Source organism: Chelonus insularis, unplaced genomic scaffold, assembly GCF_013357705.1.
Source record: "Chelonus insularis isolate UGA/USDA-ARS -01 unplaced genomic scaffold, ASM1335770v1 contig_110_pilon, whole genome shotgun sequence".
Taxonomy (NCBI): Eukaryota; Metazoa; Arthropoda; class Insecta; order Hymenoptera; family Braconidae; genus Chelonus; species Chelonus insularis.
Window position 1 is genome coordinate 223 of NW_023276351.1, and position 144,179 is coordinate 144,401.

At 29.5% G+C, this 144,179-nt stretch overlaps 9 protein-coding genes and 1 pseudogene across 29 annotated transcripts; 6 read left to right on the plus strand and 4 right to left on the minus strand.

The window, feature by feature from the left end:
* Positions 1-438: 438 nt before the first annotated feature.
* Positions 439-28,785, minus strand: LOC118066790 (calcium-activated potassium channel slowpoke-like). 3 transcript variants are annotated; one of them, XM_035083231.1, is made up of 5 exons: positions 28,405-28,785; positions 27,632-28,315; positions 8,069-8,130; positions 7,719-7,815; positions 450-963 (listed from the first exon to the last, which is right to left on the minus strand). In XM_035083231.1, exons 2-5 carry the CDS (start codon positions 27,932-27,934, stop codon positions 604-606), a joined length of 822 nt encoding a protein of 273 aa, XP_034939122.1. In that variant the 5' UTR covers positions 27,935-28,315; positions 28,405-28,785; the 3' UTR covers positions 450-603. The 3 variants fall into 3 exon arrangements, with proteins under 3 accessions (XP_034939211.1, XP_034939122.1, XP_034939044.1); XM_035083153.1 differs by having other exon boundaries at positions 28,400-28,785; XM_035083320.1 differs by lacking the exon at positions 27,632-28,315 and having other exon boundaries at positions 439-963; positions 28,400-28,785.
* A 469-nt stretch (positions 28,786-29,254) lies between these two features.
* ash2 (Set1/Ash2 histone methyltransferase complex subunit ash2) lies at positions 29,255-32,970 on the plus strand. Of its 2 annotated transcripts, XR_004690373.1 has the most exons (11): positions 29,255-29,408; positions 29,545-29,721; positions 29,815-29,993; positions 30,087-30,259; positions 30,330-30,504; positions 30,896-31,104; positions 31,480-31,802; positions 31,892-32,027; positions 32,231-32,482; positions 32,590-32,760; positions 32,833-32,970. XR_004690373.1 is itself a non-coding variant. In XM_035083947.1 (10 exons), exons 1-10 carry the CDS (start codon positions 29,386-29,388, stop codon positions 32,692-32,694), a joined length of 1,752 nt encoding a protein of 583 aa, XP_034939838.1. In that variant the 5' UTR covers positions 29,255-29,385; the 3' UTR covers positions 32,695-32,768. The 2 variants fall into 2 exon arrangements, 1 of the variants encoding a protein (XP_034939838.1); XM_035083947.1 differs by lacking the exon at positions 32,833-32,970 and having other exon boundaries at positions 32,590-32,768.
* On the minus strand, positions 32,800-34,260 carry LOC118067381 (bolA-like protein DDB_G0274169). The gene is made up of 4 exons (XM_035084102.1): positions 34,079-34,260; positions 33,688-33,899; positions 33,561-33,629; positions 32,800-32,935 (listed from the first exon to the last, which is right to left on the minus strand). Exons 1-4 carry the CDS (start codon positions 34,116-34,118, stop codon positions 32,855-32,857), a joined length of 402 nt encoding a protein of 133 aa, XP_034939993.1. The 5' UTR covers positions 34,119-34,260; the 3' UTR covers positions 32,800-32,854.
* A 106-nt stretch (positions 34,261-34,366) lies between these two features.
* LOC118067043 (uncharacterized) lies at positions 34,367-37,347 on the plus strand. Of its 4 annotated transcripts, none has more exons than XM_035083839.1 (4): positions 34,367-34,787; positions 34,858-35,021; positions 35,140-35,298; positions 35,394-37,347. In XM_035083839.1, the coding sequence occupies exons 2-4, from the start codon at positions 34,875-34,877 to the stop codon at positions 37,119-37,121; spliced, it is 2,034 nt and encodes a 677-aa protein (XP_034939730.1). In that variant the 5' UTR covers positions 34,367-34,787; positions 34,858-34,874; the 3' UTR covers positions 37,122-37,347. The 4 variants fall into 4 exon arrangements, with proteins under 4 accessions (XP_034939730.1, XP_034939571.1, XP_034939651.1 ...); XM_035083680.1 differs by having other exon boundaries at positions 34,369-34,787; positions 34,867-35,051; positions 35,394-37,346; XM_035083760.1 differs by having other exon boundaries at positions 34,369-34,674; positions 34,858-35,051; positions 35,394-37,346.
* Positions 37,348-38,639: 1,292 nt separating this feature from the next.
* Mapmodulin (acidic leucine-rich nuclear phosphoprotein 32 mapmodulin) lies at positions 38,640-45,690 on the plus strand. Of its 2 annotated transcripts, XR_004690310.1 has the most exons (8): positions 38,640-38,882; positions 42,066-42,209; positions 42,328-42,447; positions 42,526-42,638; positions 42,710-42,881; positions 42,978-43,098; positions 43,634-44,180; positions 44,261-45,690. XR_004690310.1 is itself a non-coding variant. In XM_035083449.1 (7 exons), the coding sequence occupies exons 1-7, from the start codon at positions 38,835-38,837 to the stop codon at positions 43,693-43,695; spliced, it is 780 nt and encodes a 259-aa protein (XP_034939340.1). In that variant the 5' UTR covers positions 38,640-38,834; the 3' UTR covers positions 43,696-45,690. The 2 variants fall into 2 exon arrangements, 1 of the variants encoding a protein (XP_034939340.1); XM_035083449.1 differs by having other exon boundaries at positions 43,634-45,690.
* An 890-nt stretch (positions 45,691-46,580) lies between these two features.
* On the plus strand, positions 46,581-68,660 carry Amph (amphiphysin). Of its 4 annotated transcripts, none has more exons than XM_035084345.1 (9): positions 46,581-46,800; positions 65,500-65,635; positions 65,855-66,045; positions 66,134-66,406; positions 66,498-66,616; positions 66,711-66,757; positions 66,903-67,076; positions 67,626-67,804; positions 68,407-68,660. In XM_035084345.1, exons 1-9 carry the CDS (start codon positions 46,732-46,734, stop codon positions 68,485-68,487), a joined length of 1,269 nt encoding a protein of 422 aa, XP_034940236.1. In that variant the 5' UTR covers positions 46,581-46,731; the 3' UTR covers positions 68,488-68,660. The 4 variants fall into 4 exon arrangements, with proteins under 4 accessions (XP_034940236.1, XP_034940395.1, XP_034940476.1 ...); XM_035084425.1 differs by having other exon boundaries at positions 46,582-46,800; positions 67,662-67,804; XM_035084504.1 differs by lacking the exon at positions 66,903-67,076.
* Positions 68,661-71,553: 2,893 nt separating this feature from the next.
* LOC118067749 (G protein alpha q subunit) lies at positions 71,554-104,385 on the plus strand. Of its 11 annotated transcripts, none has more exons than XM_035084864.1 (10): positions 71,570-73,109; positions 73,536-74,011; positions 93,684-93,868; positions 95,516-95,670; positions 95,821-95,949; positions 96,610-96,738; positions 97,339-97,468; positions 98,076-98,229; positions 99,472-99,579; positions 101,644-101,726. In XM_035084864.1, exons 2-10 carry the CDS (start codon positions 73,894-73,896, stop codon positions 101,724-101,726), a joined length of 1,191 nt encoding a protein of 396 aa, XP_034940755.1. In that variant the 5' UTR covers positions 71,570-73,109; positions 73,536-73,893. The 11 variants fall into 11 exon arrangements, with proteins under 11 accessions (XP_034941340.1, XP_034940921.1, XP_034941011.1 ...); XM_035084707.1 differs by having other exon boundaries at positions 71,570-72,571; XM_035084950.1 differs by having other exon boundaries at positions 71,570-72,000.
* Positions 104,386-114,012: 9,627 nt separating this feature from the next.
* Positions 114,013-114,916, minus strand: LOC118067457 (uncharacterized; annotated as a pseudogene).
* Positions 114,917-124,430: 9,514 nt separating this feature from the next.
* On the minus strand, positions 124,431-125,525 carry LOC118068314 (uncharacterized). Its single transcript, XM_035085656.1, has one exon. It carries the CDS (start codon positions 125,523-125,525, stop codon positions 124,431-124,433), a length of 1,095 nt encoding a protein of 364 aa, XP_034941547.1.
* A 10,912-nt stretch (positions 125,526-136,437) lies between these two features.
* LOC118068384 (uncharacterized) lies at positions 136,438-137,080 on the plus strand (the record flags this gene model as incomplete). The annotated part of the gene is made up of 3 exons (XM_035085781.1): positions 136,438-136,609; positions 136,736-136,870; positions 136,925-137,080. Coding segments are annotated over 3 exons (462 nt in total), but the record flags the coding sequence as incomplete, so codon positions are not given.
* Positions 137,081-144,179: the final 7,099 nt, after the last annotated feature.

Below are 144,179 nucleotides of genomic sequence, written 5' to 3' on the forward strand. Positions count from 1 at the left end.
CATTATAAAAGTACATTTGAAAACAAAGATTACTCTTAAAACAAATTGATGACTTTAAATTACAATTTATTTAAAGTTATTACGGAAAATTTTAACTTTCTTTAAAAACTAGGTAGATAAGTATAAGAATTTTATTCACCTGTAGTAAAAAAAATCAAATTCATCATCGTCACAATCAGGCATGAACAAAAGTGATTTTAAGAAATAATTAGAACATGTAAAAACGATATTAAAAGAATTATAGCTCCCTATTTCAAGTACACGAATAAAGCAGGTAATAAAAAAATATATTTACGTTACAAAACATACTAATGAAATGAAACACCTTATGCATACGAAATATAATCATCTAAATTATATTATTAACATAAAATAGGAAAAATAATAATTAAATAATTTAAGATTGCATTATAATATCACAGATGAATTGGCCGAAGAATGTTCTTGCTTTCTCTAATGCTGTATAAACTATATTCCTACCATAAACCATTTCATTCTAATATTTTCTACGCATAAGAAATTTTACTTTAATTATATGTATTGTGACACACGGTTTTATTGAAAATAAAATAACGAATAGAATCTATTGAATTGATTAGTTTTTTAAAATCTCACAAATTCGTTGTTACTACATATGAAAGATATTAAGAAAGTGATGAAAATAATTCCTGTTTTAGGAATGGATATAGTAATAGTTACCAAATGAATGATTCCAGCAGCAGTGAGCCAGACGGAAATGAATATGGAGACGAGTTGAGCGAGACGAATGGAACTCGATGTCTTTAGAATGTTGAGGTACTGGAGAATGTCAGGGACCGTCATCAGTCGTAAGGCTCGAAGGAATCGCAGTCCTATCCATGTACGATCAAGATAGATCGATACAAAAGACGGTGGTATCGTAAAGTAATCCACAAACGAGTACATCTCCAGCATGAACCACAGCTTGTCACTGGCGGCAATAAACTGAAAAATTTTGTTAAACTTTACATGTAATCTAATATATGAAACACAAAGTTTGTTCGACGATTTAGAGTTGCATTTGATGCATAAATATTAAAAGTCTTTAATACAATTTTCGCATTGACTTGATTATTCAGTTGAAGTTTCTCTAGTTTACTCAGAAGAATGTTACATTCTTTTACATACAGTTCACTCTGTCACAAAATATAGTATATGCTCTTTCCGTACTTCGAAACCAAGTACCGTGTAGGGAAAACTTTTCCCTTACGGATACTGGCCAGTCGGAAGCCCTGAAATGATTATTACGTAATACGAACTATAATTATCAGGGAAAAAATAGGCACCGAGAAAGTTTTATCCCAATCTCTCACTGAGTATATTTTACTAAATACATTTAAATCATGTGTGCTTGAACCCCAAGGACCTCTGGGTTATTACAGTTGATCCAATCAAATGTACAACAATTTACAGACTACAATGTCGAGACTCTAACACTCAGAGGCGGGCTACATGTAACAGTCTTTTGTACATTAACGATATTTCGTATACGAAATATATGGCCAAGTTTCTCAGTTACAATAACATCTGAGACTTAAATTATTACAGGATACATAAACTACCACTGATGAGTTTTTTATAAAATCGTATGTTGCAACGATATACTAATGCGCGTGCGCGAGCCAACGCTCGAAAACCGACACTAAGTCAGCAAATGTTTTTAACTGTTTCACCTGAGAATACGACTCACTTTCCATACATGCATACATACAATGAGTTGGATCAGCAAGAATAATAATAAATACGATTTGAAGTTTTCTATGCTCACGCGTTGATGACTGTGGAGTTCCTCAGCTGATTGTTCAATCAGCAACGTAACTGGTCTCCAGCTTGGAATGACGTTGTCCACCAAAGGGTATGCTGCTTGTATGCCTCTCGTTTAATCCACAGGATCCATTGATACTTTAACTCCACCAGTTATCACTTATAAGCTATAACTTATAAGCTGTATAAAGCTATAGTTTATACAGTTCTTTACCACTGGATCTTCATTTTTGATAAATTCTTTCCCCGTGTGATATTTACTTGATTAAAATATTCCAGGCCTGTCTTTATAAGTAAAAATATTTCCATTCAACAGTAAATTTTGAGTTCTTGTAAGTAAACTTGTGACTTAAAAGGTGTCTTAATAAAAGAATCACTTACGACAACCCAAAATTCACTGTTGAACAGAAATATTTTTACTTCTAAATTTCGAAACGTGGGTTTGTCATTTTTGCACTTACATTTAGTGAAACAATTCTCTCCATGGCCAATACTTTACTACCAATAAGATTTAAAATGTATTTTAAATCTTTACAACAAAGACCCTATTGTATTAAACATACTATTATCGATTTGACTTCTAGTCAGATCAAATTCAACGCAGCTATATTAATTTCATGACAATCAGTAATTTCGAAACTATGTATTATATCAAATAAAGTTTAATAGAAGGAAAATAAAGAACTATTTTATCTAATCATATTTAATCTCACTTGAATAGAAGTGTTTTGAAGAAATTGATATAAATTTTTTTGATGTAAATCTTCTAATTAGAACGAGTGTAGACTAATTCAATTCAGACTACTTTGAACTTATTTTTTTTAATTTAATCAGATATAAGAAGTCTTACAATGGGAAGGTAGTAAAATCTATGGGTTTCAAAGGAAATTAAACCTAAATATATTTTAACTGAATAAATACGATATTTATTATTGATTTCAAGTTGTCAACTATTTTTTTTTTTTAACAAAAATTACTTAATAACAAAATAAATAAACCACTGGGAAGTTAATAATAAAGAATAAAAATAGACTTACAAGGAAACCTCACAAGGTGGTCACCGTTGATTAAGCTGAGGCTTCTATATAACAATCTACGTTGAAAATGATGAACTATGTATTTTTTTCTGCGGAAAAACGTTTTAAAAGAGTGAAAATCGCCCATAAAGTTGACACCCTATACAAGTGATTTTTCATTTTCACATATTTCTAATCGAAATTTTTCAAAACGACCTTATTAAAAATAAAAAAAAATTTATAACTCAAAAACTAAAAATTATTTCATGATGATACCAGTTTCAATCGAAAAAATATAAAAATTTACGAAATACGTGTCTTTGCAATTTTTACAATAACATCGAAATTAATGTCAAAAAAACTATTTCCTTTTTTCTTAGATTTGTATCAAAATAAAGAAGATGAATTACCTATTCATCGCACGCATTGCATATATGATTATCATTGTAAAAATGTTCAAGACACAATGATTTTTCACACCATGTACAACGGATAATTGCAATATATTTACATACATTTTTTTTAATCGGAATTATAGACTATCATTCCAGCATCGATAGCAGTTTTAACATTTTCCAACGTATATTTGCAAATTTGAGCTATTTTTTCTTTGTATGTAAATTCTTTTTCTTACCACTTCGCCAATACTCAACTGTTCGCAATTTATAATCATGTCTTCAGCTCTCTTCATCAGTAATACATGCTCCATCAAACGCTTTTGGTTCATGGATTGCAGATGCATATTCTTCGTCTTTTATAATTTCTGGTTCCCAATCCTTATATGGCTCTTCAAAATGTAATGAATTCTACTCTATCATTTCGATATCAGAATACCCATTCATTGCATTCAATGATATTTGTTCAAAGTGATTCTTCAATTGTATTTCAACATAATTAACAGGTGTTTCCATAATTTTTATAGTTTAAAATGTTCTTAAAAGTTACCAAATTACATTAAGGGGGTTAACTTTCATTTTCAACTATTGAGTGTTACAGAAGTTTCAGAAGAAAAGAAGATAATATTTCTATTCCAAGCACACGATTTTATACACATATAAAATAATGACTATTAACCAAAATTGAAATGAATGCAAAAGACAAAAATATACATTCACTTTAGTATTAAAAATAAATGCACAAAAATATTTTTAAAATTTTTAAATGATTAAAATATGTCACATTCGTTCAAAATCCTAGCATTAAATAATCCGTATATCAAAATTACAGAAATAATTTTCCTGAAAAATAGTTTATCAGTGATTGAGATAAGAATTATATCTATGTTTGCCTATATGACAATAACAAAAAACATTATTTTGACTAATCCTAAACTATTCAGACTCTAATTACGACATATTTTATTCGGTGAATATTGTGACTATAAATAATTTATCCATAACAATTAAAAATTTTTAAATTGCGATTTTGTTTACTGTCGTTAATGTTATTTTAAAAATTGCAAAGACACGTATCTCGTAAATTCACTCTTTTAAAACGTTTTTCCGCAGAAAAAAAAAAATACGTAATTCATCATGTTCAATGTAGATTGTTATATAGAAGCGTCACCTAAATCGACGGTGACCACCTCTCGAAGTTTCCTTGTTAGTTTAATAAAATATTTTTTGCATTAATGTGATCTATGCCAATACATATTTTTACAAATATTGATTACACTGCAAATCCCAAGATTTCGCAAACGTATTAAAATAATACATATGAAGTGTGTTCAATGTAAAATATCAATCAACAGACATACATGATTTATAGACACTTTTTACACGTTCCATAATGTGTGAAAAATCTATAGTTTGTTCAGGGCATTTGACATTGACAAGGTTCAGCGTGTTAAAAGTGTATATGAAAATAATTCACTTTGATTTGAAGTGAATTGCAAACCATGCAAAAAAATCGAGGTTAATCTTAATTAGGTTAATCATGAAGTAATGATACAGGATTTGTGGAAAAGACAATGCTTGTTAACTTCCCAGTGGGAAGTTATAGTGATGGGTCCGATTTTGCGAATCCCGAATTTTGACGTATCTCCACGTTTTACGGTCCCCAGAGTCGAATACGACCGTTTTCTAGTGGACGTCTGTGTGTGTATGTACGTATGTACGTATGTGCGTTTGGAATTATTTTTCGCTTCGATTATCTCGAGAACAAAAAATGATATCGATGTGGAATCAACTGCATTCGACACGTAATTGCGCAACTTAGAACTGATTAGGTTTTCAACGAAATCGGTCCAGTAGTTTCTTATGCAGAATCAAAAAACTGGCATAAATGGAAAACGACCTGAATTTTGCAATTTATAAATTATACCATTTTTTAGACAAAATTTCAAAATCTTTTAAAAAATATGAATATTAAATGATTAAAATACTTGTAAGAAAATATGATGACAACATTTCATCGAAAAAAAAAATTTTAAAAAACAAAATCAGCAATGAAAGAATTTTAAACTCGTGTCAGGATTGAGAAAACAGCATTAAAGACGCTGTAATAGTAAATAATAATTGTCAATAATATGAAATTGTGTTCATAACAATTGAACATTGTTACTAACAAGTGATTATTGATTATAGTAATATTTAAATAAAAAGTTTTAAATTGTTATAAACAATAAAAATAGGGATCCATGCTATATATATATGAGTACTTTTAACGCATAATTTTTTCTTTTACTAAAAAAATGTTACCAACCGTACGACATAAATGAAAACATACTTTTTTCGCCTTATAACAATTCCATTTGTTATAAAGAATGGGAAACAAGATCTATGCAACATATTTGTGTACTATTAACGTGTAATTTTTTATTTTGCTGAAAAAAAGTTACCAACTGTATGACATAAATGAAAACATGCTTCTTTATTCATAACAATTAAATTTGTTATAACTAATGAAAAAAGAGATCCATGCGATATATTTGAATTCTTCCGACGCGAAATGTACATAAATACATACATACACGTGAAAACCTTTTCATACACTTTTAAATGTTCCAAAACGTAAAGATATGATAAAATTACGAACTTAAAAAATCGACCGCATTACAATAACTTTCTAATGGAAAGTTAATAAATAAATGTTACAATCTTTCTATAGTTTAAGAAATTATAATTCCTGTAAAGTTTAGTTATGATTTCTGTGTTTTACTAAAAATTCTATTTTTTTCAGGAGAAAAGAGAAACATTAGACCAAATTTCATCGGAAAAAATGTTATTGATAATTAATTAGATTGGTAGACTATGACTGAATTAGTCACTGCGCAATTAAAAACAATTTTATTAAAAAATAAAATTTTCATTTTTGCTAAGGGAGAAATAATCATGAAATGTCTGTTGAGTGAACGTGAATAAATTGAAGTCCGTCATTCTGGCAGCTATGCGAATTTGTTCGATTAAAGAGATGGTCACGTTTTTGTATCAAAAAAATTCCTGATATCAATTTCTATAATAAAAGTGCTGAAAGTAATGTATAGTAGTGTTAATTTAACATCTACTTCTAGTGTTAATGGATTGATACATACAAATGTTAACTTTATTAAATAAGAATGTTATTTGGCATTTAAAATCTCAATAAAATATTAAATGTTAACATAATTGAAAACACGTTTTAAAAATATAGATAACCGGTATATTTATATTGTGCTAATTCTGGAGAAATTCTATATTATCAATCGAAACCCACATTACATTTGTGCTTACATTATTGGATTTTTGTGTAGAAGGTATTCAATAAAAATTCTCAAAGTATTTCCAATATCCGAACAGCTGAGCGGGTTTAGACGTCACTTTAGGTTGCGTGTGAGACAGCGATCGTAGGTTTCATTTCCTAACTCGGAAATAGTGTATTACATACCGTGGGGCGAATCTGAACTATATCATACCATAAATTAGATTGCCACTCAAGTCGAATGTGAGGGTGACAGGTACTCGGCATGACTCATCTCATTTTTTTCCCAAGGTGAGTATACTATTTTTTGTCATAACATCCCCAAAGTGACAAAAACTTTTACTTTTAGGGTTGGAAAGGTAATGTTCTCTTCTCCACAGAAAAACCAGCGTTTACGCACAAACGATTTTTTGTCTATCGATAAGAATGGGGATTTGTCACTTTCAAACCTCAAAATGGGAACAAAGCTTCTAACTTTCCAGAGAGAACACAAGAATTTTTTTTATAAGTTAGTTCAACTGGGTTTACACATCCATGTTGAATTATTAGGTTTAACCCCAATTTCCCTCTGCAAATCATCACATGCAATCATTCTAGAGGTTATAGAAAGAAATACTGTCCAAATCAAGTTGAAGCTTTAATCTCTCATGAAAAAATACATAAAAATAAAAAATGTCGGAAGATGTTAGATGTAAAAATCAATTTTTCTTTCATGTTTGAAAAATAAAATAGTCAATTGCCTTAAAAAATTTCAATAAAAATTCAGCAACGTTTTGAATCCGTTGTATAAATATGGATGATAGTTTATTTTGGAACAGTTCCCAGATAACTATTTGATGAATATAAGCTATCTTGTTTATGAGAAATATAATTTTTATTTACTATCACATTACAATACCATATAATACAAATGAATGATCAGAAATATGGTATATGTCATTTATCATAAATATAATAATGCGGTAAAACGTGTCACTTATTTATTATGCCATTGATAACTTCTAGTATACTATGGCATATTTGCAAATTACATTATTTGTGTCTGTGTAAAAAGTATTTTGAGGACCTAGTATAATAAATGAATGTCAATAAATGAGAGACGTTATTCATTCATTCTTATTGAACAACAACACTTTCTGTTATAGTCTTGTCATAGAATGTACTCGATCGAAACTTTATTGAAGGCTAACAGAGAGGTCAACCAAAAGAGAACTAGATCGTACGTTTTGTATTAATACTTACACGTATAAAAAAGTAGACCATAAAAAATATATTGAAAGCTAAGTCTATCTGCTGAGTAATATTGTTGCTCCACTTCTGGCAACGTTCGACCTCTTCCCTGTAACAAACCCGAAAATTTAGAAATTATCACAACATATTCTTAAAGAAATGTAGATTGCATTCATGATAAGAAACATATAATGTGTCTAATCATTCAATCAATTTCTTTTTAGTATTTTGCTTGAGCTTCTTTTATACTTAGATTTTTAACGAATATATTTATAATTGAATTGGTGATACTGCTGTTATAAAATTTCGATTGCTTCCAAAAATATCTAGTTAACAATAATTGTATAAATAATTCTACTTACGCTGACGCATCGATGAAGTATATTATAAGCGACGCTATACTGAGGATAAATACTAGGACCACCTGAAATGAGAAATGAAAATATACATGAAATGAAATTAAAATGGCAACGCCGGTTTGTTACTATCAGCTATATATTAAAACGGTGCTTGTACAAGTGAGAATTCGATTAAATTAATTAGTAACCTCAATTACATTTAGAATACATTTAAATGGTAAGTTTGTAAATCGGCATGACCTGATTGTTCCTTGGAACAAATCCCCAAATCCTTAGTATTGAACTAAAATCAAAAGTTTTTACGTTTGAATCTTAATCCTTGGACATATGCCAAAATACTTTTGACAGCTCACTGAAGTAGTTTAAATATAAGAGACATCTTATATTTCAATAAATATGAAAGAATAGGTACCGATTTTATAAACATGGTATTACTATTTACAAAAGTATGGCAACATATTATCTACGATAAAAATTTGATTTATTGCAGAATTTGAGATATTGAGAATCTTTCTTTTAAAATTATACTTGTAAAATAATGCAATCTTTCTTTGACATAAAAATCATTTTTTTTTTACGATATAGTCAAAAAGTGGTGTTTTGTCATAAATGTTTTATTTTGAATGATTTACGTGTTGTTAACCCCAATGATGGATTTACAGTGGTATATTTTGATATAATGGGGTAAACACCGTTTTATGATAGTAAATCAATTATTTAATTTCTCACAGCTCCGGCGGTAAATTAACATTCACCAGTGATTGACATTTTCATGTTCAATTAATCTATTATTCATGTATTAAGAGTTATGGTAATGACTCTACCAAGTGCGCTTATTCACCTTTTGTCTTTCTTTTTATTTCTCACACTAGAGCTACTCAGACTGTTTTTTGCTAACATTTACTTCGTTGATCAATTTTGTATATGCTTCAAATATTTTAATTCTTTCGAAAATAAAAAACTGAAATAATTTTTTAATGAAGAAAATTACCCTTTTACTTATTACTTCTACTATTTAGCAAATTGATTTTTTTTCTTCGATACTATCTATGTCTGATGATAATCAATTATTGTCTGTTTGATTTGTGGTTATACTCAAAAGAAATTTTATAAAAATATCTTTCAATTAATTTTAGTTACTACAGTAAACTCTAAGAAGTTATTGATCAGCAAAAAGGCGTACTTTTACGATGTTCTTTAAGACTTTCAAGACTAGAGAGCTCTATGTATGTTTTGATCTATGTACCTATCATTAAGCTGACGTGGCGATATCAAAAACGTCTTTAATAAGTATGTATTATGAATTAAATATGAAATAACTGAGAATAGTATTTAGCCCTTGCATAACGGAGATCATCGGTGAATTTGATAAATATAAATGAATAATGTTGAACATGACTATAGGTGTCTTCAAAAATCACGTATTGTTTATAATACATACATTTATTATAAACAATTGACTAAAGAGTCTAATCAAAAAATTCGGGGTTTTTGTCCAAAAATCGTTAATTTAGAAAATATTATAAGCAGTTAGAATTCAGGAGTCTGCGTATATAAAAACTTTCAGGGTAATTTTATACTATTACAGTCCCTTCGTTTTTTGGCTCTAAAAACTCGAATTCAGTTGTAAGAAACTGATATTGTCTTTTTCGATTACCTGGAAGGTATTTTAAGATTTTGAATTTTGCAGTGTCGATTTTCATGGTTGAGTATCGTTTAGAACAGTCGAATAAATTAAATGCGGATAATTCGTGGGCTTATATTAATATATAATTGACATGCTTATTCTATTTAACTTCTGTCAAAAAAACGCTTAATGGACGTTAGATAAAGTTGAAGTAAATTCTAACTATGACATGTGAAACGCCCACACCTTGAACCGATTTCATTTGACGAGTAATTATATAATCCCAACTAAACAAAAGCTTTCGAAAAAATATCTTTCGGATTCTGATAAAAAAATATCTAATTTCTATTTGATATTCTTAAAATTGTCTTATAGGTTATTCGAATTAAACTGATTAGCTGCTTCGGATAATTTCATTAAAACCAGGTAAGAGATAAAAATTCCATTGAGAATTAAGACGTCAGGCCTTCGAAGAGTGGAACCTACGCTGATTCTACCTTTTTTTCCAAGAAACGTAAAATTGTGTGTAGCCTCTACGCTCAAAGATTATGTGAGTGCAACTAAGGAGATGAGAAAAGATTCTTCAAGACTATTTATCTCTTATTGACGTCCATTTAAAGAAGTCTCAACATAAACAATGAGTCGATGGATAAAAAAAATGCTGGAGATCAGTGGAGTTGATATTACTATATTTACAGCATATAAAACAGGTCTATAACGATATTTTATTTGTAATCTGTAATTAGTTTTTTGATTCTGCATAAAAAATAGCTGAACCGATTCTGCTGAAAACCTAATCAGTTTCAAGTTGCGTAATTGTGCGTCGAATGTAATAGGTCCGATGTCGATATTATTTTTTGTTTTCGAGATAATCGAGACAAAAAATGATTCCGAACGCACGTACGAACATACGTACATACCCATACACAAACGTCAATTGGAAAACTGTTGTATTCGACTTTAGGGACCTTAAAACGCGGAGATATGTCAAAATTCAGGATTCACAAAATCGGACCCATTCCAATAACTTCTCACTGGGAAAATAACGTCATTTTAAGGAGCATACCAATCTACAGTTTTAAATGAAGCGAATAGAAAAATATTTTCCAATTTAGACTCATACTTAGGACGCAAATTCGATGAGCCTACATTAGCAGCAGCATACACAGAGAGAATTTTTCACTAATTGTAAGTGCAAAAATGACAAGCCCACATTTCGAAGTTTAGAAGTAACAATATGTCTATTCGATAGTAAAGTTTGAGTTGTTGTAAGTAAACTTGTGACTTAAAAGGTGTCACGACAACCCAAAATTCACTGTTGAACAGAAATATTTTTACTTCTAAATTTCGAAACGTGGGGTTGTCATTTTTGCACTTACATTTAGTGAAAAAATTCTCTCCGTGCATTTGTTAACTCCTCTATGACTACCTGAAGAATTATCTGCTTTGAAATCATCATGCAAAACGTAAGGAATTTAAAAAAAATAATTAAGACTCTTCTAATTGGAATAATTTTCATTGTGGCTTTAATTGATTTTAAAACTGACGCATCATCTAAATTTGTATTTTCGGTTTTAATGCCAATCTCAATACTTTTTGGAGCAATACATTCACTACTCTACCGAAACTTATTAATTTGATTATGTTCTTCAACATTACTAACAGCTTCTAAAATTTTTTCATGTCATGTCTAATAAATCTGGACAAAACAGATTACTGTTTTGTGTGATAGAAAGTTTTCTTAACAATTCTAGTATGACATAAAACTTAAAAAACTATTTCCAATTGTTTATAATAAATTATAATTGTTATTAACGATATTTTATTTATATAGACCATATTCTCTAAAAATCTTCATTACTCAATAGGGGGAAGTTATTTTCAATTGTTTATAACAATTGACAATTGTTAATTAAAATGATAAAAAATTTTCATGATTTATTTAAATAAAAATCTCGTAGCTTTATGTATATGTCACTAAGTTAAGGTGTACGATCTGCTAAAGGTTACAAAACAACTATATAAGTATTTAACAAAGCGTTATAATAATAATTCTCATAGCTATAGTACCACTCTCCTAAAACTGTCAAAGATTCACTAAAATGATGATAATCAATCTCATGTTTCAATTTTTAAACTTTCGTTTATTAAATAGTAACCATTACTATAACGAATTTTAAAACCAACGAATACAAGTGTGTTATTACGGTATATAGTAACTATTCCTATATCGTCATTAAAACTATCACCGTTTTTTTCTTTCCATGTAGTCATGTACAGGCTATTTCATAGGTAAAGAGGCTGCAAATGAAATTATTCATTTTCTATAAGGAAAAAAGGGCACAGTAACAATTACAATTTTTGCTAGTAAAAAAATATTTTGTTAGCAATAATTGTAATATAAACGAAATTCATTGTAATTTTTACTATTTAAATAATAAGTTCTATAGTTTTTTAATAAAACAGGAACTTTTACAATTCGCCTAACATAAAGTACACGTTTGTACTGTAAAAATCCGATAGCAATGTACATTGCAGCTATTTTATTGTAAACATGCATTGATTACAATCGTAGAAAGTAACAATTACAATTTTGTTAAAGTGTAGTTATTGCAGCACGAAATCGTAATTTTTACGGTATTGACTCGGATAATTTCATTATTTGTGAAGAAAATTTACATATTAAAAATACAACTTATATCTATATATACATAAAGCTATTCTTACGATGGCGCATGCGTGCTATTGCCGAGTGACGCGGCAAAGATTACAATTGAGTGATACAAAATCGATATAGTGGCAAAAAATATTGGTAATTTTTACAATGCCAATTAATAAGGTTTATTGCGTTCAGATATCGCAATGTGAAAATTACAGTTTCTTAAGGTAATATAGCATATCTGAAAACCGTTACAGTTTATTCCAAATACAGTTCGTGACTCATGCCGTTCACACTTATAAATTAAAAAAACAAAGTTTATCGTGAATATATTAATAAAATTGTTGCAGGTAAGAGACATTTTTTCTTTAGTACGAATATATGACTCGTACTTTTAAAAACATATACATTACAAACTGTAATATCACAGGTTGTTGTTATTTAAAAGTATGAGTAAAATAATTCATCAGTCAATATAATCTTTGTTCTTCTATTCCAATAGATTTTTCGAAAAACAATTGCTTGCTAGATAAAAGACTCTAGAAAATATTTTGTTTACAAGAAATACAATTGTTGATAAAAATAAAAGCAATGTAATACTTGTATAAGAAATAGTGTCTGTTTTTTTATTAGAGTGATTTTCATTATGCATTTAACATTTTTTGTATCACAATTAATCTAATTAAAAACTCCAAACCCACAAAAAATTCAAACATTATTTAATAATAACGATCATGACTGATAAAAATTTTATGTTCATGTGTATTTTTTTCAAAGATTATAAATAATAAAAATAACTATTTTAGCCCTAAAAATTATTTCGCTTGTAACCTGTCATTTCTTATTTCTTTATTCAATTCTCACATTTATAGAATCAAAAATTTTCCTATTTTAAGGTAATGAGTAAACTGTTCAGTGTCATGTTACACTTTGAACAACAAATTATTGAAGGGAGTGATGGACGACACTACACAGTGTTATCAGTTCTTGATACACCAAATATATCAAATGTTAATCCGGACCAATCTATCAATTTTGATTCTACTTTATCCAGTCCATCTTAAAGTGTTGTTACTCTTCCATCTTTACCTGATCCATCTCAAAGAACCATAGTTCCTATTTCATCTTTACAGAAAGTGTGTATTTTTACTTTTGTTGTTCCCTGCATTTCATTTTTTGTACCCCTATGGAATTGAAAACAATATTTTAAAATATGCAATTTATTTTCAAAATAATCTTGACTATCAAGGAGATCTTCGATCACCATCGGTTGAAATTCCACTACGTGAGTGGTTGAGCAAAAGTGTTCATGGTCAAGATATCCTTTTCCTCTATGATGCTTATCAAATGTTGGATGACTCCTCTAAAAACAAATTAGTGGCACTAATTCTTCAACGTGAAACCGATGGACTTCTGGAACTATCAGAAATAAAACCTCATATTTATATGAAATTAGCTCAAGAAATTGTCAAGACATTTCCAACAGAAGCAGAAGGTGTTTATTATGTTCCTCGGATACGAAAAACAAAATTGCAAGATGGAATACCACCTCAAGGAAAATTATTGCACACTATACATATGTGAGACGCGTCCACGCCTCAAAACGAAAATTAATTACTCAGCAGATCAACGTCGAACAAACACGTAAATAAAATATTTTCTCAGTTAAGCAGTGCTAGATATTAATGTTTTTTATGTATTAATTGGTGATTATTTCAGATGTGATACCTGATTTAGACGATGCTAATGAAAAAATACAATTTTTGATGACTAATGAATTTTTTCAAGAGTGTGGCCACAAATCCGGAGCTGCCTAATAATTCTTATGAATGGTATGAGAAAACCGAAAGATAAAAATTGTTCTAATCTTATCTATCAATTGTCTACGTTCACAGAGTGTAAGTTAACAAAATAATTGATATCGTGTCTTTGTCAAAATTGTATCTATCAACGACATTTATTTATTTCTTTTTAAAAAATTGGAAAAATTTACAAAGATTCTTTTTTCAAAATTATTCGAGTCTATAGCTGCATTGGATGCTGCTGTGTTGTGGTTATTGCCTGTACTTTTCAAAAAGCATAAAATTCCACTTCAACCATGGCCTGTCATCGTTGGACCTTTTACAGATATTAAAAATTCATTTGTGTTGGTAAATAACACTCTTTATAATGCGAAAAGCCCAGCTCATGCTGTTGATTTGGCCTTCAGTTTATATTATATTTTGCACTTGCAATTTCCATCAGAAGCTAAATCGCCGTGGCTTTTTATTCAAAAATTAGTATATATAATAGATACAGTCCATGATAGGACAATACCATCATCAGTAACAGGTTTAATATGTGATGTTAGAGCAGTGTTTAACCAATTATGAAGAAACTAAAATTTCATTTACATGAAGTTATAATTATTTTACAAACTTTATTACTATTAGGTTGAATTTCTTGAAACAATAGTCAGAGGTATCGAATAATAATTTAATTATGGCCGTGATACGATGTTCATGTTTAGCTTATTTCAAATCTGTCCAACATTTTGAAATACATTTGACGCATCACAACCGCGAGACATTTTCTATAGGCTACTACGAATGTATTAATAACTGTCACAGAATATTCAATAATTTGAAATCCTTTAAAGCACATTTACAGTCACATAAGAATCTAAATGTACTTCCTCAACCTAGCGAGCATATTAATGTTAGCGTTGAAAATAATTCAAATAAAAACTCTGTATGTTATGAGTCTGCAATTAATATAGTTGACGATTTGTCATGGGATGATCTGTACGAAGAAATTATCAATAGTGAAGAATTCTTCTGTGAGAAAATAACAAATAATACATTCAAATTCACATTGTTTACAGAAGTTGATAAATTATCGTCAAAATTATATGGTCAATATGATTTGCCACGCAAAACCATTGATAGTATTATTAAAGACTTTGACAATTTTCTAAATAATAATGTATTATTATTTTTAGAAAACGAAGTTAACGACTGTTTAAATGATTTTAATGTCGATTCTGATAAAGCAAAAAAGATAACCCAAATGTTTGATAGTTTCACCAATTGTTTTTCCGAAATAAATACAGAATGGAAAAGATTAAAAAAATACACAGAAAAAGGTGATTTTATACCACCGATTCCAGTTGTAATTGGTGCACTTAGGGATGCTAATTGGTGATCGTATTCCTGAAAATGATCAAATGTGGTATTTATATATTTCTCTTAATGAAATATTAGATTTGCTGTATAAAAAAGTACATTGTACTTCGACGTATGACTTATTGCATAACATGATAATTCATCACATGCAGATGTATTAGTTTATAAACAAAAACAGTTTTAAACCAAAAATGCATTACACATTACACTATAAACGAGTTAGTCAGCTAGTAGGACCATTTATCCATATATACATTTAAACTTGATAGTAATAAAACATTAGACGGTAATGTTCTTTACTGCTTTCTTTAAAAATTACATTGTGGCTATCTAATAATTGATAGTTAGGGCAGTTTTACAATCGCGAAACTATCATGATTTTATGTACTATCTACTCTTTTATATTGAAAGATTTATCAATTCGCGTTGTAATAATTACCGCATATTTGAAAGATGCAATTATTACAATTTTATGAATGAAGCGACACCGTGTTACGTCACGTTGTAAAATTTGATCGGGTATACTGGTAAAAGTTACAATGCCCTTTTTTCCGTATACTTTTGTTTTAAAATTAAATTGAGTTTATTTAATAAATGAATATATAGTATAAAAACTTTTTGATCTTCATAACGCAATACATTTAACCTATTAAGGTCCATGGATAGCACATCATAGATAGGGCTAAACTAACTATTAGAATCACAGCATGGCTTAAAAATAAGGTTGATATATTTCGTAAATTTTTTTTATTTATTGTTTGTTTGCAAAATCGATTTGTTCTATCTAATTTTACGAAAAAACTTATGAAAAAATAGCATTTTCATCATTATTCTATAATAGTATCCGCCAAATCGTCCTCGGATCGGACTGATACTCAAGTTGAGAGATACAAATCACGTTCGCTTCATTATGCATGCTTAGGGCTACATGTAACTCTGAAATTTTTTACTATTCGTCGCTCATATTAGTTAAATCAACTCTGAAGGTTACTGGCTTCACATATGAACGTAGAGTATATGAATAAAAATTTTGATTCTTTCCAATAATTTCAGATAGCCAAACGGGTTAAAGCGTCGGTTTAGTTCGGTGCGTGTGTTATAAGCGATCGTAGGTTCGAATCTCCCCAATAGGATATTTTTTAGTAGTTTAAAATCTACGTTTTCCGCAATCTCTAAACTGAGAATACGTAAAATTGGTGTTCAGCATATACACGCAGAGAAATGTATAGTAAAAATTACCCTAAATTTTATGGTCATTTGGTGACACTGCAGGGTGACGGTAAAAATTACTATACACATTGTAAAAATTACTGTGCACATTGTTGAATTTACTAAACTTTTATTGATTAGTTTTTTGCATTTTCTGCGTAAACCGCCACAATTTTTACGATAGAGAATTTAAAGAGTATAAAATATTTCTTAAACATTATAATAGATGATACGTTACATGAATGAAATCTATTGTTGATAATTTCACCAAATAATTAATTTTTTTAATGTGTTATTGAAGAATTTGATTAAATTAGCTACAATATTTGTAAAAATTACTCTCTAGTCAAGTAAATTTTACTAGAATTTATCGTAAACCTCGAGTATCTATTGATGAGACATTTCTAGTAAATTTTTTTTGACTCGACGATCATCCATGTAAGTGAAAGGAGTTTCTAGTAAAGTTTTCTAGAAATATGGTCATGACTATTTTCTCCGTGTCTATACTATCAACAACTATAGCAATATTAATGAAATATCTACTTTGAAAGGATGACCCAAATATTAACCTCTATTCGCTGTGCTGCTTGGTTGTGGCAATAATCCTCGTGAGGGTGCTACCTCATTTATTTTTCTCCATGTCTGAACTTTAACATAATACTTTAATTCTATATGTTATCAATAATATACTCATAGAATTATTTCTTTGGCTACTAATCGCTTATATTTATTTTTCTGGCTTAATTCTCTGAATAAAGAATCTACTTACTTATTTATCTCACTCGATAAATAATTGTTTTTATTAGATAAATTATAAATAATTCATATTATTTGTAATAATTACACATTTGTATTCAAACATAGATGTATGTATGTGTGTACGTGACAATTATGTATTATTTATAATAAATTCAATTCATTATAAAAAATTAAAAACAGTTTTAATTTATTGAATTATTATGACTATGATCATAGTCGAATATAATCAATTATCTTCGATAAAATATTGTTATAAATAACTTTATGTGACAAAACAATTGTATATTGTTTATAATAATAGCAATTCATTGTAAATAAACCAAACTATAAGATGAAAAAATTACGGATTGCAATTAATGGGAAGTTCGTCGTCAGAGCACAGACTAAGCCCAGATCCATTTTTAATTAAATAACATTAGAGTTAATTAAACATAATATCACAAGAGGATACTAAATGTCATGAAAAATATCATATAAAAGTTTATAAATTGTTGGTAATAATGATGTTTCATTTGTTTGCTACACAGAAAGAATTTTTTTACTAAATGTAAGTGCAAAAAGTGACAATTCCACGTTTCGAAATTTAGAAGTAAAAATATTTCTATTCGATAGTCAGTTTTGAGTTCTAAAAGTTCATTCCTCATTCTGATATATTTGTATTTAAAATTGTATTAAATTATTAGTCTTGTAGTACTCGTATAAGCAAAAAGTACCTTCTGGATGTACAAAAAATGTGATTATAACATAACCCTTTTTTTTTCTATTGATAAAAAAAAATAAAAGTTAAAAATAAATAGAAGCTTTTCAGCTTGATAATCATTAACTCATCAAAGTGGTTTCATGTAAACTATAGAATAAAAATTAGATTAATAAAAAAGGCAATTCGCCAAAAAACTGTATATTTTAGTAGCGAATATGTTCTAAGCAGTTAGCATTTCTGATACTCCATTAGGATATTACTCATCAAATAAATAAAATATGAATACTGAAAAACTAATGTTCCATTATCGTATATTCAATAGTTTATCTTAGTATTTTCTGTTTATAAAAAAAAAATCGTAACCCTTTTTGTTTAGTTGATAGTTTTTTTAGTCTTAAATCATTAGTCATTGTTTTCATATTGATGAACTATATTTTAAGTTAGGTAGTTTAAAATTTTTTTTATTTTGGAAAATTTCGAAGTTATTGATTCTTCTTTGTGTTTATTTTAACTGGATCATCTAAAATATTTTAAGACGAAATGGTTGTACTAACAATAACTTCTATGATATTTCTTTAAATAGATGTCTAAAAATACTACTTTATTTACTTGACAAAAATTTCTATTTATTTTCACTATAGTCATTGCAATGAATGAATCAACTACTATTTTCAAAAAAAAAATTATATTCCAATTTCTTCAATTGAACTGATTTTTTAACTTTCGAACCAATTTATAGCACATCATTTTTAAAGTGAAATAATTAAGCTATTATTGCATCAGGCTGATGACGTCAACTGAACCGTGCAGCACATGCGTCCAAGCTGGGAACGAATGTGGACCTGCACGACTCATGGTTGCGTCATTATTGCCGATGTGATGATAGGTTAAGTCACGTGTTAAACACGAGTTTATATAGAAAATAGGCTTTAAATTCAATACTTTCAGCACCTAGTGAAAACGTAAAGGACTAGAATTGGCTAAACAACTAAATAAATATAGCAAAATTTTTGTTATAGCTGATAATTTTTATAATTTTTGTATACGCTGATAAGCACTAGTAAACTATGCAGAAATCAATCGTCCTCGTAGCCATACCTCATCTATTTATTTATTCATTTTACAGCTGTACATTGCAATAATTTATTCCCATTAATTAAGTAGTTTATTCACTATAGTGACTATAGAGAAAAGAGTTTCTTTCTATCAACCAAGATTTGGTTATAGTTAACAAATTCATCCCATACTTGAATATGGCGAAATAAATATTTAGTTACTAAAAATAAATTATATATTGGAGCTCTCTGGTTGAAACAAGTGTTTATTTGGTTATAATTACCAAACCACTATTTCAGATCGACTAAATGTTTTGTTTGATTAAAGAAAATATTAGTTCGATTAAATAATTATGAATTTGAATGAGCATAATATAAATTAATAATTATATCGATAGTATTTGAGAAAAATTAAGAAATTCTAAAGAATTTACACAATTAATTGGATTTTATCGATTTTTTCTGTTACTTTCATATGCTTCATGAATTTTGGTTCAATTTGTTTTTTATATGTTTAAATAAAATTTTGCTTTTCACGAGATTCAAACCTACGACCACTAGAACGCACACGACCTAATCTAACGCTTAAACCCGCTCGGCTATTTCAATGATAATTTTTTGTTGCAAATATATGTATTTATATATATAGACTTATTATAGTAAGTATTTGTATATCTATTCCATATATATATATATATATTTTAGTATTTTTGATGAACTATATTTTAGAAAGTAATACATATATATATATATATATATATATGTATTACTTTCATTGAACATGAAAGTTCAGGTAAAAGATAATAAAAGTAATTATAATATTAATTGCTTAATTCGATTATTGTATAATAAATTTTTATTAAATAATTAAAATACACTCAATTATCTCAACTAAGAGTTGGGAATTATAACCAAATCAGGTTTTGACAGAATACTTAACAGCATTCATAGAGAAATAAATTTTTTGGTACAGACCATACATTATATTTAATGATATATTTAAAAATCTGTATCAAGCTATATCTTCTTTTAAGAAATAACCAACATCGTTCAATTTGATGAATTATTTGCCGGTTGAAGATACAATTTAGTAATTATTACTAAATTTTTATTAATAATTACTAAATCTAAAATAGTGAATGATAATGGATGGCAAAGCAATATTTATTTATGTCAACCAAATGCATTCAAATAAATACTTGCTTTGATTCAAGATACACGAGTTTAATAGGCTATGACTATACTTAGTCATATTTGATGAAATTTGGTAATAATCAATAAATATTGGTAGAAAAGTGCCAATTTAATACATTTTGTTCATGAAACCAAACTCTTTTCTTAATTTTATTAAGTATATAAACAGATACTCCAATTAAATAAGATTAAAATAATTTTAAATTTATTTTATGATCACAAAAATAATTAACAATGATTCTTGAATCCAACAAAATACTTAGTCCATTCAAAATAGTGATTTGTAAACTTTAACCAAATAAAAATTTATCGTAATTAGAAGGCTCAAATTTATGATTTATTTTTAGTAACTAAATATTTATTCTGTCATAGGTAAGCACGCTATTTGTTAACAATAACTACATCTTGATCAGTAGAAAGAAACTCTTTCCTCAGTACAACATAACACAAAGTTAAAAGTTATTTTTTATTATCTCAAAAAAATGATTTGAATCAAATGCGAGTTTAAACATAAATTTGATTTGTTGACTTGATTATTAAAAAAATTTGTTATCTTTAACACTTTAATGGTAGAATATATGTTATTATATAACCAAGCAACAGAATATGTAACGCCATACATTTGATCAACATCGTAGTTTATTTTTACTAGAATAGAAATGTATAAATATTGACTATAAGGTTAATTATATGAATGACGTCATAACGGCACGTTTTAAATGAATTGAAATTACACACTTCGATTTGCAGTATGATATTTGTAAAACTTTATGTAATATACATATATAATTTCTACCGAAAAATAAATTTAATATGACATAAAATACCAAAACAGTAGTATCATTTTTTATGTTCTTTAATTTTAATTTATCATCTAAAGTTTAATAATTAATTTGAAATTGAAAATCTTTAGCTCTCCTTTAAAAAATGTACGAAAATGGTTGACTCTAACATTGTTTAGAAACGAGCAACTAGATTCTCGAAAGATTTAAATTATCCTGCTATCTCCTCAATACCACATCTTCAATAGATATATCTGAGGTAATATCTTTCTATCTAGTCTATTCAATGTCTAAAAATCTGTAAAAAAAACATTTTCTCTTTCTTTGTTAATAAAGCATTTTTCATGTTTAGTGTTTGAAGAAATATTAAAAGATATCTAGAATGTATTTTTCATTTAATACAATTTTAAAATGTAATAGTAGATTCTTTACTCTTAAAAATATAATCAGTGAAAATCAGGTGATTTTTTTCAGTTTTAAAAAGTGTCAATGTAATGTAACGTAATGACTACTTCTGTTAATTTATCCATGGTATACATAAACTAAATAGAATTTACAAATAAAATAATAATTATAATAAATAATAGGAGAGTTCGGCGATAACACACAATGAATTTTGCTCGACAATTAAATTTCCAAGGGAAGGTCTCGGTCCCTCAGGCCTTCACAACACACGTCTTCTCTTTATATCATTGCAACTATGAGACACAAAATAGAAGGAGGAGAAAAATTGTAATAATAGATATGAATATACATAAGGAAGAATTTATATACTGAAGTAATAGAAACACCTCGAGATACGAGGTAATGCAAGATGCCTTTGTTACTTAATAATAACAAATAAAAGATAAAATCATGAGATTTGCGATGGCATGACAAATACATGATAATAATGAACCTTACATTTGAATGATAGGGAAAAATGATAAGCGACAAATAAAAGAAATTATATTTTTGAATAAAAGTAATATCTTCTAATTTACTTTTATTCAAAAATGTAATTTCTTTTAATAATTATATACCTTGGCACAAAAGGTATCGTGACCATAACTCCTATTTCTCGAGTTAATTTTTAGAATACAAGATTATAGATTCCTTTTTTAGCTTTATGGCTTCATAATTAACATTTCATTTAAGCTCAATGTAAAATGAATAAATAAATTTAAAAAAAAAACTCGTAAAATTTACTTAATAAATTACATTAATCTGATCAAAAATAAACAAATTATTTTCGTTAGCCATGTACTCGATGTTTTAGGTTTAGAAAATACTCGGAGTCTACCACGAAGATTTTTTGGATCACATTTTGAACAATAAAAATTGCATATTCAAGAAAAGTACTGATTATAAACAGTACATTATTTTGTTTATTAATTTAAAAAGTCTTTAATATTGCCAATTGACTTCAGGATTCAATAAACTATCGTTAGACAGACATATTTGTATTACTTTAAAATGTGGTTTTGTCATTTTTATAGGGTAATTATTATTTAGCTTGCACACTCACGTTGCAGCAGTCCACCGCAACTTTTACCACAACTTGTACAGGCCTACTTTTCAAAATAAAGACAACTTGATGGGACCGAGATTCGAATCCGGATCTTCCTATAGGACTATAGTTACGCGCTAGGAAACTCTACCACTTAAGCTATCTCACACTTGTGTCTTATTTCTTACTTTTCCTGCCTGCACTCATCATGGCTTTTCGCTGTCCGCCATCTCTCTTACGGCCTAAATGAAAGTATATTTGACAATATATGTCGATACCTGTGAAATTGTACTGTTATTTATTAATTGGCTTAAATATTTTCAATATTTTCACGATTTCATGCTTTTATAAAATCTTAACAGTCACGCCAAGTTTTTAGTTGTTATGTTTATTGTGTCATTAAACGTACTAAATTTTTTTTCAAAAAAAAAAAACCGAAGAAAATAATTCATTTTAAATATGGTTGATTTGTAGATTTAAATAATTGGCGTTTAATGATTTTAGGACTTTTTGTAATTTCATCATTGTCGTTATTTATGTTTGGCGCACATTTTTGTACAGCCCAGAAGGAGAGGGCTGTTTTTGATGAGATTTCACCATTTTTTGTACATATCAACTGAAAAGGAATATTAAAAAAAAATAAATCTGTTATAAATCATCTTATAATTTGTATAGAGACACGGTAGTGCCTCGTCGTGACGTAAGGGCTAAATGGCGGCAATTTATGTTTGGCGCACGAGACACTACCGTATCTCTTGATAAACAGTTAAATATTATTAATAAACAGTGATCATAAATGGAATAGAATACACTGTAAAAAATTTCTGTAGTAATTTTAATGTACATGTAATGGAAGTTTTTCAAATATACAATTGTATATTAATTTTACTAAATATTTGTGAAGTAAATTCCTTACACTGAATAAGAGATGAAAATTTTACGTTAAAAGCAACCCCGATATTTATTTATTAAAAATAAAATAAAAAGTTTTTTAGATTATTTAAGATTTTTTCATTGTTGACACATTAAAGAGTAAACAATATTAGCTTGTAAAAATACTGCGAAAAGCCATATTGTAGTGAAGCTTATCCTGGGAAAGATTCGAACCTACGACCGCCAACTCGTATGTATCTAAATCAGGTACCGTAACCTACTCGGTTATCGACTTATTAAGAAGATTATTTTAATTAGATATATGTCAATTATACATATGTCAAATGAACATATCAGAAAATGTTTTGGTGATTAAAAGAATTCAGTGTTGGGATTCAAAAAATATAATTACATTCATTGTTGAAATATAAATATTTTATTTCTATTCAGGATTGTGCAGGAATATCGACGAAAAACTTTTAAGGTTATCAACTCACCGACATTAAGCGTGTATCAATGTGTACACTGAAAAATACTTAACACAAAACATTACAATACAAATAATTAATACATGTGTTGTAATTTTCAGTCAGTATAGATGAATTTTTAATTTCATAAGTAAATTTCAATAAAATTTATTAAAATTCAACTAATATATCGAATTTTACGCTACATAATTGAATATCCGTACAGGATATGTTGACACAGAATTATCCTACAGTTGTTTTTGAAATAAAACGTCATTGGCAGTGTTTCGGAAATTTCATGTACAGTTGTAAGTTAAAATCGTAGAATTTTCAATTCACTTTTTACAGTGTATCTAATTGTTTCAAATATAAAGATATTTGATGAATTACTAGTTTATTCACAAGCAATAAAGGATTTTATTCAAATGTTGTATTAGCTGAATATTTTTTTAACAACTCGTGTGAAAAGATATCTATCAGAAATATCTATAATATACACGGAGAGAATTTTTTCACTAAATCTAAGTGCAAAAAGTGACAAGCCCACGTTTCGAAATTTATAAGTAAAAATATTTCTGTTTGATAGTAAATTTTGAGTTCTTGTAAGTAAACTTGTGACTTAAAAGGTGTCTTAGTAAAAGAATTACTTACGACAACCCAAAATTTACTGTTGAACAGAAATATTTTTACTTATAAATTTCGAAACGTAAACTTGTCATTTTTGCACTTACATTTAGTGAAAAAATTTTCTCCGTGTACAGTTCAAATAAAGAAAAACAGTTTAAAATGTATCAATCAATATCTACTCAAGTATCTTGTTATTCTCTTGACAAAGTTTTATGTAACATAAGTTGGATTTGCGCTCCAAAAATTCTGTCCATCCGATCGTTCAAGCACACAAGAGGTAAGAACAAGTGGTTTACACCTCAGGTGTTTTCTGCAGCAGCTATCTGCTATATCCAACTCTCGAGTACAAGTGCATCTGAACTGAAAAAGTGGGAGTGTAAGCAGAGGTCATGGCGCATACGTATGCGCGAAATGTAACCGCGGTGCCAAGTTAACTAACTTATGATTCGAAATATTATTTTTTTATTTTAAAACATTATTGGCGATAATGAGTAAACTTCATACATTCACTTTTGTTTATATTTATTAAATGTAAATTTGTCAAAAACTTAATCGACTATTTATGGATAATTTTTTTTTAATAAAATTCCTAATGATGATATCAACTAAAAGGATATATCATATATTGGCTAATTTATTATTTATCTATTCGAATGAAAGCTTTTAATGTATGTATGGTTTATTCATTGAATTTACATAAAAACTTCTAATGATTTTCAACAGCAGTTTTTTAAAGCTAATATGCAGTAATATGCATTTGGTAGAAATGTAAATGAGAAAGAAAAAATAGTTATTTAACGAATGAAAATTAGTAATCGGTTAAAAATTATGAGAAAACTTGATTTACAATCGACAAATATTTTTTGGATATCTTTACATTAATTATAATAAGAATGCCAAAGAATGACTCAGTTATTTCACGTATTTTAATTTCAAAGGCACCTTAGATAGTAGCATTGCGACAATCATTAGCCCTGGCAACAGATTCTATTAGTGTTGCTAAATGCAGTACTAACACTTTTCTCTCTTTCATACCAACGCTAATTTCAGTCTTTCGATGTATCTTAAGATTTAAATTAAGTTTTTCTCTAAATTAGTTATATACTGATGAAATCATTTTTATTTTTTAAAAATGTCAATTCAATGTTGTTACTGAACAATAGTATCTTTGAGTTTTTCATATTCATCATTTAATTATTAAAAACAGTAAACCGTGTATTTTTTATTGATTTTCAAATTGGAAAATCGATATATTAAAATATGTAGAATAAGACCCTTACTATCATCCTCTTTGTTACGAAGTAAATCGTTAGAAAAATTTTAATGAGCTGATAGAGCACAAAGGAATAACAAATATTACAGTATTCATTACCGTATAACACATTTATTGAAATTTTCCACATTCATGAAATAAATATGAAAATTTTACGTTGTTCTTTTACAATAACATAATAAAATCAACTATAACATTAATTGCAATGAAATTCTTTTGAAAAATTTAAATTGTCTCTTTAATGTTTAAAAATAACTTATAATTCGCAAATTTGGTTACTTTGAAAATGATAAATATCATTATATAAATAGTTTACTAATTTTTTATTGAACATATAAAGTCCCATAAGTGTTTATGTCTTAACAATAAAATGAAATAATATTGAAGATACTGCATCATCACAATAACAACCCAGTTATTATCTGGATAAAAGTAGTAAAGCTTTCCATCCAACCGTACAAAAACCAAATCATGTCTGCGCGCACATCAAATTTTCTCGATGAATGCGCATACAAACCTAAATCGACTTGCTCTACAGTTTGTTCTATTTTCTACTCTTTATACTTATCTCATACTTGCTCATTCTGAGAAATTAAGAACCTTAATTAAATCCTTGTAAATGTCATTTTATGAGTTCATTTTCATGTAATATTCAATAATTTAAAGAAATTAAGTAAGAAAATAATATATTATCATTCATATTTGCTGACTTCAGGCAAGTATAAAAATGTAACAAGAGCTTTACATTATTCAATTACCATATAAGCAATGATTGAAAAAAACTGTCAACGTCAATCATTCGATGTAACCTAATACAACACTGGCTAAGTAGAGCAAAAAGTTACCTCCGGTTATATAACCCAGTTTGTAAACAAATATACTGTCATCTTAACTTGATTTTCTTGTACTTTACCTGATGCTAAATCATTCGTCATTTTAATTTTTGTCATAATGAAAGAAAAAAAATTATAAAATAATTCACCTTCATAAAATAATTTTATATATATATACATATATTTCTTGCATTCAAGTATGTCTTTAAACTCTTATTAAAAAGAAACAAAAAGATGTATTATAACTGCAAAAACGACACTAAAACAAAACAGTGCGAGAGAAAATCTGCTTTATACTATTCTCGCAGAGATAATGACAGGCTGTCTAACCGTTTCTACCATAAACCGAGGGAGTCAGGAAATCTGGGTCAACTGAATAATTCTTGTTCGAACTTTTTTTAACTATTACAGAAATGGTATATAGATATACAATTGAATGTTCAGCCATTTTATTAAAATATCACGTACTAAAAACCACCACTTATTACGAAAGTAAAAAAATGATAATTATTATTCAGTGAGAAAAGTTAATGAAAAATAAAAGTTGAGATAATTGACGAAAACGTAATAAATAAGTTAATGAAATAAAGTAAAGTTACAAACAAAGTATTATTCGTGAAAAATGAGTTTAGAATACACTGGATCACGTAGTCTCTAAATAAATGTGTCTATCTCTCCAAACTATCGATTCGTCCGCGAGCATTCTAATCACGTACAAAATATATTGTACAACCGACCTTCAGCTATATAAAAGGAGGGATGACACCAATTTGAATAGATTGATACATATATTTTGATATAATTACAATAAAGATTTTTGTAATAGAATGATTATGTTGACGAGGAGATACTTACAAGGATACGACCCGTAGTAGTTTGTCCAGAAATAAGCTCACCAGCCCAATCCTTAGCCTCAGTCATAAAAGTTCCTTCGAACTCTTTGCTTTGTCGAGCAGCTTTCTGCTCCTTTTGCTTGGGATCATTTGGAGCAAATTCGGGTTCTTTCCGACACCAAAGGAAGGCGAATGCCCGCCAGATCAGAACAGTCAGCAACCCGGCAAGAAAGGTGAAGATGCTCGATAGTAAAAAGCACCACCATTTCCGTTCCAGGAGGCATTCGTCTACCGGAGGCTGCTCGGTCGTCTCGTTGCACGTCATTCCAGCAGATCACTGCCCCCGGGTCACACATTCACCGGCCTCTACGACCAACCACTCTCAATGAACGTTTAATTCGATGATGCTTCATAATTTTTCAGAAATCCTTTGACACTACCAACAACAACGTGGCGTTTTATATTTTTCTTTCTTTTATTTAATTGTAACTCAGATTGTGTTTTATTGAATTATTTTTAAGTGTACACCTTCTGCACGCTATAATATTTAAAAGTTCTACGCTTAATTCGATTAATACATGCACAAGAATAACGTGACATCAGGAAAATGGAAACAGCGCAATTCTCTTAGCACAGTGAACCAAAAGTTACGCGTGAACACAATCACGACAGCAAAAACGTCTACGTCGTGCTGCAATATTTAATCCTGTAAATAATCATAAATAAAAATTTCTAAACGTGTATAACGAATGATAAAATGACTCATGATCGTTCAAAACATGAGATATACCGCACTGTAGCCTTTAGGCATGACGAACGTGGTTACAATCGTGGATGATCAGCAAACCCTTCACTAGTTACCACCACACCGACACTACATCACCACTGTGCTGCCCCTCAGCAGTGCCGCCCCCACTACGTAGCACGGCAACAAGGGTTTTATTATACATGAATGACCATGAATGTAATGCTGCTTAGAAGAACAGCTTATATACCAAACCACAAGAAAGCATTCTTATTTGTTTATTTAATCACACCATTACTCAATTTTCAGCATAATAAACTTAATTATTTTTCATCTAAAACTCTCCTTTCTGCCAATTCCCCTTGCCGCCACCATGCCATACCGTCACTGCCGAGTACCAAGAGATCCCAACGACCATATCATACTACTACTATCTCTGATAATCAATACGTAACAATATAGTACAACCAATAAGCTCAGAGCTTTTCTTGACGTAGATTCAAGCGCCCTCTCCAACTTTACATATCCTGCTCCCCTCTAAACATTACGTCTTCTACGCAAGCTCCTACAGAACTTGCAACCCTTTGCGCCGACGTGCAATTCATGTGATACCCGCCAGAAACCCAGTATTGTCACGTCCAAGTTCTAGTTTATTTTTTTTTTACTTACTTATATATCCATCATACTTTTTATTCCATTTGTTTATACATTTTCATTTTGAGTATTATCTTCAAAATTTTTATTTTCTTTTAAATAAAACATTAAACATGGAATAAATTTTTATATCACATTTATGAGAAGAATCTTCATCTTCCATCGTTGAATATTTCAACTCCCATTTTCTTCAGCCAATAAAGTGTAAAGAAAAATAAAATTTGACGCGTGCTATATGACGCGTGCGCAGAATACTTTGACGGAAACATCGCCATCTATGATGTATAATAATATTGAATTTGAGATAAAACAGAGAAAAGATTGTAAATAAATAAAACATAAACAATTAGTATAAATTACTCTTTAAATTATTAAAAATGACGGATGAAAAATTAGATACGTAAGTTTAAAAATAGTTATACGTGTTTTAATTTGCGTAGTTTAATTAAATATTAGTAGATAAATTACAGCTATATCAAAAGGTTATAAATACTGAAAGTCCTTAGTAATGTTAATTTAAGTAATAAATATTTCAGTATAACAGATAAGCCAGAAGAATTTTCAACAAGTAATATTGTTGAAAAAATTCCAGCTAATCGTGAAGATATAGAAAAATCAAAGACAGATGAAATTTCTGATAAAATGAAAAGTCCTTGCAACAACAGTATCAGCATGACAGTTACGAATGGTGGTGATGCCGGTAATTGTTATTGGTAAGAAATTGATTATTTTAAAAATCAACCAATTAGTATCATTTTACTAATATATTTTGAAAATAATTAAAAATTTTTATTTTTTTATTTTAGTGGAAAAGATAGAAACTTAAGTATTGCAGAACTCTTATGTGCTTGCTGCTCCAAGTGGTTTCATGAATCTTGTATCAGTTATCAATTAGGAAAACTTGTTCCATTCATGATGAACTACATATTTATGTGTAAAAATTGTTCTCCTTCCGGACTTGAAAGTTTTAAAAAAAATCAAGCGCGTAATTACATAACTATTAATCCATTTTTTTTATATCAAAACTAAAGTCAGATCAGTCAGTCAAAGTATTAATTTTCTTTATCTTTCAATGTAGCATTCCCGCAAATGTGTGTGACAGCCATAGCAAATCTTTTACAAATTGCTCAAAAGGATCCTGAACAAAAAATGTTATTCCATAAAGATCGAGATATAATTCCTTTTATTGAATGTCATTGGGAAAGTATGACCACAATGCCTAGACGTGTAACACAATCTTGGCACGCAACAGTAAGTTATTTTGTAAATTGATTTATGAACAAATTATTCTTATAATCTACATATTTTTTTCATTTTTCAGGTTCATCGAGCTCTATTAAAAGATGTGGGAACTCTTTTTACAATGGATGAAAATAACACAGATGGACAATTATTTGGACTAACTACTCCGGACCTCGTCTTAATAAAACCGAACTACGAAGCAATGATTAAAGGTGGACACTTAAAAATCACAGAAATGGGAGTACAACATGTCGGTATGTGAGCCAACAATTGCACAATAATCTAAAAATGATTAAGAAGTGATAGATAAAATTTTTTATATCTGAAACTTTTAAAATTTTTTTGAAAAATAATTGATCGCTAATTTATACACCATTAATCAATATATTTCTAGTGATTATTGAATATAATCCATCATTTAGTTCTGAAGTAATATTTTTCAGTTACATTTAGTCTTAAAGTGAATCATGTTTAAAACTGGTGTGTAATGTTTTTGATAGTTTTCTTTTTCAATTATTCATGTTCTACACATTGGAATGAATACCTTTTCATTTGTCATTAAATCATATGTTTTTTATAAACTAAAGAATTAAACAATATAGAACCATAATGTACTTATCTAATTTATTAATTGGTTGTTTCTAGTACCATTGACCACTGGAATTCGAGGTCGAAATGCAAAGCGTAAATTTCCTGGAGAAGGTGCTGCTACTGGTCCAGGAAAGAAAGGACGTGGCTCTGATTTGTCAACACCCAAATTGCCTGCTCATGGTTATCCACTGGAGCACCCATTCAATAAAGACGGATACAGATATATATTGGCTGAGCCTGATCCGCATGCACCTTTTCGACAAGTAATTACAAGACAATATGTTAATTGTATCAAGTAATTAAATAATTTTTTACTGTCTAAAGTTTATAGGAACTTAAATTGATAAAAAAAAATATTGAAATTTAAACAAATCGAAAAATTTGTTGAGGTTAATAAAAAATCAACTTAGGTTACATACATTGAAATAAATAAAAACAAAAGAAAATCAAATAATTAAAATTGTAAAAGATAGAACATACATATCCTACTAACTTTTAAAAAATTTACGAACATCGAAATTCCATGAAATTTAAATTGAATTTATTTTGAATAAATTTATGTTGTCTAAATTAAGGTTTTTTTATCCATATTAATTTCATGTACAAAAAAATAATATATTGGTCGAACAATTTAATAGGAGTTCGACGAGAGCAGTGATTGGGCAGGAAAACCCATTCCTGGATGGCTTTATCGAGCACTAAGTCCAAGTATTGTATTATTGGCTCTGCACGACAGAGCACCACAATTGAAAGTTTCTGAAGATCGACTAGCAGTGACAGGTGAAAAAGGTTATTGTATGGTTAGAGCAACACATTCAGTAAGTCGAGGAACTTGGTACTGGGAAACAACAATTGAAGAAATGCCAGAAGGTTCTGCCACTAGACTAGGGTGGGGACAAGAATATGCAAATTTACAGGCTCCTTTGGGATATGATAAATTTGGATATTCGTGGAGATCAAGGTAACTTATCGTTTATTATAAATAATTAGAAATTTTTAGTAAAATGATTACTTTTTACAAAATTTATCTCATACATTTTTTACAAATAGGAAAGGTACAAAATTTCATGAAAGTCGAGGAAAACACTACAGTCCAAGTTATGGAGAAGGAGATACTTTAGGTTTCATTATTACTTTACCAGACACATACGATTCTTCTCATATACCTAACACTTACAAAGATAGAGTAAGAATGAAGTTTTGTTGTCCTTAATTTTTTATAACGTTTTTGAGGCAAAAATACGTTTAGAAAATATTATTACTTATTGATTAAAAAATACAATAAATTTAAAACAATAAATATAATCAATTTTTAACATTTTCTGTCAATTAAATTTATTGTTTTAAATAATTATGTAAGTGTAAAAATTAACTTAAATTTGTTTTTAGCCTTTAGTAAAGTTCAAAAGTCATTTATATTATGAAGAAAAAGATCAAGTTCCTGAAGCTTTGAAAGCATTAAAACCTCTTGAAGGAAGTAAAATTATATTTTATAAAAATGGTGTATGTCAAGGAGATGCATTTATTGATATTAATAGAGGTGCTTATTACCCAACCATATCAATTCATAAAAGTGCTACTGTTTCTGTTAACTTTGGTCCTAATTTCAAATATCCACCAACTGATATTACCTTTAGAGGAGTAAGTATTTATTATAACCAAATAGTGTCTTGATCATTTATTACTTCATTTCAATATTTATCAGTTATTCCTATTTAAAAAAAATTACTAAAAATACTTATTTATAGATGCATGATAAAGCTGAAGAAACGATGATTGAACAATCAATGGCAGATATTCTTTATCTCAGTGAAAATGAGGGTAAATTGAGACTGGATGCATTCGCAATGTGACATTAAAGAACTTTTTATTTTCATTTCGTTTGTTTTCCATTTTTACAACAAATAAAATATGTCCATGTAAGTAATCCTTAAAATTGATAAATTTTACAATTTACTGTGTATAATAAAAATTTATAATAATCTTAATAGTAAAATAAGCCACCTATTAGCATTATTTTCCAAAACCTCCTCGACATGCTGGACTTGGATCAATTTTTTTACTCAATTCATTCCATTGAGACGGTGTTTTAGCCTGTACATAAATAAAATTTCTTTTTGACGTAAGTTTAAATAGTAACTGTATGATATATGCACTATCAATATTTCTTCCCTTAAAATTTTTTTTGCTCCAAAATACATTTCCTTAACAAATGAAATCTTTCTAGTGTATATTTTTCACAATAAAAATAATTTGACTTGAGAGTATATAAGTCACAAATCGATAAAGTCTTTGCTAAGAACAATTTCCTGTATGAATGACTAATCACAACGTACTTCATGTTTGCACTATTATTTTATTTTATTTTTTCTTTTCTCCTCGTAATATTATTACTACCTATCTGTGGTCTTAGTCTGGTTTTGCTGTTAGACCTATGTAAATGTTTAAATAAATAAACGTCTTTTCCAACATTTTATTAAAATTTTAATTCACCTCCAAAAATTATGAAATTGGAGTAAATATATATTCTTCTAATAAAATTATTTGCAAGTATTAATTTTTTTAAATAAGGAAATTTTAAAGACAATCTGTACCAGAGTAAAATTCTTTTTCATGTTGAAATTTATTTTGGAGTAGAGATGATTCAGAAAGTTATAAAGCTCGGAGCATTTGTCATAGTATACTACATAAACTACTTAGATCTTTAATTGTTACTTACAATAATAGATAAAGCATGAATATTAGTTTGTAATTCATCAGCAAGTAGCTCATTTATCATTCGGTGACGCTGAAAGACATAAAGATTGAAAATATTTTTTACATTTAAATATCTTGGAAACAAATACCTTGATCAGTGGCTGGTTTTCAAATTGCTTCGAAACAACTATAATTTTGAAATGAGTTTCTGCAGTTTTTGGAACATTGTGCATATATGACTCATTTAATATTTCTAAATATGTTGGCTTTAAAGCACTTTGTAATGTAGTTTTGATTTTGTTTTCTATTGGTTTATCAACAGATGAACTCATTTTTTGTACCCATGTATAAATTAAAGAATCTATAACAGAATAAAAAATTGTTCCATTATTAAAAACGACTACAGGAGTTTATTACGACAATTCAAATATCTCTTATAATTTAAAATAATATTCATGTATTTGATGGGGTTAATGAAACTATTGAATGTAAATAATTTATCACATGTATACATAGATATAAGGTTAACTTTTTTCTTACTTATATTTGATTTTTTATTTGAATACAAAATTCTAATCATTTAAAAAATGATATATAAAAAAATTCCTCTACAATTCTCGATGTTGAATAGTATGATTATAATTAAGTAATATAATAATAAATGGAAATTTTTAAATAATTGTATGTGTACATAAGCGTAGAATCTAGTTTATTATTATTAGAATCTAGCAGTAGTGTGTAATGGAAGTGCTGACCCTCGGTGGAAACAAATAGAAACTTCTGAGGTTGGTTTGTTGACTACAAGTACATTGGCGTCAACATCTTGAATAAGCTTGCAATAATATACATGAATATGATATCAAAAAATGTTCGTTACTTCAGTCAGATAAGAATACTTGCCGTTTATTAAACGTCAGAGGCCTTGATTTCTCGTTTGTGATGATCAGCTTGTGTGTGTATGATATACAAAAAAGATGGATAAAAAGATTGAATTTTGATTCTGGCTCCTGTACATCACCGTCACTGCGACTTTATAAAAGATCTATACTATTTAAAGAGTTTTCTCAACTATTATAATGTTCTCCAAACATTTTTCAAGCTATCAAGAGAGCGTGGATAACTTATATTTAATGACGGTGAAAATCCATCACATACGCTAAGTTCAATTCTTAATTATCATATTTACAAGTTTATAATATTTCCAATAACATCAAGAATTTTTAAGTTGGTAAAAATTTATATGCTTCAGGTAAATAATTTTTATTTATATTAATTTGGTAAAAAAATTTATGTCATAAAATAATGTCCTCGATCCAAAGCTTTTACAGAAATAATAATGGATGAAACAGGGAAAGAATACATTTTGCAGTGGTCTGGTCATGCAGCAAGTATTACCGAAAGATTCAGTGGTCTTCTAGCAAGGCAAGCTTTAGTAGACGTCACTTTAATTTGCCAAGAACAAAAACTGCGTGTTCATAAATTGGTACTGGCTTCTTGTAGTCTTTATTTTGAGGTGACATTAAATCTCACGTATATTTGTATATTGTTACCAATTATAATAGAAAGACTTATGCATTAAAAATTAATTACTTTCAATAAAGGAAATGCTGGAACAAGATTTGGGTCAAGAACCAATAATAGTACTTAAAGATCTGGACTTTGATATTTTGAAAGCAATGGTAGAATTTATGTATTGTGGGGAAACTACAATAGCTCACTGCCATTTACAGTCTTTACTTGATGCTGCACAAATTTTTAAGGTAAATAATTATTTATTTTTATTAATTATATAAGTAAGAAAATACATACAAATGTATGCATATTTACTTATTTATGTAACTTGTTATTTGTTTAGGTAAGAGATCTTGAATCAATAGTTAATAATATGATGGAATCAAAAAATGATATTGATCGTAACGAGTCACTAAAAACAAACGAAGAGTTTAATAATATAAATAATTCTACGTCCGGAAAAAGTCGTGTACAGGTTAAATTGAGTGGTAAAGAGACTGCTGAAAAATCACTATCCCCAATAACATTAATCGAATTGTTTGATGATACAAATTTAAAATATAATCAATCGATCGAAAATATTTTAACAAATAATTCTACTCAAGAAAATGAATATACAGCCAGTGAAACAATTAATAGTACAAAAGTATTTACAAATCAATTATTTTTTGAGGAAACAACTAATTTAAAATCAAATATGACTAATTCCAGAAAGGAAAATCTTAGCTTAATGAAAAAAAATGATTGTGATGATAAAATCGTACTAACAAATCCTGATAAAATATTTGATGACTGTTTAATCGCGTGTTCAGCACAAAATAGTGAATCAGATTCATTAGATGTTATAAGTGGAGTTGGAGAATGTTCGAAAGTTTATACGCACAAAAAACGTAATCCTGAAAATAGCAAAAAATCTTTTGTATTAAATATGTGTGATGTGCTATCCCAAACATATGCAACAGATAGCATAGATTTATCAAATGATCTGTTCTGTGATACTAATATTAATATACCTATTACTTTACCTTCAGTAATTGATACTGAAACGACAGATTATACGTGGAATTTGACAGCTGAAAATATCTATCATGTTCCTGGCACCATCAATCAATCTAATATTTTTATTAGTGATAGACAGCAAAATATGAATGATGAAACTGATGCACAAAAATCTGTTATTTTAAACTACAAAAGTATCAGACAAATAAAGGAGATCTTTTCAGTAGATAATGATAATATTTCAATTGAAAAAACTCCTATTCTCAGACGCAGTGTACGTTTAAATCAATCAGAAGATAATTCAGTGAATAGTTGTAATCAAGTAATTTGTCAAAAACCTGAAGATAAAGCGATTTATATTAAAAGGGAATCTTTAACTACCATTAAGCCTGTAACAAAATCAAAACGTAAAATAAAGGAATCTGAAACAAAAATTGCTGATGAAAACATAGTAGCATCACAGAAAAAAGTTTCTAATAATTCTCGTTCAGTACGGAGTGCTGCTAAAATAGCTTCTAAACGTAGTAATAATTCTCGTTCTTATTCAAAAATTACTAAACATGAACCAAAAGCAAAAACATCCAAGTTAAAAAACATGAAGTTAGAAAAAATAGAGTCTCTTGAAAATGAAGCTTTTGTTCCTCTTAGACTAAATACTATAGCTTCAGTTGATCGAGCATTATGGGGCGATATGTCCGATATTTTAGAAAATCAAAAGGATGCAACATTAATCCCAGAACATTCTTTAAGCAAAGAAATACCATTTGCTGTTGGTTTATTACCTCTTCATGCAGCTTTAGAACGGATGCAAGCAATACCTGATTATCAACCACGCAAAACCCGATCATCATTTGCTCCTTCAAAGCAGGAATTTCATGGTCTGAAAAGAAAATTAATAGCTTGTGATAGTGAATCATGGGTTACAAAAAAACAATGTAGTTCTGATCATATTATCAATACTTCAAGCACAGATTGTCATATAAAAATCCAGCCGTCTTCCCAGTGTTATGAGACTCGTACGAATCTTCGAGATCTAATTGTTTCAACAAAATTGGAGTTAGATAAACGATGACAATTTTTCCATAGTTCTCGAATATTGTTATTTTGCAATGCTCGAAATACATTGAGGGTATAACTTTCTTGTTACTTTGTTTTTTTTACTATTTAATTTTTTTTTATAATAAGTCCTGTGAATTTTTGTTGGTTTACATACTAGATTAGATAAAACTGTTTGTAAAAATGTAAATTGTAAAGAAAGATATAATTATATTTCTAGATCAGTTATTATTAATTTCAATTATTTGATATAAAAAAATATATCTTGAAGATTATATATAAAATATTTTTGATGATTTAATAATGGATTAATATTATTTTTCCTAAGCCTGAAGTGAAATCATAATAAGGAAACTTTGGATAAGTAATTTTTTGATATAATTTTTATTAATTAAGTAATTAAAAATACTGCTAATGGTAAGTTTATGAATAGTTGAAAATAATATAACTATATTTAGTTATTTATTGGAGTTTAGTAGCTTGATGACGAATTATTTTTGTAGCATTTAAGACATTTCAACTCAGTATTAACATAAAAATGTTTTTTTTTTCTTCAATGTTATGCTGACAATGTTTTAGAAAATGAGCAATGTAAGGTAAGTCCACTTATTATTAGTACAGTAATTTTATCAATTAGCTCTTATTTTATATTATTTTTGTAAGTTTTCTATGTAGTGGAAATTTTACAATGAATTTAGTGTCAATAGTATAAGTATCTATCTATATAATTTATTATTAAATCTATATAAATATGGCAACTACTAAAAAACGGTAAAACTTTGATTTATAAAATAAAATTTCAAAAAATGTAAACATTCTTAACTATTACAACTATACGTGACATAAACTAGATATATGGGTACAGTTGATAATTATAGTCGTTTATAATTGTAATTCAATCAATATATAAAATCTTATACTATTTTAATTTATCAAGAATGATCACTTTCCATAGATTTATCTATTACTCGAGTGAAAAAGTGACAAAAAAATTCTCATCAACCAATGCAATGTAAACTGAGGACAATCAATGAATGCATATTGATTTCCAACCTCAGACGAATTCTGTACTATTTGTTCAGGGCCGGAACGCATAGTAATAACATAAAGCTATTTAATGATAGGGTCTGACATTATCATAATCATAAATTAATTAAATTATTTACTTTCCTTCTAATTTAAAACTAAAAATCAAATTTCAAAAAACATATTCACAAGGAATACATAAAAAATAAAATATTAACATACATAACAATCAATCATAATTTGTTTATTTTAATTGGAAATTTAATAACATCGTGAAAAAATACAAATAAATAGAGACAATTAGTTCAATCATAAATTACCGCCATGAGGATTATAGTTCATCATTCAGCCGTAAGAGGTCAGAAATGACGCAGTCGCGAAATTATTTGTATATGATTGGCTACTTCGAAGGCAGTTCCAGACATGTGTTTAATTTCCCGCCTCGATGGTTGTTGTTATATATGAAGAAAGTGGGGATACACGCCAGTGCAGTGTTTGACCAAAGAGCGTAGGGCCTAAGCTACAATCGAACCGGCATTGGGTTGGTTAGCTGTGTGTACGGTGGTGGCTCTGTTCGACTGGTGTGACCGATACATCGTACAGTCCGTCATATTCCCGGTTTGAAAGCAAGATTGTGACTAGTTGTTGCGACGCAGGAAGGTGCAGTAATCAGTGTTACGGGTGTCAAGAAAGTTAGCCGGCCATGGAAAAACGAATAGAGCTTGAGAAACGTGGAAGAAATCCTGCTGAAGTAAGGAAAAATAATTATTATCATGTGCTTTATTCAAAGTCGTGTGTATCGCGGGTGTGCGTGTTCTCTCTTTCTCTTTCTTCTCTTACGTCGTTCTCTGTTTTGAGTGAGTTTAGAAAAGCTACGTGTAAGATACTTGGTGTAATTATTTGTCTACCGTAGACAAATCATTATAAGCAACAATCTTGATAGTTTATTATCTTTTAATTATGAAAGTATTGTGTAGTCTCAAGTTACACAAATTTCCTAGGCGCGAAACCGCGTGGCTTTATAAATTGTAATGGACAGCCGCGTTCGAAGTGCCGACACGAGAGAAGCTACGACACAGTAGGCATGGCGCGATACGCTGTAGAATATCTCACACATTTCATTGCCACAATAGGCATGTACATCTGCGATGCATTTTTGTTTTCATTCATTAATTCCATTGTGCTTTGTACGTTTGATTTTTTTTCTCATTTTTTAAAACACTCATTCCATTATATGTGTCATTATTTCACTTTCATCTTTCAAACAGTTACAAAAATTTGTAACGCCATCACTAAATATTTCTTATCTTTAGTTCTTATCGTTTAAAAATAAAACTTTTTTATTCTATAGTTTACCACGCGGCTTTTCTGAAAATGTGAAATATCCTTTACTTTGCTTGATCGTTCGACAATGTTATTGCGGTGTTGCAACAGCAGGTACTAACAACCGTTCACATAAGTTGATTATCGTTAGCTTATACTAGTATATTATTAGTATGTCTTAACTCATTGACTTTTTCCAGATTTACTTCTGACCCACAGGATATATTTTTTATCAATTTATTTATTACTGTTTTAATTAATTGAAAATTTATTAAATTTTAAAAAGCCTACTAAATCAAAAATAATTGACATACAATATCTAATAAATTGGATGTTAAATATGAATTGCATCGTAACATGCATGTTTTGAGTTGATCATAACAATTAATATTAAATTATTTATTAAACATTATTTAATCAATTTTGTAAATTCGTAATTTTTTAAATAATCATTTGAGTGCAGAAATATTGTAACGGTATCTTGATGCTAGTAAAGTGTACTAAAAAATTTAAAGCTTTATGACGCGAAGCTAATTATTCTCACATAAGTGATATGTAGTCCTAGAAGAAACTAGGTCACCAAAATTCACTTCTTCGATACGGAAAAAAGTAAAAAAAGAAGTCAATTTTGGTAATTTTGTTACATAAAATTTCTCATAGTTATAAATTTAGCCAGTTCTTTGATTGGAGTTGTCTCATACTAAAGAGCTCATGACAAAACTGTAAATTAGCCAGTCTTTCATTTTTAGATTAAAAACAACGCTACAATTCAATTCTTTCTAACAATAATTTGTTTTGAATTAGTTATTACCAATTGTATTAAAACATGCTCATAAAACTAAATTAAAACCAAAAATTTTACCCGATAAAATTTGTCATTCTTATTCATTTAAAATAGGTTGTAGACAAAATACTTGTAAATTTTTTTATTGCTCCGAAAATTCTCAAAAGAGAAATAATTTATCAAGTAAAGAATTTGTTTGTTTGTTTTCATTATCAATTACTAGTTGACATTTAATTTATCGAAATTCTTTTAATAATTTTTTAAATAATGTCTGTATGATAGATGAATGAAAAAAACAGTTTAAACTAATTGGCTACAAGAAAAAAAATAATTATAATAATGATACAATGTTGAAAAATACATACGGATACCTTTTGAGCATAGTGATAACTTGAGGGTTAAAATTATTTTCATTATATCATTGTTAGGCAGTTTGATATAATGAAAATTAAATATAAATATATCGAATCGAAATCAATAGCGGAGTAGTGAATTTGATTTTTTACTATACGTATTTGATAGATGATCTTTGTAATGTTTTACGAATTATAAGAAAAATTATTTATGTTATAATTTATATATTTTATAATTGTTATAAATAAATTGCAAACATTTCGATAGTTGTAACTGTTTTTATATTTTATCAGCCGCGTCGTGAGCTGATCAACATGTCCGTACTTTGAAAATACGGAAAAATTTACTAATTTAGTGTATTAAAACTACAACAATTATTGAATAATACTCTTGCATATTCATACATAGCACTTATGCATTCAATTCGTAGAAGTAAATTGAAGATATTTAATAATTGAAAAAAAAATAAAATTTAGAGTATTCCAGTCGTATGCCCCTCAAATTTGTTCGCCATATTGGACGAGTCCATTTTGTTGCCAAGTGCTAGAAAATCTGTATCGACTCTGTTTTTATTTCATTAGTCCACAAAAAGTGATAAATTTATTTAATATTATTGATTTAATTATTTACAGAGTGTTTTCATACATTTAATATGATTATTTCAATATTTTTATTTCAACAAACTTGTGTAGGCGTACAATAACATAGTTGGTGCGAAAACAGTCATCATGTCAGTAGCGTAACAAGAACATGTTTTTGGGTTCTTTGTCCATTAAGATGTCGCGCCATTATTATTTATCTATTAAATAGTTTATCGTCATATCTAATTTGCATTAAAATGAAGTTTTATATATTAATAATAATGCTACTAATGATTAAAGGTAAATAGAATAATAGCAGATGATATATATTGTCATCCATTTTTAAGGAAATACATAATTATTACCCAAAGCCTATAAAAGAAACTATTCTATGATTACTATTATGTAATAAATCACAAAAATATTAGATGTTCGAAAAAAAATCTGAGACCTGCATTGCGCATTTCTATAAAATAGATATTTCGGAGAAGAATCAGCATTGATCTATCTCCATGTAACATAAATCTTAGTTCTATTCACATTCAAATAGAATTAGATATTGATGTTAATGATGCGACTTGGGCCGAATATGAATTGACCTATCGGTTTAGTTGAAACGACTGAAAAAATTTATATCAAAAGCTAGCTACAAAGTAGATAGATAAATAATTAAAAATCCGGAAAAAACAAAAACAAAGGAATTATACTTTGCTTAAAAAAATCAAGTGATTTTTAATTCTTAAAAATATAAATATTTAATCTTTTCACTACTTTATTTGATGTAGAATTATAAAATGATAATTTTTTGTTACCTTTAATCTCTTTTCTTGTTAGTATAGAAATATATTTCTTATTATACGCAACATTTGATGAAAAAATTTTTTGATTTCAGATTACAGAATTTGTACTGGACAATTGTCGGAGTACAAATATTGTAGGCCTCACAGATGAATTTGTCGCTTTAAAGTCTTTAAGTTTAATTAACGTAGGACTCACAAGTTTAAAAGGCTTTCCTGTTTTACCCAATCTTCGAAAGGTAATTTTTTTATTCTTAGGAATAATTTTAATAATTTCTTTACTCTTTACAAAGTATTTATTTACAATGAAATCTTTCGAAACCATAGTTGAATATATGTGTATTTTATTATTTTCAGTTGGAATTAAGTGACAACCGAATTTCTGGAGGTTTAAATCTTCTTCTCACAAGCCCAAAGTTAACTTACCTTAACCTTAGTGGAAACAAAATTAAAGATCTTGAAACATTACAACCATTAGTAAGAATTATACAATTAAATATTTATATTCTTCAATCAATTTAAGGAAATAATAAAACACGAAATACATTTTTTTAGAAAGAATTTCAAAATCTACAAAACTTGGATTTATTTAACAATGAAGCTACAAATATGGATAATTATAGAGAAAAGGTGTTTAGTCTCATCCCTAGTTTAAGATATCTTGATGGGTAAATATTAAATATCTTTGAAGAGCGAGACTTACATAATCTGACTTTATTATTAATTATAATTATTACAGATTTGATATAGAAGATTGCGAGGTAGATGACAGTGAAGCCAATGAAGAAGGTAGTGAAGATGACGAGGTAAATGGTAATGACGATGGAGAAGGTGAAGCTAATGAAGATGACAGCGAAGATGAAAGTGAAGAAATGACAGACGATGAAGATAAGGACATTCGCGATGAACTTGTACAAAATTATAATTATTTACAAGCAACTATACTGATTATCAATAATTAAAAACTTAAACCTTCTTGATAACAATTTGACATTGTTATGTTTTAGAATGAGAGTAGTGATGATGATGATGACGGAAATGGAGAAGATGAGGAAGATGATCATGACGACGATGATGAAGATAGTCATGATGGACTTTCTGATCAAGCAGATGGAAGCGCCCTTGAAGGTATGTAAAAATACTTGTCTTATTAAATCAAATAACTAGCATAACGAAAATATCCGAAATTAAATACTAAGATTTTTTATTGCATTTTTTAGAATTAACATTACATTTTTAGATAATTAAAAAAAAAGTTAAGAAAATTGTGCATGTGAATATTGTAAACTTATGCAAATAGTTTTGTTTGTAATTACTTTGAAAATAGCAAAAATAACGTTAAAAGTCTACGAAAAATAAGTGAATAATAAAATGAATGATACATTATTTTTTTAAAAGCAATTTAGAATGATTTGAGTATAAAGTATTTTGAACATGATATTCACGTCGACTTGACTAATGAATCATAACAAATACGATAGTAAACTAAGTAAATAAGATAATCTTATACTGCTAAATTTTAAATGAGCCTCAATATATTAAATTCTATGATATTTGAAAGCAACCCAAAAATTAAGTTTTAGATAAACAATTCTCTTTTGATCAATTAAAAATTAATTTTAAAAAAACACCATCAACTAATAATGATAAATTTTTATTATAGATGCATCACCTGTGCGAGGTAAAAAAAGAAAACACGAAGATGGAGGAGAACCAGGGAACTAGAATTTAAATAAAAGATTTGATATTAAATAAGTGTAAAATTGATTAAATATTAAGAATAATTGCGCCGCCAAGAAAGAACAGCTGGGAATCAAACATATGACCGACCAACGACAGACTTCTAGTTAGTGGTATTGAGTAGGAGCACTAATCATTGACTGAAAGTTGCCTGGAACAAATTTAATAATAAAATAAACAAGGAAAGACAGTAATAATAATACAAAAGGAAAAATTGAAAAAGTAAGATAAATGGGCCGTATTCCAGCAAGACCCAACACGTTTAAGTTACATAACGATATTTTATATAGAGTATATAGCTAGATAATTAGAGACATTGCATAGTCAAGTGGGAGATTGGATAATGAATGTTTGTATTAAAATAAAGAAGATATCGAGATTTAACCCTCGAAGGAGCGTATTTGTCTGTTAGCTCCAATCGACCAAAGTCTGGTCGTGCTGGAATTCAGCCATCTTTAATCCGTAATAAGGTTACATAAGTTACATTTTAAATACATTAATATTGTACCATGAATAAATATAAAATAAATCAGAATCAATTTTTGTACAGGTTTATGAAATACATGGTTGGAGGTGCACTGTGCGACTGTAATTTTTGGGACAGAAAGTGTATAAAAAAACGTAAAATTAATCAAATTTACATGATAATAAGTAATGCAATCGATTAAATGTCCAATTTTGTATGTATGGTGACTGATCAGTAATTGAATTTTTTGTTTGATTGTATCGCAAAATTACGTTGATTCTTGACACGAAATTTTCTTTACAACAAATGCTCAATCATTTTTTCGTTTCTTGTTGAATTGAAAATACGGTTGACACTCTTATTTTATTTATAGAATTCTTTCTTATACAACAAAATTTACTATAAAAATCAAATTAGATTCAAGATAGAAATAAGAGTTTCAATGATAAAATTGTTACAGACCACTATGTGCGCCTACCAAAGCGACATTGAAATTATTATTATTGCTACTACTTTTATTATTATTAATTATTATAAATATTATTATTATTACTATTTTCATTGTAACTGTTACTATAATTATAGTTATTAATATTATTATTTTTAAAATAGTTATAAAAATATAATCACGTCTTTGCCATTTTAAAATGAATATAAAAAAATTATGATATTTTAACACAAAAGTAATATTTGATGTTGATCCTTGTGAAAACATCTGAAATTTAAAATTAAGCGTCAAAATTTCTGTCCCAAAACATCTTTATGTACTGACCTACTGCTAATGTATGCGATGTGAACATAACTTGTAACCATTCACATTAATATGGTCATGAAGAGAAAATATATTTCTAAAACAAAACAAGAATCAATTTTGACAATTGCATTAGTGGATTTATAAATCAATCGGCGCAAAAAAATATTGTCAGAGATTAGTCGACTTATTTAAGAAAGGAAAAAGACTGTGACCAATTGACGGAACTGACTAAAATTGACTACCTGACTGTAAGGATGGATGAAGCGTGAAAAAAGGTGAGAATGTAAGAGAAAATGAATTTTATAAATAAATGAAAATTTAACATAAAAAAACGGTAGATGCCAGGACCTGGTGCGCCCTTGTTGCCAGATTGGTTATTGCCTTATCCAAATTTTTCAAGACTTTGAAAGCATATTTATCTTAGGTAACATAAAATCGACATGTACAGGTCCAAAATTTGTAAATTCCTATTAAATGTAATTACAGTCCGTGCGCAAACTAATGCAATAGAATATTAACGTTAAACAAATGATTTATTGTTGCGCACATTCTGTGATACATAGCACCGATATTCATTGTACTTTTTTTAATTTATTATCAATTGTGTAATGCTATTTTGTTTCTCCAGAATATTAACAGCTAATATCTGTCGGTTCTGGTGTTAAGTAGATTTTTACCATGAAATTTGTTTTTCGAGCAATCCTTATCAAAAAAGAAAAAAATTCAAAATAATTTATTAATAAAACCACTTATAAATCTATCTTTGTTGTGGTTAATTGTATTTATTTGTTCATACCCACTACTTATTTACAATTATATTTTTTTGTAGATGTATCACCTGAATTTTACATATTAACAGTTAATAAATGGAATTATATTTACATAAGAAGATCATAAATAATGGTTATAAGTATAGAATGTTATTATTTTATTAGTGCTAGTACATGTTATGAATTTTTTTTACTTTTTATATTTCATTGAGATCTGAGGTATTTGGTAATTATGTCGGCACGGAATAGATCTGTTTATAAAAAACTTGTATCAATATTTTAATAACAAAGTTGCTATTATATGTGCATATTCAAGATTTTTTTATTTTAATTACTACGACAAATAATTAATTCTAATTTCAAAATATTTACTTATGTAATTGATGATAGCGTAATTAATTTTTAGTTATTCAAATAATAATAATAGTATTTTGTAAATAATTAACGTTAGTAATTTTCATAAGAAAAATATTATTGTACAATATTAGAAATACATTTTTACTAGTTTTTCCAATATTTATTATTGGTGAAATCATATATGATAATTTTCCAATAAGTTATTGTTTGAGACTAAAAAAGTGTTTTTTATAACTAATTTGTACAAAATACTAAAAAAAAAGAAGGCAATTGTATAAAAGAATTTTCATTTTTATCCTTAAAAAATAAAGAAAAATGAAATTTTTGTTGACTAAAATGATATTTTATATTTATAAAAATAAATTACGTTTTTTAAGACGTAAATTGCAATAAGTTTATACTTATTTCAAAGAAAAAATTCCATTTAAAATTTTTGTGCGAGTTTTTTAGAATTGCTACTACTTCGCCTAGCGGCAATGATGACAACTTATAAAACATGGCTACGTGATATAGCTAGAACGTGAAACATTTTCAGTATCTCACGGCACTTCAAGCAGTGCAGTTGTCTAGTTTCTTAGTAGATAGTGTGGAAAAAAAGAATTTAAAGTCAAACGGAATTAGTGTGATTATTCATTAAAACAAAATTTAAACGAAATATTAATACCAGTGATACAATGGCTGAAAGTAAAGGTGCGTTAATTGCCAAAACAGTGCAGAAACATGCAGGCAGAGCAAAAGAGAAGGTGAGATTACTGATATATGATACGCAAACAGCAACCACTGTATCGTTTCTCAAATATGTACTCTCTTGTGCACCTTATGTGCATTCTCTATTTCTGAAATTAAAAATATTCCCATGAGTTTGTAATACACAGCTCTAATACACACTCCAAATTCTTTCGGTAAAATATATCATAAATATATGTTTATGAAATATTTATATAAATGACATAAATTAATATTTTCTGATACTCACCTATTTACATCATTTGACATTTAATTGTCTATATGAATGCGCGCTGGAACTGAAGCGACCTCTTGTCTTAGTGATTTTATTTTAATATATCTTAAAGTGTGATCAACATCTATATTCACATTTAGTTGCTTTATTCTTCTTCTCTAACATTCGTTTACCAATACACAAAATGTTACGTAATCAAAAATTGTGCACACCTATCCTGTATCCGAAGTTTCATTTACAATGACTTCTAATTATGCAATTGAAAATGACCATACGTAAAATACAAAAGAAGCAGATGAATTTCTAGAGTTGTATGTAAATTCTTGAAGTTTTATCTCGCTCATCAAACCATTTTCTCTATTTGGCAACTCATTTCAGTTCATCTTTAGTTAATCCAAGTAAACAGTGTGTTTACATATGTAAAGCGTTTATAAAAAAATTAAAACAAAAATATTTGAGTAAAAAATTAATTTATTTGGAGTTCTAAATTATATATATATATATATAATTGAAATTAATTTTTTATGATAAAGTTCCCTGATAATTCTTTAATTTATCAATATTTGTAATAAATTTTCTTCAACAGAGATTCCAGAAAAAACCAATTGATTAAAAAGTTACAAGAGAGTAAATAATCACTATTTTTAAGTCATATTGTTTTTACAATAATCTTCAAATATGTGGCAAAATTCATTACATCAATGACAATGGATAGTAAACAATCATAGTTTCGCTAATAAAGAAGCTAAACTTATTGATTAAATAAAATCAGCTTTAATTATTTATTTTTGAATCGAAAAATAATTATTTGTAACGTATACATTTTTTTTAAATTCTTATTTATAAATAAAACAGAGTACATGATATTCGAGAGCATTAAATAAAACAGTTTAATGAATCTTTGTTTTATTGATATCTTAATACCAAAAATGTACAATGATGGTAAAAAATTTCTTATTACATTATTAACCTCAGTTTAGTTTGAAAATCAAAAGTATACTTCTAAACCATAGTTTTGAATAAATAATGAAATGTAAATTTGAAATTCAAAGGTGGTTTCAACTGAAGTATTAGTTTATAATTTTTTTATCAATTCCTAAGGATGCAAGGAATTACCATCTGAAATGTTGCTTTATAATATAATGTATAAAATTGTTAGTAACATCAAAGACAAACCTTTTTAATAGCTCTCTAGCGGATTACAATTTCAAGTAGATTGTACTCACTATATTTGGAGCCAAAACGTTATTTGAATATTTGTACCAATATATTATATTTATTTTACAAATTAATTTTTATTTTTTCTCTCCTTAATCGTATTCAATCCTTACTAAGTGTTGTGTTTATATTATTATTATTATTTTTATCTTGCGATTCGTCAGAGGTGTCTGGCCAGGGATCCCAGGGCTCCAACCCACCTGGGGCCTGACCAGACGGGATTATCCTGCAGACACCCGACTCCCTCAGGTTTGAGGGTGAGCCGGGGCTGCAGCCGTTCAGTCGAAATTTTTACAATCGTCTCAGGATTCGGAGAGAACCAAGGATGACCGCTTTCTGCATACGAGCCGCGAGAATCTCAGTCTGACTGCGGCAGACTGGTATTGTTCGAAGCTCTGTCAGAAAGCGGTCCCTCATCCCTCCAAGGGCGCCAATCACCAGGATTAGGTTTTCAACAAAATCGGTCCAGTAGTTTCTTATGCAGAATCAAAAAACTGGCAAAAATGGAGAACGACTTGAATTTTGCAATTTATAAATTATACCATTTTTAGACAAAATTTCAAAATCTTTTAAAAAATATGAATATTAAATGATTAAAATACTTGTAAGAAAATATGATGACAACATTTCATCGAAAAAAAAAATTTTAAAAAATAAAATCAGCAATGAAAGAATTTTAAACTCGTGTCAGGATTGGGAAAACAGAATTAAAGACGCTATAATAGTCAATAATCATTGTCAATCTTATGTTAAAAGATTTTTTATACAATATTCGAGTAAATAAATGAATATTATTAAATTTCTAAGTAAAAAAATAAAATAAATTTTCAATAAATTTAACGTGGACATATATCAATTTTTCTATAAAATCATGTAAATCGATTAAAGTAAGTAATAGTTACACATAGATATTAGTCAAAGTACTTTTCTACATCATTTTTCACATAAACTATAAATTTTTCATTTATTTTTTACGGAAAAATAATACATTGTATTTATTTTTTATCTTTTTATCAAAAAAAAATATGTCTATTCATAAATTTAATATGATTGGTCTATTTAATATTGAAATGTTTAATGTTATTATTAAATAAATACTGGTTATTAATTATTTTACGCAAAAGTATCTAGTTAAAATCGTGTAACTATTTGATATTTTTATTTGATGATTAAATAAAGATTACTTACTAATAATCTCTTAGTCGTTAGGGTAAATATTTACCTTCAATTTGTACTCCAAAATAGATAGCATAGTAAATAATTGTATACATTAATATATACAGTTGTAGTAATCAAAAACGTTAGAAGAACATTATTTAAAAATTAATATAAGAAGAAACTTACTTTTTATTTATTTATTTTTCATTAAAAAAAAATGATTACTTAAATTGCAAAAAATTAATGTTTTGCCAATAAATTATTAGCCAAAAAAACTTTTAATTCAAAATAATATTTAAATTATGCACAGTATAATTGTTTACTAATAGTTAAGTATAGATTACGAAATCGTGTGGACAAAGAATCACAACTTTGAGTCAGTGAAGGAAAGTGCGTGGGTCATGTGCATATTTAGGTATTGTCATACCCAAACTTCCCACACCTTATCCGGTTTCAATACAATTAAAAACGATTACAATTTTTTATCTATTGCTTCTTCTAGAATATTATTCAATAATTTAAATATCCATTCTTGATACAAAAATAGAACAAATACAGAAAACGAATTAAATGGTATAAAATTAACATACTTGTTAAAATAGATGAAACTAGAATAATTCACCATGTTTAAATGATTTTTCAATTTTTCTAATTCAATTTGTATGAGAGTTAACGTAATTTATACCAAAAAGTTGGATATATTTTGTTGCAAAGTTTTTATAGACCTTTTTAAAACTTACAAATATTTAAAGTTGAGTAATAAAATGTTTTACCTATGTATTGGATTTTAATTATTGACATTTACTTGTTATAAATAAATAAGTAAAAATTATGCTGATTCGTCTAATAAGCAGAAATTTCACTCGATAATTAGTTTAAATTTATTTACTGATTAAATTCTTAAAAATAATCACATTTAATTATAGAAATATAGGCCATAATATCACAAATCATCAATATTATGTTGACTTTTTTTATCATTATTCAATATACATGTTTATTAACAAAAAGTAATCATTCTTATTTATTTTACAGAATTGGTAGTTTTAACTTAGTAAATAAGTTTTTTCCATTAGTTTGATAAGTTTTAATCTTTTATCTTATAAGTTTTACCATCATCAGTTTAATTAGTATAATTTATTGGTTCAATTAATATATATGTTGATGTCAATAGTTTGATCAATAGAATTTGACCAATTTTCATTGTTATACTTGTTAATAGTTTCATTCATGAAAATTTACCAAAAATTAGTCTCTACTCATTAATATACTTCTAGAAAGCATAGTTAAGACCTAATTCGTTATTGCAAAATTTAATTAATTTCTGTTACTCGAAAATACCACAAATACATTCTTTACTTATTAGAGAGTTTTTTCTAAAAAAAAATTGCAAACTCTCTTCTAGAACTATACAAATTAACACTAAAATATAAAAATTTTTTTAATAATTATTGAGAGTGAAGTTCACTGACAGATAACTAAATGTTGATCTTTTTGTTTTTTCTTTTAAATACAAATAAACATAATATCATTCAATTTATACGTGTTTAATACGACAAAACTCAATTTTATCTATTCAATTGGTTTCTTGAAATTTAAATTTTGAAAAAATTAAGACAACATGCTGCTGAGTAATTTAACACTGATATCAAACAATCACATTCAGATTATTTCGAGTATATTATCTGAAAGTCATTCACATCACCAATAAACTCAATACTTGCATAATATACTTTTCATGTTGATTAAAATTTTCATTGGTTTTTACCTTAAAAAGGTTGAGATGATCATATAATTTATGACATAAACCAATGTATTATTCAAACAATTGTATAACAAACTATTATTATTGATTATTTTTAAAATTCTTCAATACTAAAATTATTTAAAATAAATTTTTTATATTAGTAATTTTCATTTCTTTACATTTCATGTTAAAACATTCTGAGCAGATATGTTGAAGATGAATTTTCACTATTACCAAAGTATGTTAAACTACATGGAAACGTCATTTATGTTTACTTTTTCCAAGATTAATTAAGAGTACACTTATGTAAGAGAGAGAGAGAGAAAAAAAAGAAACGACCAAATGTATCTAAGAAAACACTTTTCGAAGTACTAGATTGATCATATGATAGAGAATGAGTCCAAAAGTATGCATATCTTAGGAACATTATTCAAAGTAACTTCTTTCACGTTATCAGTTTACCATAGATATTAAATACCGACAACAATATAAAATTTATAAGTAAGCTTATTTGACTGTAATTCGTAGGCGTTTTAACCACGAGATTCGTGGTAAAGAGGGGATTCTGACGATGTGGCACAAACTTATCTGGTCGAACCGGTCTAAGTTGTGGCTATTACCTCTTTCCTTCTCTTACTTGGAATCTTACATCAAACTCCATAACTTACGGAATACTCCTACTTTACTGGGAGGAAATGAGGATTTTTCTTACTTTAATAACCTCCATAGTGATAAAGTGATTTATCCGTTAGAAAAACATGCAATTAGGTCGTTCAAAATACACTCTACATTGATTTGCGTACACATAGTTTATTCACCAATTCCAATACTTTTATCGTATCTTCGAGGTATTAACAGTTACAATACTTTTGTATTTTCTTTTTTAGCAGTATATCATCATTCAATAACATGAGTGTAATACTTTGTAATATTTATGTCATGAATAACTTGTTCTATTACACACTTTGTATTATTATTTTATCTATACAAATTTCATTGATAAATTATTTTTTATAAAAAAATATTTGTTACGTTTCAATTTTTTTAACCGAATCGACGATGTATTACTATTAACACTGTTTAAAAATAATCAATTTGTGAAATATAGCTGTTTCAATTTTAGGATTATTTTTTCTTATATATAATTTAATATTAAACATGTTTTGATTATATCATTTTTATTCTTACAATCTTAATATATATCAAATTGTATTTTATGTTAAATTAAGTGCTCAACATAGTACCACAAAGAAATAACAAATCAATTATTCTGCTGTTGTTGAAATTGTTCCATGTTTATTGTATTCAACGTGCAAGTATATTGCAAAAATTTGGAAAAAATATGTTTATTTGAAATCGAAATAAATAATTTAAATTGAATGAAAGCACTGTAAATCCCAGTTTTTCAAAATGCATTATTTTAATGCGGATAAGTGTGTTAAATATGACGTCACCCATGTGATTAACATTGTAGTCACTTTTAACGCATTTTTTAGTGTGTAAAAGTGACTACAATGTTAATCACATGGGTGACGTCATATTTAACACACTTATCCGCATTAAAATAATGCATTTTGAAAAACTGGGATTTACAGTGAGTTTAATGTAGAAATGGTATGATAGATTTCTTATAATAAATGTCATGTATACATATACAATAAATAATATTTGTATCTGTATCAATAGATTGAGATAAATAAATTAATGAAAAATTATATCAACACTAAAAAAAAAAAAAAAAATTGCATTAGTGAAGAATTCACTATAATTCTTTTAACAGTAATACTTAACTGATATGGTCTGATAAACTTATCAATCAATTTTTACTATGACTCTATTCAACTAAGTAATTCAATTTTAATAATTTTCTAATGATTATATATTTGTGAACTTAACTTAATAAGATTTGTGTATGACTACCAAATTGTATACCTTTAGACAATAAGGGAATAGTAGCAGCTAATAGTTTATTAACAAACCTAAATCATTGAATTAATGTTACCTTTAAATAATTAAGGAAACACGAACATAAATCAAACTTTTTAATCTGAAAGAAAATACAAATACAATTTTTTTTTAATTGAAATCAATTTTTATTTTTACATTAATCATTAATCAAACTTATAATAAATAAGTTAATTCGTATGATTACTCCGCTGTGTGAAGTATTTACTCCAAAATTACTGTATTAATTTACAGATCACATTCAAGTTACAGCATGTTTTAATAATGCATGTTAATATCTTTGAATATTGGAATATGAATTTGGTTACAATTATTGCAGTTCTTTCTATGAATTTCTATGCGCACGCATGCATACGTGCTCAATTGAGATTATAATAGAATTTATTATGGTACACTGACAATCTTTCTCTGACTCTGTTGAAAAGCGGTCATTATAAATATTACAATGTATCATAGTAAATTTTACTTTTTACTTAGCATATTCTTCAATTAGAAAAGAATATTATAAACATTTATGCAATAATAGTATCAATTACTGAAATTCTAAGAAAAAAATTAAGTTAATTTTAAAAATAATTTTACAATAATTAACTGAAATATTCTCTGAACATTCGTAAGATGTATTGAAATAATAAATCGATCACATATTCATATTTTTCAAGTATATGTCAAGTATTTTACAGTATTTTAAGGTGTATTTAAATATGCAGTAAGATGTCTAGGTTTTAGTCTTGTAAATCATGTCTACCGTACATCTGAGCGCACCTCGGCTACTTCCCGTTACTATTTTTGGTTTCTTCGAGGTTTCTACGTGTCCCGGGAACTCTTTTGCTCTTCATTTGCTAGTAAATATATAGATCTATAAAGCTCTTATAACTATTTTCACGTCTCTTCAAAATTTTTATGCAAATACTTCTAAGAACAAAATAAAAAATTATCTATTAAATAATTAATAATATTTAAACTTATTATTATTGTTTTTATATTTATAATAGAATTAACTCATATAAATATAGATATTTTAGGAGGCATACTAATAGTAGCCAAAAAACTGTGATCTCTTCTCAATTGAGAATATTAATTGCATTAACAACTGTTTAAATCTGATCATTGACCTGTGAGAATATATTTTAAGATCATACAAAGTAATCTTTTATAGTATATGTCTATAATTGATTATTTTATAATTTAATCAATTTAACAATAATGTTACTTTGATACTGATAAGCATTAAAATAATTATACCTATAATCATAAAGTATCAGATTAGATAAATGTATTGATTATTGCACCATACTTAATATATAATGGTCCTAATGACTAAAAATATTTCTTGGGGCATTTTTGTCAAAGTATTCATTTATTTTTTTTTCAAATATTACCGATGTGAATGATAGTATTCCTCTTCGATACCCAGTTTTATATTTTTATTTTGACTTAATTCTAATTTACTTGAGTAATACTAATTTAATGATTATTTGAAGTTTTTTAAACACAATTTAATAATAAAAATTTTATTTTTCAAGCTATCAAGTATATTACTACACTGAGAGAAATTCAAGTTTAAATTTGATATACAAGTTAAGTAACTAAGCAACATTCTATCGTTGATAAAAAATTTACTGTGAAACACAGTCTATTCAACTATCAATTCTAGCAAAAATTCTTATTCATAAAGTAAAAAAATTGATAATTGACTTAGATAAATTCTATAATAATTCTACTATTGTCTTCAACTACGATACAAGTATTAGAAACTTAACTTTTAATTTTTCATCATGCACTTACAAATTTATAATGGGAAAATTGAAAACCAATTAAATGTATCAAAATTCATACTCACTAGATTTTTTATATTTTCACATAATCAATGAGAATTATGCATTTTGCAACTGAATAAATGTGGCTGACCGAATGAAAGTCGAGTGAACAGTTTGGCCTGCTTCCAGTAATGTTTTAGCTGACATATATAAATACAGAAAACGGTTTATGTGACAAAAGTTGAGAAAATGATAGGAGTAACGAGAAATCTTCTTTCTACAATACTTGATACATATTCTCTTATTCATTGCAAAAATTCTTTTTATTTTTATATTTCATTTATTTCATCTTTTTCCTATTATTTCACTTCCACTTTGATTATGTATTCAACCGCTCAGTAAAAAGTATTTTATTAATTATCTTTTTTTTTCGAATAAGTTTTCTATAATACTGAAATAAGTAGAGTATAAGTACCATTTCATACTCCATTGTCTATTTCTATTCATTCAAAAATTCAACTTTTTATGTTTCATTTTTCACTTGATTTGATAACGGTACAAGTACAGCAAGTTGCTGACAAGATTCAATGCCACTGACGATAAGTGCAACATTCATTGCATACGGAATTAATCCTTTGCAGGAAATGGTAAAGAGTATACGACGACTCTATACGATAAAATGATGGAAATAATGGTCATTCATAATTGTCGTGTTATTAGTCGACTGTTGAGATTCACTTGTATTTTTTATATTTCATCTTATAAAATGATCCATTATTATTGCGTGATTGTTATGATAATATTTAGGCAATTTATTTGAATTAACATTTAACATATATTTCCTAAATTTGTTAACTTTGTTATTTATCATCATACTCGAGACAATTTTATCTTCAAATCGAACCTTTCAGCATGTATGCTATACTGTAGTTATAGGATAATTAAGTAGTTGCCTGATATTTATCAGCTTTCGTTTAAAACTAATCATATGTATGTAAAGCAATAATTGAATTAAGGTGTTACTGAGAATTCAAGTAATTTATAAATTTTCCGATATTAAACACTTAAAATGTTTCACGACAAGTCGTCTAAAATTACAAGGATTTATATTTACTTAAATATTTACCGTGTAGACATTCAGATATACACGTATGGAGTACATTGTATAGTACCCTCTATACACTAATCGTAAGCGAAATCGAATTATTTGTATTTCCCATCATGTCTTATTGCCTTATTAAGTATAGGACATCAACTATAGCGAAATAGCCAAATTGTGCAGCTGAGGTGACTATAAATTTCTCTGTTTTTATATTTTAGTAACAATGTTCACAATCATTTGCGATAGTAACTGTACAGATGAGAAAAATCACAGCAACTGAGGTTGTGTTAAATCATTCAATAATTATTTTTTATAATTATTATATAAATAGTGGAACTCAGTATCTTTTTTCCGTTTCTATTCAAGATAAATTGGAATAGATAGACTTTCAAAGCCCCAAACAATTAGGCTTGAAAAAGTTTCCGGTACATAAGATAACATTAGCCTATGAAAATAGTTTATAAACCATTTAGTCATGGTGAAAGAAATACCCTGTTTTTCGACGCATTCATTTGACAGGTTTTTAGGATTTAAGAATTTTAAATATTGACGTAAACAAAAGTTCGAGAGAACTGCTTTTAATATCATATTTAATTTACATTTGAATATAGTAGATATAACAATGTTTATTAATAACTAGTATTTATTTACTAGTAGAAATAAATGGCAATTATTTACAAGATCCAGTTCGAATCTGCTCCCAAAATTATTTCACATATTGAGAACTATGCATTACAGTTTGAACGTTTATTTTCATCTGAATGAGAAATATTTTCGGAAATATAAAAATGCTTCTTCATTCACATTCTCATAAACAATTATTATTTACGAAAATCATATTTTATGGACTAAATTTAATAAATAATAAAACTTTTCTTTTTATTTGTGATATTTTTCATATTAACATTGCTTATGACATTGATAAAAAATTACGTAATTTAGATTTAATCACGAATAATGTATTATATCTCTAAAAGTAATTTTTATGTCTATTAATGAATCTGAATAAATAAAAAAATTTGATGTAAAAAATATCACTATCAAGTCTAAATGGTTTAATGCATAGATTTTTCTCAATTTTTCCCTTTTGTAAAATAATGAATATTTATTTATTTTGAACTAATTATTTATAGAATAATGTTTGATATAATAAAGTATATTAAATTCAAAAATAAATAAAGAGTTGATGATTATAAGAAGAACAATCTAAATTATAAGATGTTACATGTTTCTTATTTGTTTCATTACGTCTCTTACTTTCTTTCAATGAGGTCACGAACTAGTTCAACAGCTCTATTCTTGGTAAGATGTCTAGACTGGACGTACAGTTCAATAGCTCTTTGACGCAAAAAAAACTATCAAAAATACTAAGTATATATCTTAATGTCGAAAATACGTTGGACTAAGGCAAGCTAGAAGAAAGTGTCAATTTTAGGCATTCTTTCAATGACTGATAAAGTATATTTAAGTGTTTGTGTTTATTGCTACTATTCGCTTTCGAAATGACAAATGTAGAAATCTGTTAATAACTTGTATAAGAAAGTAATTAAATAACAAAGTATCAGAAATCTTGTATTGATAATACATGTTCACAATTTCTGGAATTTATTCCTTTGATGCTTAAGCATCAAATTTCAGTTAGAATTTTACTTCATAAATACTATCATCTATTCATTACAAATATGAAGTCATGAATATCAATAAGCTCTAACTGTTTCACGTTTAAATTCATGACATCTAAAGTGCTGTCTCTATAAATAACATATAAATATAAATAATAAAAATTCAAATAACAAAGTAATATGAGTTAACTAATAGCATTGTCTGTTTTGTCATAATTAAGAGACTGAATTTTAACTCAATTAATACTTGAATATCATATATGTAAAAGTATTTATGATAAATAAGTCATTGCTGTAAGGAAGTGAGAATATATCATTTATTTAAAATGGAATTTTTCAATATTTCAGTTGAGTTTGTAACCAACTTCTTTTCATTTTGTTACTATTAAAATCTTTTTTATTAAATTTGTTTGAAATCTATAATAATATAATAAATTCTTTTTTAATACATATCACACGTTCAGTTTGGATCATGTAGTTGGGCTCGATGATCACTACATATAATGACTCACAACCTCTGGACCAAAAGATAATTTTACTAACTTTTTTACCTGCCACTTCCAATTGCAGTTAGTTTAATAAAACGTTCTGATTCAAAGAGAGCTTCTAGTGTAATCTTTACAGAATTAACTATGTTATGAATTACCCTATATAGTTAAATATTTTACACTATATTAAAATGATCAATTTCTTATTTATATTGTAAAATAATAGAATGAGAACAACTATTATTAAAAGTAAGTTTATTAAAAATGACAGGTTCAAATATAGAATCAAAGACAAGACGTCTTATGTTAGCTAGTCTCAGTCCTATACTGGAGATAAACAAACTCTCCCCTCATTGCTATAAACAATCTAATCGTCAAGCAATCGTCGTTAACTAACAAACTGTCGTTAGTCAATCCATCTATACATGGACACACATATATTTTACAATATTTTGCTTGCTAATTTTCACCATATTAATGTAACAACCAACGTTTAGATGAAAGATTACATGATAATTTTTTTCTATCTCCTAAAGAGAAACAAATGATGTATGTATATGTGTGAAATTGACTTATTGTTTTTTGTAGAAGAGAAGAGTGTTACTTCCTTTCCACCAAACATGAAAAGAGTGAAAACGAGCAGCAAACTGTTTTAAATAATATTGATTATATAATTGAAACAATCAAAATGCTGGTTAAAGTATGATCAAGTGTCAATTTTTTTAAATGTACTTTTCTAATACTAATACGACTCTAATACTTCATGATGATATTATTTTTAATGGAATTCAAAAAAATTTGAGTAATTTCAACTATTAGTTTACAATACATCAGAATAGGTATTCATCTGAGAGGTTTCGAGAGTTTTGAAATAATAATAAGATTTTGATCGAAATTTAGTCCAAATTCTAATCAATATCAAATAATTTTATAGTTTGAAGTTATGTACTTTTGTCCACATACGTATATCACGAGTAAAGTTGTGGAATACAATTTTGGCCATCAATAATAGAATTATTAAAGCGTAATTAATAAAAATATATCTCATTAGTAGAAAGTAGTAATATGTATTATTAGAATTTAAAAAATTTTTTTGTTTATATCATGTTTACAATTTTGAATTTATTATTAAATGTTCAATAGCTGAATGTAAACGGTTTCAGTTCATTACAACGTATCGCAATAAAAAATATCATGTATGGCTGAATATTCATCAAGTATTAAAAAACGTTGACAACAGAGTTATGATCTACAAGGTAAAAAGGAAAATGAAATTGTCATTAGTTGCAACTAGTCACGACCTAATTTACTTTACTTATGATATTTTTAATGTTGTGCGTAATTAAATTAGCCTTTACACACAATAATAATTTGAAGATCCGGTAATTTTGTAAAATTTACACTATAATGTGTTATAACGAATCATTTCGTAAATTAAAACTATAGTTTTCAATTATTACCTAACAAAATTTATATCATAAAAATATAGAAATCAACAGACGCTTCTCAGGTAAAACATAAACTTGGACAACTACTTGGATGAAAATTATTCGTCATGTTATCTTGTATGATAGTTTAATAAGCTACTCGTACATGTGCGTTTATAATCATAGTGCATGTAAGAGATCAACTCTAGTCACATATTAAGTACATGTTGTATATCAGATGCATCATAACATGGAAGAGTATTTTATGTTAAATTGTATCAAAGATTAATTGACTATATTTTTTGCTAATATTTTCAATGGCCCTTTTTGAATAATATCAACTATTTTTATAATTTTATTGTAAAAACAAATTGATTATCAAAATCTAAGTCTTATGATAATACATACATTGATAATTTACAGTTTACTTACTACAATAATAAAAAGTTTTATTTTCGAAAAATCAACTGATGTATTTAATGCGAATAAATGTTTTTAAAATGAAAACAAGAAAATCCATGTCATTATTTTATACAATTATTAAGGTCAATTTTACAAGAATACTTAGTATTGTCTTAAATGATCTAAAATTGTGTACCAAGTATTAGGTCTCCTTTATGTTGAAAATATAGTACAAATCCAACATTGTGATAAGTAGAATTATTACTATAGTATCTATAGATCCAAGTTTGAATCTTAATTACGAAGTAAAAGCTATAGCTATAGCTATTATAATGTTAGGTCAGAAGTGATCCAATTTTGTTTCCTGTTAAGAATTTGTAATAGGTAATAATATTTATTAATTAATCACAAACATTAGTATAAATGAAAACAAATTCATTGAATATAGTTTTTAACTATTAATCAATATTCATTTTATTTTATTGTTGAATAACTCATTTATCAATAATTAAAAAGTCGTATAAAATTAAAAGAGATCTTTTTTTATTTGTATAAAATGTATCAATTATATTTAATGATCTATTACTTTCTGTAAATTATATTATGGTTAGAAATTGATAGAACTTAATTACTTGTTCATCATTATTAGAATTTTAAAACAGTGATTATAAAAAAAACTATGAAACGATATGTTGATAATTATATGTCCAAATCTAAAAGAAAGAGGTCTTATTCATTTAATCATTAGCTGATCTGGCTTTATTCAAACTATTTGCAATTTATATTATATATGTTTGCATGATTGAAACTTTTTAACTAGTAGAAAAAAAAAGAGTGATTCCGACGTTATCTACAACGTAACGATAGTAGTAATGCCTGCTGCATCTGATTAGTAGAGACCACTCCTTCCGTACTTTTCGCCCCTATATTCTAGTGTATGTATTCTTGAAATCATTACCGTTAGACAAAAATTAAAAAAATAATAATGTATTATTCGTTTAGTTTTCTAAATAACTGATATTGATGAAATTAGTGAGTAATAAATAAATTTTGAATAGTTCATTTATGTCTATTGTGGTAATTTTAAAAACTACCAATTTTTTAACACAACATTGATATGTTCAACAATTTGAGTCATTACTCCATTCATTCTTAAAAAGCAGTACTTACCTAGTTAATATAAGTGATTCATCGATTTCTTACTGAATATTTTAGTAAATAACTTAATATTAATACCAATTAATGTATTGTCAGTAAGTAACACGTAAATACTTATTCAATATTTTATTCTTTATTAGAGAGTAATAATTTAATAGTTTTTCAACGTTATATTCTGTGATTGAGTTTCAATGAAAATTTTATTAATCGTTTTTATATTAGGCTCGATGTAAAACCTGTATTTTTAAGATCTTGCAGTTTCGAAGTCTCTGATCCAAGAAAACGGGACATCTTTCCATACGATGGACATGTGCACGCAACAGGTTCCGTTAACTCATGATGATAATATACCAAGATGTAACTTTAGTTAGTCTCCACTTGGAGAATCCAGAGGATAAATGTCCTTTCACCTGTTAGCTGCTATCTTTTTTATGTACTTTTATCATGACTTGCAAGAAAACAAAAATTTTTCTAGAAATTAAATAGTGAAAATATTATTAAAACATTAAATATCAAAGTATAACGGTCATTCTCCAATCTTAAAGTAATTTTGGTTTTTTCTTATGCTGAGAATATCGGTCAAATCTCATACCAGCATTCCAATTCTTCGTTACTTCCTGGTGGTCTTATTTCTTGTTATGATACGTAAAATCGATCTCTATAAATTATTATTACTTCACATTGAAGGTTTATCTTCAAAGAATCATCTCAGTGATCTTACAAATGATATTTACATATAATAAAATGGTACAACGTTTATTTCTCTATACTTTCTTTGGTCATTTTTGCTGATAGAGTTTATTAGAATGTAATAGAAATTAAAATAATAATATAACACGAGATAGAATGGTAAAAGACCTCTTTATTTAAAAGTGAAATATGTTTTATCATGTACTGAAAGACCACTGTCTGTTTAATTATTTTAATGATACATAGATATTATTAATTTTACATTTTTATACATATAAGCATAAATGCCTGATAAAATTGATTAATTAGTCATAACAAGATAAATAAAATAATAATTATTTATATCAGTTAACAAAAAAGTTTGTTTTTTTACATTTTTAACTGGGTGAAGAAGCAAAGACTGGGTCCAAATATGCAACAATAATAGTAAAACAAGTCCGCACCTCCTCGACCATTAATAGATTGAAAGGCTTGGAGCATGAACTCTATTTTAGATACAAGACATAACTCTCGAGGTGCAGGGGTCACGCACCTTTGTTATTTTGTTGAGTTTGACTTAAAATATTTTATTTTTATCATTTTTAAGTGCCTCTTATTTCAGGTTCAAGTATTTATTTTTTTTAAGTTATTTTTTGTCAACTCACATTAATGAAAAATTACTAATTGAGTATTTCGAAATAATTTTATAATTTAGCTGCCCTAATCCAACAAATTAAATATTACAAAGCTAATTTGAAAATTGTTGCAGCAAATAATATTATATTAGCTATAGGTCATATTAGCCTACCTGTAGCGGAGTAAAGTATGTTTTTGTTCTCACAACACGTTGCTCGATACCGTTAAGCATTTAACATAACTTACATCCATCAGTATAGCAACTTGAAAAAGAATTTTCTCCAATGTAATCGAATCTCTTTTTTTATTTCGCTTCGTCATTCGTGAGTAGTTGTAGTGACGGTTGCAGAAGACAATTACTATAAATAAATATTATTATAAATACTGTTGTGATGACAGTAATCTAATGTGTCTATCAGTCATCACCCTTTTTTGATTTTGAAAATTAAAGTATAATAAAAGAATGAATAACAATAATAATTGTAATAATGAAATAAACAAGATAAAGAGAATAAAGCCATGTTCTCAATTCATGTTCTCTAAAAATAAAATATCACTGCAAATCTAAATTACGAAGAATAAAATAATTATATTTTTGAATGAAAAAACAAAATTTACTGAGTAACAATGTTGGGGTATTAAGGTATTCATAATGGTAACTACTAATCAATGAACATAGACTGATTTTTATTATTTTATTTTCAAAAAATCTTTTTTAATTAAAAATTAATGGAATATGTACGTAATAATTAGTATTATAATCGAGCATTTTAACTTATGTTAAGTAAATAACATATATAATTATTCAAAAAAATTGGCTTCATTCGATTAACAAATTACTCAAAGATGATCTTTTTAAAAAATAAAGTAAGATTATGCTCGATCAAAGAATCATGCTTAATCGCTCTATGTATTTTTATGGGGTATGCGATATTTCGGTATACTAAATATGTGAAGTGATTGAGTACTATTTCTTCATCGAGTATGGAGTCCCTAATATGAGTCAAATAAGATATCTTATTTTATTTTCTCAAAATGAAAAAATTCACATATAATTGATAAACAATCTTAATGATATATAGAATTATATAAAATTTAAATTGAATCGATGCTCAGTATGATCTGCTGTCAAGAATTCTCTTAAATTACTATACAATTGTAGTAATTAAAATTTTTGAGAAGCTGCATGTGTAGCAAGTGATATGAATTAGTCGATATTTGAAACAAACGTGCAGCCAGTCATATTTTTTTTTCTTGGTCTTTTAATAGACCACATGATGTTGTTTATTGAAGAGTGTGATATTAATATTTAAAAAATCATTATTTTACTAATTATGAGAATTTTTTTAATTATTGCATTTTTCATTCAATACTTTTGTAATTATATAACTGTTAAAGTTTATACATTTATTTTTTTTCATGACTATGATCTTAAAGTGTTTGTTGTTACATTTGCATTTTCTATAACAGCATTTTGAATCATTTCTATTTCTTTAACCACTAGATGATCCAGTTGATATTTTTATTTTTTTAAAAAGTAAGTAAATAATAAAAGATAACGGAAACACTATCCTATTAGATTTAAAACAAAGTATCATTTTCATAATATTCGTTAAAAATATATATGAAACAGATGTCATCATGCTCTCTTTTTAACTACATAGACGATAAAAAGTCTACAGTTTTTCATGCAAACTATCATAAATTATAAGATAACTTCATTTTTCTTTTGAGTTTAATAATAAAACTTCAATGAAAAAGTTTAAATACTAAAATTAAATAAATAAAGTGATTTGATTAGCTTATTGCGAAGAAAGTTTTGGAGTTTAATTATTAATAAAAATTAATCATATGTAGATCGTTTTTATGAATTAAAACTATAATTGGAATTATCAATATAAAACTATTATCGTAATAATGCAGCAAAAGAATAATTATGATACAAAAAAACTAGTATAGATTACTATTTAAAATAAATTCGTATCCATCAAAAAATGTACAATATTGTGAAGCATCCTAAAAGTTATAACAACTGTGTAACTCCTGTGTCAAAACTGATAAATGAGAACAGTATTTAGTTGATTTGATAATTTCAAATTTTCGTCACCACTATAAATCATATTCACGCCACATATGACTTAAATTTATTCGATTTTTGTGGGTACAGTAAATACGTCAATGTTGGTACATTGAATAACAAATAATTGTATTCAATTCATTATCTTTTCCATCATTATTATCAATTAGTTCTTTTAAACCAATTTTCATATTCATTTTCCTAACAATTGGTGGTTAAATAATATTTTAGTCCTTAATATTTAATGAAAACTGTATCGTAATAACAGATATTTTCAAGTATTGATTTAAATCAGAAGTAATTAGATACGATAATGAATTTTATTCTGAAATATTTAAAGATACTTCGAAGCAAGTAAAATTCTGATGAACTTATCTTTTTTTTCATTTTTAAATATATTTGAAAATGAAAAAAAAAGATTTTTAAAAGTCATTTAATGTTAAAAACTTCTAAACTTCTAATGAGTCATAGGAATATAGGAAGATATATTTTTCAGCTGTGACGCAATGAGTATATGGTACATAAACACACTATTATATAACCGCTGAATAATAGCAGTGTGTCAATTCACATACACACATTGTTTACAAGCTTAGTAAAGATTAAGAAAGTATTGAATCTGAAGCATGAAACTGACGTTAAAATTAGCAAAACGATTAGATATTGTATTTGAATTTATAATATTCTGGGAAAATCGTACGTTAATATTAATGATCAAATTTTAAATTGTCTTAATAGAATTCGTATCGATGAAAATTTTCAACTATCCCGAAATAATAACAATCTTATTTATTACTTCTCTTGGTTGACTTATGTAGGAACAAATCAATTATAAGAAAAAAATTGAATTCAATTTTTATTAAAATTCATTCAATTTGAGTTGCATTTTTTAAATTACAAAGAAAATAAGTGCTTGGTATACTTTTTATATCTTTATAACAATAAAACGATTTTCAATCCTTCAATCTGTAGTTAATAAATACAGAAGACTAACTTATACATCAATAGAATGTCTATTTCGAATTATTTAATAATTATTTTATATGTTTTAGTTTCTTCAAAATTTGGGAAAAGTGGACAGAACAGCAGATGATATTTTTGATGAACATCTTCAAAACTTTACAAGACAACAAAATGCAGCAAATAGACTTCAAAAAGAATTCAATAATTACATTAGGTGTGTTAGAGGTAAGTTATTAGATTAAATCGTTGTGTATAAAATCACAAATGAAAAAAAAATTATTCACTACATACTTATAATTATACTTATTCATAAATCTTCCAAGCTATTCACATACCAATTTATGACATTTTATTCATCAAAGGGCGAATTACTATTTTAAGCAATTATATTTATCTATATGAATGCTTTCACTTGATATTATGACGGTTATTATCTGATTGCAGCTGTTCAAGCAGCTTCCAAGACTCTTATGGACTCCCTAAATGAAATATACGAGAGTCAATGGACAGGACATGATTTACTCTACGTTCAGGCACAAAATTTAGATATGTTATGGCAGGATTTTACTCATAAACTTGCGGACCAAGTGCTAGTGCCTCTCAACACATATCAAAGCCAATTTCCTGAAATGAGAGTAAGAAAATATATATCCTCATATTTAATAATTTATCCACATTATTTTAAATACAGTATTTATATAATTTCTATTCATTTTTTTTCAGAAAAAAATAGACAAGCGTGGACGAAAGTTGGTAGACTATGATGGCCAGAGGCATAGCTTCCAATCACTTCAGTGCAATCCAAAGAAACGTGATGAAAGTAAAGTGCTGAAAGCAAAAGAATTACTGGAAGAAGCTAAACGGACTTATGAACAACTTAACTCGGAACTTCATGATGAATTGCCAGCTCTCTACGATTCACGTGTACTTTTTCTGGTCACTAATTTACAAACTCTTTTTGCCGCTGAACAAGTATTTCATGTGGAAAGTGCCAAGGTACATCATTATAATAGAAAATGTGAAAAAATCATGAAAACTCTAACGTTCACTATCAACCGCAAATATCAATTATATTATATCTTTCTAGGTATATTCAGAGTTAGAAGCAATAGTTGATAAATTAGCTAATGAAAGTCAAAGAGGGTCATACACGCTAAAAAAAGCTTCTGAACCTCAGAGTCCAAGATCTCCTAATGCTAATTCATCGTAAGTTTTATTCCTGTTGCAGCAATAGTTTTGTTAAAGTTGAGCATTCTTGTTTTTCAAAAAAAAATATAAACTTCTATTTTATTCTTTTTAGATTGATAATAAATACACAATCGCCAGCACAGAACAGTATTTCACCTGGTAACGTTTTATTATTAATTTTTTTTTCTGTGAATTGTTAATTAACAGCATGCATTATATTAAATCCACTAATTCTTATGGATCTCTTTGAGATTATCGTAAGAGAAATCGTTAAGTTTTGAGTGTTGTTTGTCGCGTGTTCCAGCTCTTGACGAAAAGATAAGTGAAGCCAGAGATTCATCACCTACGTCTCAATTAAACGGCAATGCAAATAGTAATGCTAATAGCAATGATAACTCAAGCAATAACCAAGATTTGACGTCGCAAAATGCTGTACCACCTGCTAAAAGAGTTGAAGAATTATACGACATACCTGTAGGTAAGTATAAGACTAGTAAAGTTGAAGGAGTAAACAACTTAAGGATCAACAATTAGTGAGGGACCTCTACTTGAAATTTATTGCAAGTCGTTATTTGTTTTCAATTTGATTACTTATCGTGTTTCTTTGATAATGCTTTAGCTTCGATTATCCAAGAGTTAATAACAACTAGTCTTGGATGACGAGTCTTTCAATTATTTGTATAATTGCTACGGCATGAATGTTGAATTTGTTTTTGTTTATATATTTTCTAAGTTTGTCTGAAAGATCGAATAATAATAATAATAATAATAATAATAATAATAATAATAATAATAATAATAATAATAATAATAATAATAATAATAATAATAATAATAATAATAATAATAATAATAATAATAATAATAATAATAATAATAATAATAATAATAATAATAATAATAATAATAATAATAATCTATTGTAAAATATTAAGAGAAACCTTTCAGTTATGTCTTAAACAGTCAATTACAAAAAATATTTATGATATAGGTCCATCGCTAATAGTAAACATTGAATAATTTTTAGACGTGGATTATATAAATGGTACGAATTTGTCTGTAGGAGCAACTACTGAAAACTTGCCTCCGGGTGTTTTATACAGAGTTAAAGCGACATACAAGTATGGACGAGAAGATGTGGATGAATTATCATTTGATGTTGGTGAGATCATTCGAGTTGTTGAATATGATGATCCTGAAGAACAGGTTTGTCGATATAAATTTTATCATAATATTATTAGAACTTATACCATTTAAAATAATAAGAAATTTGTTATTTTTTAACATCAACTTTGACAAATATATAAACTTCAATATTTATCATATGGATGATTTGTTAAATTTTCTAAAAAAAATCAACTCAATCACGATTCATAAAAAAAATTTATTTCAAATACTTTGGAAAATATTAGTTTGAGGAAAGTTAAACTAAAAATCCATTTTTTATTTTAAATAATCGATTGGATGAGTCTAACAAATATACTTTTTTACAATGGCTAAATACAGACATAATTACCTCTACCTTCACGTTCTCATGAATTACTTTATTAATAATTTTTTTTTTTACATATTTTTATTATTTTTATATGTATATGTAACAAAAATTAATTTTTTATAAACTGATTCAGTCAACTTCATAATAGTTTAAAATATTTTTAATGCATTTAATAAAAAAAATAATCTGATTATAAAAATGAAAAAGAATTTTGTGACTTTCAAAATAAACTAATTTATAAACAACAAATTACATATGCTTACACTTTTTTTAATGTATAAAAGTTAATAATTGATATATATTTTAATTACAGGAAGAAGGTTGGCTTATGGGTATAAAAGAAGGAACTAATGAAAAAGGAATGTTTCCAGCAAACTTCACAAAGCCACTATGAGCATGATGCTCAGTTTTAATACGTATACTATAATGCTCATGGTAACTGCATATTTCACTAAATACTAAACATAAACATGGATTGCGCATTTGTAAAAGATAATTGTAAGAATTTCGTAATAACATAAATTGAAATTGGAAAACAATCGAAAATAAAAATAAATTCATAGAAAAGATGGAATTTACAAAAAAAATAAATAAAGAGGATAGTAATTGCTAAGGACTGTTGCGAGTGATAAAACGCAAAGTGCCTTAATTCAGCGCAAAATTTGTGCCAATTTTCATTTTTTGTGTAAAATTGGTCCATTCATAGTGATTATAAATATAAATTGATAAGATATCGAAAATTCATCGAAGAATATATTTAAATCTTATTGTATTTATACGATAGAATAATAGAATACTTGTGTCTGTCATGCCCGATTTTGTAAATTACTATGAATGGAAAATGTGAAAAAATCGATTTTATCAAGTATTATTTTAATTTCATTTTTAAAAACAACTTCATATGTATTTTTGGTATTCTATTTGTTTACAGTTATTTTATAAATTTCAGAATTTTTTTTATTTTGTAGTTACTATCATCAATTGATCGTTGTTAAAACATATTATCATTCGTTTAGATATGAGAGAACTTTCTTCAGTCAGCCAAAATATTCTTACAGCGTGAATAATGTAATGAATTAATATTATTTTATTGAACTGTATATAGATAAGAAAATTGTAGAACTATTTTGTGAAATATCTTTACAGTCATCAGACAACTATATTATTGTCAATAGACATTTTGTTAAATTAAAATTCTTATCAACTTTTTCATAGTTACTTGATTTTAATGATTCGGCTGAAAGCCTACTTTATGAATTAATCAAGTATATCATACATAAAAGATGTAATGTGTTTAATTTTCTTAGTTTAAATAACTTGATGAAATTATTTAGTAATATGTGCTCAAAACTGATAACAGATGATAATAATGTAAATATATATTTTAAATCTGTAAGCAATATTTCATATTATTTCATCTGTTGCTGTCGAAAGTTTAAAATTTTTCAATTCATTAATCTAATAATTATTGTATGATGAAATCATTTAATCAAAGGGTGATTGAAATAAATAAACATTTTATTGAGTCTTACTAATAAATTATAAGAATGATTTTTTTGTTTTTCTATATTTATGCAAGTTAATTGTAATATAGGATAAAACTCGATAAATTGATCTTCTGATAATGCAGATAACATTGATTATTATTACGAGAAATGCAAACATTAACTGTAGGTTTATATTGTTTACTAATAATAATTTGCAGGTAGATAGTAGTTCTGCATAAGAATTATTTTTAATTGTTATTAAATACTCCCGACAAATTGATCTGTTTAAATTAATTATGGTAATATATTCTTTATATATAATGGATACATTCTGATGAATATGCTCTTGCATAAGTGTGTGTTTTATCATTATCGATATTTTATCAATGCAAAAAAGTTGAAATTATTAATGAAGGAATGTTTTCTTTCATTTTTTTACAATTATACTTTATTGTTTATTATTTAGATTTTTGTGTCATTATAATCTATGTTTGACGAAATACGAAAAATTTGGTCGATATTCTTTTGTCATTCAATTCCGATTATTATAAAACATTATATTTTATTAACAAAAAATGCAATATATTATAATGAGGTGAATTAAACGAATTATTAATGCTTGGCAGTAAAAAAATGAATGTTTGAAGATAATTTTGATACGAAACGTTCTAAATTTAGGGTTCAATATCGACAAACTTTATGTATCAGTATAACATTTGTTGTTATGTCATTTATTATTTCTATGTCATGTTATTTAATTATTTAATTTTATTTGAGAATTATAAGTCATATTTCCATAATCTTAAAATAAAGTGTTAATCATACTATCATAATAACAATTATCGCTATTTTGTTTTCTTTTCTTTTATTGCTTTTATTATATTTATATTATAAACATAAATAGATAAAACTTTATAATAACGAATATTGATGTGTTGATAATCATTTCTAGCTTGGGCAAAAATAATTATACAGTATTTTTCATGTTATAAACTAAAGCACATTTATCTAATGACGTGTAAGTATTCTAACTAATTAGATATGTGATACGGAAATGTTAACAGGAAAGAATGTAGTGTGCAATTATTAAATTTTACTTGTTAAATTCAGGAATTCCGTTATCTATTTGAAATGACAATTAACTTGATTATGTTTAAGTATTATTGCAAAATTAGAGAAAACCTTCAATTAATAAATATTTGAAATAACTGATAATTTTTTGCAATCTGTTTTTGCAAACAGTTGATGAGTTGTTTAACTATATCATATTAGTCAACAATAAAATGACCATTTATTACACTGTAAGTTAAAAAAATTTCTACGTACTAATAAAGTAAATGACCATATTTTCTTAATAATTTGTAAAATAATCCTTAGCTTAATTTCTATTTCCAATCATGTTCAGATTCATAATTTCAATGAATTTCTACAAATGAAAATTTCCATAAAATATTTTTTAAGTACATTTATTTTGAAATATTTGCCTCAAATGAGTTTATCTTAAACACACTAGCTGTGAAATATTGAAATAAATGACAGATTAAAAAATGTAAAATTATTTCTAAAGTATAAAATAACTTTTGTTGATAAGGAATAATCGATTATTTTTACAGTCAGATATTCTATTTTTGCATTGGAGGTCATTGTGAATTCATGTGTACAAATTGTGAAAAAGTGTGAAGCCCTATACTAAAATGATAATCTTTTTAGAGGTAATGATGAGGGTTCCGTTTGTTAATGAATATTTTTTGCAACCTATCACGTGTTAAAGACTTTAATTTTGATGTTTTTCTGACAATCCTTGAGTCAATTGTAACTGTGGCATTGATACGTAATAATACGACGTAAATCAGTAAGACCGAAAAAATAAGCATTCGTTTTATAAATAACGTTTTTTATAAAAATAAGTTTATTTTCGTGTTATGATGTAGAGTAGAGTCCACATTAGAATTTAAAGAATGTTGAATTAAAAAATTTGAACGGAAGTAGTGATTAAATGCGCACGCATCGATAGTTAACACAAGTAGTATGGCGCTAGTAATCACAGAAGAAGAAAAATAGTGTGAAAAATAATGCCAAGTGGACCAACCGGAAGCTGAATTGATGAGAAAGTATGAGAAGAAGAATACGTCTAGTATCAGGGTGAAATAGAAAAGGCACGAAAGGAACTAGAAGTGTTGGCTACTAGGGAAAAGTAAATAAAAAGTGTGTCGTTGATACATATGGTGGAGGTTAAGTCGCGTATGAATGTGTACGATAGTGTGGTGTAGTGCGCGCGACGGTAGCAGAACAAGAGAGATTAGAGAAACGACAAGAGAATAGGAAGAGAAACGTTGGACGCCATCTTGTGATAGGCGGTTACCGTGGAGTGCAGAGACACCGTGGAGCGAGTCTACGGTATAGAAGAAAAAAAGTAGCTTGTGAGTAACTCGCGTATCACGCGTACGGGAATATACTCAAAAGAAGAGGTTGACGGAGCAATAGTTGCCTGATGGATAGAAAAGATCAAAATAATAGGATCGTAGTCAGACAGTACCGGGAAGTGGGTTTAAACGTGTTCACATCGTGAGAGAGGGAAGAAAAAGCAGACCCGGCTGAAGAGGAGGGTTGAAGGATAACACGAAAAGAAAGAGAAAAATATAGAGTGCGCACACGATTCTAACACCTACAGAAAATAGCATAGGTGAAAGAGACGAACTGTAGTTCGTTTCATCATTGAGTGTACTGTTCTAATATTCGAATAATTGGCTAGTGGTAGTTTGTTCTGACGAGCTCTTACATTCTCCGTGCCTTCTCCACAGGCGGGTGGAGCGGCCGGTACGCGATTTTAATCTGGTTAGTGGACACGTGCGCGCCGCGCGACTACTCCAGTCAGGCTTCGCCAATCTGGTTTGGCTAACAAGATTCGCGTGGACGCGTGGGTTGATAAAACCCGGCGCACGATATCGCCAGCTCACGATACTACTTTAGCAGCAGAAGAAACGAGAGAAGGTGCGAATGGTTTTATTTATTAAGTTACAGGACGTGACTTATTTTTTTATACATATAATTCCATTCACGGACGTGTGGAATCAGTGATTTTGTTTTCTGACACTCCCCGATTTCCTATACTCTGCTTTTGTTGCTATTGCTGCATGGTGCTGCTATTACTACTGCTTATCATTTCCCCTGTGATACGTGCAGTGAATAGAGAGGGAGATTCCGGAAAACGAGTGGGAGAGTGCCTGTAGTCTGAGCGAAAGGGCGAGTATGTTCGGAGCAGTACAGTGTTCAAGCGAGAAAGAAAGAGAGAGGGAGCAAATGGCTGAGTGAGACAGAACTAGACGGCGTGAGTGAGAGCACGGTGGGTTACCACACCCAACCGCGCCGGGAGCCAAGTGAACGAGAAGCAGAACATACGCGACAGGGTGAGGGACCCAAAGACCACCGGGTGGTCATCGGGTCTCACCGAACAGTTTTTAAGTGTTGCATTTCACTACTCTTCACTCCAACAATTTGTCTCATTTCCTTCATGTTTTCGTCTGTGACGGTGATTTAACTAAGAGTTCTCCTTTAAATACTCATTAATGATCGTGACTTGACGTTATACTTTTGATGTAGTGTTCGAGCAAATGTTCGCAAATGGTCAAGTTATATTGCCGTATTAAATAAATCAGAAATATCGGAAATCAAACTTCTATCATTCTTTCATAATTTCACAAACGACCAGACAAAACGTTTACACATATATTACGCGGTGAAAATACGCGCGCGCTTACTTAATTCCTCTTTCATCATTCTCATTATCTATCGCTTGTTCGCTTACATTATATGACACATATAAATAAGTGAATTAATTTTCAATACAAGTGCAAGTTCAACAGTAATTGCACTAATAGGTCAAAAAATATCGTCCTACATCCGTCCGTCAAAGAGCATTTGATTTTTTAAATAAATGTATTTGTTTTTTGCTTAGTGATTGCCTTCTCTCGTGCACGCGGGTGATTGATGTATCATCAAGGTGTATTTCTGCTGAGTGAAGAAGCCAATTCATCAGTGAAAATATATTGTTAAAATAAACATAAAGTGAAACCGATAGCTAAGTGAAGTGAAATAGTGTTCAGGATAACCAAGTGCACTGCTGGCAGTTGCAATAACGACGACAACGTTGCTCATCACCGTGGCATCAAGATAATATCGGCCGAAACGAGGCAGCCGAGCAGCAGCCGCCTCCTGCCTGCATCAAACGCTTGGCAGCTGAGCAGGCATACTCTATTCGCGAACTCGCGCTACCTCTTTTTTTCCTCCCTCCGAGGATTTTGCTGCCCTAAATCATGGCGTGCTGTCTGTCGGAAGAGGCTAAGGAACAGAAACGAATCAACCAAGAAATTGAGCGGCAACTTCGGAGGGACAAACGAGATGCCAGGCGGGAACTTAAACTTCTGCTTCTTGGTAAATTTATTTTTCATATTTCAACTTGTACATTTCATTATACTTAATTATTTATTCACTTTCATTATCGAACTGTTTATCTAACATCAATCTTATATTCCGCTTCAGCTGTTTTATTTCATACATTTTTCAGTATTTATAATGGTTTTACATTTTTTTGCTCCAAAATATTTTATCATCAAAAAATTCAAGTTGTTCATTGTGCTCTTTTTATTATGGATTTTATAGATTATTTTTGAAACTGAAAAAAACAACTGTTGATTCATTTAATTGTTCTAGATATTTTAATCACATCAGAAGATGTTTTATTTACAATTAGATCATTTAACAATTCTAACGACAATGAATTAATTTGTAATCAGTAGTTTTTCTCTCAATTTTAATATCATACCTGAAAATATTGCATTTAGTTCATATTATCACTTTTTCTATCAATTAGTTCGATGAATAGAAATATTCTTTGTAGATAATTTTTATAAAGGTTATTATTTATTAGTGTATACTGATTTACAATTAACAAATTCCTATATAAGATTCAAAATTATTTAATTATACTTGAAAAAAATTTCTGCATCATCAATTCTATTGAATATACTTCATCCATCGATAATGAAAGAACGTGAAACAACGGTGTGTTTATTTGTATAAAATTCTGACCACGTGCCTTTGAGATTATGATTCACGTGGGGTTGAATAGTTTTGTGAAACACATGTGCTTATATTATTGGATTAAATCCGAGTACTTATACTCTCTTTTCTTATTTTAACTTACAATAGAAAATTTGAAAGTTTAAATTTCAATATTTTTGTATGAAAAGAACTTTGAAATTAGTCATCTTTTGGAGTAGTACTCTTCAGATGACTAATATTAACCAATGATAATAATTTTCGATTTTATTGTAATAAATTATTATTAACTTCCCATTAGGAAGTTATTGTAATTGGGTCGATTGGTGAAGTTTAAATTTTTAATCATATCTCTACGTTTCAAGATATTTGCAAGCATGCTGACATATTTTTAGAATGATGTGTGTACGTATGTATGTATGTACGGACGTCAGCATTTTTTTCGTTTTCGATATCTTAAGAACGGATCAAGACATCAACTTCAACCAAAATTAATTCGAAAGATATTATTATAAAGAAGATCTGAAAGAAATTTGAACGAATTCGATAGAGCCGTTCTTTTTTTATAACAAAATAACTAATAAGAAAATGAAAAGATTAGCTATTTAAAATACTTTTAAGCCAAACAATAACAATTTCATTTGAAAATTAAGTCGATATTGACTAGACATTATTGTTCACAACCAAATATGACTCTTAACAATTACGCATTGTTTATAACAATATGAATTTGTTATAAACAATTGAAAATTGTATTTATCGATTAACTGATGCGTATATCACATGGATTCGGATGTTTTCAATAAAATAATATTATTAATGATGAAATATGACTCGTAAAAATTACATATTGTTTATAACAATACGAATTTGTTATAAACAAATAAAAATTGTATTTATTGAATAAGTAATGTGTATATCACATGTATTTGAATGTTTTCAACAAACATTGATTACAACTATTTAAATTTGTTATAAACAATTACTAATGGGAAGTTCGTCGTGTTAGCACAGACAAAGTGTGCTCAGACCTATTTTTTTTTTTACAGTATCTTTTATTATTTGAAAAAATAAGATAACAATTAATTGTTAAGCTTTTGAGTTTTCTTTATTGGGTATTAGAGACAAAACTCATTGAAATTTAATATGCTTAACCTTGCAATTTAGTTGTAAATAATTATTTAACCAAACTGATACATTGGCACCATCATGTGCTATAAGTAATGATTTTTTTAAACACTTATTAACTTATATTATGAATTGATTATTCTAATTATGCTTGAAAAAATTACTTCTATTAACAAAGTATGAGTAAAAAATGCTTGATAACATTTGTTTCTAATTTCAATATACTTAATATTTTTACCTTCATCCAAAGTAACGTAAATCGATATGTAAAATTGTTTTCGGGAATTATCCTTCATAGATGATTTACTAACATTTTTAAAAATTCATTAATTTGTAAAAAGGCATAGCAAATATCGCAGTTTTAAGGTGAAATTAAATACTATTGGAATCAGTTGTAGTAGTAGTAAATCATTTATTTGAATTGTATGCCAAGTATTGCTCGGCGTTTTACAATACTTCCGCCTTGCAAGTTTACATAAAAGAAAAAAATTTTTACATAACAAATAACAAACAGTAATATATAATTAAATTAAATCACCCTTCAACCATTCACCACTTTTACACTCATTCCAGAGCAAGTTGATAACGCTCATCCTCAACGGCATTACACTCCTCCCTCGCACTCCATCCCTTTACGTTATTCCTTATTTATTTATTTTCATTTTTATTTTTCCTTTTATTATTTTTGCTTTTCACTTCTTACGTTACATCTCTCATTCTTTGTTCTACTATCTTTGGTTTGATTTCCTCCCAATTTGCGTTTTTATCACTTTCTCACTTTAGAACTTTACAAACTTCCTCTCTCACACCTTCTCATTCATGTTACATCTCTTATCGCTACTCTCTCTTTGTTTCACTCCTGCTTTACACACTCATTTAGTTCTGCTTTTTGGTGCAACTCTTATTTATTCACTGCCCCCCCCCATTTTCTCTATAGCCAGTTTTTTACTTTCCTCAATTCTGATTAACTTTTTATTGGAATCAGTTGTATATTTTACCTAAAATTATAAAAATGATGTAACTATTAAGTAATAGAGAAGGCAACTTTTAATTAAAAAACAAATAATAAATGCAAATAATAAAATTTATGACGAAAGTAGAAAACAATATTACCCATGTATAATACACACACTGGATGAATATGTCAACTTAGGATTCTATTGTATTGGCATGTTTTCCGTAATTTTTTATGCCCTAATTGCTGTTATCATAGCATTAGCAATTAGTGTGAATCTCTCGCTAGTGGAAGTCAGTAAGCTAATGGTAGCGTTAAACGCACTCGAGAATAAATAGTAAAACGTTAAGAAGTTAATTAAAAAGAAATAGGGTAAGCTTACAAATTTTTATAAAAACAAGAGATAAAAAAAGTACCGGGTTATTATTATTCTCGAAATGATGGATATAAAGTTGAAGCCTTTATATGTAAAAAATTGTTTGTGTATATATAATAAGAATTGAACGTCGCGGATAAATAATTTCTAAATTTACTTATTCCAATGATTGAACACTGTAATTTTTACTACGATTTCATTTCAATAAATTTTATTTTTTAGTCCAGAAAAAATAGTATTAGATTTACTCTAAAATAGAATAATTTTTGTCATTGTTTCATAAAAACTAAAAAATAGCATTTTAATGGATAGAGATGAAAATATTAATACAAAAACTGTAATTTAAAACTTTCATTATATCATTTTTAATACTGTAATTTTAGTTTAAGGTAAAAGTACCAAATACCGACCATCTAAGGTTTTTGAAGTTCAATTTGATTATATTGAGAAAATGAGAGTAGAAAATTCAAATTAACCGATACTTTTGATTTCAAAAAAGGTCAATGAATCGTTATTCATTATTGTTGATAACTTTTATTGATGAGCAATATTTAAAAAAATATTTTTAAGTAAGTCCTTCTCAAAACTTGACAATGAGCCCATTAACGACCACAAAACTGCCCGTTTCCATACACCGACCATCCATAGCCCGAATACCAACCAGGACCTTTTTTGAGTTAAATTCTTTACATATCAATTTTGATATCTAAGAGTTCACAATCAATTCACTGATAACAACTAGTCAATTTTCAAGTCAGTCACCAATATTTATCAATTTACAAATAGTAAAAAAATAATCAACTCTCACTGATTCAATAGTCCACTTAAAATTCGTTTGTAGAACACTTAACACTTTTGATTTAAATATGCTTCCGCGAATGTCATAGAACAAATGATGAAATTTTTCTGCTCTACTTCAAGAAAAAGATTTTCAAATTATTTTTTAAGTAGTAGGGGATAGGAAAAATTTATAACATGCATTTTCATTGGTTGAAGAGATGACAAAAAAATGCCGAAAAATTTCCCAAGTACAGTCGTGGCTATTCATAGTAATGTAAAATTAAGAAACTAAGGAACGAAATGAAGAAAAAATTGTCTGCAGAAATAAACTTAATCTTTGAAAGACGCGTGGAAATTTCACTTCATTAAATATATTAAATGTAATGTTCATATAGAAAAACGCTTCTAGACATAGGCCGGTCGCTTTACGGCCTACTATAAACATCTGACCGCCCGGACGAACACTGTCTATGTTCAAAAAACACAATTTTTTGTGTCAAGTTTAACAATAAATAGAAACACTTTTTCTAGGTCGTAAATTGGCATACGGTTTCTTTATGCAATATTAAAAATAAAAAATAATCTAATTTTAGTATTGTTCTAACAGATATATAATTTTTTAATTTTTTTAAGCAACGTTCGAATCGCCCCTATACTGACCATTGGTCGTTATAAGGAAAAATCATGATTCTAATGATGCCTATTTCCGACCACAATATTTTATTAATTTTCAACTAAAAACATTATCAGTTTCGAATAGTAAATTCTTCCTCAGTGACTTAATAGTAAATCAACCCAAAATATTCATAACATCAACTATTAATAAATTATATATGAAATTATCGCATTTTCTTTTAGAGGTCCATTTTAAGAATTTCGACGATTAAATCTGTAGAAACGGGCTTTTGTCAACTTGAGTATTTTTTTTTAAATATAAAAAAAAAAATTATCAGGATTTTTAGGGCAGGAAATGATAATTATATAATTAATATACGTATTTCATATAGAAAAATATATCTATAGACCTTTTTTAATTAGATATTCACGAATAAATTTAATGGTTGGGTTTAGGCACTAGGTCGGCAATAGGACACTTTCCCTTAAAACAAAAGTTAGAAAATTTTAATTTACACCAAAAATATGTTTTAAGACTTCCAAATTATCATTGCACTGCAAATCGAAATGCATTAAAATAATACACTTTAAACTCAATATTAAATCGCTGTATACAAACTATGGAGCCTTTTAGTTATTTTATATATATTTAAAGATGGTATGTGTTAATGTCTTGTATATGATAGTTTTTAATACACGGAGAGAATTTTTTCTCTAAATGTAAGTGCAAAAATGACAAGCCCACGTTTCCAAATTTATAAGTAAAAATATTTCTGTTCAACAGTGAAGTTTGCGTTGTCGTAAGTAATTCTTTTACTAAGACACCTTTTAAGTCACAAGTTTACTTACAAAAACTTAAAATTTACTATCAAACAGAAATATTTTTACTTATAAATTTCGAAACGTGGGCTTGTTACTTTTTGTTAGATTTAGTGAAAAAATTCTCTCCGTGTACATACACTGAAAAATGAAGATGTAGACATATTTTCAAGTTATATTTTTTATTCTTCAAAAAAGAATCAATTTTTTTTTTCTAAGTTTTCATGATACAGTATACCATAGACATTATGTGACAATTTCAATACATTGTGTATATTTATTTTTGTATTATTCCTTATTTTATTACTTTTGACATCTCCTTTTTATATGTTGATTTTTGAAACATTTTATGATACCAATGGACACGAACATTCAAATTTAGCAAATGAGATTAAATGTTATATTAAGCATTGTAAATTTAGTTGGAATATATTATTGGCTATGACAAACCGATTCAGTAGTAATCAATGATAATAAATGATAGAAAATTTAGTAATGAATAATCGCAATTAAAGCTACTTTTCGTGAAATATAGATAATAAGGAATAGATAATAAGTTGTTCAAGAAAATATCAAATTCACTATATTTTCCAAATAAGGTTAACCAAAAGGTATAGAAATAATCTTGAAATAGCTATTTTTCGTAGTCATAAGTGAATAACGTATACCATCATCACTGATGAATTTAGATTCGTAGTAAAAAAAAAAATATTAATACACTGGAAATTGAAGTGTGTTAAAAATGAACACACATAAACATGTTCAATGTTAACTACCATAAACAAACCGTAGAAGTCTTGTAGTTGTTCTTCATACACGTTTGTTTATACCAGTTAACATTGAGTACGTTTATGTGTGTTCATTGTACTATAGTTCGATTCGCAGGGCAGGATTGGATACAACATCACAGCTACTCTCCAAAGACTCAAAAAGTAAATTCGATTAGAGTTGTATTCGATATGTAACTTAATGTAATTAAGTCATCATGTCTAAAAATTCACACATGTAGTATAGTTTGTTAATAGCGTTAGACATGTAACACACATCAAATAAATGAATCTCAAACATATGTGAATGATCTCAGATTCGCAGTGTGGATCCGTTCGTTCTACAAGTTCCAAATCAGGCTCTTATTATTTTTAATTATATATATTATTTTCATTATAGCACCGAATATCAACCGACTACCTAAATTTGGCCGCTTTATTATTTAATGAGTAACTGTATAGAAAATAATTCTGTATGTATTTTTATTATAAACATATATAGATTAATTGCTAGTGGCTTGTGGCTAGTTGAAGAGAAAAATTATCAATTGTTTTTAATTTTGAAAAAAAAAATTAATTAAGTCGAAAGCTAGATCATCCAATCAATTGTTGGAAACCTTAAAATCAATGCTTGTAACAAATAAACTTACTTATGATAAGAATAATATTATCCAATCGTAATCATTCTTTGCGAATCATTTATGTTTTTCTTAACCCGAATGATCTCATGATTTTTGTTGTTATTTCTATATTTTATGAAAAAAATTACAAAATATTGTAGTCAAAAACAGGGATCGTAAAATGTTTTATGCATCCGAATATCGACCACTGACCAATATTAGGGTATACGGAGAAGATAATGTTCTTCTAATCTCGACGGGTTAGACGAAATTATGCAAAAACTTGCAGAAATTTGAAATTTATCTATTTTAAAATGAAAATTTTCTAATTATTACTGTACTATTATTTTAAATTGTCAACTTCCCAGTGGAAATGTATGATAATAGGACCGATTTTGCGAATCCCAAATTTTGACATATCTTCACGTTTCAACATCCTCAGAGTCGAATACGACAATTTTTCAGTAGACATCTTTGTGTATTACCATATGTATGTATGTTCGTACGTGCGTTCGAAATTATTTTTCGTCTCAATTATCTCGGGAACAAAAAATTATTATATTGACTTAAGTTGAGGTCTTGGTCTGTTTAATTTTTTTTTTCTCAAAGCATTAATAATCATAATACTAATATAATAAACAAATAGATACCAATTATTATCATACATAATTGTTTCAACTGATGAACAATACTGACAAAATTAAAAAAAGTTTTTACATTTATTTTGTACATATGAATTAATATAGCTATCCTCAATGGGCCGATAATCGGTGCCTGTCTAATATGTTCAAAATTTAATTAATAGAACAAACAGAAAAAGAATAAGAGAAATTTTGATTAAAAACAATTAAAATTATTTATTAGACGATTGAAGTGGACTTTAATAATTAGTATTAAAATAGTTAATCTAAGATAAAGTAAGATGTAGAGAGCTGGTTTCACGTCGAGGTGATCGTAGATCAGTGTTGAATGAAAATTAAGAGACTGAAGCAGTTGAATCCTAAAAGGATATGTGAATTGGTATTCTTTTCGTAGAGAATGAAACGTATGCCCAAAAGTAGACACAGCATTGAACCAACATTTTTAATTGAACTTTAGTAGAATTGAATCAAGTGGTTCTGTCAGCAGAAGTTCTAAATAAACTACAACGACACAGTGCACTCGTTGGAACCTTTTGAAAGACTGACTCATTTCTTCTTTAAGATGTCTTTGATAGAGAACCAAACGTCTTTTTCTTTGTCCTGATTATGCGTCGATCATAGACTCATGTGCTGGTACAATCATCAGAAAAGTAAATAAAAGTATCAACAGACGAATATAAACTGATACATAAGTATACATGAAAGTACTTGAAAAAGACTCTCAACAAAAACCTTAGACTAAATATATTGGTTAAAAATTTTAGTTTTAGCTTAATAATTTTATTAAAAATAAGAGAATGGTTTTAATGTAACAATACAAAATCATTATTTTAAACAGTGCCATTACGTTATGTTTTGTTCTTTATAAAAATATTATTAATTATTAAAAATACTCAATCAAAATTTAAAGGAAAATTACATTCTTACTAATTGTTTCGGGTGGGATTCGAACCTACAATCTCCAAGCTTACGCATGACTTGGAGCTTATACCTCAACTTACTTGACTATTCATTTTCATTCAATAAATTATAATTATACACTTAAATATATCCATCGATGCAATTTTTTTAAAGATTAATATCAGTTATATTTTTACTACAAAGTTCGATACAATGAAATTCTTATTATTTTAAAACTTATACGAGAAAAAGGCGCAAAAATGTATTTTGAAAAATATATAGAGGTAAAAAAATGAGAGATTTCTGGACCTTGATTTATTGGATAAAGATCTAAAATGTAAGGGACGAAGTAACAGAGAATCCATTGCAATAAATTATTTCAATAAATAAAATATGTTCATAATTTAAAATATCATAATATCTTTGCGGTCAGTACAACAAAACAGACATTTGATATAAATAGTCGAAAGTAAATTTTTATTGAAATCTGCAAAAATTATAAATATTTCATATGATTTTTTTTTGTAATGTAAATAAAAATATATTTTTGTCAAGTTTTCTGCTGATTTCAAAGGAAACCTTATAAGGATTGTTACAGTCGCCCGATCAGGGCTCGATTAGGTTAAACAAGAGATTCAATAGGTAAGATCTTCATAATAATTACGTTAAAATCTACTTGGGCTGAGTAAAGGGTTCCCTAGAATGGTTACGATAAGGTAATCAAGTCAGAGTCGGATCGGGATGAATATATTATAAGGGTTTGTCTAGGAAAGTTATATAAGATAATAATGTCAGAACCAGGTTGGAATATGTGAAGGATTCCCTGAAAGGGTTATGATAGGGCAGTCAAGTTAAGGCCGGATCGGAACAAGTGAGAAATTTCTTAATAGGGATTCCCTTTAATGTCTGATAGGAACTCTTTACGGAAACTACATTGTGGCATTCTTACTGCAGCCTAATTTTGTCCTAGAAATTTTTATTTTTATTAAAAGATATTATTATTTGTTTCAATTTTATGTTTTGAATCAATTACTGAATTACTGAATAAATTTTTAGTAGTTAAGACAAAAATTTATATTTCAACATAAACTCACTTTAGATTAATTATTCGATACTGATTTTTGAGTTTTGTGTATAAAATAAAATTGTTTAGCTGTTATGGTATTAAAATAACAACTGAACTTAACCAAACTTTCAATGTTTTTGAGGTGAAATTGTAAGGTAAAAATATTTAGTGCTTATCAATGTTGCTCATTATGCTCTTTTATTTATGGGTAAAATTGGGGAATTTCAAATGCGTATTTCCATGAGATTTGATCATGTAACATAATCTCAGTTTAAATTTTAACTTTGTGATCATTGGAGTAAATTTAGGAGTGAAATTGCGGGCAAAAAATTTCAAGCGTTTATTAACATGAAAATTTAGAATGTATCGTAATCTCACCTTCAATTATGAATTTGAAATACTATATTCGAGTCCTAACACTGTCGGGATAAAATTGTAAAGTAAAATTTCTTAAATTTAATTTTCAACGATATTGTTAACATAACCTTATCTTGTTGAAGACTAATAGTTTATTATCTTAATTCTTTATTTATATTGTTTTTGGAATAAATTTGGCTATTAATGATATTTTTGGTTCATTTTTTAAACAATTTTTTTTTTTCATTTCAGGAGGCTTGGTCCTCCGAACCCCCAAATAGGGTCCCTGCCCCTCCCCCAGCAGGGGTTTTTTCCCTTGTAACTCTAGCGGGGGAGCTTCGTCCCCGCACCCCTGATGCGGTATGTATTCTTATTTGTTTACAAAAACCGTACAGGAGCTCTTTCCACTATGTCGCCAATCGGGTACTTAGACTTCCCTCGACGGCTCGAATAAGTTAGTCTTACCATAACCATTATTTCAGAAAAAATACTTAATTGAAAGGTAAAAAAATGTTTGAACTATTAACATTATTTATTAGTGAGATTTAAACTAAATAATGATTTACATCATAGTCCAGTCAAGTTAGACCTGAAATGGCAATTTTTCAACCTCGGTCAAACTTGGCTGGAATATTCCTAGGCATGCTAGATTTAAGTAGGGATAGTTTTGAGGGGGTTGCGAACCCAGCGTCAGGGTGAAAAAGGGGTGAAATTGCTCCAAAAGCCCGTTTTTAGCGAAAACTATAATAGATATCAAAAAATGTTTGAAACAAAAGTTGTAGATAATACAAAAATCTACAACTTTTCTATAAAACATTTTTCCGCATCTATAATAGTTTTCGCGAAAAATGATTTCAAAGCTGCAAATTTTTGAAATTGAAAAATTTTTTTTCATAAATTTATTGATGAGAACTTTTGGAAACGAAAAGTCCTTTACCATTTTTTAAAATTTTGTAAACTCTAAAAGTTGGGAAAAATTGGGGTACTGAGGGCCCGGCACTGAGCGCGAGAGCGATAGCGTATCGGACGCCCTCTTCACACTCATAGCGAGTTTTTAAGCACAATAAACGTGCTTAGAGACATTGGAATATAAACAAACCCATAGAAAAGAAAGGTTTTGTTTATATATTATAAATGAAAGAAAGAGAAGCTGACGTTACAAGATCAGCATTCTCAAAATATAACATAAAAATTAAGTTATGACTCGAACCAGAGGTTCGAGAGGAACACCCAAATAATACCCTATATCACTTTTTTAAAAAACGCCAAAATAAATTTTCATTTATCGACTCAGAATGAAAAACTGAGTCGATTAAAAATAATTCATTTTGGCATTTTTTAAATAACATTATTTATTATCACGCGTTGGAAGAGTTCAAATATATTGAATAGATTCAGTTTTCTATTGTTTATAACAAATTCAACATTATAAACAATTTAAATAAACAAAAAGTAGCCTATAACCTTACCCACAATGCCCTCTACATTTCTGCAAAATTTGGTCGCAATCGGATTAGCCTTTTCGGAGATTACCCCGAACAGAGAGACAGACAGATATCAAAAATTCATATAGCAGTATAGATGATAGAACAAAATAAAAATTGGCCAATGCTTTTAAAATCCAAAAAGGTTATTGAATCATGATGCATCATTGTAAATGACATATATCTATTTATAATTGTAAAAAATTAATTTTTAAAGAAGCCCAAACCTGACTACGACCCTATTAACGACTGCCAAACTGTCCGTTTCTTAAAACCCGACAATCTATGACCCTAAACCATCAGGACCTTCTTCGATTTTAGTTTGGTTCCTTTTTTATTTTTATGAATGAATGACAACTATTTTTTAATATAAAACTCTTACACTATCTATTCTTACACTTATTATAAATTGAAAAACAACAAATATTAATTATTATGAAAAAAATTTCTTAGCTCTAATACTATTCATTTCAGATAGGTTGGACGTTTCCCGATTGTTTATAAGTTGAAGAACTTCGATTTTACATAAAAAGGACATTTGTTGTATTAAAATAATGAATAAACAGAACGATTATGCCTAGATCATGAATCGGCAGTTGGTTACTTCATACATTTAAGAAAATAATAGATGCCAAATTTTTAAGTTAGCTTCCCCCGTAGAAAGTTACAGTAATGAGTCCGATTTTGCGAATCCTGAATTTTAACATATCTTCACGTTTTAAGGTCCCCAGAATCGAATACGACCGTTTTCCAGTGGACGTCTATGTATGTTCGTACGTCCGTTGGGAATTATTTTTCTGCTCGATAATCTCGAGAACAAAAAATTATATCGACGTGGGACTAATTGCATTCGACGTAAAATGACGCAACTTAGAACTGATTGGGTTTTCAGTAAAATTGGTCCAACCATTTTTTTACAGAATCAGAACCTGAAAAAAAGCTAAATCGTATTATTCTTTCCACTGAGAAGTTAGTTGTGTAGACCTTTTGGGTCGCACCCAAACCACTGAAGAGCACTGATATTTTGTGAATAATGTCCAAATGATCCCAAGTGACCGGAAGTCACTTTTTACAATTAAGAATTTTTTAAAAAAGTGAAAGGTGTAGGAGATGTAAATTTGCAATAATAATACCAATTAGTAGGCAGTTACTTATGTTTAAAGTTTGCTGCCACAGGTTTAGACCTAAAATAAACCTAGCACCAAACGTTTTTTCAATAAAAGAATATTTAAACTTTAATTTAAGCCTAGTTTGAAGCAGTAACTTGATGGGTACATTTCTGTCAAAAACTGCCAAAGAAAAATTTAAAAATGTCTTGCCAAGGTGATGGTCCCATATAAATCAAGGCACTAAATAATAATTTTATTTTACATAGTAAGTAGTAAATCTTAAGCCTACTTTGAAGCAGTAACTCGGTACGATTACTGTGCCTATATTGGAAGATTTGAAAAAATATATAAATTTAAAAATAAAATAGTGAGTACTTCACAAAAAATGTTTTATGCAGTAACTTGATAGGCTCAAGATTTTGCAGCGGGCTCTTGCTCTACGATGTCTATTTCCGATCATTATATTTTATAATTTAAAATATTGCTAATAAGAACGATTAAATGTTGAGATTCGAATTTATTGCGATTTGTTTTAAGCACTCATTTTGAGGATTTTGACGATGTAATGGGTTCAAAATAGTTTTCGACCACTTTAGAATTTTCTTTTTTTTTTTTTAATAAAAAATATTAACTGGTGTTTTTGGGTTCTAAATGAAGCTTCAAGAGTCAATCCATACATGTAGCTCAAAAAAAAATATGTCTACAGATATTTTTTGAGTAGATATTTACAAAGAAAAATAACGGTCGGATTAAGGCACTAAGTAGTAATCACACAACTTAGTTTTTACATTTAACTTGCCGTAATTAGGTTTTCCTCACTTGGTCCCAATAGGGACAAGCGTTAAATTTCCAATGTGGGCCCACTGTCGAATCCCATTTATATACTTCACGTATATTAAAATAAAACACTTCGATTCAATCATTGTTTTTTCAATAACCCTAATAATTGACGAATTTCTTCTACGCTGACAGAAAAATCTCTTTGAATATAATATAATTTATTAGTAGCTAGTAAATGTGTTATTTGAAAAAAAATCAAATAAATATTTGTTACCATTTAAAAAATCATTCATCAAAATTGATTTATTTAGCTCAAATTAATGATTTCTGAGATATAAAATATTTCTTTCTCATTTAAATATTATAATTGAATTCAGGGAATGATTTACTAAGAAATGAAGTAAAAATAACTTTAATTCATTGTAAATTTGGAAGTAAAAAGTACAATACAATAATGGTTTCGTAATTCCTAATATTATAATAACGCGTTTACCAAGTAAATGACACGTAACACGTGTGCTAAAGATAGTACAACAGCGCCATCTTTAATATTTGATGACGTCAGATAGCTTTACTAAGATTTGTTAACTACTAATAAATTTGCATTTGACCCTACAAAATATGCATTAAACACAAAATAACTTTATTTACCATAACGAAATATTCACTTGGTTATGAACAGTATTTATTTGTATTACAAAAATGCTAAAAAAGAATTTCGATGAACGTATTTATTCTCGCTAAATAAATCTTTTTACCAGTGTGAGATACCAATTTTTACTTACAAACTTTCAAAAATGTAAACATTTTTTCTGTAAGGAAAAAAACAGTCGGTGAATTTTACTTTTTAAGAAATCATTTTTACTGATTCACCAGCTAATATATGGACAACTTTTTTAAGGAATAAAAGTTACGGATTTTTACAGAGAAAAAGGAATTATAAATTTTACTCCAATAAATAGTAGCCTATCGCTTTGGGTACAAAAACAGCAATAAGCAATTGTTTAATTAGTATACATTACAATTTTTTCTTGTAAAAATTTTATTACACACTTCAATTGTAGTATTTTATATTTTTTTTTGTATGGTTCAAAATTTTGATTCATATTAAAATTTTTATAAGAAAAACTTATATGTAATGTATACTAATTAAACAATTGCTTATTGATATTTTTGTATCCGAAGCGATAGGCTACTATTTATTGGAGTATAATTTACAATTCCTTCCTTTTCGTGTCGCTCACACTGAGAAAATTTGACTTGAAAAATTAACTATAATGTGTGGGTAAAATTTACCAAGCAGTTTGGTAAATCTACTTTACTGTCGGTTTTTGAGTAAATTTTACCAAGCGATTCATAACAAACATATTAAGCACGAGAAAATAAAGAATTATTCGGATCTACACCTTACAATTTATAATAAAACAAGAAATCCGAGAAAAAAGATATAGTTGTTGGAAAAAATCGTTTCTTTCGAATAACGGTTTAGATCCATTCAGACATTGGCCGATATATTCTTTGCATTGTGAAAAACATATTCATTAATTTAAAATTGTTTAAGTACTCTATATAGGTAAAAATAACACTAAATAGAATTTAAAATTTTTCAAAATTAAAATTGTATTGTTTAAAAATTCTTTTTTAAAAATGTGTCAAATTTTGAATAGTAGGAATTTTTAGGATTTTTATTTTTATGAAAAATTATTCCAAAAAGTTTTAAATTTCTTTTGCTCTGTCTCAGTGGCGACATCATTGAGCTTTTTTTCAAGACTTTAATGAAAATTTTACTTTTAATCTTCAGGTAGTTTTCTAGTCAGTCGTCTAGTCAGTCATCGCTCAGTCTACTACTGTATAATACATCTTGTAATGAGTTTAAAAAGTATTTAAAACTCCTCTTAAACACTATGTATTTGAAGAGTTATAATTGAAAATGACAAAAGTACGATTAGAAAGCATTTGTGGATAAACAGTTTGATAAACGTTTTAAACTTATTTTAATAAATTAGTAAATTTTCTCGAGTGCTTGCCCCCACGTTCCACTTTGCCCTCCCTTCCCCTACTTTAATATCAATTTTCTTCGTAAATATATCTTCAAAAATATTTTTAGACATGCTTTTTATTCAATGCACATAGTTTCTATTTGTGAAGTGTTTTGAGAACGAATTGTGAATTGAATATGGAGTGAGTGAGAGTTGATTCTTTATTTATTATTAGTGAAGTAATTACTGCTTATAAGTGAGAAAATTGACAAAAATGCGTTACTGAATCTAATATTATAGGCTCGCTAGTTTCAAGTAGAGTGACTGGTTTTGGCTCAGGAAATAGCGAACTTCAAAGTACATTTTTTTAAGTTAATATCTATTTCTAATCTTTTTTAACCATTTCAATTGAAATATCAGTCCTCTCCGGTGGTCGAGTGTGACCCAAAAGGTCCCCACGACTAACTTCCCAGTGGAAAGAATGATAGGATTTAGTTTGTTTACTATTTTTTTCAGTTTTTTAGTCTGCATGAAAAATGACTAGACCGATTTTGCTGAAAACCTAATCAGTTTTAATTTGCGCAATTACCTGTCGAACGCAATTGGTCTCACGTTGATATCATTTTTTGCTCCTGAGGAAATCGAGACGAAAATACAGACACATGCGCTCACACATATCCACTAGAAAACTGTCGTATTCGACACAACCATGGGGCAAGACGGCTTTTTGAATTTTGAAATGACTTCTTCACATAATAATGTAATTTTAGTGATAAGCATATTTTCAACTCAATGTTAACTTTTGTATTAACAGCTTCGGAGGATTCGTTTTGTCTCATTAAGTTACCAAAAATCGAAAAAGCTGTCTTGTCTCGTATTCTTCTACGTCAAAGTTCAAAATTCGCAAAATCGGATGTATTTCTGTAACTTGGGGAACTTGAAAATTATTAACGAATATAATAATTGATAAATAAATTAATACATAATTGACAATTTGAAAAAGAATTGAAAAATCTATGTATAAATCCTTAGTCGGACTTCAAATCGTAATGGTATTTAATAAATAGTGAATTTTTAATCAATAGTTTATTCACATGAAACTTTTTAAGGGCATCAATTTTTAAAAAATCCAAGTCAATAAACTCTAAGTTTTTTTTTCTGGGGTAGTTGTGAATAAACATGGTATCATTATATCGAATTTTTAAAATTTTGACTTTCGCAGAATAACCAGCGGAGGTTTAGAAATATATTGTGTAGGATACAGAGTACAGAATCTCGAAAAAGTATACTCCCCATGTGTTCTCACAGTTTCTAAAAGAGTAAGTGAAAGAAGCTCTGGGTCCATGTTGAAATTCTGTACAAGTTTTTTCTCTTTGCTTTCGAAAAATCGAAATTTACCTAATTCTAGTACAGGAAATCAGAATAGAAAAGATTCTCAAAGTAGAAATGGGGGAGTTGGAACTTGGGGTTGTTGAACTTTGTTCCATTTTTTTTCTACGAAAAATCATGAAGTTTAAAATTTTAGAAAGTTTCAAGTACAAATAGAGGGAATTAAATAATAAAATTCAACTTCACATACATTTGTATTTGAAATGTCATTCAATTAACATAGTTTTCAATATTAAAAAGTAAGAACTTCACATGTTACATTCAATTAAGTAAAATAAAATGCAGAATTTTTTAGTTCTCATTAAGATGATACATAAATTTTTATAATACGATACATTGTAGTAAATATTTATCTACTTTTAATTCTACGAAACTCAATGCTCACATTGTTTCTCTCTTTCCATCGTTATATTCAAACAATATTGTCATACCATTAATTACCAATAGCATTAGATCTTGTTTTAATAAACAAAATTTCAATATTATCAAACAGATATTTTTTGCTGGTTAAAACTCTGATCGATTATATTTATCGTAGATTTACTGAAAATCCAAACATTTGACAAATTTGCTAGTGAAAATACAAATGAGTAAAAAAACATACAGGTAGTTTTGATGCGTTATACTTTCCAGAAACAGTGGGGTTGAAGCAGCACTATATAGCACTGGGTCGATAGATGCCGACAACTACCTCACCACCCCGGTTACGGTACCGACGACCCGATATTCTACTATACTTGTTCTGATGTTTCTTCCTCCAACACAATCCCTACACAGCTCTGCCTTTCTTTCTTTCTTTATCTAACGACGCGACTATCCTTATTGATTATGCTTCAGCTCTCAATACAATGCACTTTCTACCAAAAGTAATGTCGAAGACTGAATAATTCGCCTGAGGAAAAATTTCTGTTAAAAATAAATTTCAAGTTTACCTACTCAAAAAAATACCAATATCGTACTATTTGATGGAAAATTGTATGAGCTTTAATAAATACATTTTCCAATGAATATGGTAAACACTTCTTAATTGCTTAATTCTTGTTAACAACTTTGAAATTTCATCATGGGGCTTGATGGGATTTCACATGTTACATTATCATTTTTTTATACAAAAAATTGGCAAATCAGAAAGAAGCTATTGAGTATCTAATAAGAGTTCAGTTATCCCTCGATAAATCATGCGGTTAAGTTAAATTTTAATCTTTAATGCATTATTAAAAATACACCATATTCTAATTCACTCAAAACATAAACGTAAAAAATTCATTATCGAGAAAATTTGACTGTTATGTGATGGTAAAAACGTTATTAATTTATTTATGAAACTTGTCTATGTTGCATTATCTCCAATATGATTCCCCCTGTGAAAGATTCATATCAAATTTCAATATAAAATAGTTTGTGAGTGAAAAATTTGGTACAATCAATGAAAATTGAATACAAAATAGAATAGAACAATTTTAGATAACAAGTCGATGCTATTACTTTACTACTTTGAAAAGAGAGCAAATTTACGATTTAATATCTTTTATATTTACAATAAAAAAAATAAATTGACAAATAGCATACAATAAAATAGACAGAGAATGGTATTTTACGAGAAAAAGGAAAAAATAGTCAAATGGTGGTACACGATTATTTATTAGAAAGCTCGAGAAATTGTACTCGTATATAGTAGTATATACATATAGAGAAAACTATCGTCAACAGTTTTCATTCATGCTTTTATAACGGGAACGACAGCGACGCGCTACGACGAAAGCTTCAACATAATCAAATATATAGTATGTATTTATATATTTTAACCTTTTTGAGTACAGTATAATCTCTTTTATGCTTTTCATCGTTATAGTATATATGATATTTTAATACAAATATGGAGATAGTTTATAATTATTGATAAGTTTATTTATTCAATTACATAAATATTATATAGCAATAACTTACTTAATTTTTTAATGCTTTAATAGAAAAAGTAGCACCCATGTAGAGTTTTATTTATCGCTTAACATTAAGACATTGAAATAGAAATCATCAAAGTGTTAGTCTCTGATGATATGAGTTTTATTCTAAATTTTGATCATTAATCTAAATGGATTAAAAAGTCGTTTGGAATTTTATAATGCAGACTTTTCTATAGAATATTTTGGAGTGCTGATAACAAATGTTTATGGAGCACTCAAATGATTCAGGTTCAAGTAATATATTTTGAATAAGTTATTTTTAATATTAATTGATAGTAAACGGTTGATTAATTAATGATCTAATCTCAGATGTCATTATCTCATAAAATGTTGTTATTACTATTAAATAATTCATCAAATATCACTCATGTCAGTAAAAATCATTTAAGATCAGTATTAAAATTTATCAATCGGTTTCAGTACTTTTATCTTGTACTATATAACACGTAACTAAATATTTATTGGCTCTCAATATTTTGTTTTCAATAATTACAATATGATAATATTTTGCAAATAAATATAAAAATATATTTGTGGAATAAATAATCGTTTGAATAACAATAAATAAATAATCAGGTCTGAAAAATAGATAAAATATAAAAAAATATTAGGAATACGAAGCTAATTTCTATTGAAGATACTAATATTTTGTCAATTAACTAGAGCTTGTTTTACAGGATAAAAAAATTTATAATTAGGTTCTAGTAATTCTGTGTTACATCTTTGACTTTTGATCAAAAATTTTAATGATAATAATCTAGGGTATTGAGAGCATGCGGAGTGAGAACGTTAAGATTCAAAGATATTGATTTGACTTCCTAGCATCTACCCTAGTAAATTCATTTATTTTTTCACTTTTTTATTTGATGTCAGCAATCATTCAGAAATTTTGTTTTCAGACTATCCTCAGTTTTTTTTATCACGAAGTTTCACTGTAATTTTCATTAATTTCCAAAGGAAATTTTTTTTTCTTATTGATTTTATGTGAAGTATATGAAAAAATAAAGCCATAAATCATAAATTTTATTACTATTAATGTCCTACAATTTAAACTTATGTCATTTTTTATAGAAACTTTTATTGTAAATCAAAACATATTAAATAACTTACCCTAAAAGATGTTCAATACACAATTGTCAATCACAGACCATAGATTAAATCACTTTTGAAAAGCGATTATAAATAACTAAAAGATGTTAGAGTTGTACAACGATTTAAAACTGATTTCTAAAGAGAAGTTTTTAAACTCTATATAGCGTAGATTATTTTCATTTTATTTCATCGAAAGTAAAAATGTAATTTTTATATTTTTTCAGGTACTGGTGAATCGGGAAAATCGACTTTTATTAAACAGATGAGAATTATCCATGGATCTGGATATTCAGATGAAGACAAAAGAGGTTTTATCAAACTTGTATACCAAAATATATTTATGGCAATGCAATCTATGATTAGGGCGATGGATCTTCTCAAAATTCAATACGGTGATTCTTCTAATATAGTAAGTATATTTATTTGTAAAAAAAAATCAAACGAAAGTAAAGATATTATTAACATTTATAGTAGAAGTATTATTTACAAAATATAGTAGATTTAAGTTAAATGAAAATTGTACAGTAAGTCTAAAAATAAAATATTTTTAATATTATTAACTTGAAGGAAATAAAATTTTTAAATAAACTAAAGATCCAATAATTATAAATATTTTTCTCATCCCAATTAGTTAAATAACTTATTTAAATGATGTTTTTATTGAACACTTATTCAAAAAAAATGATTTTATAAAACTGTTATTTTATACGACAATAAATCTATTAGTATTTACCCTTAATTCAAATTTTTTATGTAATTGATGCAATGATAAATTATATTTATTAAATCACTAGCTGATTCCCGCGAGTTCGTCTGCGTGATGTGCATAATTACTTTACATAATAAAAAATTGATTGGAAGAAGTTTTAAATAGTAAACTCGTTATTTGAATGAGCCAATTCCAGATTCGTATTTCTTTGTGATTGTATTAAAAACAAAAAATAAATTCGTAAGTATTAATATAGATGGAAAAATTTCAATTTCATTGTGAGATCTGCTCCTTTACGACGATTTAATTGTTATAAACAGAATAAACCCATTTTCATTTATGTCACTTAGTCAGTAACTTTGCTCTGTTACACGAAACAATTCGTTAAAGGAACTCTCATTTATTAATCCTGTTCTCAAATGGATATTACAAATCGAATTTTTATAACAAATAAAGTTCGTTTACATTCTTGTTACCTGGTTAGTAGCTTATTTTTGATGAGAGAAAAAATTTCCCGTTGGAAAAACTCAAATATCTCACATAGAGCTCGTTTTCAATCGTTTATAAAAAATTAAATAATTATAAACGAGAAGAATATGTTTGTATTCACGTCACATGGTTGGTAACTTTTGTTTAGCAAAAGAAAAAATCACTCGTTGGAAGAACTCAAATATATTGCATAGATTCCGTTTTTGATTGTTTATAACAAATACAATTGTTACAAACAATTTATATAAACAAAAACTATATTATCTTTTAAGTTGAACCAAATTACAGATAGTTACGATATTTGATCAAAATCGATTCAGTCGTTTCAGAGTTTATCCTAAACATACATCGTGACACGAGATCATTATATATATATATATAAGATAAAAAAGTCAATAGAAAATCAATTCTTAAGCTCGAATGTACATCATTAGCTTACTCAATTTTTATTTAAAAATTTTTTAAATTGTATTTTTCAGATCGATTACAATCGAAAAATATTCAAATGCTTTTCTAACATTTTGAAACCTTAGTGAAAGTGGAATGAATCATTCGATCCTAAACCCAATGATAATAAGTTAAAGCAATAATAAACTAAATGTACATTCAGTTCTTATTCATGAATAAGTTATCATAACCGATTTCAGAGTCAATCATAGAAAGTCATAAAAAAAATAAGTCCAATGTCTATAAATAAAAGCTAAAAAAGAAATCAAAATTACATTATTTATCTTACTCAAAATATTTCAAAATTTTCAAATAAAGATATTTAACTTATTGTTACTTATCTATCCTTTTACTTGTTTATTAAATCAATCATTTGTTCATGATTTGCATATATTTTAAATATTTTTTCAGGAAAAAGCTGAATTAGTACGAAGTATAGACTTTGAAACAGTAACGTCATTTGAAAGTCCGTACGTTGAAGCCATTAAAGATTTGTGGGCTGATGCTGGAATTCAAGAGTGTTATGATCGTCGACGAGAATATCAACTAACCGATTCAGCCAAATAGTTAGTATTATTATTATTAAAAATATTATTTTGACATTTAAAACATAGACACTTTGCTGAGCAAAAAAGCGTTAATATAATAATGATTGTTTGTAAATAACTTTACAAATTTGGGAGAAAAAACCAGATGTTTAGAAAATAATGTTACAGCTATCTTATGGAAATAGACCGAGTAGCAGCACGAAATTATCTTCCTACAGAACAGGACATTCTTCGCGTGAGAGTGCCCACTACTGGTATAATTGAATATCCGTTTGACTTGGGAGAAATTCGCTTTAGGTATGTCAGATGACACAAACGGAAAAGGAGCCTGTCTGCGCCTGTGATTTGCCTGCATCAAGATTTTCTTCGTTATTCTCACTTATTTGCATTATTATTGTTTTTTCTATCAATATATGTTTTAGAATGTTTTTCGTATGTTTTAAATAGATCTATTGATAATTAATATATTATATGTACAATATCTTATTATTTTCATAATTAATTTTCAATTATTATATATTATTATAATGACATTGACCATTTAGAAATAGAAATTTTAACTTGTTAAAAATAAATCTAAGTTGATTCCACATCAAAATGGATTTTTATAACATAGCAAATCTATTTTTATAAGTTGAGGCATTTAAAAATGAGGAGAGTATTACGTAAATTTGATTGAATTTATTATGAAAATAATGTTTTAAATTTCAATATGTATTGTTAAGATGCAAACTATAAAAGGTTGTAAAATATACCCAAGTATTATGAAAAAATATTAAAAATTCAATAGATCTACACATGTCACTTTATAATAATTGCATTAATAAAGTTTTTTAGAGGAGTATTGCAAGATGCACGATCAACATGTGATAAGTGGCTGTATTTTCGTTAACGTTTTAATTTTATTTCTAACCATGCATGGCATGCTCTATCACATTGCCAATATTTATTTTACAGTTATCTTAGCGACCTAGAACGTATCGAAAAACCTGATTATCTTCCTACTGAGCAAGACATCCTTCGGGCTCGAGCTCCTACAACTGGTATTATTGAATATCCATTCGATCTGGACTCCATCATATTTAGGTATTGATAGCTTAGTCGTTCCACTACGATCATAAAAAAGAATTCAGAGACTTTGAAAAACGTAACATTCCAAATTTAAAAACTTAGCTGAATAAGATATTCAGAATATTCTTCAGAAAGTTAATTTATCGTTTCCAATCATTGGAATATCTTCTTTTTTATCACCAATTATCTTTAGACTTACATGTATATTATTGATCGTTTTTGTTCCTGACGAGTAGTTTTTTTACAATATGTTCTACAACGAATATTTTAAATTATGCTTATCTCGTACTTTCCTGCATGAAAATGAATACTTTTTCTTAATATTAGATTCATATTTATTTTACGAGTCTGAATGTTTCAATGGCTTTACGCTTTAAATTTTTGATAGTTACGGAAATTTCAATTAAATTTTATTGTATGTTTGTAATTTTTGGTCAACTACAAAACACTTGAGTTTAGTTGAATATTTTTCTCAGACTTGTATTTTCAGCTACGTATTTTTTAACGCATGAAAAGAAGCGATTGATTCTCTCACATAAATTATTAGCATATGCATCATATTATATTATTACTACTATACCATTGCAGTTATTAATTGTTTTATTTGCTTTTCAGAATGGTAGATGTAGGTGGACAGAGATCGGAAAGAAGAAAATGGATTCATTGTTTTGAAAATGTCACATCTATAATTTTTTTAGTAGCTTTAAGTGAATATGATCAAATTTTATTCGAATCAGAGAATGAGGTAAATTGATAATATAAATTAAAGAAGCATATGTATGTAATATGTAGTTAAAATTGAATATGAAAACCCGATTTTATAAACTACCTTTTGTTATGATGATAATCAATAACATGAAAGATGCTTTTCTACAAAAAAAAAAATCTTGATAATAATATAGACACAAATATACTTAATACTAAATAGCATAAATGTACTTGAAATATTTATAGTTTGTTTACAATCTTTGCTGTTGAACAATTCTTGTCTATTATATTTCGATCTATTGAGATCTGCAGTGTGATTTCATTTTTTTTGGTACAAATTAGTTTCAAAGCATTACAAATCAAAGCACGTAAAATGATACACTTTGAAGTGTGTTCAATACAAAATTTCTATATCTAAATTATAGATTTTAATTAGCACATTTAAAAAACAATCAACAATGACTACAAGATGTAATAGTTTATAGATAGCAACTTAACATTGAAAATGCTTTAGATTGAAATAACTAGGAATAAATATTTTGATTTTATTAGATATATATGGTTCCTTAAATAGTCTTATATTCTGATAAATTACAGTTCAAAGTTAAGTATGAAAAATGAAATATATTGATATTAATTTACAGAATCGAATGGAAGAAAGTAAAGCTTTGTTTAAAACGATTATAACATATCCGTGGTTTCAACATTCTTCCGTTATTCTATTCTTGAATAAGAAAGATCTCTTGGAAGAAAAAATCATGTATTCTCATCTTGTCGATTATTTTCCAGAGTTCAGCGGTAAGTAAACAAACTATTACAACACTTAGGATATAATATGCCGATAAGTTGCATAGTATTAAAGAAATAAAAAATAAATAATTATAATTATTTATAAAATTCTAATGAAAATCGAATATTAATGATTGCTTTGTTAAGTCATAGATATTTTATCGGTTTAGGCCCAAAACAGGATCACGTATCTGCGCGAGAATATATCTTACAAGTTTATCTCTCTTCAAATCCCGATCCAGATCGACAATGTTATTCACATTTTACTACTGCCACAGGTCTGATTATTGGAATATGAGAAAATCCTAATGATTTAGTCTCGTCACAATGATCAGTCATATTTAGAGTATTCTATGTAAAACCTTGAAATATTATTAGCTTATATCAGTCCAATCGTAAATTGTATTAATACTAATGTCCTATTGACCTATCGTACAGAGTATAGCTTATCAACTACTAGTTCTTCTAAAGCTTTCTAGATCACTATTATAGCTTCTATAGTTAATCTTCTTTTTTTTAACAAACCACCTTCTGTTGGAATTTACTATCAATGGAAATCTTCAAATTTTGTTTTAATGGTTGCTCTGAATTATCATACATGATATAAATTTCAGAGTTAAAAAACGTGTTTAAATAAAACACGTCAAGTACTTTCAAGATAAGTTAACATTAATGATAAAACAATTTACAACCATGTTTCACAGTTTCAACGTCAATTGTATTTTTAATTTAAAAATTGCATATTTTTAGTAATTACAGAATATTATATGTCGCTTATCTCATCGTACAAACGTAAATAAAATTTTTTAGAAAAAATTTTATCAGTACTTAAAATAACCAATTCATTGTTAATTTGTCTTTATTCTCGTATTTTGAGTATTTTTGATCTCAAACATTTTGTAAAATATGCAATAAAAAATTTCAATGTTCTATAATTATACGTATAATTACTTATTTTTGCGATCAACGTTAAAAAAAAAATTGATGTTGGAAAAACAGTTCATCACTCAGTACTTGTTAAAATAATCAATTAAAATACAATAGTATGTTTGTCAGTAAACTATTTTCTATTTAAAAACGTAGTCTAAATTTTACGAAATTGATATAGAAAAATATGTGTGATAAATATATTTACTTATTATCGCAAATTAATGTACTATACAAAATATTTTAAAGTAAAATACGTAGGATATTTAATATTTAAAATATAGTTATTGCTTTGTAGCTTTATCAACATGGTATACTTTACAGGCCCCCAAAGAGAGGCCGGCGCAGCTAGAGAATTTATTTTAAAGATGTTTGTCGACTTGAATCCTGATAACGAAAAAATAATTTATTCCCACTTCACATGCGCCACAGGTAGGCATTATGCTAGAAATAATATCGAATGCTTTGATATATTATTGCTTAGATTATATTATTATATTCGTTATAAATCTTTCTTTATTGCTTGCCGAATTTTCATTTGGGTAATGTATAGCTGTGAAAAACTGTAAATACTAAATCAAATGGATTTTCTCCAAAATGGATTTATCGTTAAGAAACTAATACTTTGCGATTAACAATCATATTTTTGCATGCTGCGTGTGATGGAATATTTAAACAGATACGGAAAACATCAAGCTTGTCTTTTGTGCTGTAAAAGATACAATTATGCAGAACGCACTTAAGGAATTTAATCTGGCTTGAATGCAACAAGCTTGTATATTTTTTATTATCTTTGTGAAAAAAGATATTCTCTCTTTTGTTGATGGATTTCAATGTTCACTGCATGATTTACATTTTATTTATTTATATCTGTACTCATCATAATATTGCCAACTGCCAATATTGTTCTTTTGATCTGGAAAATAAAAAAAATATTTGCATGTATAAATTATTGATAATTATTATGATCTGATATTCTTTTGAGGGAAATATGTACACAAATAAATATTACATATTTAAAATAATACATGATACTCAAAAAATTACATGTATTGATATTTTTTAAAAAGTTTAATAGATATCACATTATGAAGATGAGTCATACTTTGTGTGTAAAATCTATCAGAAAGTATAGCTAGATGAGATTTAATTTTTTTTTTTTCAATATGATACATTTTTGCATTATGCCTGAAACCATTATATTTTTTCTAATCAACAAATAATTACTTTTATATGTATTAAATGTTTATTATTGATATACAAATATATGTATAAATACGCCTATATGCCTCTGTTGCCTCCGTATCAACATATTGAAATGACGCTCTGAACTCATTTGGCGACGTAGTTGCCTCCGAAACGGAGGCAAATAGGTTTTTCCATGTTTAACCTCACCTAACCAAATTTTTGTAGCTTGGTACACTGTACTTGCAGGGTGATTTTTTTTTCTTAAACGATGCGGCCGCAGGCCACATCGGACAGCACACAATTTAAAGTTTATGATACCTACTTTTTTTGAAAAAAATGAAATAATTTTACTCCAAAACGCGGAGGCGACAAAGATATATAGGTGGATTTATATATATATATATGCATATAAGTATATCAATACATATATATTATATTTTTGTTAGTTTATTCTGTTTTTGTATCAATAAATATCCTTTCATTTTTTAATAATTGTGAACAAAACTAAAAGATCCATTTAATTCGTTAAAATTTTTCTCGTGAAATTGATTTTGACATAATTAAAAAATCCAAGAAGTATTAGTTTTATAAGTATTTAAATAATTTATTGGTTTGATTTTATTTCTCAAAGTTTAGTAGTTTTTAAACGTTAATCCTGTTATATTAGATGAAAATTTAGAATATTGAATTTAAACTCCTTGCTCAGATGAAACTACACGAAAGATTATCTAAAAAATATGTATAATACATTTGAATTTTTTAAATCGGAATTTCAAATAAAGAAATTTATATGATATTTTTCATGCATCAAATTATTATATTGAAATGGTTTACAAAATATAATGGTATATAAGAAAAAACGTTGTTTTATATTAGATAATATGTATCAAAATCATGAATTGAATATTATTTAAATTGAACAAATACATGATTAAATATGATAAAACTGCATTAAAAATAACAGTAAATGTTAAAACAATATTCTTCAAATAAAAATTGGTAAATGTTGAATTTAATGGATCAATTTTCATTTTATTAAAAATGGAAAACAATAAAAATAAAATAAACTTATCAGTTAATGCCTGTATAAAGTAAAATCATGTATACTAATAATTCCATTTGCATTTCGTAAATAATCGAAAGCTTTAATAACAATAAATCGTGCTGTTATTAAAAGTGCATTTAATATTATAACATTTGCATGATGTTTTTTTAAATAATAAGCAATTCACCATTGGTAAGTTAACATTAAAAAATAAAAATAAATGAACTTTTCATAAATGTGAATAGTTTTTTTTTTATTTTCAGATACCGAGAATATAAGATTCGTATTTGCGGCTGTAAGAGATACGATTCTACAGTTCAACTTGAAAGAGTATAATTTGGTGTAAGCTGCGCCATGTGATAAACAAAATATAATCAACTGTATTTACAAGACTTCTAGAGTGAAGAATAACAAAAGGGACTTTGTTGAAGGACTGAAACTCAAGAAAGAACATAACAAAGTTGGAAAAAAAATTAATCGGACGAATAACCAAGGAATAAGGAAACTGGATACAGTTAATAACTCGTGGTGCTATCTGCATAATAGGTCACACGAGTGTACCAATTTTAGCTAGATTAATATATTTTATGATGTTTTCAGCGACACAAAAATTTAAGGACCTAAATTTGAGCGTTATACGTTCTTTCCTAAACTTTTCACTGTCGATACCAAGAAAACTGATTTAGTTTCGTACTCTATGTGTTGAATTTGTTACCTTTTTATAGCCTTGCTTAGTCGATCAAACTCGCCTGACTGTGACATTGTATGATTTTTATATAACAAACTAAATAAAATTTCATGAACTTTAAAACAGCTCGAAGACCATATTAATTTAAAAACATAAAAAACGTATAGTTCTGTCTTAGATAGATATCTCAGTGAAAGAAGTTAGATATAAACAAAAGAAAATCATGGTATGAAATATGGGACGAAGCTTTTTAATTATAAGTATTTGGTGAAATAAGTGAGAGCGGTTCTAGTGCCATTTGATTAGTGTGGTGTTTTATTTCGCTCTTCGTTAGATACGAGGCCAAAGTTTTTTTAATTTTATTTTTTTATTTTATTTTAATATTTTTTTAATATGAAAATAATTTTATATTTTCTGCATGTGACTCAATTCAAAATCCATCGTATAAATATTGTTATATATAATATATAAAAATGAAACATAGAATAGAAAGAAACAACATAAAAAGCATCTAACAATATAAGAAAAAAAAGAAAGGAAAATAGGAGTTCTGAAGTAACGAAATATTCCATGTTCCTTTCTCTTTTAAGAAGAACATCTTTTACATTATAAAATTATTAGTAAATAATAACAGCAGTCTGATAAAAGATGACGTAGTTGGAAGGTGAAAGAGACTAGACTTTATACTGCTCACTTTCATTTTCATGGTAACTTAGTGCACAAGGCGTGTACAGAGGTTATTTTATAAAATTTCACGATTTGTCTTTATAATTTACATCTTTTTAGGGGCAATTGGTAGTATAAACATATATTGAAAATACTATATGTAAAATGGGATGTTTCCTTACAAAATGTAACCTCTGAATCACACTCTTGTGATTTCGTTACTTTATAAAGTTAGAGACATGACCTATAAACACACTATTATCCTTTTCAAGGTAAAATACTTCTAATAAAAGGATACTACGAGTGTCAAGGTATATGCTCTTACTTGTGTTGTATCCACCTCACAGTGTACGTATGTATGAACCGCTCACTGCCTGCGCTTGCTCATGTTGGCTAGCGCGCTGCCCATTGCTGGTATTCTCTATTGTTCGATAAAATAAAAAAAACAACAGAAAATTTTTCATTTTAGTCATCAGTCTGACTGTAAATCTAGATATTTAAGATTTATCATGAAATTAAAATGAATGGATTTAAAAACACTGTAAAACGATTGTGATTTTTTTATCAAATTATCTATTGTATTAACTAATACAATTTCATTTATATTGGTTTTTTTAAGCATAGATAATCGAATAATATCGATGCGGCATATTACTCTACAATAATTTATTGAAAATAAAAATTTAAAAATTGTTTAATAAAAATTATACGAATACCTATTGCATAATATAACAACAATTCCACGTCTAGATTTAGGACTACCTACGTTTTTCCGTTTAATTTAATTCAAAAAATATTCAAAGAGTAAAGTACAACATTCTCTTCTGAAATTGAATTAAATGAATGCATACTTAGAGAATACTCGCACAAATAAAAAAATTTCTAAAATAATGTTGTTGTGTTGATTGGTTTAAGAATAAACTAATCCGTGGCGTTAAGATTTATACTTATTTAAATATTATTTGATCTTAACGCTACCAACATCTAACGCACATCGGGCAGCATACTTTATACTTACTTTATTTGAGACACTAAATTTGTATTAAGAAAATGAAATAAATCAATACATTGAATAAAGCGTAATATTAAAAGATAACAGAAAGATAGAAGGAAATACTTTACTTGTTAACAATTTTGCTCATAGGCACCGTATATGAAATATATGTGATGTTCACTAGGGATATAATCGTTGACAGGTATAGAATTTACTGCTATTATCAAAAAATACTGCTTAATTTTTAGTATATCTGAGTGAGATATTTTGCGGAACATGTACGTGACTATAATAATGATACTACAATAACAAAATTTTATGCGAATGCGTGCTAAATAATAGAGTGAATGTTTTAAAGCGTATGTAAACGTTACAGATGAGATTAGTAAGTTCGAACGTGAAGAATTTGGATGAGTGTATTAATGTTACGACAGAAATTGAGAGAATAAAAAGAGAATGAATCGTGCGTAATTACTGCATATATGCAAATTGGTAAGTATGAGAAAAATTTTAAACATGAAATAAGATCGGAATGTACGAAATGTTCTATTCGTTAATGTAAAAACGAAAGCGATCACAAACAAAATACGAACTTGTGGCTACAATTCATTTGTAAATCATTTCTTGTCAAAAGTATACATTTTTCTGATCACATAATATGTTGGGTATTCTTTCTGTGTGTATAAAATGTAAACACCTACCAAACCCAAATGAAATCAATGTTTCTAACTTATTTATAATAAATAATATACATCAATTATGAAATACGAATAGTTTGTAAAATTGATTTTCACAATAAATCCCATTCATATTTTCTAAGCGTAAAGAAATAATCATTAGTTTTAATTTCAAAATATTATAATTGAGTCTTGGCGTTTTACAATATTTTCCATACACTGTAACGCTACCGCGGTCAGGGCAAGTTGCCTCAATCCCTGACCGTGTAGGTGCTAATTTACCCAAAAAAAATTTATCAATTATTAATCCTACCTGTGGACATCACTTGTTTTTAGGCCCCAAAACGAGAAACCTGGAAAAGCTGGCTAGCTTTAATACACCTAAAAACCGCAAAAAAATGTCTCCCGCGAACACAAATAAACTTTCCACAAAAATTTTATTCAATAATTAATCTTAATCACGAGCAGTTTGTTAATCAAAACAAAAACTTTATTTTTATCAAGTGTAAAACCAGTGAGATTTTACTAATTAATTAAAGAAACGCATTAATTTATAAAAACTCGAAAAAGAACAATTTAATTGACTTGAAAATAATTACTCAATAATGATGATAATCAACTTAATCCAGTGAGCCAGATTATTTACATTAATTGCAAAAGAAACTTTGATATTCAAAAGAAATTCCAATGTTCACGATAGTAATAATAATAATCACTCTGCAGTTAATGAAGATTAGACTTTTATTCGCGAGAACGTTCTCGACGCCTTTTATTTTTCAAAACAAAGTTAATTCCTCCAAGAGGAAAAAGGATAGATGGTCCGCAACGTATGTACTGGTACCAGGCTATACTCACTCTCTCACACGCATTCGGGAATATAGCGAAAGGAAAGAGGCAGAGGAAAGTACGAAGTCATTCAGGGTTACTGAAGCATCTCTTCTTCTAGATAACCCAGCCCCCTGGTCCACCGGGGCTTGTATACTCGTCGAGACATCTAAAAATGTGCAGGAACACCAAATGAGCTTCCTGGATCCACCACTGGACACTCCAACCAACAATAATATAATGTTCGTCTCGGAACGTCGAGGGATTTGTCGGATTATAGCAAGTTTGGCACTTCACTTATGCTCTCGCAACGTCGAGAGACTTTTCATGAACGATTTGTAAACAGTTCACACCCCGCAACGTCGGAGAAAAGGTGATTGCAGATTTTTATGTTGAAAAGACAACAAACCCACGTGTGTTCTCGTTCAAGACTATTTCCACAATGGCGTTCTTCCGGAAATAATTTAGCCGACTGGCCACGTGGTGATTATAGCGCCGTCAAAAATTAACTATCTTGACCTAATTGGTAAATTAGGTCAACTATTAATCGACATGTCGATAACGTATCGACCCGCTGAAGGGCTGAGTGACAATCGACTCACTCGCCTCGTTACAGTTAACTCGCCTACGTACAGATAGTTAACAACATTGCTTTCTAACTTAGGTGTGGATCCTTACACCTCATATAAAACGCAGTCATCCATACACCACTCGTTACATTTTAACATTTTTATAATTTTACCATTTTACCGTAAACAATAAGTCTTATTAAGGCATTTGAAGTGTTCAGACGTTATAATAACAGTAGATAGGTCGTAACATTTTCAAAACATTGTGATTCTAAGTGTAACTGCGTGAAAACTACTCCAAAAAAGCAGAGCAGGAGCAATGTCAGAGAACAGCAATAGTCAGGTGGATGTAGAAGACGCGGATGCCATGACAGAAACACCTCCAATCACTCAGGACAATCCACCAACTTTTACTCCAAGTCCAACCAACGATAGTAACACAGGTGAAAATGACACAATCAAACTCATGCTAGTTAATAAAACAAATGGGTGGTAAATAGCTTCCAAAGGAAAAACAAATCAGGCTAAACGTAAGCGTACAAGCACAAACAGTGTAGATTCCCTGTAGTCACCAATAGAGAGTAACCCTCTTTTTCCGTTAACAAAAATTCCGCAAGAAGAAAACTCTACAAATGATCAAGCAAGTAATAGTCCAGCCGACACGTAGAAAGTAAACACCACAAAAATTCTAAAGCCCCCCCCCCTCCCAATCTTTATTCCGGGCGTACAAGCTATTCAGATACTCGCTGAGAAAATTCAACAAACAACTCAAGGCGACAAATATACATACAAAACGGAATGTGCAATGTATCATACATATCAACTGAAGCAGGAACGCGCCAACAGAGTAGTGATAAGATCACTTCACCCATCGGTCCCATTAGATGACATAAAAAGTGCACTAGAAAACAAAAGCCATTATGTGCGTAACGTATCGCATATCTACCGCAAAGTACTCGGGATCCGTTACCTCTATTTTTTGTAGACCTCGAGCCGAATTCTAATAACAAAGAAATATATAAATTAGACTTGTTACTGAATGCTAAGATACAAATAGAACCACCCAAAAAAAATGCAACTATAGTGCAATGTACTAGATGTCAGATGTATGATCACTCCAAAACATACTAGAATAGACCCTTTCGATGTGTTGAATGTGGTAAAGATCATGACTCCAAAAACTGTACCAAAAGTAAAGATATCTCAGCAAAATGTGCATTATGTGAAGCACCTCATACTGCTGATTCTAAAGGTTGTAGTGAGTATAAGAGAATACTGGAAAAGAGAAAGCAAAATCAATAAAAGCCTCAGTGGCATCGCTCTACTAACATACGGAACGTGCAAGCAACTCTCCCCAAATGCTCTCACAGACCAACACAACCCCACCAGTCCGGGTAGACGTCAGACCGAGCCCCATTTACACGAGTATTACAAGTAACGATACTCAATCAAATAATTTCAGTCAATCTTAAAGCATCAAACTCAGCTATTAAATACCATGCTAAACCTACTAACCGTATTAACACAAAGTCTTACCAACCAGAAATGATCTCCTCATATCAGATTGTCCTATGGAATGCCAATGGCCTGATTCAACACCTCCTCTTTTCTCTCACCCTCTCGCGGATTCTTCTAATTTCTTCGAACAATTTTTCTTCCGCACACGCCTTGACAAATTGTTCGAGTGCCTTACATGTGTCCTTTGTTTGGACGAATTTTGGCGCAATTTCAGGCCACGTTAGGCTGAGGTCAACGTTCGTTTCCGAACGTATGACCGATATGAGATCACTACGTTTGTCTCTATATGCGGGACAGTGCAGCAGGAAGTGCTTCACTGTGTCGTCGTCTCCGCTATTGCAATTAGGGCAGGTTGGTTCCGTTTCGGTGGCATATTGTGCACGATGTGCACGAAATATGCCATGTCCTGTGAATATTGATGTCATTAGGTTGTTTAGGCGTATCCGATTATCATCAAGCCTATCTGCTATGTTCGGGAAGAATTGGTATGTTTTGCGACGCGTCTCGGACGCATCCTATTCTGTCTGCCATATTTTGAGTGTTTATAACCTGAGGCTTATCATCGGCGTCGACGATTCTTCTGACGTATTGTCATTCAGAGAAATTCTAACATTGTTGTATGTAACTGCTTCGTCAGTACGAAGTGTATATAGCGCATTGAGATCATCAATCGCTATGCATATAGGCGGAACGCCTACCACCACGCAAAGGCCGTCCCTCGGGGTAGATGCGCAAGCGTGCGCGACAACTCCCAAGACGCCTCTCTGCGCAGCCGCAAGCGTCAGCCAATCTTTAGCGTAACATAAATCGCTTCTTGCCGGGGATGTATAAGCGACCACCGTCAGGAAGCACTCCCTATATATAGTTAGACAACTGTGGTAATTAAGTCCCCAACGCATTCGCGAATTATCCGCTGTTTCCGTAAAATCCAGGGTTCCACCACCCTCTTCAGTGCGAAGCGCATTTATAACTTTTTCGGCTCGAATCTCGTCGTCCGCAAGCTAGTGTATGACACCCCATTTCTCCTCGTTTACGTGGGTTGTGAAGAAATCTTTCCAGCTCTTTGTTTTCGCTCTTTTTAATCGCTTGGAAGTACCTTCTTACCTGCTGGCGGTATCGGTATTTTGACAATGGCTTAACCAAATCCTCTAACTGCGTAGCCTTGTAAATCGGCATTCGTGGAGTAGGGCTCCTGTAATAACAGTACATCCAGTTGCTTTTCTTTCAAGTGCAGACGCTTCTTTTATGGAGTTAATGTTGATATGAAGATTTAATTGGAGAAGACGGAGCTCGTCCGTTCTTCTAATAGCAGCGTTCTTTGTGGTATTTTGGGACGGCGCCCGACCACCTGGAGTCGGGACGGTACTATCACCATCTTAATTGTCCCGTGGTTCGCATGCCGTGTTGTTTTGATTATAATTTTAATTATACCTTGTAACGAGATGGGTGAATCGAGTGTCACCCAGCCCTTCAGCAGGTCGATACGTTATCGACCTGTCGATCATTGATTGACCTAATTTACCAATTAGGTCAAAATAGTTTATTTTTGGCAGCGCTATCATCACCACGTGGTCAGCCGGCTAGAAATTTTACATAAAGACGCCATTGTGGAGTTGTTGTCGAAAGAGTAAGCACGTGGTGTCAAGTTCTCTTCTCTGATTCTCTGCAATCATCTTTTCTCCGACGTTGCGGAGTAATAATTGAAATAAAATTATGAAAACAAGTCTCTCGACGTTGCGAGAGCAACAGTGAAGTGCCAGTTAGGCTACATTTATTGAAAAAGCCCTCGACGTTGCGAGGTGAAGTTATTCCATTGTTGGTTGGTGTACTCTACCACCTGTTCAAAGGACCAGTTATTGTTCAGTGTACCAGTCGCAGATAGTTTGTGGATGTCTCGCCGAGGAAGTAAGCCCCGTTGGACCAGGGGTCTGGGATACTTAGACGACGAGGAGCTTCCGTAAGCTGAAACCATCTACATCTATCTACTATCTCTTTCCTTTCTATATTCCCTGTGTGCAAGTGGGAGAGAGAGAGAGTATGTGCTTTGCGATCCGGTACCAGTAATTTCGTCTAGGACCATCTGTCCTTGTTCCTCGCTGAGGAATTTCTTTGTTTCAAGAAATAAATGCTTTCGAGAACGTTCTCGCGTGATTATTACTATTATTTAGTCACATTAATAAGTATCGTAGGTTATTATAATTGATTTCATTCACGATTAAGTTCAATTAAATTCCAATTATTATTATTATTAAATTGAATCGATTATTTTTGATATTTGTATAATTTTGTGAATCAATTAAATATATAGATTTTCGCGTTAACGAAATTGTTAATCGAGATATTAATTTTCTTTGCATTAATTAATTCAAATAAATTTAATTTTACGTTAATAAAAGTCCTTGATTAAACATATACAATTGGTGTAAAGATTATTTGTGTTCGCGAGTATTTTTTCGCGGTTTTCAGGTAAACCAGAGCTAGCCAGCTTTCCCAGGTTTCTCGTTTTCTGGCCTAAAAAACGAGTGGCGTCCACAGGTAAGAATCATTAAATAAGTAAATTTGTTGGGTAGATTGGCACCTACACGGTCAGGGATTAAGGCAACTTGCCCTGATCGCGGTAGCGTTGCAACCTATTGGTAGTATTATTATTATTAATATTGATATCGGTTGCCTCTGCGGAAACTTGTTGCCGAGCTCTAGCAGCGGACTTCCATTGCGAGAAGTCAAAAGATACCTTTTCTATGCTTAGTATGCGGCCCCCTCCGGGGGGGGGGCTGCGTATGTTTGGTAGGGTTAGGCTCACTGAGCATTTACGGATTCGAAGTACCCTGCGTATTGGGTTTACTCGAGCATCCAGTCGATTTAGGAGCACAAGGCATTCCTTGGACTGGACCAGTTCATATCGCGACGCGCGTGGCCAGGTTCGGAGACCGGTCGTTAGCGGGAGCGCCAGAAGGCAGCGCGCGCGCGGCTAACCAGACACCCCTTCGAACGTTTCGGGCTTCAGCGGGTGCTGAGATGTCCAAGTTCCAGGATCGCCTTCTTGATCCACTCTGGTTGTTGGTGTGGATTTCAGTCGTTTCTTGCAGCCTTTCTGGCCCCACGCGTAAATAATGGCCCCACCGCAAACTCCGAATGGGGCCGGTTTTCCTTGCAGATATTTTTCAAGTACACTTGATTCCATATTTGCTTTTATTGCCTTAAGGGTGGCAGTCCCGGTGATACGTGTTGTATCGAGATACGTATTGTTTCTGGAAAACATAAAATTACTAGGGCGGTTAGTTTATGTGCAGTTCTAAAAGAAAATGATACATTGCATGGTAATATAATAAGACATAGTATAAGAATAGAAAATAAATAATATAAAGCAAAATAAAATAAATAATCAGTTAAAGTCATTTATTATGACTTTTGGCAACTCCCTTAGCCGAGAATAAGTACCATGGCGTACTATTATTGCTACGTATTACTTTCTGATTAAATTAAAAGAAAATAGCCTAGCACATTCCCTAGCCTACATCACAGGAGCCACAGTAGAGGGGCCGCTCAGGGCCTCGAGAAACACCTTTGTCAACTAGAAAACCAAAGGGTGAATCCTTGTTTACGACCAACCAAATATGAAAGGTGCAATAAGCTTCGCAGTATCGTCATACAATATTTTCGGGAGAGGGATGACATGACAACAAGGCAGCTCAGAACCCTCCGGGGGTAGGGGCACGCTAGATCATCCGTGCCCCGAGAGAACCTCACTACCCTTTTTCAGCTTTCAACCTCCGCGTGTTTTGATATTTGTTCTTGTCTCACTTGATGGTTCCAGCAATATGGTAAAGACCAGCTGACCTCCTGAGGCGGTAGCCTGCGATCGTGGACATGGTTCGGATCCATTTTTTATTTATTTATTTATTAATATTTAGGAAGTATGCTAAAGTATGTCAAAGTTTATGTTCATTTTTTTACTCATTTATTTGCTCATTAATTAATTAATTTATTCATTTATCTCTACCGCTTCTGCTATGATACTTAGTAGATTCTACGATTTCGCGTTTGCCATTCTTTCATCATTACATTCTCTCCCTTAAGACACATTTTTTCCCACACACACACACCTGTCAAGGACTCCACATCAAGGCAGAGCCTTGAGTGGTGATGGTGGCTCTTAGCCCCTGTCCCGCTATAATAAGGGCAGAGTTACCAGCTATACTTACGAGAAGGGGTCCACCTCTATACCCACGTCTGTGTGGTATATTAATGCAGCTGCCCAAGCGGCGATCAATCAGCTGACAACCTGTCAATGTTCCACGTTATGGCTGACTGCTTGACGCCGGTAGTGTCTTCGTCTTCGAGAAAATCGATAGCCAATAGAGATCATAGTTTTCATTGATTGGCCCATCGACGGTGCGTTAATAAATTTTTTTCTCCGCTATGTTATAGTGAGGGATTATTGTATGAAAATTATAATGCTAAACATCAGCACTGGGGCTCCAGGCTGACAACTACATACTGGCGTACAGATCTGCAAAAAGTTCCTGACGTACTGGACATCTTCGTCGCAAAGGGAATAGCCAGAATGAGCATGAGTATCAGTGTGAGTAATGACATCTCCTCTGATCATACACCTGTGCTAATCGCACTCTGTGCAAACCAAACAAACAACTCCAGAAGCCCATTTCTACATAACGCTAACACAGACTGGGATACTTATAGAGAACTCATAGATAGTCAAATAACAATGAATCATCACCTGAAAACCAACGAGAATATAGAAAATGCAAAAGATTAAGAACAAAATTATTCTAGATATTTAAGAGAAAAGATCTTGGAGACAAGAAAACTTCGCAGGCAATGGCAGTTAAGTCGACATTCTACAGATAAAAAAAACTACTCTATCTCTGGAACGCCACTAAGTACCTAAAAAGACTATAACAGCCAAACGTACCAGTACGTAAAGAAGATGGAAGCTAGATTAAAAGCTATGATGAAAAAGCAGAAGTGTTTGCAAGGCACTTCCAATCAGCTTTTACTCCAAAAACCTCAGATTTTAGTCAAATAGTACACGACCTAGAAATACAACGATACCTAGATAGCTCACTACCTATGGACCTACCAATCACACATATTACACCAAATGAAATTTGTCACCTACTAAAAAAGAACCTCAGCCCAAAAAAGCACCTGGACACGACAGCATCACTCCTAAAATGATCAAGGAGCTTTCGAAAATAGGAGTGGTTTATCTCACATCACTATTCAATGCAATAATTCGACAATCATAGTTTCCGTCGCAGTGGAAGCTTGCAAAAGTAATAGTCATACCAAAGCCTGGAAAACCAACAGACAAACCATCATCATACAGGCTCATTAGTTTGTTACTAGTGATATCAAAACTTTTCGAAAAGCTACTACTTAGGAGACTGAACTCTATAATAGATACCCTTGACCTTATTCCAAACCATCAATTTGGGTTCAGGAAAAAGCACTCAACTATTGAACAGGTTTATAGAGTCACCAACATCGTAGCTGATGCGCTTGAGAAAAAGAAATGCTGTACAGCTGCATTCTTGGACATATAGCAAGCATTCGACATAGGATGGCACCCTGGACTTCTATACAAAATCAAGACACTTATCCCTAATTTCTACCTACTACTCAAATCATACGTTGAAAATAGAAAATTTCAAATCCAATGTGGAAGCAGCACATCAATAATTCATCATATAAAGGCAAGAGTTCCTCAAGGGAGCGTGATGGGACCTACACTATACTCACTTTTCCCCTCAGACCTTCCAACCGACAATAGCGTTGCTGTTGTAATTTTTGCTGATGATATAGCTATTGTAGCAGTCCACGATCACCCTGAAGAAGCTTCAAATATCCTCCAGAATCATCTCAACTTGATTCAAACATGGCTTGCTAAGTGAAAAATCAAAGCTAGTGAAGCCAAGTTAGTGCAAGTAACATTTGCACTCACTAATAAAACTTGTCCTCCAGTCACCCCAAACAACCATCCACTAACCGTAGCAGATAATGTCAAATACCTGGGCATGCACCCAGACAGCAAGCTGACTTGGAAAAAGCACATCACAACCAAGCGCAAAGAGCTTGAGATCAAACTAAGAAAAAAAATGAGCTGGCTAATGGGAAGAAGATCACAATTGTCTTTCAGCAACAAAGTCCTCTTATACAAGATCATACTAAGACCTATATGGGCCTACGGTATCCAACTATGGGGATCATGTGTGCGAACCACAATTGATATCGTCCAAAGATTTCAATCTAAAACTCTGAGAATAGTCAGCCAATAATAGCTAACGCATCATGGTATGTAGCAAACGACACGCCACATAACGACCTGGACATTAAACCAGTACTCGATGTGACACAATCACTCAGCTCGAGATACGTCCAACGTTTAGAAAACCATCAAAATCAATTAGCCATCGCCATGCTGGATTGCAGCAGCGGAATTAGAAGACTAAAGAAAAAAACCAATCTCCTTGACTTGCCTAGCAGGTTTCTACAAGTACCGGAATGACACTTTCCAATACTATGCGCAACCATATCCATTGATTACATTATTTACATTTTTTTCACATTTCTACTTACAGTATTACACTAAGTACAGTATTAACATTACATATTTTATTTTTTTATGTGTTTGTTATCAATTATTAATAGTTAATTAGATAGTTTATAATTTATCTATTATAGTTATTCTTGTTCCCTTTCCTTTTTCTAATTTTAATTTTATAACAACAGTCCACTGCTTTCACTAGCTCTGATCCCATTTTTTTGATTTCATGCATCCATTTTTCAATGAACTCTCTACTACTTACACTAATTCGAGCATTGCCTTGTGTGCATCCAACTAGATGCGCCATTATCTCCTGCTCTGCCCCACACAGCCTACACTTTCATACCTTAAATCCTTTTTTGAAAGCTCTGACAATGTTCCCACATCTCATTCGCGCCCAGATTTCTTTATTCCACCCACTATACTCCCATTTATTCCAGTACTCCACTCCTGTTTCATCTGGTAGCATTAATTTATATCATTTGTTGTATGTTGAGTTGTCAATGTTTTCTTTTTCATCCCTCAGCTACTTCTTTCACCATTTATCAACCCTTATATAATATCATGTGTATTTTCTTCGCTTTCTCTCTCTCGTATATCATTTTAGCGCCTCTTCCACCCCCATTTCCCGTAGAGTTATCATTACCTCTTCCCTCAGACAAATTTTGATCCATCTTTCCTTACCCATGGCCATGACTTCCCCTATATATCTTATTGCGCTATCCTTTATTGTATACTCATAAGTTTTAATGCCCAGCTCCCTTCTCCAGATATATCTGGGAGTATTACCTGCTAGTTCCATCGCCATTTTACAGAACCTGTCCTGTATCCTCGCAATTTTTTTTAAATTGCCCCATCCCCATATCTCAACCCCATAACTCGCTGCCGATTTCGCCAAGGTGTCCATTAAGTACAATCTATCTCTTATCTTATGTCTCCCATTTCTTTTATAAATCCCCCACGTTAAATTCATCGCTTTTTGTACTTTTGCAATCATTTCATTCTTGTGCTTGGTGCCACAGTTTTGTTGTGTGAACCAATACCCCAGATGATTAAAACAGTTGACTACTTCAATTTCGTCCTCCTTGTGTTCTCAATTGTACCTCAGTTTCTCTCCCCGTGTTTAAATACCATAATTTCTGTTTTTTTGACATTCATCTCCATCTAGTTCTTTGCCACATACCTCTCTGCTTCCTTTATCATTTTTTGTAACTCTTTTCCATTCTTTGCTATTATAGTAATATCGTCTGCGTATTCTGCAACATAAAATTTGAGCTCACCCATTGCGGTCCCTCCGAGCTGCTCCCTGACAATTTTATCCTCAAGGTCATTAATGAAGATGTCAAACAAAATAGCACTAAGAGTACACCCCTGTCTGACCCCCTGATTTTCTCTCACCTTACACCTAATTTGAAATTCTCCCTGTGTATTTGCCATTATTGCTGTTCGTACTTTATATCCCACATCCAGCAGAGAAATTCCCCTGTAGTTTTCCGGATTGTTTTGGTCTCTCCCTTTAAAAATTGGCACAATCCTAGTCAATTCCCACTCTTCCAGCATCCTTGCCTCTTTCCAAACTCTACTCAATATTTCTTTAATTATTCCATGGCAGATTTCTGCTAATGCTTTAACCATTTCTGCTTTAATCCCTTCCTCTCCGAGCACTTTCCCATCCCTCAATTCACTCAGTGCTATTCTTACATCGTATATATCAATGTCTGGATTGAGCTCCTTTGGCTCTTCCGCTGGCTCTCTCCCTATTTTGCAACAATTTTGCAAAGTATTCTGTCCATTGTGCTCCCTTTACTTTTTCTGCGACTCCTACCCCTCTGACTCCCCTGTATTTATTTATCGCTTCCTACCATTGTTGCATATCCTTCGCTCGGTTGATTTCCCTCCGCTTCTCCTCCTCCCATTTTTGTCTCTCTCTCCGACAAATCATTTTGTATTTTTTACTGCTCTCAATCAGTTCCCGTTTCTTGGCCGTTCCCTTTTGTGAACGCTTTCAACTTCTCCAAACGTCTTTCTTCGCAATTTTAAATGCATCAGAATACCATCGGAGGCTCTGCATCCTTCAGCAAACCGTTTTTTTCCCATTTTTTTCCCGTTTCCTTAACCCTGTTCTTTTCGCCGCCTCTTTGATTACTGCTTTCATCCCTTTGCATCCTTATTCTATGATCTCCTCCTCTCTGCCTTCTACTAAAATGTAACTACTCTCCGAAAAGTCCCGAATTTTTTCTGTATCCCATACATATTTCATACCCCTCCACTCTTCTCATCCCATTCTCCTCGCTCTCTGTCTTTTCTTCCCCTTCTTTCGAATCAGATGACACTCTGCCCCCTCTGCCTCTTCCCCCTTTCCACAGCCGTTTATTTCATTGTCTCCTTCTTCAATATTATTGTTATTATTTTCGTCCGTACAATTTTTATGACTAAGTTTCTCTCATTTCTTACTTTAATTTTGATTGACAATGGTAAGTGATCCGATTCTATTCGCTTAAATACTTTTAGTTCAAGTACCCCATCATCTTCACCTCTATCAACTGCTAATACTAAGTCCAGCACTGAACCGTGATTCTCTTCTGCACCCCCCACAAATGTTGCTTTCTCCTCCCAGTCCCCCTCAACCCTCCTATTTAGTATTTTTAGCCCCAGCTCGCCACAGATCTCTCAACCATTTCTGCACCACCACTTCTCTCTTCGTTATGTCTTCATCTAATCATACAGCAGAGTTTCTCATTCTTCCTTCGATACTCATTATACTCTTTTTTTTCTCCAAGTCTTTGCAGTAGATCATTATAAAGTTCCTACTTCCAAATCGCACACAACCGGGATCAAATTTCCTGCTGAGCCTCTCCTCTACTACTTTGACAACCTTCTGATGGCAACTACACCCTGGCCTCAGCGTAAATCTTACACAAATCTTACAGAATCAAAGACAAGACGTCTAATGTTAGCTAGTCTCAGTCCTAAACGGGAGATAAACAAACTTTCCCCTCATTGCTATAAACAATCTAATCGTCAAGCAAGTGTCATCAACTAACAAACTGTCGTTAGTCAATCCATCTATAGATGGACACACATATATTTCACAATATGTTGTGTCTCAAGATAAAAGAAAGAACATTTGATTCTGGAAGTGAAATTGTAACAACAACCGTTCGTGTGAACATAATTAAAAATTTATAATATTTTTTTTATAAAATCATGGAGATTACAATTCAATAATAGTAAGAGCAAAAGAAAAAATTTTAAAATGACCGTAACAAATACCAAAAAACATAATTAAAGAATACAAAATTAAATCAACTAATCATAAAAGCGTAACCATTTGTGCGCTAATTGATAAATTTTATTTTTAACTTTTCGAATTATCTTTTCAATAAATTTTTTTGGATATTAGGGAAAAAATTTTCTCATATGATCGTATATGGAAAATTGATATGGTTCATGTATGAAACGTATATGATCTTATATTAATTGTATATGAGGCATATACGATTTTATATGAATTGTCCATCCCTTATAAAACAATCCAGTAGGATCTATCAAAATACTATTGAAAACCATAACGATTTTATGAAAAAGTATTATTTCTATCGTGTAATGTCTGAATGTATGTTAATTATTTCACATAATTATTTGAAATATATTTTAAAAGAAGCTAAAAATGAATATCAATAAACCTTAAGGATTGAGGTTAACGATTATTACTCAAGTTATTTTTTGAGTTTTCCTACGATTTCGTTAAAATAGAAAGGATTTCGAAGAATAGTTGAGGAAGTCATTTTTTAGATATTTTATTGCTTTTGGAAAACCCACGTCAGCTTTCCAAAAAGAGAAAGACCATGCGAAGGGACTTGTACGCGCCTGAAGCAAGGGACTTCTAATTATGTCACATTCGACTAAATAAATAAATACGTAAGGTTTGATGCATCAGTCAGTTGTCGAAAAAGTAAGATCGAGATCAGATTGTCGTGAAACATCTCTTGAAATCGTAAGTCTTGTTTTGTCTTGAATATTGCATTATTAATATTTCAAAGTTTTTAAATTTTTGTATGAAGTTTATTTGATCGTCACATTATTTTTCAATTGATATTTAAATTAATTCGCGAGTAAAAGTGAATAATTGCACTGACTGGAGCATCGACTAAGGACCAATTAATTGTAATTTATCTCGACCAGAGTAAAAGAAATCATCTGTTGGTAACGTTTAAATTGTTGTTATAATTTTTCAATAACTTTCATTCAATAAATTTTGTTATTGTTTGTATATAAATCACACATTTTTACTTTCTTTATCGAAGATCCCCTCATCCCTGTCTATTGGTCGAAAGGCTAGGACTAAAAAGAGGAACTTAAAGTCTCTAAGGCTGAGCATATGGTTTATATATTGACCCCTTTAAAGAGCGAAAATACATAACAATCCGAAGGTAGCGCGGTTTTTATCGAAAGATAAAAAGAACGATCCAAAACATATCGGTGGTACGAAAATTCTACACTATGATACGAGAATGATAGAGAATAAATAGGACAAACCTACATGTCCTATTAAAAACAAATAAAAATATTTTTCTCATCTATCTTGATAGGAATTATTGAGAAGCATCGTATGAGTTACTGTAAAAACAAATAGCAAAAATGTATATTTTTATTTCATTACTCAGTCTTACTAGAATGAACAAGGAGCATTGTGTGAATCACTGTAAGTCAGTTTCGGAGAATAATATTTTCAAATCTATCGTTTAGTTTTAAGAGAATAAATAAGAAGTGGTGTATAATTCTTTATAAGGATATATGGGACAATGAGATCTTTCCGTAGCTAAGTATCCCAATTAAAACCAATATAATCCAATTAAATTTAATAGACTTTGAATGGGATTTAAGAAGATTTAATGGGGTTAATTAGAAACTAAAAATCCACCCAATTGAAACAAATAACTGAGACGAAAAATGATGCCACTAACAAGATTTCTATTGAAAACTATGAGATATTCCTGTAAAATATCAATTGAGAATTAATAGGTTCTAATTGTAAAAAAGAAACTTAAAATAAAAAAAATACAACTACAGTTTTCAATTAGATTTAATGAGAGTCCCTATTGGTTTTTATTGGAAATGAATAGGTTGGTTTTTATGGAAACAATGGTCTTGGAAAAAGAATTAGCGTTTATTATTTATTTATAATTGTCGTCAACTGTAAATTCATTTATCTATACTAGTATATAATAGGTGTCTGTCTGTCTGTCCGCATTAATCTCCGAAACGGCTTATCCGATTGCGACCAAACTTTTTCCACATGAAGAGGGCGTTGTCAAAAAGGTTATAGGCTGCTTTTTGTTCATGTAAATTGTTTGTAATAATTTAACTTGTTATAAACAACTAAAAACGGGTTTTATGCAACATATTCGAGTTCTTCCAATGCGAAATTTTTCTTTTACTAAAATAAAACAACAAACTGTGTAATATAGACGAAACCTACTCCTTTTGTTCATAACAATTAAAAACAGAAATCATTTGATGAAATTAAGTTCGTTTAACGTAATTATACAGATTAAGCGGACGAAGCCGCGGATATTTGCTAGTTTTCTATAAATAACCGTGTAACGCGGTTATCATTGTAAATAAGTTGAAAATTACAAAAAAACTTGTTCCATTGGATTTTGTTCAATAGGTTATTTTTAGTCATGGCAGACATTGGTATGAATTTATGACCACATGGCAAAATGGGCTTTTTGTTTATGAGAAAAAGCTTTTTTTTTTAACATCAAGCGTACAATTTCTAAAGCTTTTTACGAGATAAACAATAAGAGCAGTCTCAAATCTTTACGACTAATGGTTTCCGAGATATTTAATACATTATATCAAAAGTGCCACTGTTTTGTAAACAATTGATCTTAGCAAATCAAAAGATAAACTTTTTGAAATATTTTTTTTTATTGGAAGTTACATTTATGCCAGATGTAAAAACCAACTTAACATTAATTCAGTATTGTTACTTTGAAAAAAAAAGAAAAAACATGCAAATTTAATAGGTTTTACAGTAATGCATATTTTGTCTGTTCAACTATAGACGGATTGATACATATATGTATTTTACACACCTTCAAATCTTCTGGAAATTCCTCCTGGAAATTTCTAATAAATTCTTCTTTTATTCTTTCTCTTCTTATCTTGGCTTTCCTTCTGATTTCGTCAAGATGAATGCCATCTTTTAGCCATATGCATTTGTCAGATGCTCTGTCTGTGTTTACAAAATCTCTATTAGGTAAGTCAACAGAGAAGCACAGGTTGCCTCCTGCAATGCGGCTGTTCGTGTTAATGCTTTTATAAGAAGAATGACGTCTGACGTGATAAATAGTTGGTAGGTTCTTCTTATTCAGGATGAGTCTCAATGAGTCACAATATTTGTAACCCTCTGGGGGTATATGATCCTCGCCTTCCCCAACCGAAGGACGGAAATCGAGTTCCTTGCCTACTAGGGCATAACTCTGGGAAATTATTACTCTACTCTCTTTGCGATGGTGTTTCCCGAGACGCGTATATCTGCACCTTGAAACAGGCACAGGGATACACGTAACAAGTCCAAGGCCTTACGACATACTACGAGTTCGACCTCAATTGGCCAATTGTACCTAGTCCCACCGGTCACATGTTGACTTTAAAGCCCTAGGCACAAGGCTTGAAATTTGGCCTCCCGTAGAACCAACTTTATCTGCTTTGGTGAGCGGTCGCTAAAGCCAACTAAAGTGCTAATGTAGTGAGTAGAATGCTGCCACTCCCATCCCCACCACAAAGTGGGAATGAATTTGTGTCAGCCGGAGCGGTTTCACAGGTTGTGGGAGTTGCCGCGCATGCGTGCAGCGTTGCGCTTGATGTGGTTTGCTGAAGGGCATTGACGCGACATCTCATGGTTTACCGTGGCGACATAGCTCTCAGCAGGTATACTGTAAGCCGCGGCTATATTACCATGCTCGAGAGTAAAAGTGGAGGGACTGGCGCACGGTGGGACTGAATCCGATTCACGCTGGCTGAACGCTGTTTCGAGTATTCAGTCTTGCCCGGTCAGGGCCTATGCACGGGGGGCCTGTTGCTGCCTACACGCAGATATGTATGTTCCAACTTCCTTTTAGTTGTAGGCGTGGCGCTTGAGAAATAAATTGTGCAAGTGAGAGCACAACAACACAGCAAACATGAAGGCATAGAAAAAAGATAGGCATATATTTGATGCTACGAGCCACGTGTATCACATAACAATGTTTGACGCCGTTGCTTAGCGTGATGGCCACCACATATACACGTGCTTATAACAAATAATTTTTCCGATCAAACGTAATTGAACATTTTTAATTATTTTTAAATATAAATGATATAAAGTATTTAAAGAATTGACAGCGGAAATAGTTGAATATGGTTTTATTGAGTTATTATTTCTATTAAAATACAATTTCATTCTTACTCAAACATATTTGATTAAATTTAAGCCCTTCACCAATAAATGTTTTTATATTATATTTCAAACGTTTCTTTTTACATGCTTTGCAGTAATTATCGGCGCAATTTAAATTTTGCTTGACTGTTGGAGTGGTCGAAGATTTAAGGCACATTGATGAATTATTTTGTAGCCAATAGCGGTAATAATGAGCAGCTGACATTGAACAGTGGCCTGTAAACACGTACGTTAGAGCAGAGTGATATGAACAAACGATTTCTCTGGTTGACGGGACAGTTAACGACGGTTTATTAAACATGACGTCGGTATTTATAGTATTTTAACACACAACCGTTTCTAATAGACTTCGCATGAAGCCTTGTGTATAAATCTGCTCAGCACTTTGTGTAATAGCCAGTAAATTATTGTTTACAGCTTTGATTGATGATGAGTCTTCGTACCATGGAATACCATGCTGTGATGTCAATAAGATATTTACTTATTGTTTTGATTCCGATTATAATGCCGTGTGAGGCTCGTATATCCTTCCGTGAAAGCTGCTTTTGTTTTACTGACTCGAACGAGATCACCAACATTATATTTAGGCTTTTTGGATGATTTTTACAACACTTATTGTCCTTATATTTATGCTTTATGTTCAGAAAAGCTGTTAACTCATTGTTAAAGTCAATTTCAACAGGCGTAAGTTTTGTAGCACTATGTTTAGTATTATTGTAAGCGGTGACAATTTTCTGTAGAACGTTGACGTATCGTTTTGTATGTGTATATGTAAAATAACGCCACATTCGCTTTTTCAAAGTACGATTAAATCGTTCCACAATAGCTGCTTTGACATCCGGATTTCTTACAGTTCTAAAAAGAATTTCTTTTTTGTTCAAAATTTTTTGAAAATTAGAGCCCAATAATTCTCTACCATGATCTGTCTGTAATATGTGCGGTAATCTTTTATTACTACGTCTAAAAATACGCCTCGTTGCTTGAGCAACAGTACAACTTGTTTTGTTAAATAATGGTTCAACCCATAGAAATTTACTTAAAACATCAATAACAATTCATAAATATTTGATGTTATCATTATAAGTAGCAATATTACGTAGATCAACTGAATCTGCTTCTCATACATCGTCAACATGTGAAACATTATATGTGCGCCTCGAAAAACGCCGCCCCGTTAGACGGTGTAATGAGTAAGCATCTTGATTTTCTAGCCATTTTCCCACAAGATCCCTATGTATGTTTTTTGTATAATTTCGCAGTTGGTTTGCACCAGCAAATCTGCCGGATGTTCAGGACTGTAATATATCTTTTTAAGAGCGGCCATCACTTAAACGAAAATTTTAACCATTTATCTTTACACTTTCGCTTTGAAACGCCTGAACGTATTTGAGAATTACTGCTACGAGCACTCAAAAAATCAAGAGCATCAGGCAGCTCTGACTCGCTTTGTAATTTTATTGATGAAGATCTTTTAGCTATTATATCCGGTATGATAAGCTGTTGTCTTCGTGATATACCCGTCGGTTTGGACGTTTCTTCTTTTTCAGGATCAAATACCCCTTTATTTCTTATGTACTTCCGTGGCACGTAGCCGTTATGAATAACATGTACAAACTGGTCTGTACCTATAGCATATTCATTTTTTCTAGCTCTCATGGCATCATACCAAAGATCTATAGTATTAGATCCTGGTATCACTCGCTCCTCAATACTAACAAGTCCTATGTTATCCCACAAGATAATATTATCGGGCATGTTTTTTAAGCGTCTATCGAGAAGTTTTGCTTTTGACTGGAATTTCTTCGGCACACTATCAATAACAGATTGATTAATATTATGATCAGGCGAATTATATATTGATTCCCCTGTTTCGTCACCATATGTCGACGATTTTTCCTTGTCGTTTTGAGTCAAATGCTGCCCTACTGCAGGCCGGCTTATATTGTTGATCAACCGCAAATATCTTTCCAGCACTTGTGAATAGGCATTCCACTTCTCACGTTTATCTTGATAAACTGTAAAAATAATATTTCATTCATTTCTTGATCAAAGTGCGTTAATACAGAATCATTACTTTTATCTAACCTGCTCGTTAATGATTTCGTGTCGGACGAGTGAAAATTCTTCACAATCTCTTCAGGTATTGAAACAATTTTTTTAGCATGTTCCATTTTAAGTCGTTAATTAATTTTGATATTAAGCTGCCCAGAATAGGTGCCAAAAAAATCGGTAAAAAACCACACCCTATTCGTAAAATGATCTACTTTTTTCTCTTAGCACTTCCACACGAAGCTAAAAGCCGTAAGAGAGTAATGTGCTATTTTAATTTACGTTTTTGATCCGCTGTCAATGACACATTGCCGTGTAAAATGTTAAGAGCACATTCGCATATGTATCGCACCAGCTGAAGATCAGCTTTTGTTAATATAGCCATTCGCTTTTCTTTGTTTAGATAGAATAAAGCACTGACTATTGATGCTTGTTTTTGCGTGATGCACTTAACCCCGTCACTGATTAATACCTGGTAAATTGTGATTATGTGTGCTCTTATTTATAGGTTTGCGTTGTACATAAACGTGATACTTCGGATCCTCTGAAAAAAAGCACGTGCGAAATCTACAATTTTCAGGTGTTGATGGTTTCAAGTCTAGCAATAAGTAGCTACGTGGCTGAGCAGTTGTAAAATATTTCTTGAAAAAAGCGTATATTTTCTGGGAAGACTCGCCGGGCTAAATACTGGATCTGTGAACGATCACGGGGGTTTTTAAAAATTACGATGTAGATAGCATTCGAAGAAATGTCACGTTGTTCTTATACCTGATAAAATAATTCTTGTGTTATAGATATAATACTCAGATTAGGATGATGACTACCCTTCGTGAAAAGATCAATAATTGTACTGCTTGATGATTTGCGTATATGATCGTCAATAATAATCAATTTCGGTGAGTGATCAGCCGTATAATCGTTGCTAGTTAGTAATCCTTCTTCAAATTCAAGAGGAAAAAACTTTGGATTGTTATTATAATCTTTATGCCATTCAGCGTAATGAAATATTATTTTTGAGTAACGTGTACTACTATTCCATATTTTTATATTTTTTTATACTTTCTATTTTTAAGAATTCCATCACATTCAGTGCCGACGTGAATTGTAGGGTGTCCAACAGGAAATCTACCTGTTTTGCATACGTAAGGGTAGAGTAAACATACATCAACATATTTAATTTTTTCGGATCCATTAGCATTACGTAATATTACAAAGTTTTCTCTACGCCGACCAAAGAAAGCATCACGCAGTTTAAGAGGTGTATTTTGTAATAGGGGGTAAGAATTAATAGATATTTCCAAACTAGGATTATTTTTTAAAAACTTTCGGAAGTTACAGTCCCATTTCTTAATAAGAGTATACCTTGTTGAACGTATTCTGTTTGAAGCGGCCCGTGTTAATTCTAAACGTTGATCAAATGTTTCACTTGTACGAAGTTGTTGATATCTGCTTACGCGATAACACATTGTACAGCCATGCCAATAACAACCATGGAATTGAAATACAATTTTTTCTTGAGTTTCTGGATTGTGATAATAACCGTCGACTAATGTACCACAAGGTAACCAGATCTTTTTACGTCGTGGAGTGTAATCTATAATGTGACCGCATTTTTCCTCCTGGAATATTAACCACGAAATCGCAGTTGATGATTGATTGGATGACCACCGATATTCACCGCGCGGCGGTAAGATACCAATTGTATCAGCTTTTAAAAATTTGTTTCGAAAAATTCTTGAGCATGTCGATGCTAATGTACAACATTCAGAAAAAGGACAAACGTTACCACATTTAAGTATCATATCTTTGAAAGCTATGCAAGCTCGCCTTAACACTATAACATCAGCACGACAATAGTGAATAAATTCTTTTTGAAAATTAAAAATATAGTTAGCTTGTTTCTGTTCATTATACCAGGATATGAAAGACTCACGTTCTTTATTAGGCATTGCATCAGGAGAATAATATTTCATATCAGGGAGAGGTCCCTCATAATTGATGTTTTCAGGCGTGTTAAATAAATGTGGAAAGAAGCCTTTAGTTATTTTGTTGTCAAAACCAAATGCCTTAGGCAGAGCCCTTAAAGGCATTTGTAAATAATTTAAACTATCTAAAAATGTTACATTATCTATGGTCATGACAATAATCTTACTACCATTTAAAATAAGCTCTGGAATACGTGTTTTTTTGTTTTCTATCAAATAACGAAGAATAAACTGTGCATCAAAACTACATAAATTATGAGCAAAACATATTATTTTAGAAAAAGATTTATATGTTTGAAATGCAAGATCTACAAGATTACCGATCGGATTGACATGAAATACATATTCACGTTAACCACAAAAAGCATAGTTTTTTGATAAACTATTATTACCAACAAAATACACGCATACTTTCTGAACGACACAAAGATTAGGGACATGTAGTTTTTTCATTTTGTCACCTTTGACATGTTCGTGCTGTTGTGTTTTGAAATCGTAAAATAAAAATACTACTTTTTGAGGCCTCGTTGGATCAAGTGGACTTATATAACAGCGATGGTTCATTGAGCGGCTACGATTACAAATACGACAAAAAGTTTCGTTACACATATGCTGTTTTGTTCCAGATGTACTGTATATTTTTAGATGAAAACATTTTTTACGAATTTGTATTAGATTACAGATAGTTAAATCTTTATCTTCGCCATTAAGTGAAGCAGACCCCTTCAATAGATGTTTATCATAGCAACTATTACTTATAAAATATCTATTACATTCATCACACATTCGCTGTTTTACAGGTTTACAAACAGATGCACTACCACACCGCGGACATTTAGAAAAAGAACGATGTAAGGCGGGGGCCGTAGCATAACTTTTATTGCAACCCGTATAAAAAAACCCGAACCTATTGCCGCACTGAGATTCAATATAGGTTCATAATGGTGTGTTTGCTGATAATATCAAATGAATAGTGTTTGGCTGATAGAACCATAATGCTCCTCAACGACCTGCTGAACATCGAGTAAGGGTGGACTTCCTTTTCCTAAGGTGTGGAACTCGAACACTTCAATAGCCGTACCAGTGTGGACAAAATATCGTTAGAAAGCATTGATTTCATCAAAGCCACAGCCTTGACGAGGTATTTTAACGCCTGATCTGCCTACTAGTTCTAAGACTGCTTCACGTTGCAAATTACACCGTCGGTCACACATTATCTTCCAACGTTTTTGTAGATTACCGGCACGAATTTTGCCGCGTTCAGCATGAAGTTCAGCAGCAACGAGTGAGCGTGGAAAGCATGAATTATCATTATTCGTGATACTTAATATAGAACGCTACAGAATATCTTCAAAAGTCAGCTTTTTACGGCTACGTCTTTCTACTCCTCGAACAATTTCACGGATCCCTATTCTTATTATTTATAACAATTTAAAACTTTTTATTTAAATATTACAATGATCAACAATCATTTGTTAGTAACAATGTTTAATTGTGATGAACACAATTTCATATTATTAACAATTATGATTGACTATTACAGCGTCTTAATTGCTGTTTTCTCAATCCTGACACGAGTTTACGATTCTTTCATTGCTGATTTTGTTTTTTAAAATTTTTTTTTCGATGAAATATTGTCATCATATTTTCATACAAGTATTACAAACATTTAATCTTCATATTTTCCAAAAGATTTCGTAATTTTGTCTAAAAAGTGATATAATTTATAAATTTCAAAATTCAGGTAGTTTACCATTTTTTCCAGTTTTTTAATTCTGCATGAGAAACTACTGGACCGATTTCGCTGAAAACCTAATCAGTTCTTAGTTGCACAATTACGTGTCGAATGCAGTTCGTTCCACGTCGATATCATTTTTTGTTCTCGAGATAATCGAGGCGAAAAATAATTTTGAACGCACATACGTATACACACATACGTCCACTGAAAAACGGTCATATTCGACTCTGGGGGCCTTAAAACGTGGATGTATGTCAAAATTCAGGATTCGCAAAATCGGATCCATTACTATAACTTCCCACTGGGAAGTTAAAAATTATGGAAAAGCTGAAGGCATTAAATCAGAAACGAAAAAAATAATACATAATCCCGGTTCGCAATCAGTCGCAAAGTTATTTCTAAATTCATTATGGTGTAAATTTGGGCAACGTGGACTAAACTGGAATAGTAAGTAATCGTGTTATGCTCATGGAATTACTGACAAATCCTGAGATCGATATTACAGGTTTATACTGCGTTAATAATGATATTTTGTCATAGCAGCTTACACAACAGCCCAAGCCCGTTCGAAGTTATATTCTTATCTAAAAAAATTAGGCGCTCGCGCTTTGTATTGTAATACTGACTCAGTTATTTATATGTCTAATGGAAATAGTACAGATCTTAAAACAGGCAAATATCTGGGTGATTTAACTGATGAGCTAGAGAGCTATGGTACAGGCAGTTACATAAAATCTTTTATATCTGGTGGCCCGAAATTTGATGCTTATATCGTAGAAAAGCCTGATGGTTCGACAGCTAAAGTATGTAAAGTAAAAGGTGTAACCCTGAATTATACAAATAGTGATTATATTAATGATGAAACAATACGCTCGTTGACTACTGGTGAACGTACGACGACTATAGTAATTTCGTTTGATGCAATTAGACGAACATCCTTCAATTAGGTTGTTACACATCGTAAAACAAAAACAACTGCTATACAGAATAAAAAGCGCCGCATTAGAGACGCGTTTTCAACACTTCCTATTAAATATAGAACAAGTAATAAATAAAACATCTTTCAACACCGTAGCACTGTATTTTTATAATTTTTACTATGTATTTATAAGTCATGATTATGTTGGGCTGATGTAAACATACATTGAAGTAAATGATAGGGTATCTTATTATGTTTAATTACATTTGCACAAGAATACTATTTGTGTATATGCGGCGGCCATCACGCCCCGCTGCTAAGCAACGGCGTCAAGCATTGTTGTGTAATACACGTGGCTCGTAGCATCAAATCTATGCCTTCATGTTTTGCTGTGTTGTTGTGCTCTCACTTGCACAATTTACTGCTCATGCGCCACGCCTACAACTAAAAGGGAGTTAGAGCATATGGTCGAACTGAGAAAAGAGTTCCTCAGTTGCTTCAATGCTTTCGGGCTCCGCACCACTGATTTTCTACCCCTTCTACCATGTTTTTTACTACTGCGCAAGCGTCCAAGAACACATAAAGAGCATCTGAGGAACTCTTTTCTCAGTCCGACTATACATATCTGCGTGTAGCGGCCGTAAATACGGCAACGCGTTCGTCCGCAGCTTCTTCAATCTCATTTTCTCACGCGACAAGCGGTAGCAACAAACGCCCCGAACGTCGAGCGGGCAAGACTGAACACTCGAAACAGCGTTCAGCTAGCGTGAATCGGATTCAGTCCCACCGTGCGCCAGTCTCTCCACTTTTACTCTCGAGCATGGTAATATAGCCGCGGCTTACAGTATACCTGCTGAGAGCTATGTCGCCACGCTAAACCATTAGATGTCGCGTCAATGCCCTTCAGCAAACCACACTAAGCGCGACGCTGCACGCATGCGCCATTAGTAAAGATTGAAAAATTTGGTGTTTCGCGGTAAATCACATAAAAATCATTAAATAATTAACAGGTATATATGTTAATTAGCAAATAATAATTACATTATTGAATTATGAATCCTTTACCCCCCACCTATGATTTCGTTGCCTCACGCAGCGCTACGCGGCAACCTCCCTGTGAAACCGCTCCGGCTGACACCAAGTCATCCCCACTTTGTGGTGGGGATGAGAGTGGGGTCCGCCAAAGTAGCAGCACTCTACTGTGGTGTAATCTAGTTGTCTAAAATGATTTAAAGTTGTGTAGCTTGTCAATTAAATTGTTTTTGTAACTTTCGTGATATTTCCGTTTGTCCCAGTTGATTTTTGGGATTATTTTGGTATATGCTGCGGTAATCAAGTTTTCGAGTTTTTCAATATGCATGTTTTTTTCTTGTATTGACAGGTTCGGGTTCACAGGTGCTTCGTCTTCTTCTTTAAACTGCTTGTTTAGGTGTCCAAAATTCTTCCAATTGGCTTACTTGTAATTGTAGACAATGAGTTAGTCATTGTTAACGGCAAGTCTAACCATAAGATAGCTTATATCCAGGTGGAAAAACAGGGTGTTATGATCGCTGTTGTAAGCTATGACAGGTATTTGATCGTTATGAACAATCAAAAATTCAATCCTTCTATCTGCGATGGAGTAATCTAATAGTGATCCTGATTTAGGGAATGTTGCTGATGCGGGCGGGTAAACTTTGCTTTTGAATGTTATTTCAAAATCGTCCTCCCATTTTTTAAGTTGTTTACCTCTATCATGTTTTATAGTATCTCCCCAGCACATGTTTCTGGCGTTAAAATAGCCGGCAATAATACAAAAGTTATTATTTTTCATTAATTTGAGATTAATGAACAGTTGTTTAAGTTCTTTGGAAAATAATTGGGTATCAGAATGATTAGCATATAGGCTGAAGTAGTAGAAACAGTTATTATTAACTCCGACCTTGATGTAGGTGTGTTCTATTACTTTGAAGTTGTCAGCGTTACGAAATGTGATCACCGTATGCTTAATGCATTTCTTGATGAGGATCGCTGTTCCTCCGCCTCTCTTGGATTTTAGTCTATCTCTTCTTACTATGCTGTAGTTGTCGAATGTTGTTGCATGGTTCCCACTCAGTTCAGTCTCTGAAATAAGAGCTACGTCAATGTTATCATGAGTTATCACTTTCTGTAAATCATATCTTCGTTTGAGAAAGCTGATTGAGTTCACGTTTATGGCCAGGAGCCCTAGGTTATTTCTACGGTTATTGAAAATAGGAGACATGTTACTCGTAAGTGAAGTTTGAGCAGATTCGAGTTTTCCTAGGCAAGCTTTTATTTATTTATTTATCTCTTTATTCCTATTATGAGAGACTCTTTGAATTGTTATAGGAGTGCATCAATATTACAGTTGATCTTACTGTTTGGTTCTGATGATTACTCGGCTTGTCATTAGCAGTTTCCTCTTCTCTGGAGTATCGTTGCTTTTAGGTGACGTTGACAAAAGAGAGTTTAGGATCTACGGTTCTGTAAGTCTTATTTAATTTTATTTTTTCCACTACGTTATGTTTTTGTTGACTTTTCTTTTTATGGTCTTCTGGTATTTTGAAGAAAGTACAGCCTCTGTAGGATGCCGGATGCCCCCTGTCGCCGCAGTTGGCGCATAACAAAAGCTCTTTGTTTTCATTAATGGTAACTTCACATTTGCCTGGACCATGGGGCTGCTCGCATTTCACGCATCTGTACCCCCCATGACAGTTGGCACTGACGTGCCCGATGTTCTGGTAGTTTTTGCATTAAAATATGCGACGTTTTCTTAGTTTTTCCCATCTGATTTTCTAAATGAGAAGGTGATTACATTTAAATGGGTTACCAACATGGCTGTTACTGTTCATATGTACTATAAAGTGATAATAGTCAGTTTTCGTTCGCTTTTACATTGATTTCGTTACCATGGTGATGGTTACGTTCTTCAATTTTAGACTATTCAATTTAGACATGATGTCAGCTTTTTCGTATCCTCCTCCGATCCCCTTTAGAAGAAATGTTTTAGGTTTTCGGTGTTTTGAAGTAAAAGTATAAATTTAATTTCCTTGTTTTTAAGCGTTTCTTTGAAAGACAAAATTTACTGAAAAAGAGAATTTATAATAACTCCTTCCTCACCCTCAGCTTAGAATAATTTACAAAAATATATAAATGAATGTATAAATATATAAAGTCACTCAAAAAAAAGAAAAACTAAAATTATCTATGACAGGGATCAAACCCTGCCTGGCTAAGTAGAAGTCTATTACTCTGATCACAGAGCTATCCGGTATAAAATTAATTTTATACAGTATACTGTAATATATTACATTATATACACGTAAAAAATGCTTGAGATTTATGATCAATATTGATTGTTTGTTTACCTTTTTCTTAAGAAAAACTCTGTTATGGTTTAAAAATTTTTGACTGCAAGTAACTGCGAGTGATGTTTTAATACCTGATCCAACAAAATCGATGCCTAACAAAACTATTCCTTTTTTTCGAAAAAATGCATGACAAAAAATCTATAACTCAAAAACTAAAAAGTATTTTTTGATGGAACCGACAGCCCTTGTCCTTATCCAAGTTAATTGAGCTGAATCTTTATCTTATAAAAAATAGCTCAATAACGAAAACAGTTAAATGATATAAAAGTATCAGTGTTTAAAATGGTCTAACGAATTCTAATTACATCTTGGATTATAAATTTTTGGAGGAAAATTATTTCTGTAATTGTAATGTACGGATTATTCAATGCTAGCATTTTGAACGAGTGTGACATATTTTGATCATTTAAAAAATTGTAACATTATTTTTTCGTATTCATCTTTGATACTGTAGTAAATGGATATTTTTGCATTTTGCATTTACTTTAATTTTGATTAATAGTCATAATTTTATGTGCGTATAAAATCGTGTGATCGAAAGAGAAATATTATTAATTTTTATTTTAAAAATTGTGTAACATTCAATAGTTGATAATAAAAATTAACCCCATTAATGTTATTCAGGTACTTTTAACAACATTTCAAACTATGAAAATTATGGAGACACCTGTAAATGATGCTGAAATACAATTGAAGAATCACTTTAACCAGATATTTTTGAACGCAATGAATGGGTATACTAATATCGAAATGATAGAAGAGAATGCATTACATTTTCAAGAACAATATAAGGATTGGAAACTAGACATTATAAAAGACGAAGAATATGGATCTGCAATCCATGAACCAAAAGTGTCTGATGGAGCATGTACTATTGATAAGAGAGCTAAGTCATGATTATAAATTGCGAGTAGTCGAGTTTTGAGGGAGTGGTAAGAGAAGTATCGATAGTGTTAAGCAAAAATTTGAAAAAGTCTACTTGACAATTAAAACGCTGAGTACATCAATTAAACCAAGGTGGAACTTACAGAGAAAAAATAGTTCAAATTTGCAAATATACGTTGGAAAATTTTAAAACTGCTATCGATGCTGGGATGATAGCAGTGTTGTGAATAATGCATTGCTTTTTGTAATGCATTAGAGATCCATTACAAATTATTTCGAAAATTTTAACCCCGATTATTTTTATTACACAGTATTTTTGTAACTTTAATTCAAATTATTTTAATTATAAATTATTTTTATAATTTTACTATAGCGAAGATAATAGAAATAGTGAAGATGATGAGAGTGATGAAAATAAAGATAGTGATGATGCTGAAGATAATGAGAGTGATGGACATGAAGATAATGATGATGTTGAAGATAGTGAAAATGAAACCAAAAAATTGTTAATTGCAATAAAAAAATCAGCTTCATTAGATGGGAAATATTATACAGTTATCATTGATAAGTCAAGTTTAACCGGAAGTATTTTAGCTACATGTAACTTCTGTGAGCCAGAAAAAATTATTAAAGGGTGTCTGCAAACAACATCAAATTTTACAACACATCTCAGGGTAAGACTTAATTAAGTTTGTTTCAATAAACAATTGAATTAAGGTATTTTTAAACAAAAATTAGTGAAATTACAGAAAACGCCAAGATTTCGACAAAGTTGAGTAAACTTTTCTTATTTTGATTGATAGTTGAAAAAAAAGCTTTGCAAGATTTTGAATTGATTAAAAAAAATTTTTTTTCTAATAATTAATTTTTTTGTTGAATTTTTTATCAATATATTTCACATCTATTGATGCACTTTCTTAGTACGATTTTTACGATTTCTATTTTACTTTAATGCAATTAATGTCTGTTTTTCGACAAATGAATAATTGAAGTAATTAGTCAATTCAAATGTCTTCAAATAGAGGAGTATTATTAAATAGAATTTCTATTGTCAGTCATGCTATAAAGACTTTTTCTTTGTCGTCAACATTAAGAAAGAATGTTCAAATAATATTCTTAGAGTAAATGCCAGGAGTTTAATGAAGTTGATGATAAGAACAATTTAAACTTTGGACTTCATGTGATCACAGTTATCATAAAAATGAAGATTTTTATTTCTATATGCATGAAACTTACACTATAAAACTGTTTGAATTTAGTAAACATATTAAATAAAATAATCTCATTGAATTGTATTTTTATTTTGGAAAATAATTAATTTTTTATAAAGTTATTAACTACCTCAAGAGCTTTGTGATCACTCAATAAAATATTTCATTGATATCACTCTTGTTCAAGTATTGGGATATTATTTAAATTGAAAAACATTTGATTTCTTTAATATTATTTTCTGCAACAGTAGAAAAGTTTCCTTTGTACCTTTGCTTCAAAAAATAAAATAAAAAAAATTAGAATGCAATTTATCAACACCTAACAACAATCTAGATTCTGGAAATACAAATCCCAAGGGGGAAATAATTCAAGCTCTGATGATATTTTATGTGTAAAATATTGAGTTCTAATAGAATCAAAACATTACTAGTGTTAATATTGGATTGTTATTTGTAAAATTACTAGTTGATGAGTTGACTAAATTTTATGTTGCAATAATAAAAAAACGAAAGAACTATAATACATCATTTCCGCATGTACTTGTCACGACTTAGTTTTTAATAATGCAAATATCAATGAGTTTATCTATTTAATATTTCAATTGATTCATCAAACCACATTTTAGTTATATCTTCCATCAAAGAATATACATTTTTTACATGGATTAATTTTACAATTTTATGTTAAATATAAAAAGAGTTTTTTTGGCTCGTTTTTGTTTTATTTATGAAATTTGAATGTAGATAAGTAATAGCTTTTTTCAATCTATAAAATAAACTACTAGTTCTACGAGAAATATTTTAAAAGTACACTCATGTTCTATGAACATAGAATTTTTTTAAAAAAGCAGATGGTGTCTTGTTGTAAGTAATAATTTTAAAGTCTAATAAAATCAGAACAATGCATCAACTAAAGTAAATATTTGATCATTGATGGAGAAATAAATCTCACCTTTTTTATTATTGACAATCTTTCGTTTTTTTTTATAGTTGATATGCTATTAGTTGAAGAAATTAAACAATTTAAAACATTTAATTCGAGTTATTACACAATTTTTCAAAGTAAAACAAAAACAATGTTTTGAGTCATTCGAGATGTGTACTTGACACGAATGACGAGCTTGTTATTCGTGATTTATCGTACTATAATAATACTATTAATATATTTATTATAATGATGACTCTTGTAATTCGCCTTCTTTTAGAGAAAAAACATCCAGATATCCATGCACAATACAAAGAATATTCGAAAGAAAAACGACAAACATTGAAAAGTGAGTATACCGAGAATAAGAAACATTGGTCTTGTGTTTTCAATCAAAAAACATTCGAAGAGAATATTCGCAATGTTGTGTTGAAATTTATGCTGCTATTTTCGATGGTACGTAACGATATTCATTTTTTAACTATTTTCAACCTTGAGTTTTTTTTTACGATTTTAGTACATTATTTGTGTTATGTGATAAGATAGGAGAAATAGATAGAAAAAAGGCCACGATAAACAATCATTCATCAACTGCGAATTTTTTGTAATCACTATATCATGAAGTTTGTTAACTAAATTATGTTTTGTTCAGAAAAATTGTATTTCTGATTCATGAGGTCTTAAAAAACAAAACCTTCGAATCGAATGTCCCTTTAATACTATTTCCCTAATTATTCTTTTGAATGTCAGTTCGTTTAATACAGAAATTGAATGAACAGTTGATTGAGTTCTTCTAACAATTTTTTCATTTGATTTGAGATATTTAGGTGTTACAGTTAGTTGGGTAAAGAACGTTAAAATTTTTAATTAGTTTATTTTTTTATATAGACAAAGATTGTTGAACAATTTGTATTGAGATGAAAACATAAATTCTTTGAACCTACTACAAGTATTGTAAATAATCATTATACAGACACAAACTTTTGAAAACGTTTCGTTAATCATGTGTGATTTAATTTTCTTGAATTATTCATTTTTCTGAATTTTTTAATAAAAAAAATATTTTTATCGTCCTCGAATAGATACATCCCGAAACATTACAAAGAGCAGCTATAGCGTGCAAACGGTTCCCTGGTTTACATACTTTCGAAGCCATTGCAAATCATCTATCAACTATTCATACGACATTTAACTTGTCAACAGAATCAATAAAAGCCACAGTAACAGATAACGGTTCCAATTTTGTTAAAGCGTTTAGAGAGTTTGGTATCAAAGAGTCAAGATATTTATTAGGTGAGTGAGACATTTGGGATACACTTATCGCAAACTATTTAATATTTATGTCATAATCAGTATTGTTACACATTGACATTTACTTTTTTTTCTTTGTGAAAAATTATTTATTATATATTTATTAGTTGATATCAATTTTATTATTAGATTCTAATGTACAGTTAAACCCAATTTAACATTAATTCTTACCTGGTGTTAATCATCATTTTGAATACAATTTTCTTCACTTTTATAGATGAAGAAAAAGAAAATATCGATTATGAAGATGATGATGATACTAATAATTTCGATGATAGTATTTTTGATGAAACTTTTGATGTTGCTCATTTAATTGAGCCTGATGAAGATTTCAGTAACAGATACAAACTACCTGGACACATAAGGTGTGCGAGTCACACTCTTAATTTGATCGCCTCAAAGGACATTTTAAAAGCTATGGATCTCGATTCATCTCTAAAGCGGAAACACGATAAACTTATGGATAAGTGTTCGTGTTTATGGAGGTTGTTACGTTCACCAAAGAATAATGAGATGCTTAAATCTGAATTGAAAATTTCATTGAAACGACCAGTTATAACTCGCTGGAACTCAACCTACGATTGCTTACAACAACTGATAAGCGTCAAGAAGAAATTAATAGATAATAGTTTCAATCAATTGAAAAATCCCTTAACTAAAATAGATTTTTATTACTTGGAAGAATTCTTTCGATGCTGAACTCCATTGGCGAATGCTATTGATCGTCTGCAGGCTGATGAATGTTATTACGGCATGCTAATTCCTGAAAGAATATCTCTGAAAAACAAAGTAAAGAAGTTGCAACTGAATAAGAAAATTGTTCATTGTAAACCTATAATAAGGGCTATGATTAAAAGTATTGATAAGCATTTTGAAAGTTTACTTAATTTTTAAAAAACGAACATCGATGCAGCTATTTCTCACCCACGATTTAAAGGTCGCTGGCTTCCTACATTTGAGAAAGAGATACAATTGAATATTCGCAAGCGCTTTTTGGATGCAGTATCGGAAGAAGCATCGATTGAAGGTACGAATTCTGGTACCTTAATAGATAATACTAATAAAGATTCAGATGACGATCATGAATTTGGCGATCCATCTTCAACAATTGACAGTTTCCAACCATCATCATCTCAAGGTCAAATTACTTCTTAAGTCACTCGTTATTTAAAGAGTAATGAAAAAGGATTAGATTCGTTGGAAAAATATCCGTCAGTTAGAAAAATTTTTCTAAAATATAATACTCCTTTGCCATCGTCAGCACCAGTAGAGAGGCTTTTTAGTAATGCAACAATGTTGCACTTACCAAAGTATGATCGTCTAACCGATGAACATTTTGAGCAGTGAATATGAGCATAGGCTAATTGCAAAAAAAATATATCTAACGTAAATAAGTATTTATTTCATTAAAATTATTATTTTTTTCTATTTTTAAATCTATATGTCTTTTTTGTGCATTTCATTTAATGTAAATAAATTTATATTTAATTATTTATTTCAATATTGATCCTTGTTATTTTCATTAGAAATTTTTTTCTACTCTCAATCTTAATAATTTTTATTACGGACTACCCTGAACCTGCACATTTATCCACGTTGTTGTAAATAAATTGTTTCCTACCATTCCATTACAATAAGTCGCAAGTGTAAATTCTCAATCATTTATCACACCATACATATTACTGATTTTCGCTCGAAGAACTCAAATTCATTGTATAGATCGCGTTTTCGGTTATTTATAAGGAATAATGAACTAATTAAGTTCTTGAAAGTCCATATTACATCGTTAGTGACGTTATTTTAGTAGGAAGAAAGATTTTCCGTTTCATAAACTCAAATTTATTGTACAAACTTGGTTTTTGATGGTTTACATTTGATTATGCCCGATTGTTGGTGATGTTACCTCCATCAAAAAAACGATTTCCCATTAAAAAACTTCAAATCTGTTGAATTGATTCTGTTTTCGTTTATTCATCATAAATCCAATTGTTATCACTAATTGTAGTTTTTTGTGACGTTATATTAGTAAAAAAAATGTTTTTTGTCGAAAAAACTTGTATCCGTCAAAAAGATCTCATTTTCGATTGTTTATAACAAATTCAATTGTTATAAACGATTCGAGTCTGATTTGGCTTATGCCCGATGGTAAGTGACGTTACTTTTAACATAGCAGCCGTTTTCCGTTGGAAAAACTAAAATCCATCGAATAGATCTTATTTTTAATTGTTTATAATAAATTCAATTGTTATAAACAAAATAATTAGACAAAAAATAGTCTATAGCACTCCTAATGACCCCTTCCACCTGTCCGCAAAATTTCGTAACGATTAGTATAGATATAGTTAGTTAGATTGCTTTTATCATTTTGATGGCTGGTTTTTTGATTATAGATTATTTCTTCAATTTGAATTTTGATGGAAATTATTGTGATTTTTTTTTTAAATTTTACTTTCAATTATTTTCATTACAGACTTGTTTTTTAACTTTAATTGGAATTTTTTGCATTGCGGGTTAATTTTTTAATTTTTATCCCAATCATTTATAGTGCGGATTCATTTATTAATTTTAATTCTGATAATTTTCATTGAAATTTTTTTTTCAATTTTTATTATTATGGATTTTTTTCTGAACTTCAATCTCAATTCTTTGCAGAACGGGTTAATTTTTTAATCTCAAATCTAATATTTTGGATTACGAATTATAAAAATAATAAGTAATGCATTGTTTCACCATTAAAAATTTCCAACACTGGATGATAGTCTATGATTCCGATTTAAAAAAATTCACAATTTGATGATCTTCGTTTTCAAGCATCTTCAATGTGGATACTATCAGTTAAAAGAGCTTATCGTATTGTTTCTCGTAAAACTAACAAATTCATATCATCAAAAACGATTGAAGATTGTAAAATATTGAAACAAACATTATAAGTGTTCGTTAACGATGTAAACTCGAAAATTTAATTACATGGTTTAGATAACATACATAATTCCGATCAAAGTGGTTTTCAATTAGATGTACATTCAGAGAGGACTTTAGCTCTAGAAGGAGAAAAAAAAAATAGAGTGCACAGTTCAATACTGAAGCGTTACATTGTTTATCTGGTCTGTAGTGCACTAGGGACCCGTGCCCTATTTATATTATTTCAATTACCCTGCGCTCGCCCAAGGTCATCCGAAGTATTCTAATTGGGAGTGGGGTCATGCTCATGACACCACATTTATTTGCAAAATGCAGCTAACGATCTCTTGGTTTCCGGACGTTGGCCTGGATACACGGCTACCAGACTGTACTTCTTCACACCTTTGGAATTTTTGGATCCAAAATCTCTTTTGGGTTTGATCTTGTGGTGTTGTTGGGGACTGAGTACCAACCATACATTCAGATCAGGACTTCACCGATTCTTGGAGGTTTTTGGATACCCCTGGAAAAGTATTCTCTCGAACTACGGCTCTCGTTATAAATCATTATCATTTTGTTCCTAAATTTGGACCTAAATCGTTCTTGTAAAATTTTCATTACATTCTTTCCTACTCATGTACTTGATTTATATTTATTTGAGTGATCTAAATCGAATAATTCATGCTCTAAATTTTTGTCATTAAAATTTGTTCTGACTTTTATAATTTTTGTAATAAAAATAATTCTAGTATTTGACTGAATATACGCGGTTAAAGCTTGGTTAGATCCCGGTTATATATAAGAAAAATATTAAGGATTTAACAAGATAAACACGGTCAAATAGGAATTGAAAACTGGTTAAATACAAGTTGAAAACCTGTTAAATAAAAAAAAATGTATAAATAAATTAGCTTATGCGTGTATCGCACCGATTTGAATACGGAAGTAAAACAGACAGAAGTTGCAGTAGATTGAGAAATGCTAAATGAGCGTGTATGACTTTAGATGTTCCAGATTATGATTTCTTCATCTTTTTGAAGTAAACGAATTTCATTGAATATTCAAAACGAAAGATGAGGTCCAATGTGACAGTGTTATGACGTCTAGATGGATGGAATTAGTCACATATGACTAAGGTACTTGACCCAGTTATCGATAGATTAAGGATTTTTGTACATATAATATGGATAAAATCTTATTTAATTTAAAAAATATGTGCATATAAAGCATTAATTATGTTAAGACAAATGTAAAAATTCATCCAATATTTTTAGTTTTGAACAATATTATATATTTTAAAAAAATAATTGTTTTGTTAAACTCTACTTGGGGAGTATTTATCGATAGGCGTCGAACAGGCTGAATCTATTATCGATAAAATTAGACCTAATTATCGATTATCATAGATGATATTGAAGAAAAACGCATAAATAAACAAAATTTAGTTTTTATTATAAAATTTATACAAACAAAATATTTTATATTAATATTAATTTATTTATTTAATCTTTAATATTTATTTATTTTATATTAATTATGTTAAACATTCACTAATTATTAAATACACAGAATTATCTGTACTAACAATAGAAATTGAAGCAAAATAAAATTTAGACTAAATAAAACGTTAACATGAAGTCAATGATAATTTGTTTTTTACAGACTTAGTATCAGATTCAAATTCCTTTTTAATTTTTTTTTCTTCTTCAATATATATTTCTTTACGTTCTTGAAGTTCTAGTTTTCGTTTCAAATCATTTTGGATTGCAGTTTTTAAATTACCAATTTCGTCAAGTAATACCTTAGATTCAGAATATTCTAATGGTAAATTGTTATTTTTTCGCTTTAGCTCGAGTAGCTTTAATTCTGATTTATTTTTTTAAATTTTGAACTGAATTTCTGTCAATTCTTGTTGTAATGACGCCTTAATAAGTTTAATCTTATTTAAATTAGCTTGTAATTCTTTTTTGACTTTTCCCTGCTCTTGTTTAATCATTTTTGTTTCATTTCTTTTTCTTCTTTTATTTTAATTTGCTTCTCATTCCATTCCCTCCATTTAAGGCTAGTAATCGTAGGTGGTAATTCTTCTTTTTTGAAATTTTTTTTTAGAATCCTTTTTCTTCGATTCTGGATAAAAAAGATAGTCTCCAATTTCATTCCCAAAAATTTTGTCAACATCTGTAAGGATTATTAGTTGACAAGTTTGTTGTGTTAAAATTTATAATGTTATATTAACTTTACCAACCTTTTTTCTCATCTTTAGATGAAATAAGTGTATTTGATAAATTATCACTTGTATTAGAACTATCAGCTTTCTCTAATCCATTTATGACGGTAAAAGGGTTATCATTACTTTTTTTACAAAATAGACTTAAATCTGAAGGGGCAACTTGATTTTCTGCACAAATAGGAACTACCTAATTTTAAAAAATTAATTTACACTGTGATATTATGAATTTATGTTTGTCCATACACGATGAAATATATCTATATGCTATTTGATTTCAGCTATTTTTATCACAAATATTTTATTACTTTGAGTGTTGATACTTAGAAATACCTGTTCAGGAATCTTGCTTTCTTTATTTGCATCCATTCCATCTTGTTCAAAAATTTCAGCACTATTGATCATGTTATTATGATTTAAATTTTTATAAGACTGATTTTCATGACTCTCATTTGAAGTTTGTGTAGTTATAATGCTCGTGGCAAGAGAGGGATTTGAAGAGAACTGTTTATTTAACAAAGTATGATCACTTGTATGTTTACAGTTTAATGTGAGTAAATCATTGAATTCAAAGTTATCTTGACTAGCCCCTCCTTCGTATAGTACAATATAGTTGTTATCTGAGACATTATCAATAAGTGGTAAAACTTCTTCTAATACTGTAGTGTTCCTATCTTCTGATGGACCTTTTTCATTTGATTCATTTTGTACTACTAATACTGTAAGAAATTCAAAAATTGTTCCATTACCATTTTATATGTATTTTATATATTCAATTTATGAAGAATTGTAACTTACTTTGGTTTTGATCCGTATAACGATACCATAACTTATATAATTCTTTGTACTCTTTTGCACGTGTCCATTCATAATTGTGTTATGTAATTTTGCTCTTTAAAGGTGTCAATATGTAAACCATATGCTTAACCTTAGAGACTTTAAGTTCCTCTTTTTAGTCCTAGCCTTTCGACCAATAGACAGGGATGAGGGGATCTTCGATAGAGAAAGTAAAAATGTGTGATTTATATAAAAACAATAACAAAACTTTATTGAACGAAAATTATTGAAAAATTATAACAACAATTTAAACGTTACCAACAGATGATTTCTTTTACTCTGGTCGAGATGAATTACAATTAATTGGTCCTTAGTCGATGTTCCAGTCAGCGCAATTATTCACTTTTTCTCGCGAATTAATTTAACTATCAATTTAAAAATAATTTGACGATCAAATAAACTTCATGCAAAAATTTACAAACTTTGAAGTATTATCAATACAATACTCAAGACTAATGATTTCAAGAGATGTTCCACGACGATCTGATCTCGATCTTACTTTTCCGACAACTGACTGATGCATCAAACCTTACGTATTTATTTAGTCGAATGTGACATAATTAGAAGTCCCTTGCTTCAGGCGCGCACAAGTCCCTTCGCATGGTCTTTTCCCTTTTTGGAAAAGCTTAACGCTCTTCTTACGTCACGTACTCTTTTTTTAGAGTTTTATTGCTTTTCGCCACGTGGGTTTTCCAAAAGCAATAAAATATCTAAAAAATGACTTCCTCAACTATTCTTCGAAATCCTTTCTATTTTAACGAAATCTTAGGAAAACTCAAAAAAATAACTTGAGTAATAATCGTTAACCTCAATCCTTAAGTTTATCGCTATTCATTTTTAGCTTTTCTTAAAATATATTTTAAATAATTATATGAAATAATTAAAAATACATTTAGACATTACAATTGTTATTTTTAAATTGTTCTGAAACTTCTGCATTTAATTGGGATTCAATCATATGAATTAATTTTACTGACGAATTACTACTAGATAAATTATTATTTTCTTCATTTTGCCGATTTTTATTCTGTTCTTAATCTTCATTAATCTTCCATAACTTACTATAATCAATAGACTCTGCTGAAAATGGGTACGAACTACATCCTTCAAACCCACTTTTAAAAATAGTTTTTATATCAATGGATTGAATCGCATCATTTAATACACTAGGAAAATTTGTTTTGGTTAATTGTTCACCATTGTTATTTAATCTCCATTTTCTTATAGTTTCATTATAACTTTTTTTAAGTGGGTGGAATACTGCCACAACCATTGGCTGCATTATATGAGTAGCGTTAGCTAATAAAGCTATTAATTCGATGTTTTTACTGCAACAAAAGTCACTTAAGGCTTTAGTTAAGTGTGAACTATGTCCATCTACATATAATATTGTAAAATATTTGTATGTCGCCATCTAATGACTATTAGACTAACGACAGTCTGTTAGTTAACAACGATTGCTTGACGATTAGATTGTTTATAGCAACGAGGAAAGGGGTTTGTTTATCTCCAGTTTTTGTCTGAGACTTGAGTTGACCGCACGGATTCTTACTTTTAATTAATTGCTGTCAATCATTAATAAACATTTTAATTAATTTACTAATTTTCCGAAGTTGTTATTGAGTCTTATTTTACAATATAATAGGGAATGAGATATTATTCTTCAAACACCAAGGGTATAAATGATTTGCAACGTATGAATAAAAGAGCTCGCATGTCATCCATCCTGTATCACTTTTTCCTATGACGAATCCATCAAGAAAGTTTTTAGCAATAGCGGCTGACATTCTTTGATTATTGAAGATAATCAGTTTTGGTAATGTCAGTCCTGCAGCATTTCCACTAATCAGTGCAGTATAACATTCTATATCGTTTTTGCACACATTACCCTCGCAGTTTCAAGGAACTAAAATTCTACGGTTAAAAAATCGTTAAAATCCAGTTAAATTTAAGTTAAATTCCAGTTATTTTCTGGTAGAAAAATGGTTAAAAACAGGTTAAATAATCGAACCGAAATTCAACCTTTTTTCTCGGTTAAAAAACGGTTAAAAAGCAGTAAAATAACTCGCGTATTTAACTGGATATTCACGGTAAAATCTAGGTTAAATATTAGGTATTTAACTGAATAAAACAAGTTAAATATAAGTTAAAAACTGGTAAAATAACTAGAATATTTTTTATATATCCCAACGTATATGACGGTTGAATATTGATTGAAAACCGGTTGAATATTGGTTAAATAATAAAAATAGATTTCGCGTATTTAACTGCAAAAAAATATTTGTAAAAACAAAATATTTATCTGTTGAGAATTAATTAATTCTCAGTTTGAATTTGCTAGCTGACAGGAACTTCGGCGGTCATCTTAGGACTGGGTCGACAACCAATCGACCAAATAATCAATAGTTCTTAATCCAATCACTCATTTGACTAATTTTCAGTGTCCCTGTTGACTAATGAAGTTCCTGTCGCCATTCTTTCA

Bases quoted from the DNA above. Each gene is read 5' to 3' on its own strand.
- Mapmodulin (XM_035083449.1), top strand. From the start codon at position 38,835: ATGGAAAAACGAATAGAGCTTGAGAAACGTGGAAGAAATCCTGCTGAA. The intron at 42,210-42,327 runs GTAATTTTTTTA...TATTATTTTCAG, and splicing joins TTTTACCCAATCTTCGAAAG to TTGGAATTAAGTGACAACCG. The intron at 42,448-42,525 runs GTAAGAATTATA...ACATTTTTTTAG, and splicing joins TTGAAACATTACAACCATTA to AAAGAATTTCAAAATCTACA.
- ash2 (XM_035083947.1), top strand. From the start codon at position 29,386: ATGACGGATGAAAAATTAGATAC. The intron at 31,105-31,479 runs GTAATTACAAGA...ACAATTTAATAG, and splicing joins CGCATGCACCTTTTCGACAA to GAGTTCGACGAGAGCAGTGA. The intron at 31,803-31,891 runs GTAACTTATCGT...TTTTACAAATAG, and splicing joins GGATATTCGTGGAGATCAAG to GAAAGGTACAAAATTTCATG.
- LOC118067381 (XM_035084102.1), bottom strand. From the start codon at position 34,118: ATGATTAGAATTTTGTATTCAAATAAAAAATCAAATATAA. The intron at 33,900-34,078 runs GTAAGAAAAAAG...ATTCTGTTATAG, and splicing joins AAATAAAAAATCAAATATAA to ATTCTTTAATTTATACATGG. The intron at 33,630-33,687 runs GTATTTGTTTCC...TATGTCTTTCAG, and splicing joins AAAACCAGCCACTGATCAAG to CGTCACCGAATGATAAATGA.
- LOC118068314 (XM_035085656.1), bottom strand. From the start codon at position 125,525: ATGACCATAGATAATGTAACATTTTTAGATAGTTTAAATTATTTACAA.
- LOC118067749 (XM_035085030.1), top strand. From the start codon at position 73,894: ATGGCGTGCTGTCTGTCGGAAGAGGCTAAGGAACAGAAACGAATCAAC. The intron at 93,869-95,515 runs GTAAGTATATTT...ATATTTTTTCAG, and splicing joins ACGGTGATTCTTCTAATATA to GAAAAAGCTGAATTAGTACG. The intron at 96,739-97,338 runs GTATTGATAGCT...TTTGCTTTTCAG, and splicing joins CTGGACTCCATCATATTTAG to AATGGTAGATGTAGGTGGAC.
- LOC118067043 (XM_035083680.1), top strand. From the start codon at position 34,875: ATGGATGAAACAGGGAAAGAATACATTTTGCAGTGGTCTGGTCATGCA. The intron at 35,052-35,139 runs GTGACATTAAAT...CTTTCAATAAAG, and splicing joins CTTGTAGTCTTTATTTTGAG to GAAATGCTGGAACAAGATTT. The intron at 35,299-35,393 runs GTAAATAATTAT...TTATTTGTTTAG, and splicing joins ATGCTGCACAAATTTTTAAG to GTAAGAGATCTTGAATCAAT.
- LOC118066790 (XM_035083231.1), bottom strand. From the start codon at position 27,934: ATGACGTGCAACGAGACGACCGAGCAGCCTCCGGTAGACGAATGCCTC. The intron at 8,131-27,631 runs GTAAGTATCTCC...TTCTCATTTCAG, and splicing joins CTACTACGGGTCGTATCCTT to GTGGTCCTAGTATTTATCCT. The intron at 964-7,718 runs GTAAGTATTAAT...AAAATTTTTCAG, and splicing joins TGGTCTACTTTTTTATACGT to TTTATTGCCGCCAGTGACAA.
- Amph (XM_035084345.1), top strand. From the start codon at position 46,732: ATGGCTGAAAGTAAAGGTGCGTTAATTGCCAAAACAGTGCAGAAACAT. The intron at 66,407-66,497 runs GTACATCATTAT...ATATCTTTCTAG, and splicing joins TTCATGTGGAAAGTGCCAAG to GTATATTCAGAGTTAGAAGC. The intron at 67,805-68,406 runs GTTTGTCGATAT...TTTTAATTACAG, and splicing joins ATGATGATCCTGAAGAACAG to GAAGAAGGTTGGCTTATGGG.